Source organism: Sturnira hondurensis, unplaced genomic scaffold (assembly GCF_014824575.4).
Source record: "Sturnira hondurensis isolate 20B ecotype Veracruz unplaced genomic scaffold, ASM1482457v3 Scaffold0005279, whole genome shotgun sequence".
Classification (NCBI taxonomy): domain Eukaryota; kingdom Metazoa; phylum Chordata; class Mammalia; order Chiroptera; family Phyllostomidae; genus Sturnira; species Sturnira hondurensis.
In genome coordinates, this window is record NW_028077910.1 from 9,343,123 (window position 1) to 9,470,424 (window position 127,302).

Here is a 127,302-nt window from a genome sequence, read left to right on the forward strand (position 1 = left end):
TTATCATATTATGTTTCCCTCATATTTTCAGTGAATTGAGAGCCTTTTTAAACCATCCCCATTTTAAATACATAAAAACTAAGACAAAGAGAATATAAGGAATGGGTTCTTATTAAGTAAGAAAAAAAACATTTCCTCTGTGCAAAACATACAATTTCTGAATGTCATGCTCTTTCCTTTGGCTAATCATATCATTTCATAATATATGACATGCTTCATAAAATGTATTTCTAGCAGCTGTTTTAAAAATACAATGGTGAGATTTAATGAAAAATGGACTGAATTATCTTTTCAAAAAACACCATCAGCATATATATATATATCATGTATTCAGACCTTCAGGTCAGTCATTAGTTGGGGGCAGGGAGGGAGGAGAAGAGGGAAAGTTGTAGTTGGCTCTACGCTGGTTGCCAGGAAACACACAAGGCAGCAGGAACAGATGAGACAAACAACCCCGCATTGCTGCCAAGGTGTTTTTCAGAGGGGAGCACTTCACTGCGATGGAAACCTTGCAGCTGCCTCATCTAGTGTCTCCAGACAAGAAAATGGAGTTGCAAACCTCCACATGTTCATAGAAACAAGGTTAGCCAAAGAGGTTTTGAGAAGTTGCTTTTCTAATGCATTTGAGATGAAGATTAGAAACCGCACCCTGTGTCAGTTGCTATAAACATGGGAGAAGCTTTACCCATTTTTAACCAAGTCAGGTTCAACAGGGTATAAAGTGGTGGTGTTTCAAAAGGATTGGACTGCAGACTTTGAAAGTAAACGTGGAGTGAAGGAAGTGTGGGGACTGAGGGCTTTCATTCTCCATCTCTCAGCTTGAACATTGTGCCTCCTTATTGTAAGCCTTGAAATGTATTTTTATTTGGAATTCTATTGCTAGATTGGGTTTCTTTTCAAAGACACCTGTTGAAGGGAAAAAGTAAGTGGAGACATTGTTGAGGGCTGCTGAAAAGACAGGGAGCCATTATGAGTTACCAGAGCGCTACACTGGAGTTGGACAAGGGGTCGAAGCCTGGGCCAGAGAGAAGCGAAGGTGAAGACCACAGCACAGCTCTGCTTGAAAACCAACTCAGTGTGGGTGACTTTGTCAAAATACAGAGGGCTTTTGAGGTAAGCATTAATTTTGTTTACTGGAAGCTTTGACTTACTAACAAAGGAGACTAGGATGAAACAGATTTTCCTCTTAAAATTGCTTATATATTGAATGGTTAAAAATAAGTTTAATGGTAACAGATGATTACCAAACTTAGTGTGGCAATCACATTATAAGGTGTAAAAATGTCAAATCCCTATATTGTACACCTAAAACTAATATAACCAATATAAGATTATATACCTACTATACTTAAATAAAAAATAAATTAATAGAATATAAAGGTATTACTCATTTCTTAAAGGTTTTGTTTATTTTTAGAAAGAGGGGAAGGGAAGGAGAAAGAGAAGAATAGAAATGTTGATCGGTTGCCTTATAGCCCCAACTGGGCACCTGGCCCACAACCCAGGCATGTGCCCTTTCTGGAAATCAAACAGGTGACCTACCTTTCGATTCTCAGGCTGACAGTTCAATCCACTGAGCCACACCAGCCAGGGCAGGTATCACTCTTAAAAACAAAACAAACAACAAAACAAACAACAGAACAAAACAGGGAATTGAAAAGAATTGCTCAGGCTAGAACTGAACACCAGAGTAGCTTTCTCTCTCCATTCTTCCAGCCAAATTATATTATTTAGTGTGTGAGCGCTGCTCTTGAACACCATTACCACAGAGCAAGGGAAATTAATTCTTGGAAGAAATTCTTCATAGACATCAACACATTTTTAGAAAGGCAAAGGTCATACTTCTGAGTGGAGAAAGCCAGATCTTTAAGGTGACTCACAGTAGTAAATGTCCTTGCATGTAGCAAGTATGAACCTCCAGTGTGCAAAAATTCTCTCGGCCTTACCCAAATGACACAGCTCCTTTTTGAAGCTGGTTCTGGTGCTTCGTGGTCTGGAGATCCCATGCGAAAACCAAGCATCCCACTCTTTTTCTAAATATTGGAGCAATGCCAGAGAACACACAATTTAAAGTTTTCATTTTGGTTTTACATATAAACTGAACCTTAGGAATTTTAATTATAAGTGAATACTTTTTTGTCCCTCTCAGTTAATTAGTTTGCAATTCTGCAGCTATGCACCATAAAGGGCATGCATTAAACTGAATTTTAGTTTCTCACGCATATACGAAGAAGTGATTTTCTGGGCTGTGGAATTTAGGTAGGCGTGAGCCCCAATTCTTTCTACTTCATGATCTTTACCAAAATATGATCTCAGAGCTTCTACAAGTCCTCCCAGGTACTTGGAAATGTCCATGTTAATTGGAAACAGACATACCATATTTTGAAATATCACCTTGAAATGAACATAGTATGATGAAATATAACAATGACATTATCCTGTAATTGGAACAAATTTTAATCTTTAGCTTTCCAAAAAAATAACTTCTGCTAACCGCTAAAAAAATTGTTATACTGTGTGTTGTATAAGTTAGATTTTACCTGTGTTGGTAAATTAATGTCCAAGTGCTATCCATCATTTCTCTGCTACTGTACTTAGTAGCAGAGACATGCTTTGCCCTACATGTTCCATGTTCCTCATTCTCGTCTTCATGTATTTGTTATTCATCCAGCTCATTTGTCTGAAAGATTTCAGGGCTGTTCATGTCTGATGACCCAAATGAATTTCACATATTTTAATAGAGCAAACATTTTGACAGGACATTCAGAAAAATGTAACAGCAGATTATAACAATTTGACTCTGGAATGAACAGAAATGTGGCAGTTTTGCTCTGGTGCTAAGAACACAGAGTGTTTGGATGCTTGGGGCTATCAGGAGAGTCAGCATGATACCCTCATTACGTTAGAGAATGAAACTGCTTCGGGATGGTGGGAGTGGGTGTTCTTTTCAAATTACCTATTATCTGGAGTAAACCCAAGTAAAACTGGTCAAATCATTCTCAAGATTTATTTTTCTCTTTTAACTTTAAACATTTCAAAGACCAGACCACTCATTTTGAAATTACCAGTTGGAAAAGCACATGTTACTGGTAGGAGTAGAGATTAGAGTCCAGAATCTGCATGAACGCAGAGAATCTAATGACAGATTTTTTTACAAAGAAATTGAACTTTTCAGGTATTTCTTTTTTTTTAATGAAGTCTGGCCATTTTTAGTAGACTCAACACAGAGAATGGGATCATTCAATGGCCAATGGGCAAGCAGGACTAAATGCTAGCCCTTGAGCCAACGCGGTTTCCAAACGTAGCATGAACACCTAGAGAAGAGCGATACACAGGGCGGTCTCAGTGGAGTCTCGTCCATCTTTCGTGAGCACTAAGTCACAGGCTACAGGTCGCAGTGCAACTGTACGAGCAGAAATTGCCCTCGGCAGCTGTTCAGCAACCCAGCACTGTAAAGGCAGTGATTTGTAGCCCAGTCACGGAAGACATGATCTTAGAAATGCCAGGATTCTGACACTAGATTCTTTACCTCTCATTTTATTTTTTATATGGCATTTCTTTGTTTGGGTCTGAAGTTGGCAGACATTAATTAGGTCAAGTCCATCTCCTTTAGTAGCAAGAGTGATGCTTAATTAAACAAATGGGAAATTGGGCCTCTCAATTGTGTGGCAAATGTTTCACACGTATTTCCAAATGACATTTCTCATACCTTATCAATCTTAGCAGTATCATTTAGGAACAAAGTCAGTAATGCTTATTATGTTTGTTATGTGGTGGCACAAACAAGTCACAATCACTTAGTGCTTGAATTCCAGTTTTGTCACTTATAATGTGACTGCAAATCACTTAGTCTGCTTGGGGCTCAGTTTTCTCTATTTCTAACATGGAGATAAGGGGGTTGTTGTGAGGATTAGATGAGATATCATCTGGAGAGGGCTTGAAAGAGCAAGTGCTCATTAACAGGTGTTACATGGTCCCTGAGTAGAGGTTGAACCATATAGCCTCTACAGTCTTGATTCTAAAGCATATGTTTCCTAAAGGCAGTTAGACCTCCACGACACAAGTGGGATTCTACATTCATTTTAGTTGCGATAGGAAGTGAGGGTAATACGATTTGCAAAGACATGAATTCACATAGAAGAGAACGAGAACATCGTTTTCTATCTCCTACTTTATAAACATTCAGAAAATTTTAATTGATGCTTTGATCCTCTTCTTTAGAACAAAAAAGATACTTGGATAGAAGTACTAGAAAAATAACTTGTGAGTTTCACTTTCTTTCAAGTGACAGTGTCCAAAAAGCTTGGACAGCTTGAAGGGAGGGAAATTGCGTTCTTCATAGAACTGTAAAAATGGCTGTTCCTCGAACTTTCTCATAGCACTGCTGATGCTCAGAGAAATGACGCAGTCTCTGGGTATTCACATGATTTTGCTGTCAACCATATTTCACACGTCCTTAGGTGCTTCAAAATTCAGCTATTGTGTACAAAAGGGTGGCTGTGGTGTGCTGGTTTTATAGGCGTGTGGAGAAGTAGAAATTCTGGGTCAAGGGAAACGGAATGTTAGAGAAGTCTGACATATACAGACTGAGTTGCTTCCTCACATCTGGCTGTGGAGGTGTTTTGCACCTTCATTATTCCTCACTGTTATTTGCCTCACCTGGCAGGACGTGCTGTTCTTTGCTCCAGGATGCCCTGCTGCCTGCTGACCTGGGACTAGCGTTTCCCTGCACATCTAGACTCACCAGATTGGGTCTTGACCTTCCTCTGTCAGCAACTGTGTCTACAGCAACTGTCAGCACCAGACCACCTCCTGGAGCATTTATTTCAGCCCAGGGGATGGGTCCAGAGCCAAAGGCTGGCCCTGTCCTATCTACTCCATGCTGTCATTTGCCCAAGTCCTGCTAAATCTTGAGATTTAAATAGCTATATAGGAAATCCCCTAAATTGTGTGTAAAATGTGGGGTATTTATATGCAAGGGAGGAAGGGCCAAAAGGTATAGTATGGCCAAGCAGGAATTTCCCAGAGACAGACGTTCAGGGAGTGTTCTCAGAATGAACTGTCTGGGGTGGGGAGGGGTGGTGAATGGAATCTAAACAAACACACTTGGCCTAACAAGACCAGAGAAGTCTAGCCCTGGCTGGCGTAGCTCAATGGATTGAGCACAGGCCTGCGAACCAGGCAATCGAGGTTCGATTCCCAGTCAGGGCACATGCCTGGGTTGCAGGCCAGTTTCTTGCAGGCTAACTACCAGCAGGAGACGCACAAAAGGCAACCATACATTGATGTTTCTCTCCCTCTCTCCTTCCCCTCTAAAAATAAATAAATAAATAAATAAATAATCTTTAAAAAAAAGAAGTCCAGGAGGCAGTTGTGCAGATCTGAGAATTGTGCTTGATAATAAAGTGAATAAATCCACAGAATGCATGATGTTGATTGTCTTTATAAAATTCCCGAGAAGGCTACAGACAGATCTTACACCCAGGCTGATTGACAATGCTTCTTTGCTCCAACAGGTCAAAGCTGAGGGCTCCGGTGCCCCGCCGGGCAGAGTAGGCTCTAAGCGGATCAGGAAAATCAGATTTAGACCTTTTCTATCTCTCCATTATTTGTCTTTGCGTCTACACTCTTAAGACTCCTCCCAATGTATTAAAGAACAGTCCTCTTTCTGTCTTTTTGTTGCCCATTGTATGTTCACCATCAATTTACCCAAATGGACAGGACCTCCTGGACTTGTCTCATGTTCTACAATGATTCTCCTCTGTGCTTCTTTCCTGTCTGCCGCAGGAAACATAGAAATAAAACCACCTGTCCTTGTTTCATTCTCTTTCTTTAGAGCCGTTAGATTTTGCTCCTCTATGACAAAATATGAGACAGCCCATAAAGATGAAAAGAGATTAGATAAAAATGATAGCTAAAAACTCTGACGCATGCTTTGGTGGCACATTTACTAAGATTGGAACAATGCAGAGAAAGTTAGCATGGACATGTGCAAGAATGATGTGCAAGTTCGTGAAGCAAAACTCCCCCAAATTCTGTATATTATGTTATCCAACAACTTTCCAAATTCGAAAACCTTAATTTTTATAGAGCAGGTAAAGTGCAAAATAGCTCAAACACGAGGCTGGATTATTTTTCTCACTCATATGAAGTAGAAAGTGGATATTTCTGATCGGTGGGCAGCTCCAAGTAGGGATTCAGGTGCCTAAGCTTGTTCTAATGTCTACCTTCACACTTGCCGTGTTTCAGGTGAGTGTGGGGAGAAAAGCCTGGAGCACGTGGGGAAAGGTTTTGTGGGCCAGGCTGGCATTCCAACTGCAACATGTAGACCGGTGTGTGCCCAAAAGTAGTTCACCCACAATTTTTAGCGTTTAATGGCAAGAGAATTATCTTCTCTCCTAGTAAAACAACATGCTTCCTTTTGCAAATCAGGGAGAGTCATGTGCCTAATGGTGTTTTGCGTTCTGCTTTAGCTGCCAAGAAGTTGAAAGCCAAATTTAGTGTTCAACTGATAGGACTATTCTTCACATAGATTTTTCTGGAACAATTATCTGCTATTTTCACACATGACTCTTGTTCTTTTAGCTTTGCTTTCATGGCCCAAATGCCTATGAACCTTCTGTTGTAACGGAACTAAAAGTCTTTCTGGAAATGAGTGGAGGTACAATAATAAATACACATTTAATATCTTCCAAGTACGGCACAATTTTGCCAAGCACTTCTGTAACTATTTTGTTATTTGATCCTTTCACAAACCTGGAATGTAGGCAGGGCAGACATTTTTATTTCCCATTCATGCATAAGGAGAATGAAGCTCAAAAATATTTCATTGAATTACAATGGGGCAGGCACAGCCAGAGGGTAGATTGTCCACTTTCCAGCCCATTATATGGCATGGCTCCCACTGGCGGCAAGACCTCTATCTGGGATGTTTCTCTAAGGAATAGGCTAGGGATTTCACAAGTAAAACGAGCATGTTAAGTTAATAGCACAGCACTGTATCTTTGTAACTTGGAACAAATGTGTAATCGACTAATAATCAACAGTTCCTACAATAAAATCAATGCAGAGAAAGAATGGAAGAATAAAAGGAACAGATAGGAATAACCCATTGCTTTTTAAATTCTATTTTTCTTCCTAAAGGCATTTCAATGAAGACTTGTGAGAAGGTAAACAGGGACGTTTAATTTATAACTCTGTTTATATACTGCGGAGTGCATTCAACAGCCTCAGTCAATTCATCACCTACTGAACAAAGGCAGCAGGCAGAACACATCTTGCCCCAACTCCCTTAGTGGAATGAAAAAGCCCCTTTTTGATGGCAACGGAAAATCAGCGAGGCTCTGCAGGTCCCCTTCCTCCACGTCATGTAATACTGTGCAGACAAATCCAATACCACTGCCGCTGGCACAGTTGAAAATGACAGAGGACTTTTGACGATTTTGTCTCACTTGCTAGAATGTATGGGTGAGGTTAGCAAATGATGTCATCACCAAAACACAGTAAGTGAAGCTGTGTGTCAACACACATGAAAAATTGGTTTTCCTCCACGCTTGGCCTCTGTGTTGAAGTCTGTGACAAGTTCTAACAGCTTCATGCCTTTTCCAATTTCTCTGCACGCTTTTGGAACAGGTGCTTATAAACATTAAGTTTGACCCGAGAGGCTGATAGAGTGCTTTTGGTAAACAAATGTTTTAACCTTGAGCTTCAGCCACATCTGGAGCAGAGAAAGCAACTAGAGAACTTGTTATAAAGGAGAGAGAAGAAAAGCAAAGATGCTTAGTAGACCAAAGCCTACTTTTAAAAATTTCCTGAGAATCAGGAAACAAGCAACGATGACAACAAAACCCCCAAAGAACTGTAACTTGTATCATTTTGATTTCACATTCTCATGTAGCATCAAGTATAGCACACCCAATGATGACACAAGACCCCACCAACTCTGTTACTGAAAATAGGAAACCTCTGAATTCTCTCTTTATTATTTCTAACTTTTTCCTGAGACTCTGAGTCACACTTGCTTAGGCACAAGTTCCTGGGGTCTTTTCTTTCTTTATCATGTCTTACCACTATTTTATGATATGAATTTCATTCACTTTGACTCTCCTGGTAACACCATTCTCTACTAAGGCCTACGAGGTACACTATTTTCCCCTGCTCCTTGGTTTCCCATGTGTGCATGCGTTCTTCCTTAATTCTCGACATATTCGAAGCCAGGTTTCGCACTGGTTTTGCTGTAGATCTGCGTTGCCCAATATGGCGGCGACGAACCATATGCGGCTATTTAAATTAAATTAAGATAAAATAAGAACTCAATAAAATAAAACACTCAGTTCTTTAAAAACACCATCCATATTTGGAGTACTCAATAGCCACATGTGACTGGTAGCTACCATAGTGGACAGGGCAGATTATAGAATATTTCCATTACTGCAGAAAGCCCTTTTGGACAATGCTGCTCTGGATCCTTCTCATGGAATCCTGCTAACTTTTCCTACTTCCTCACTCCTGGCCACATGTATATGGCCAAGAAGCCTCTCCATCCCCCTGGAAACATATCAGACTTCTCATGCCTTGGAGCCTGGAGGCCAAGCTGATTCTTGGCCCCAGAGATAACAGAAAATACTTTCTTTCACGCTAGTCTAACAGTACCCAAATTGCTTTAGTCATGCTGCTCATATTTTAGTTATTTGAATGCTTTAATGGTATTTCCCAGCTAACACCTACTCACCCTTCATATTTAAATACCACTCTCTCTCAGGAAAGCCTTGTCTCACTCCCCAGGCTGGATTCACACCTTACTATGTTCCTATTTTCTCTTTTCAGAGGTTCTTGTGTGTTCTTTTTGTTGCTATAATTGCTCATGCTTTGATTAAGTTCAATGCCATTATTTATTTAAAGCCAAGTTGAAGGGTTAGGGAGGCAGAGAGGTGTTGGTGTGAGATCCATAGATCTCTGAGGGTGGAGACCAGGGGTGCATGAGAGATAATTGGAGGAGAGAGCAGAGCGTCTAAGACCAGATCTTCAGAAACTCCTTCAAGGGGGTAGAGAAACTACTGAAGTGGATGCAACAGAGAAGCAGGGTTATTTACTGGAAGTAGCAGGATGAGAAGCAAGCAAATAGGAAAAGAAGCTGTGGCCAGTCATATACAGTTTTATCCATTTTTATAATGTCTATTTATATAAACCACTTCATTATTATTAAAGGTTGGAATACATTATTCTCATTGTAAAAAAAGTCCAAGTAACACATGAAATTCCCTTGTGACTGTAGTCAACCCACAATCCCTGCATTGCCTGGATAACTACTCTTAACTCTACATTTCTCAATGTATCTTTATTTAAAAGTGAAAGGTAGATTTATTGACTTGTTTCTCCTGCAGAAACAATTCAATTCTAATTTACCAGTTGAAAGGAAATCTAACTGTTAATATTTTGGCTTGGAAAAGTTTAGTTCCAAACCTTAAATTCAGTATAAGGATTTCAAGGTCTGTATCTTCGTTAGTCACAAAATTTAAACTCCATTTAGATTGGTGAGCTTTTGAATAATTGAATTCATAATGTGAATGAAAATTAAAACCAACTAAAAATTATTGAAGCAAGAAAAAGGAGCAACATGAAACTTGGCTGGTGGACTAGCTTCTCCTGTACTGTTGTTCAGTCTCATGAATGTTCATTGGTAAGTGAAAATTGCAGGGGGTGATATAAACTAATGCGTTTGTTTTGAAATAACGTATCTAATCTGCTCCAGAAGATGTTCGCAGGGTTTGACAGAAAACCCTAATACATATTCATAACCAATATGCTTTGTAACCAAGAGAAATTGAGGCAAATGCAACAGGATGAAGCATGAGAGAGCAGCATGTTAATTTTAAATTTTATTACAGAGATAAGGGGAAGAATGCATTTTGATAGTGCATACTAATTCAGCTGTCACGAAACATTACCCAAAAATCATGTCAAATGTTTGGCAGAAGAAATGTTATTTATGGTGAAGTGCTTGATAAAACTAGCAGGTTCTGGGCAAAACAAGATTCTGAGATCCTATTAGAAACTATTTTTCACGCAGAAGAAAGAAACATCGCACAATTCTAAGGACCTGAAGGAAAAGTAGAAAACAAGAAGCATTCAAACTAAGGAAAGGTTTCTGGGCCATACAGGATTTCTGTTTGTGGAATGTTTGGACATGTTTAAAGTCTAGATTCTGTTTGAAATTGGAAGAAAAATATAATCAGTGTGATTCTTGGGATCTTTTATTACTTTTGTTACCTAGAATCGTTGTGACCAGCACACCCACCCTCCTCACTGAAGTCTAAGTATTGGAAGGACATAGACCGTATCTGTCTTGTTGAAAGCTGACGCTGAGTGTTTAGAATAGATTTTGACATGGAGTGGACACTTAATATATGCTCATCTAATAGATGAATAAATAAACCTACCTATGCCAGCATGTGTGGTGTACATGGTCAATGCACATTTATTAACGAACAGATCATTTTTCAGGACCTAGGGGAAAATAGCAACCAATGGATAAAGGCAGCCATCCTTTGGTCAGTGATATGCAGACACATGGTCAGTTTTGATAGAGGAGAGAATACCCAGATTTCTGATCAAATTGAATTATGCTCTCTCCATAGTTTTTAACTGGGACTTGTATTCTTGTTTCTGGCAAGTCCTTACTTACTAAATAGGAGAAAGGAAGAAACTTGTTCTTTCCTCATTTCATTATAAAATATTGCCATAGGAAAAAGTTAAAGGGGGAAAAACATAAACAGCATTTCTAAATTTCTAAGAGTCATCAGGCTTTTTGAAAGAATTGCTGTTTTGGGAATGCATTGCTCTGTCATACAGGAAGTATGTCAAGGTTTAGGCTCACTAGAACTATTTGTCAGTGACCAACCGGTGAGTCTTATGAAGAATGAGAATACCACAGCTTGGTGAGATCTGGGGCAATATAGTCAATCTCATGCTTTGCTGATGGAAATGGAAATGTGTTCAACCATCTCCAGAGGAGCGTTTAGCAAGCTATATCGAAAGCTTTAAGAACGTGGGAATTCTTTGACTCAGCAATTCTGCTTCTTGTAAATTTTCCTCAGGAAAGAATTGGACTGTTGAGCAAAGACCTATGTGTAGGGATGTTTGTCTTAGGGTCATTTATATAAAACAGACAAGAATTGGGAATAATTGAAGACAATAGATGTTTATAAATAATATGCCTTCTCTGTAAAATATTGTGCAACCATTAAAAATGATGATAAAAACCAGTGTATATTGTACAAGGTGTAGCTTCATGACATGATCTAAACTGGAAGAGCAGCAATCAAAGACAGGTATATTATAACATCATTTGGTAAATAACCCACAAATATTCTATTTCTGCCTCAGAAAATATCTGAAAGGCTGATGGCATCGTGGCGAATGTTAATTGTTGGCTGATCTACATCTTATGTGTTCTATAGTAAAAAGAGATTATTTTGTGCAAAACCAAATAAATAGCTGTTAGAATGCATGGGCTCACACATTGCTAGTTGAAAGCACATGGTCTCTTCTTACAGAGAAAAGGGCTGTCACATTTCTTACGTTGGGTAGAGTTTGGAAGGTCTGCACTTAGCTCAGCGCTTCGTATTCCTGTTACGGTGAGATCCAGATCTCACAAAGCCCAGAAGCTAAACAGAATTTCACAGAGTTCATTTTCTATAAATAATAGATAGGCAGTTCACTAGAACTGATTGTGACTGCAGAAAACCCTTTCCGGGAAGATGAAAATGATTTTTAGAATATTCTTTGACAGGGGTTCGGGGAAACAGGAAACTTTTCTAAAGGTCCAACACTGTGCCTACCGAGATAATCAGCCAGGCATTCTGAGTATATTACTGTTCTTGCAAGAAAAATTGGAGAAAATAACTCACGATTTTCCTACTCAATAGTTAAAAGACACAAAAAATAAGTTTAAAAGCATTATCTCAGGAAGGGCTGAGTGAGAATATGTTTTCTAATGGATCGTACACTTTTCACTTTATCAGAAAATGACTTCTAAGAGACGCAGAGGTACTAAATTTTACCTCAAAAAGCCCAGACAGCAAATCGTGACTAACAGGAGTGAAAGGTGTACTTTTAAACATGGTTGGGTAGTTTTTGTCGGTTAGGTATACATCAAATTAGAACAAATTGGAAGAAAATCCTATTAAAGCCATACTACTTAAATGTTCCATTGAAGGGGCTGAGAATTCATTGTTTTGTGGTCTATGTTTTATAATGAAATAAAATTTCCTAAATTATTAATACTTCCCTAGTTATACTAAATATATGCTTGTGAATTTATCTTGATGTGGATAGATCGTCAACAACAGTAAATATTTTAATAGAATTATTTAATGTAAGGATGGCCCTATGTACAGATCATCTTATTGTACCCGAAGATGCTACAGCCCGGGGTGTTATGTCACAAACGCATAAAACCAGGTGGTACCTGAATTAGCACTAATTTAAATATGTAAGTATATATATATATACATGTGTATGTATCTATACATAAATATTTATGTATTTATATGTGTATATATACATACATATATATACATGTGTGTGTATATATCTCCAAAGATTACACAAAGATAAATTATGTTGCCACTGGTGACTGAATCTAATTACAGATGTAATTAGATTCAGATTAGAACAGATTAGTACAGATTAGAATTTGTCATCTAATTACAAGTTCGTTTTTAGATTGAAGGATTATTTTCTCTTTCTTTCTGTGGAGTAACCTTTTGCCGAGAAGTTTTAGACCGAGATCTGGCTCACCTGCAGTTCGCCGCGTAGCAGTACCAGTGGCTGAAGACAAGGTGGAAGCTGCGAGCACGGAGATTTGGTCTTACACGGATGAAATGGCCAAGGTTTCTGGGGACAGGTGCACTTTACCTTCACTGGGCTCACTTAAGATAGTCTATTTGTGCCTTTGAGCAAAAGCAGCTGAAACAATGTGTACACGGTTTCTGTTTCGTGTTATGCCCCAAACTAGCAACTGGTAATCATGATGGAAATAGGTCTTCACATAATCCTGTTGCAGAGTGTCCTACGCTTATTCTCCTGACCCACGGAGAAGTATCTCAGAACCACCTAGGGAGCAACTACCCATCCCGGATGCAACAGGTAGGGTAAGTTTATTAAAATTAGGAATTATTGGGTTGGTCAAAAAGTTCTTGGGGTCTTTTTCCATACAATAAAAGACACACTTCTTATTTCTACCAATAACTTTATTGATTTGAATATTTTGAGTATGTCAGCTATCTTCTGCATGATATAACATTTATTGTTCTCAATTAATGTTTCAATTTGATTGCCGTCGACTTCAACTGGTCTACTCGACTGTGGAGCATCGTCCAGAGAGAAATCTCCAGCACAAGTCTTCGCAAACCACTTTCAACACATTTGATCAGTCACAGCACCTTCTCCATACACTGCAGAAATCCTTTTTTTTTGCATTTCAGTATAATAAGGCCTAATATGCCAGAAAATGTTGCTTATCTTCTTTCATCTTCAGTATTAAAATGGCTACCCAAAATTCACCAATTTTGATGTTTTTTTATGCACCCCGACTTGACAGCTGTCACAATACAATCTAACGGAATTGTTCAGAATGAAATTAAAAATCACTAAGCGCTACAAGAGCCATTGTACAAAATAAACAAAGGAACCTTTTTGCCAACAATATGTACAATTCTGGAGGCCTCATGCACATACACACAAAAACACACACATCAACAAATCAATGATCTAAATCCCCAGAGAAGAGTCGTTGCTGTCATGATGGCTTAGTTCATGGTTTTATTCTTTTAAAACACTTAGCATGGAATTAACCTTTGTTGAGTATAAATATGCTCCACACACAATAAATTATCCCATGTGGTATATGTACATTGACTTATTAAGTAATCCTGAGAACAGCCCTAAGAGCTAGTGATTATGATCCCTATTTAGAAGTGTAATAACTGAAACTGAGGCAACTATACAACCACAGTCTCCTTGCCAAAGAATGTGATGTGTGTGTGTGTGTGTGTGTGTGTGTGTGTATGTCACATAACAGAATGAATGAAGTAATTCTAGTCCCAGAACATAAATGGGAGCCACAGACAAATAAGAATTAACTGTATGGTAAAAGTTATTGCACTTGTGTTTTAAAGCTCATGTAAAACATCATCTACTTTAATTATACATTTAACTAATTTATTAAACAACATATAATAAAACTAATAAACATAAACCACATACTTATGGGTCAAGGAATAATGATTCTTGAATAAGTTAGGATTTTTCGGTAAAGGCAAATTCTTGCATTTTAACCCAAGGTATGGCAAAGTCACGGCTTACGTTCACACCGAAAACAGCAAAAGCTCCTGAGTGGACAGTCAGTGGCAGGACTGTCGGTGCATCAGACAGCTGTGCTCGTCCGTCAGGTGTGTTGAGAGCATTCGTCACGTCTTCCCTCTGCACGTGGGCATTATCCATATGCAGCAAATACGAAGTGCGTTGTTTAACTTACTTCAGGGAAGAACATTTGTTTTATTCTTTCTTTGTAGTTTAGTTCCAATTTCATGTTCCAATAAATAAGAAAAGGTGTTTTGATACTTGTGGGAACAGGTTTTTTTGTCCTAAGAAATAAAAATAAAGTATTAGTTCATAGGAAGAAAATACTCTGAGATTAAGTTTTAAAATGTATTTTATTAAATTAATGGGATACAGACATAGATGTGAGGGGTTTATTGATGAAATAATTTAAAATAAAAGATTGACATGACTTACCTTTCACAAACAGTTTGCAGTTGTGGCTTAAATGGAGTGTTTTTAGGATCAGGGTTCTTTCTCTGTACTTAAAATCTGGGTCACTGAAAATTTCCATCTATCTAACCTTGTTAAACTAAAATAATTTAAGAAAGATAAGAATTATGGACTTCTGAGTAGTTCAAAGGGTTAGACAGCAATTATTTCTCAGGAAATTAATTTAATTAAAAACCCAGATTAGCTTCTATTAAATACTTGATTACATAGTTCTTGCACACATAGCATCTCAGTTCATCATTTTTGTATTAAGATTTTACATTTCTTGAGGAGTTGTAGGTTCACAGCAAAATTAAGGAGAGATTACACTTATATCCCTGACTGGAAACATGCATAACCTTCCTCATTATCAACATCTCCCTGCAGAGTAGTACAATTGTTACACTTGATGAATCTACACAGACACCCAAAGGCCACAGTTTACATTAGGGTTCTTTCATAGAGTTGTACATTGTATGAATTTGGACAAACGTATAGTGACATGTATCCATCGTTATGGTATCTCACAGAGTAGTTTCGTTGCCTTGAAAATGCTATGTTCTGCCTATTGCTCCCTCCCCCACACCTCTAATCCCAGGGCAACCTCTGATCATATAGTATGAAAGCTTTTCAGATTGGCTAATGTCACTTAGCACCATTTATTTATCAACTCACCCACTGAAGGACATCTTGGCTGCTACAAATAATTATGTCTACACTTATGTCTGTGTGGACATAAGTGTTCAGCTCCCTTGGGTAAACACTGAGGAGTGTGACCACTGGTTTTATGTGGGTCAATTGATTGCTGGATTCATAAGTTTTGTAAGAAACCGCCGAAGTGTCTGTACCACTTTGCATTCCCACCTGCGATGGATGAGAGTTCTTGTTACCCTACACTCTTGCCAGCATTTGGTGTTTTCAGTATTCCAGATTTTGGCCATTGTACTAGGTATGTGGTGATATCTCACTTTTTCAAAAATTTGCAGTTCTCTGCCTTTTAATATGTTAATTTGCCATCTGTACATCTTTGCTGAGGAGATATNAATAATTATGTCCACACTTATGTCTGTGTGGACATAAGTGTTCAGCTCCCTTGGGTAAACACTGAGGAGTGTGATCACTGGATTTATGTGGGTCAATTAATTGCTGGATTCATAAGTTTTGTAAGAAACCGCCGAAGTGTCTGTACCATTTTGCATTCCCACCTGCGATGGATGAGAGTTCTTGTTGCCCTACACTCTTGCCAGCATTTGGTGTTTTCAGTATTCCAGATTTTGGCCATTGTACTAGGTGTGTGGTTATATCTCACTTTTTTAAAAATTTGCAGTTCTCTGCCTTTTAATATGTTAATTTGCCATCTGTACATCTTTGCTGAGGAGATATTTGGCCCATTGTTAATTGGGTTGTTTGTTTTCTTATTGTTGAATTTTAAGAATTCTTTGTACATTTTGGAGAAGTTCTTTATCAGAGGTATCTTTTGAATCTTTTCTCTAAGTCTATGCTTCCTTTCTTATTCTCTTGACATTATATTTTGCAGAGCAGTTTTTAAATTTAATGAAGTCAAGATCATAAATTCTTTCTTTCATTATTCATGCCTTTTAGTACATCCCATCTAAAAAGTCATCACCAAAATCAAGATTATTTAGGTTTGTCTCTGTGCTATCTTCCAGGAGTTTTATTGTTTTCCATTTTATATTGAGATTTGTGATTCATTTTGAGTTAATTTTTATAAAGGGCATAACATCTGTGTCTAGATTCATTTTTTAAAAGATCATGTGAATGTTCAGTTATTGCAGCAGCATTTATTGAAATTATTACCTTTTCATCATTGTATCTCCTCCTTTGTCAAAGATCAGTTAACTATATTTATGTGGGTTAATTTCTGTATTCTCTATTCTGTTCCATTGGTATATTTGTCTGTTCTTACACCAATACCACACTGTTTTGCCTACTAGAAATTTATGGTAAGTCTAGAAATTGGGTAGTCAGTCCTCCACCTTTGTTCTTGTCCTTCAATATTTTGTTAGCTTATCCAGGTCTTTTGCTTGTCCATATAGACTTTATAATCAGTTTTTTGATATAAAACTGATAAGTTTATATCAGTTACCAGTTTATTATCAGTTATTTTTGTGAATAACTGCACAAAATAACTTTCTGCAATTTGGAATTGTAGGAAATCTTTGGATTATTTTGAGTCTTCCTGTTCTTGAACATGAACAATCTCTGATTTATTTAGTTGTTAATTTCATTAACCAAAGGTTTGTAGATTCACTTGTATAGATCTAGTACATACGTATTTTTTTAGATTTATACAAAAGTATTGCAGTTTTGTGGCGGCTAAAATAAATGGTATTGTGTTTTTAATTTCAAATTGTGTTTGTTCATTGTTGGTGTATAGGAAAGCCACTAAGTTTTATATATTAGCATTGTATCCTACATCCTTGCTGTAATCACTTATTAGTTCCCAGAGTTTGCTGGTTCTTTCAGACTTTCTACATTGATGATCATGTCATCTGAGAACAAACGCAGTTCTATTCCTTCCTTCCCAATCTTTATGCCTCTTATTTCCTTTGTTTTTGTCTGATGGCCTTATGTGGAGCTTCCGGGATGATGCTGAAAAGCAATGATGAGAGGGGACATTTTTGCCATGTGCTTACTTGATCTTAGTAGAAAAGTTTCAAGTTCCTCACCATATGCTTATTGCATGTTTTTTTACAGATATTCTTTATCAAGTTAAGGAAATTTTATTTTATTCTTAGTTTACTGAGAATTTTTATTATGACTTGGTATTGAATTTTGTCGTGTTTTTTTCTGCATCTGTTGATATGTCAGTTAATCTTCATAACAAATTTCCTGTGGCTGATATCACCATGTTCATTTCCTAGATGTGGAAATTGACCTGTCAGTGATGTGGACTCCCAGTCGTTCCCCCGGTTCCTGGTGGAATCAGGATTCAACCTTCGACTGCTTGACCTGCTCTGTAATATGCTTCCTCCCAGAGCTAACTCTCAATACTGACTTTCTGGCTCTGAAGCAATAGGAAAAAGTAGATTTTTCTCATCATGAATTTCACCAAACTAAACAATCTGTCAATATTAAGTTAGGTACTTTCTTGAAATATGGATGATATTCATTATTCATGAATTCTGTGTTTGCAAATTTGCTTACTTGCTAAAATTTGCAGCCACTATGGAAAACAGTATGGCAGTTCCTCAAAAAGTTAAGAATAGAATTACCACATGACTCAGCAATCCCTCTTCTGGGCATGTGACCAAAAAACTTGAAAATATTTATTTACGAAGATATATGTACTTCTATGTTCAATACTTAAGGTGATTTTATGAACATTCACAGACATACACAGAGTAGCAAAAAAAATTAGCCTTGTGAGATGCATACTCTGGGCAGAGGTCCAACCAGATAATATTTTGCCTTCTTATTTCTGTTCTCTTACTGTAAAAAAAAGTGTCCTATTTGTGTTCTATTTATTGCCAAAGGTTTTTTTTTTTAATTTTATGCTTTTTGTTGGTGATTTCGCTCTTTACAATGGCACCCAAAAGTGTTCCTAAAGTGCTGTCTAGTGTTTCTAAGTGCAAGAAGACTGTGATGTGCCTTATGGAGAAAATACACGTTTGATAAATTTCATTCAGTCGTGAGCTATACTGCTATTGGCCATGAATTCAATGTTAATGAGTTAACAATATACATTCTATAAGATGTCTTTCAATAGAAACACACATAAAACAAAATTATGAATTAATCAGTTGATAAAAATACTGTGCAAAGAAATCTAACCTTGTATTTCCTCTAGTAGCAGTGGCTGAGTACCTACTGATTTATTGTTTGTAGAGACTTTATAAAACATAACTACGATGAATAACAAAAATCAACTGTCTATGGGTTCACTGTTCTTCGTGTATATTTACAGAAATATACTTCTTGCCCTTGGATTACATTTCTACTGTTGTATAATTTACTGGATGTGCTAACTTTCTTCAGGGATCCACGCATTTTCTGTAAACCACCGTATTAATTTCCTATGGACGTCATAACAAATTTCCACAAATTCAGTAGCTTAAAATGCACAACTTTATTATCTCATAGTTCTAGAGGTCAAAAGTTCCAAAACAGGTTACATGGGAATAAATCCAGGTGATGCCAGGCTTGCTTTTCTTCTGTAGGCTCAGCGTTGCCCTTTTCAACCTATAGAGGCCGCCTGCCTTCCTTGGCCCAGAACCCGGCAAGGCTCTGACCCCTGCTTCTCTCATCACATCAGATCTCTGACTCTGCTGCCTCCCCTCTTCCACTTGGAAGGACATTTGTTCCTGAGAATGTCTGCTTGTAGCCCCATTGATTATTTGCCCCTCGGCACCAATTCACTTTAATGCTGTTATAAGTAAAAGACATTTTTTCTTTGCACCTTCAAAGAATTGCTGATTATATCAACTTTGTGGTGTAGCACAATGCTCTGGTACTGATGATCCTTTCACTGTTGTCTTGTGTTTCTCCCAATTTCTAGGCCCCAGAGGCAAGTCAAACCACTTGTATGTCCAGAGAAGAGTTTATGCAGAGCATGACAGAGATTGTTGGTTGGGGCACAAAGGAGGAATACGGGAAACTCTTCGACAAAGTGGATGTTGCCCAAGATGGCTTCATTGACTGGGACAAATTGACTTCATTTCTGCTGTTGACACTATATGAGAACGAAGAGCGAGCAAAGGCAACTGTGGTTCCCCAGTGGAAAGACCTTGAATTCCTCCCAGGGAAACACAAGGACACCATTCAAAAAGTGCTTTTCTTAAAAAGCTTGAGTTGTTATTTAACCATCAGCAAGGAAGGCTTATTAGGAATCTGGGGAGAGAATTTAAAGTTGCAAGAAACACTTCCCATCACTCCAGACGCCACTAAGCTCAAACACCTGTGGGTGACCAGTCTGGTTCCTCTGGAAAATGTAAACAAGGTAGGCATTTTTATAAATGAATGTACTGCTTGTAAAGGGGAAAATGATGGGACAGGGTTCCAGATTGGTATCAAGTACAACCCCAGCAGGGACAGAGAGCTGCATTACTCTGTGCCTCCAGCCTGACTTCGAGGCAATGCAAGTAGGGCCAAGGGAACTACTCTGCTTTCCAAGCTGTTCTTTCGAGTGCCTTTAAGTGACTCGAATGTTTGGCTTTGTTCCCAGTGTGGTCATGCTGCATGGCTAGCTAGTAAGGCCTTTATAACTATGTACTTTGCAGCAGAATCATGGCACTGTATGCAGATCCGAGAGGCTCTACCAGGCGTGGTGCAGCTGAGTGCAATTACAGGGAACTGCTTCCCTCACTGTACTGATTAGTTTCTTAATTCAGACATGTAGGGCCCACTCAGTCCACGTAACTATGCCTGTGGGCAAGGTACCATACTGAAGGAATCCGTTTATGAGAAAGATGCAGCTTAAAAATCCACATTCTTCATATTTTATATTAAATAGGTGGCAATCTTCACCTTGAAAAATTTGGAACTCATATACAAACATGAATAATAGTATCAAACACCTGTGTTCACCCCTACCCACTTTCCAATTTACAGTCGATCTTGTTTCATCTAAACCTCCTTTCTCTTGAAATCTCAAACATCCAATCATTAACCTGGAAATCTTTGATATTTTTAAAATGTGTCTGTTTAGTATAACCATAACACCACTCTCACATTTAATATAAGTAGCAGTAATTCTTTAATATCATTAAAATATCCAGTCATGTACATATTTTCTAATATTATGATTATTAATTGTTTACAATTTGATTATTTGGAAGTTAGTTTGAACCAAGATCCAAATAGAGTTCAAAAACATTTTAAATAGTTGATATGTGTCTATTGATCTACACCTCTTCCCTCACCTCATCTTCATTCTTGCATTTTTATTGTTGCTGGTTGATGTTTTTGTTAAAGAAACTAGATGTTTGTCCTTTAGGCTGTTCCACACTCTAGATTTGCAGGTTGAATTTACCTGGGTTTTTTAAACATGTCCGCTCGTTCTCTGTATTTCCCATAAGTGGGCAGTTAAGTTGAAAGCTGTGATATAGGTGTTCCTCAGTCAGGAGGCCCCAAATCCCTGGTTCTCTCTCTTCTTGGGACGTTAACAGTTACGGCTGCAAGATGAAGACCTGTTGGTTTCATCGTTTCCTCGTCCCTTATAAACTGCAGTAACTCGATAAAAATGAATTCCCCTGGTCAGTATTTAACTATCATGCAGTACACATTGTGTAACAAAGGCAGAATAAGTGCCTAATTCTTTACTTTTATTTCCCAGTATTCAAAATAATGAGCTGCTTTTCTACTATCCTCTGAAGGAAAAACATGAGTACTACTATCGTTATTATTATCAATATCATTGTAGACTTGTGGGTTTCAACAAATTTGAATCGTGTCAACCCTCTGAGCTATATTGTTCCATCCCCAGAACTGTACCATTTTTTTTGTCAGTGGAACTAATACATGTCAGCTTTCTGAGTCTTTTTGATATAATCCTGCCAGTTTTTGAAAACTTCTTTGCTTCCTGGTATGACAGATGTTCCAGGATCATCTCATATTTACTACACTAGACCCAGAATCAGCCAGAGCAAGTTTTTTTTTTAAAGGTGGGAAATAGTGTTCTCTGCTTCCTGGAACCATTAAGGCACCATCATCATCCTCATTAGCTTCCTATGTCAGGTGCCCTTTTCTGTTAATTCCCTCAATAACACCATAAAGTGGATATTACTCCCACTTTCAGAGTTAGAGATTGAGCAAGGAGAGGCTGTGGAATTTGCCCCAATCACACAGGATGTAATCGGTGTTGCAAGATGTATAATGGAAGCGGCCTGATGTCTGAACCTGTGCTTCCGTGTTTGCTGTCTCTGTAGTGTCAGCTAACATCCTGTCCTGTTCCTTCTTGCTGAGGATCTAGTGCTAATGCTGAACTGGTATGGCTTCACATGTAGTTCTAGTCCAGATTTTTTGATGCCTGTGCACAGCATTCCGTTCTTACAATGGAATGTTTGTGTTGCTGTATTATGTAATGGTTATGCTGCTCTTGCTGCTCTCCAGGACCGACACATCTTAGCCTTTCCCTTGTACTTACTCAACATAGAAGCTCTGAGAATGCTGCTTGTACTTCCTTTTAACAGTAGCTTTATTGACGTATAAACACACAAAATAAGTTACACATATTAAAAGTATCCAAGTTAATAGATTTTAATACATTTTTATACCTGCGAAGACTCAAGAGTACAATGAAGATAACGAACATGTTCATCATCTGAAAACTTTCTTTGTATCCTCTGTAGTCCTCCCTCCAACTTCTCCCATCCCTCCCTGTCAGGTAAACACAGGTAGGCTTTCTGTTACTGTAGATTAGTTTGCATTTCCTGGATTTTTATATAATTAGTATCATAGTGTGTGCTCCTTTTGTCTGACTTCTTTAACTTGGCTTCATTGTTTCGAGATACTTCCATGTTGTGGGGTGTATCAGCCGTTTATATTTTTCTTCGTGTGTAGTACTCCATTGTATGAACATAGCACAACCTCACCAATACTTGGTGTGATCAGGTTTTTTGTTCTCTTAATTGGAGCCATTTTAACAGGTTTGTATTTTATTGTATTGTGGGTTTCATTTACATTTCCCTAATGACTAATAATATTGACTATATTTTCATGTACCGATTTGCTACTTGTATATACACTTTGGTGAAATGTCTGCTCAAATCTTTTGTGTATTTTTTATTGAGTTACCATTTGTTATGAAGGTTTGTTACTATTAAGATTTGGCGGCTATTTATATATTCTGGGTTTATACATTTATCAAATGAATACTTTACAAACACTATGTCCAAGTATTTTTTTGTGTTTTCATTTTTTCAACACTGCTTTCGGTAATTTTATTTTCAGATTGCTTATTGTTAGTATATAAAATGCAGTAGATTTTTAAAAAATGATCTTATGTCCTACAACTTTGCTGAACTTGTTTATTCTAATTTTTGTTGCCGTTGTTGTTAATTGTTGATTCCTTAGGGTTTGCTACATATAAGATCATGCCATCTACTAGTATAGATAGTTTAAATTCTTCTTTTCTCATCTGGATGATTTTATTTATTTTTCTTGCCTAATTCCCTTGGCTGGAAACTTGAGTACAGCGTTGAATGAAGTGGTAATGGCAAACATTCTCATCTGGTTCCTGATCTTAGGAAGAATATTCAGATTTTTTATCAGCTGTGGGTTTTGTTTTTCTTTTATACATGCTCTTTGTTAAGTTGAGGAAGTTCTCTTCTGTTCCTGGTTTCATGAGTATTGTTATTATAAAAATGTGTTGGGTTTTATCAAATGCTTTTTTTGTATCTACTGAGGTAATCATACAGTTTTTGTACTTTATTCCATTAATATGGTGTATTACATTGATTGTACCTACATGTTAAACTAACCTTTCATTCCTGATATATGAGGTCTGTCTAGACTAAAGTCCAACTATTGTTACTATAATGAGAATATTTTGTGCAACATTATTAGAAGCTAGCAGCCAAAGAAAGTGGACTGGAATGCACCTGTGTGAACAATGACAACTTCACTGTAGTAGTCACTGGGCACAGTAGATGCCTTTGATTGAGCATGTGTACTGTGTGGCTATTGAGTTCAAAATGACTGCGCCAGTAGATCAGATGTTCCAGTTTAGATCTTGCCACCAAATCTTGCATTAAGCTTGAACATCCCTCTGCAAAAACTATTTGGATGATTCAGAAGGCTGAAGCTATGAGCAACTGGTGGCTGGCAGCTTCATCACGACAACACACCTGCTCATGCATCATGTCTCATGCAGAGTTTTTTGCAAAACATTAAATCACCTAGGTGACCAAAGCCCCACTAGAGCCCAGATTTGTCACCCTGCAACTCCTGGCTTTTTCCAAAACTAAAATTAGCTTTGAAAGGGAGGAGGTTTCAGGCCAGCAATGATATTCAGGAAAATATGACAGGGTAGCTGATGGCAATTGGGAGAATTGTGTGAGGTTTCAAGGTGCCTATTTTGAAGGGGACTGAGGCATCGTTGTTCTATGTACAATGTTTCTTGTATCTTCTTCAATAAATGTCTCTATTTTTAATATTACTTGGCTGCATAGCTTCTGGACAGACCATATATATACACAAAACTTGGTAATGGAGTGTCATCTTTTTATATGTTGTTGGATTCTCTTTGTTAGTATTTATTCAAAGATTTTTACATCTATATTCATTAGAGATATTGATATACTATTTTTTGTGATGTCTTTATGTGGTTTGGTATTAGGATAGTATTGTTTTCATAAAATGATTTGTGAAGTATTTCTTTCACTTTTTGAGGAAGAGTTTTGGAAGGACTGGTGTTAAATCCTTAGATGTTTGTCTCAATGTGTTAATGAAGTCACCCAAGACTGGGATTTTCTTTGTGGAAATTTTTTGATTACTAATTTAGTCTCTTATTATATGTTTGCTGAGTGTTTCTATGACTTTTGAGTTAGTTCGGGTAATTTTTGTATTTCTAAGAATTTATTAATTTAATCAAGGTTTTTGTTGGCATACAATGGTTCATGGTATTCTCTTACCATTTTTTTTATTTCTGTAAAGTTGATAATAATATCCCTTCTTAGTTAAGATTTTAGTAGTGTGTATCTTTTCTCTTTTATTTTTTGGGTTAGTTTTGTCAATTTTATTGACAAATGGTTAGTTTTGTCAATTTTATTGACAAATGTATTTCCCTTTTTAAAAATAGGTCCTAGGGTATTATCTGACTTAGGAAGGCTTCTCACCAAATGTTTGTCTACTGATTTCTGTGAAAGCTTCTGCCGACTTTGTGAAACACAGTATGAGAAGTTTCTGGTGTGTCTGCGTGAAACTGTAGCTCTCTGGGTCTTTGTTGCTCCTTTGTGATGAATCATCTAGTCTCCATGGGCAGAAGTTGGTGGGTGTATAAAGTGAAGACAGACAAGAATGTATGTTCAACTGACTTCAATGGGAAGTATTTTTTCTTGGTTAGTGTCCAAAGTTATGATAAAGCACATTTGTGTACCATGCTAAAGTTCTGTAATGCTCTTAAGAAGCTGCAAGGAAAATGTCTGCTTTGCATATTGATCTTACTAATTCCATTAGAAATGCTTTCTGACTTTATACTTTGCTACTTTAGATAGCAGTGGCTTTTACAAGTAAAGAGATTTGTTTCTATGATCTGCTGTCCAAAGAAGGATTTCCCTGTCAATATAAACTCCAAGGCCTAAAAGGAACACCGATTTGCATGGATTATTGGTTTGACCCTCTTGATACCAATGAATCAATTCTGTCTTTTGGGGATGTAACTGGAAAGGTAAGTAAGGGAACCATTATATTGAACACTACACTATCAATTTAATCATCAAATAGTAGCTAAATATAGAAATAAAGTGCAATGAGTGTGACCTTCTAATTGAACTGTATTATAGATTATAAGGCCACACATGAGGAACATGGAAAACATGGATTAGTCACAATTTCTCTTCTTGCTTATGAAAAAAACAATTTTTATTGTGGTTTTTTTGACTATGTATAGTCTCAATTTTCATATGTAAAATTTTTTGCATTTTTTCATCATAGGATATTTATAACCTATTAGATAACAATATTAATCAACATTGAATATCAAATGCCTAAAGTTACCTCTCATGACTTTCAAATTAATTATTCTGAGTTTTATTTGGAAGGTTTCAGGTTTCTTGGTACCAGCCTCCTGGAAAGTAATTATTTCCTGCATCGTGTAACAAAAGACTGATGCCTTAGAGAGGGCAGCATAGACACCAGACATGGACGCAGTGACTCCTGTCTTCTTATCAAATTCCACCTGACCTCTGTGAAATTATTGCTTACAGAATGACACTAGAATATGCCTGTGAACTCTTAAGTAGTCTAGTTTGAACCATTTTTTCATAATTGTGAAATATTTTCATTCTTACTGTTTTTAGTGGCTAGTGTATCATGAAAGCAAATGAGCTGCCGTTGCTAACTGCCTTACTAACACTGCAGTTTCTCCATTTTTTAATATGATCGCTTGTATCTGCAAATAATATTGAAGAATTTCCTATTAGTTCAATCTCAATTTGTTATTAGTCTTAAAGGATGTAGAATTTTCTTGCAACAATTTCTTTGCCCTTGTTTGTTTTTCTTTCAATGTTCTTCTCAAGGTTCAAGCAATTATTTTCATGATGGCCACGATTTCTCTGTTTGAGCGTCCAGCTAGTGCATGCGAAAATGAAGAAGCTACCGTAACCATTAACTGGGCGGAGGTGCTTTCTGGACGTCACAAATGTTGTTATACATTAAAGCACGAACTGCATCATGGCGAGTGGGTCAGGCAAGGTACCGAATTTCCATTGTAATGAGTGAAATGCTCCCCTGACTTCTACATTTATATTCTTTGATGCAAATATTTCACACAAGATGTTCAAGTTTAGAAACCAGGAATGGTCTCTAAGGGATTCTCAGGTGTTGTCCTGGACTCTCTGCTGTCCCCTGCATACTGGCAGGAATACTTTCTTTATTTCCTTCTAAAGGGTGCCTCATACACTGTTGAACTTTGCACTCAACACATAATCAAGAGAAGGGAGAGAAGGGAGATCATTTCCACAGCACCCGTTTAACTTCGACTCAACTGTGACCCTAGCTAGTCTCATCCAGTCACTTCAGTATTGCTTAGTCAAAGAATTTAACAGGTTCCCTCCAAACCTACTCTTTTGCTTTCTTTGTGTTCTCATGGAAGTGTATTAGTAGGACTGTCTTCAAAGTGGAATCTTCTTTTTTTATTTTTTATTGTGTTTTTCCATGAACATTTATCCCTTTTGTACCCTCATCCACCTCCAACCCTCCTTCCTCCAGCAACCAATGGGATCTTCTGAACTATCTTTTGTACTTTTTACTCTTTTTTTTGGTATAATGACTCAGTTCTTCTGATCGAGAGTATGTGAGCAGTATTCCTCTGTGTGCTAGGATTATGTTATAAAACAGAATCTATAGAAAGCCAGAACTTTCATAGACCTAGTCACCAATGAGTATATTAGTTTCACAATATGCCTAAATTTTACAGAATTTGAAGCTGATGCTCAAGACCTAAATGTGAGATATCTGCTCTCTATGTTTGCTTTGGTCCAGACACTAAGAACTATGGTAATTTTCTCATTCCGAATCACTACGTTACATGATGCCCACGGAAAGGAACAAAAGTCACAATCTCATGGACTGTTATATTGTAGGTCTATTCCTAATATACTTTGAAGAAGAGACAGTCAAAATGGACCCCACTTTTGGCTTTCATGGTAGTTGTGACATTTCGGGGTTTTAGGAGGGTGATAATTCTTTAGTGCATGACCCACAATAAAAATATTACACATGAAAATCTATAGATCCTTCATTTTTTATTTCAGTATAAATTGTACCATGTCTCTGGTACCTTCTAACAATCCTTTAATTCTGGCATGATATTAATAGTGGAAAAAACAAAAGATGATATGTTTTGGCCATTACTATGTGTGACAGGCACAAAATTATATGTTACATTTTATAACATGGGAACAAAAGTCACAGTGCTAGAAACTCTAGGCTATTGAAAATGCTTCCAAATAAGCATAAAACTTTTACATGTAAACCAAAGACCAGCTAGACTATGTTAATAAAGTCATAGTTCTTGAAGTCTACTTGTAGTAGGTTTCCTGAATTTTAGTGTATTATTTACATTACCTTGACCAATTATTTACGTTCCATGACCTTACATTAACATGGATAAATACAGAGAAGTAGCTAATAGAAATCTGTTTTTTGAAAAGGTTGGGAATGTAACAAATAATGTTTTAAAATTGAAATTGTCTTTTATGAACATGAGTAATATTTAAATACTTTTATGCTCAGGGAAAGAATGAAGAATTCTTACTTTAGACCCTGTCACAATACCATTTAAACTTCTCAGAAAACCCTATTGGTGAAGTAAACTGTTAAAGAGCATTTGTCTGTCAAGTTGAAGGACAAAGGCTTTTCCTTCTGTGAATGTGAATTCATTGCTCATCACATTTCTGACATATCATTCTGACTGATCTGTGGCTTTCTTGTCAACTGACAAGAGAACATTGGGACTTAGTTTAGTATCAACAGCAGAGATTTGTGTTTATAAACTAAGGAATCTAACTTTGGAGTTTAGCCTCTAAATTACTGCACTTAGGAACTGACTAGAGAAAAGTTTTATATGTAAAAATTATTAGGGATCTTTGCTAGATGACTTGGATTAAATTTTGTTTTAGTTTTGGGAATAAAAAGCCATCGTAACTAAAGAGGTAATCTTTATAAGAATAACTGAGAAGATTTACTTTGGCCAGTTTATTTAAATTGTGAACTTGGGCCCTGGCTGGCATAGCTCAGTGGATTGAGTGTGGGCCTGCGAACCACACGATCGCGGTTTGATTCCCAGTCAGGGCACATGCCTGGGTTGCAGGCCAGTTCCCAGCAGGGGACTCAGGACAGGCAACCATACATTGATACTTCTTCTCTCCTTCCCTTCCCCTCTAAAGATAAATAAATAAAATTTAAAAAAAATTGTGAACTGGGTGTGTCAATCAATCAATAATTATTTATCATTGATGTGCTTTGAAACTGTCTTAGGCATTGGAGACTATAAAAAATTAATTATAAGCTTAAACCTAACTTAACACACAACTAAGAATTAAAGACTAATATAAAATAATTTATTAGAACATTGTACTATGGTATGAAAAAGTAATTATTAAATCATATATACAAGGCTTTGACTCCTATGCTAATTCTTAAGCTGGGAAAGCCATGAGCAAAAGCTTCAAGGGTGGCTGGTGGTACCTGAAGGATGGACAGGTGAAGGGAAAAAGAGAGAGCATGGTGAGCATGAGAAAAGGTAGACCAGCAGGCATAATAATGATGGAGCATGATATGGACCTGAATAGATAAGAGACTAAATATTGAAGAAATAAAAATAAGTAGATCTAACAATGACATATGTTGGATGACAGTGGCAACCAGGTCAATTCACATTTGATAGAAAATGAAGCAGTAAAACATTGAAAGCTTTTGAGGACATTTGGATGGACATAATGCAGACAGTGCTTAGGGAAGTTTCATTTGGTAGTTTTGTCCAGGATCAATTGGAGGACAGTGAAGGAAAAACTGCTCTCGGACTGGCCAGTTAGAAGTCTTTTGATCATGAGAAAACGGCAATGATAAAGCAAGAGAGAAACAAGCCACCTTCTGAAACAGGCATCTTCAGGATTTGGGCTCTAAAAATGTGGCGTGATGAGCCATTTTAGAATGTCCTATAAAGACTTCCGTCTCCAGGTGGGGAATGTTCTACTTGAAGATCACAGGTGCCCAACTGGGCCCAGGGATCAGTCTCTTCCCAGCTTGCCTTCTTGATGTTGACTACCTTTGAAGGATCTTTTATTCTGTGATAGTCCATATCTGTCCCCAAAGAAGAGTACTTGTTGCCCCTGTTGTTTCTGAAACTTCCTGTACCTTTTTCAAGCTTCTTATTTTGCCTCTTTCTACATTTAATTCAGATGAACTCTTCCATGCATGAGTTGCAAGGTTCTCCATTTGGCTTTTCTCCTGGGCTAGTTCTTTAAAATCTGGCTTTCAGATGCTGCTCAATCTGTGAACCAGTCCTACACATTTCTGCACCCACATCAGAATTTGGGTCCTGCCTGTCAGCCTTCTCAATCCCACAGGTACATGTGGATGTCTCACATGCAAATCACAATTATACGTAAGCCAAAAATTAAGACAATCTTAGAGAGGGAAGTATGGCCTTTATTTTCCTTAGTGTCCTGTCTAATGTGTAACGTAATGTTTTATGTGATTTTTCCTTTCTCACTGATTTTAAGTGATTTGATTTTGAAGAGCCTTACTTTTCTTGGGGGTGGGGAATATTTCTCTGTGTGTGTCTGTTATTCTGCTTGCTCTTCATTGAGAGTTTTGAATATGTAGATGTATAATTTTTATTAAGTTTGAAAGTTTTTCTAATGTTATTTTTTCCTTTTTTTTTTTTGGTCCAACTCCCTTCTTTTTTTTCCTACAGGGCTTTCCATTATGTGTACATTAGACATTTGACATTTTTCTACAAGTTATACAGGTTTTAACATTTTTACTTGGTCTTTTTCTTTAATCATTATGCTTTAATTTAGTTAGATTCTATCGCAGAGAAGTTTCAAAGGGTGTGGCTGCCTCTCTGGTTCATGTGTGCTGGGATACCCCACCTAGTAGTGCCTTAGTGAAGGTGGGTCAGCTACAGAGACCTGTGGTATGGAATATACCCCGTGAAGCCTTTATATGAGAGGGGCCACCTCAGAGAGCTCCAGCATGGGTGGGTCACTGCCACAGCAAGGACAATGCTTATGGGGGTGACACTGCTTTTGCAGTGTGTCTGAAAGATAGAGCACCAAACTCAAGAAGAGCTGTGAGCCTTAAAGTTTGAGTTTTCCTTGACCAGGGACCCATTACTCCTTCTTTCCTGTTTCTATTTTCAGAATAAGAGTGCTTATTAAATGCCTGTTCCAACATATATTTTGAAAGCACATAACTTGTTTGGTTACACAGGCTTATAGTTTGGAGAAGAATTTGCCTCAGGGTAAATTATATCCTGAATCTTAGTCACATCAGATTTAGAAGCTGTTTAGATGAGACTAGAATTTAGACTATAAAGTTGATGCTGTAATGAGAACACGTTTGGGACTATTGAGATGTACTTTACATGCAAGAAGTACATGAACTTGGGGGCAGTACAGAGGCAAATTATTATGGACCGAATTTTTGTGTCCTCCCTAAATTCACGTGTTGGAATCTTGACCCCACTCCCTGACCAAGGTAATAATGAATGGCATTAGGAAGTCGTGCTTTTGGGAGGTAGTTAGCTCATGAAGGTATAGCTCTTATGAATGGGATTAGTGTTCTCATAAAAGCAACCTCAGAGAACTCTCTCACCTTTTCTCCATGTGAGCGGACAGCAAGAGGTAGGCCATTATGAACTAGAAAATGAGCCCTGACCAACATTGAATCTATCAGTGCCTTGATCTTCCCAGCCTCCAAAACTGTGAGAAATACATGTTTGTTGTTTAACCCACTCGGTCTGTATATTTTGTTATAGCACCTGAACTGCTCTAAGATATTGGAATATTATTGAAGTCTATTTCAAAAGAAAAGAGAGAAAACATAAAATATTTCTAAGTATATTTGTAGAATGCTTTTAAAAATTAAATACAGGGTTATTTATGGTTAAAAGAAAATGATTGGGTAAGAAAATCATATTCATAAATAATGTGTGGTTTAATACTGCATGAATGGGTGTTGGGGAAGTTCAGGAGAAGAGATGTAAAAAGGAGAAAGTAAGGAGTACAGAGAGGTGAAGCATCTGTATTAACTCTCCTCTTCTTTCAAGTTTTAGATTTGAAGCTGAAGCATTTCTGAAAGGGGAGCCTACTTAGGTCCTGACCAATTAACGAGTACCCTTTCTCAGGTTTAGCAATATAAATTACATAAAAACTTTGTGTTTGCTTGTTTGCAGCTCAGTTATTTCAATCTGAGACGAAGGGAGGGACAGTGAAATGAGCAGACAGGGAGGAGGAAGGGAGGCCGAGGCAAATATGGGAAAAGGGACTTGGTGGTGACTGTGCCCCTCTCTTGATATGCGTGACTTACTCTGTCAGGAGCGAGCAACCGAGGGCTGCTTTCATTCAACACTCCTTTTACCCCAGGAACATGAGTTGATATTCTTAGAACTCCTCAAGACACATTCTTGCTGATTTTCTTCTCAGTGTGAGGAGAACATATAAAATTGAAAAAAGAAAGAAATATATGAGCATGTATGACAATAATGTTTCATTAAAGCTAAGAAGAAAATAACTGAAATTTCAAAGGAAAATCTCAGCTTCGGTCATGGATATTAGCTTACTGCTTTAAGATAAGGTTCAGTTTTCTTAACCTTATCTTAACCAAATTTAACACTTTGAAGGAGAAACTGTCTTGTCTGAGAGGTTCCGTGTCATATTTTAATGGAAAAATAATTACATTCTGTAATGCTTTACAAAGTAAGCACAGAGATTTGGGGCAAGAGTGGCAAAACATAAATGTCTTGAATCTCAGAGAATTTTCCTGGTTTGGGTCCCAAATAATTGCTTCTCATGGAGACGATACTGTTGGAAACCACAGAATGGAGCTGCACCTATTGAATGAGTGAGCCCCCAATCACCAGCCATAAAAGCTATTGATTTTTCATTACATTGGAATGTGTTCTGGCCACTTTGTTTGACCATGGCTAGGAGAAGGTACAAAGCAGAACTGGTAACACCACCACTAATTGCCGTGCTAATTAACAGAATTTAGAATGCAGGTGCCGGGTTGTTTCCCCGGGGGGACTTCGTAATTGATAGGGACTGGGTTTGGAAGAGGAGCCAGGTTTAGTGTCCCGCTTGTGCTTGTGCGTTGCTCCACCTCGCCGTGTCTAAATCAGTCCTCTGGACGAAAGTGCGGCGCCCCGCTGAGTCAGGCGGAACACTCGCCTGCCAGTCCCCTCACTGTGTTGAAAGCAGCCGAAGTGAGGCATACGCTGGCTGCCCGGGTTTGAAGGAAGAGGTCTCTTCCCGTAGCTTGTTCTGTAGCCTGATGGAAGGATGAGGACCATTTGTGTCATGAACATGGGTCTAAGCAGCATTTTGAAAAGTCATTAAATTAATTGCATCTATAAAAATTACTTAGCAGTCCTGAATTAGATGCATTCTTATTTTTTAAACATTTAAAAATGTTTATCTTCACCTGAGGACAATGTTTTTATTGCTTTTAGAGAGAGAGGAAGGGAGAGAGGGAAACGTTGATTTGAGACAGAAGTATGGATTGGCTGCCTGCCAAGTGCACCTGGACCGGGGATGGAACCCACAACCCAGGCCTGTGCTCTGACCAGAATTCAACCGGCAGCCCTTTGGCCCCGGGACAACGCTCCAGCCAACTGTGAGCCATGCCAGCTAGGGCGACGCATTTTAATTTTTTTAAATGGAGCAGATAGAGTTGTTTCTATCTTTCCTCTTTCAAATGGTAGTTGCTCAGAATATAGAGAGCCCTGTGGTGGTCTCAGAGAATGGAACTTTAGAATAAGAAATGCATCTGAAAATAAACTCCCTGAAATAATAAAAAAAAAACATCAAAGGAAGTTCAAGGCGGGGTATTTTCCTTAGTCACATGAACCATAAAGTAAAAGCCTGGAAAAATGCTAATAATTCCTAGTTAGAAATGGCCCAATTTTTACCCTGCTACAGATGTACCTGTGGGCAAATGATATAGCGTGGTCTTAGTCTAGCTTACTCTAAGTGCACCTAATAGCATGAGTTACTTCATTTTTAGGTATCAGTTTTCATTGTTAGATCACTTTCCCCACATTACCTAATTGCGGTTACATAGGGTCATTTTGACACACATGAGGATGAGGACTGATGGCAGGTTTCTTCAATGCCTTTTTAAAAATGACTAAAAGGCAGGAAAACAGACAGTTGAAAGTTAGCATCCTAATAACAGACACGATCACATTGTCTTTTTCTCCTTCAAGATGTTATCTAACAGAAACTTATTTTTCATGCGGTTCTTTTATTTTCACCACACGAGTTTTATCAGTAAGTGCTATTTGGTATCATTTTGTATGCTTTTAAGCTTTATATAAATGTAGCATCCTGTTTGTATTCTCCTGCAGTTAGTATCAGTCCCGTATTGTGAGATAAATCTGTGATGACTTAAATGGCTTCCCCCATTACATCTCAGGCTGTAGACTTTTCCACCCTTTATTTGGCCTCCTGTTGATGGACATGCAGGGGGACACCTCGTTCTTTTACCTCTGTAAATCGTGCTTTGAGAACATTCTTTACACACTTTGGGAGCACATATGTGATGTCTTTTCAGCTCACATGCTTAGGAATGAAACTGCCAAGTTGCGGGTTTGGGTTTACCTACCTTTTAACTGCCAGGGCTGCCACAGCTTTGCCATCTGCTGCCAGATTGTTCTCCAAGCTACTTGCATCAGTTTACTTTCTCACCAGCAGGCATAAGGGATCCTGGTTGGCCGCATGGATTGCTATACTTATGTGTAAAGTTGATGAGTGGGAATTATACTCATCAACTGTGGTTTTAGCTTGTGTTCCCCTGATTGCTGGTGAGGATAAAACATCTTTTCACAAGTTTATTGGCTGTTCAGGATTTGACTTCTGTGAATTACCTGGCCTGTTTTTCTGTTGGATTGTTTTTCTTTTTCTTATTGATTTGTAGTCCTTTCTATATTACAGTTTGTAATTTTTTGGTCAGTTAGCTCTGTTAAAAATATTTTCTCCCAGTGTGAGGATTGTTTTTCATGTTGTCTCATGGTATTTTTTCATGAAAACACATTTTTAATGTTAGTGTCATATCTGCCTATTATAATTCGTGCTTCTTTTGGTGCATTGTCTTTTTTATATTTTTTACTACTGTTTTTTTAAATTTTTTCCCATTAGAGTTGACATACCAAATTATACTAGTTTTAGGTGTACACCCCAGTGATTAGACATTCTGTAAGTAAATAATCATCCCAATAAATCTCATACCCACCTGGCACCATGCATAGTTATTAGAATATTAGTGAACATATTTCCCATGTTAAGCTTTACATCCCCATGACTGTTCAGTATCAACCCATTTGTGCTGAAATCCCTCACCTTTTTCACCATCCTCCCAACTCCCCTCCCATCTGGCACCATCAAAATGTTAGTTCTCTATTATCTAGGAGTATGTTTTTCTTTTTCACAGAAATTTAAAAGTTTTTTTTCCTCTACCAATTCTCATCCTCACCAAAAATACTAAATAGAAATGATTTATTTTATCAGCTCATCCCATTCTCTAGCTTGATATTTAAAAATGTCATAACCTATCATTTCTTTTACTACCTTTAAGAAGTAAGAAAAACTTTTATCTGTCAGATAATTTGATATTAAGAAAATAGCTTTACTCTCACCTTTAACTCAGGCATTCTCAGGAGTTCTGGCATTTTAATCCCAAACAAGTTCTATCTTGCTTTAAAAATAAAGTGTGAATTGTTGAGCCTTCAATATGTAACAGCACATACAGGTCCCTAAATGTCACTTGGTAATCTGCAGGTTCAAATCCCACAGCTATGCTTCGAATACCAGAGCAGAATGTACTTCTTCATGCATCTTTCTTTATAGCCTCAAAACTGGAGATGATACTTAGCTATAATGTGGGAACATGTGACAAAGTAATTTTCTGGGTAGAAAAAACTTTGATTATGCTACAATGATATTATGGAAGTTTTATGAATTTGAAGATATAATTATAGTCTGTGTTAGATACTTTAGATCTTACAGTATTGCTTCACTGAGCCAGGTTGTAATAACCTTTCGTGTTTTCTGTAAACAAAGGGAATATTTTCAGGGAAGTTGTTTTCTAATGAGAACAATTGTTATTGGATTGTACACTGTTGGTATTTCTGTTAAAGTAGCAATAGTGGTGCAGAGGGCAGTCAGGGACCAACTAAATATTTAGCTGGTCATAAAGTTGGTCCCAGAAATGCCAACTTTATGACCCTAAAACTGATACTCCCAAGTGAGGTTCAAAGGACTCACCTTTATAGGAACTGGTCACTTCTTAGGTCCTGCCCTCCCTCCCTCCCTCCCTCTCTCCTTTTCTTTTGTTCTTTCTCCCTTCCCCTATTCTTTTTCTTTTTCTTTGTTAGAAGGAAAGGCAGTAGATGAGAGAAAAGGATGGAGAGAGAACAAGGAAGACACAAAATACTGTTCCTAGATGGTAAGTGGCAATAGAAAATTGAAGAGATCAGGAAAGGGAAGGCTTAAGGTAAAGTAGGGGCTTGGTCTGTGATTGAGGGCGTGGGGGGCATAAATGTAGTTGGTAATAGAAAGAACCTCGGATCTGCATACATGCAGCAGTGTGGCTTAGTGGAAAAGAATGATGCAGTAATGCAAAACAGCTCACAATCAAACAGAGGTGGGTTCAGTCTCATTTCCACCTCCAATTGGCTGCCTGCCCTCAGGTGAATTGGCTTGGGACTGCCTGTTACCTCATCAGTAATCTACCAGCTGAAGAGGATTTCAGCAAAGCACCTGGCCTGATGCCTGGTACATGAGAGAGATACAATGAACTATCCTAGTAATTACTGAAAGTAATTCATAGGTTGAGGGAGATTACAATGGGAGCTAAACAAAAATTACACTATCCAGGCAAATTCTAGGCAGAGCGGAGAAATAGACCATTTTGGCCTTGGGCAGTGCTCTGTGTTTCATGACACACTTCACAGTGAATTACTAGTCCCCTTGCTCACAGTCTTCTTTGCATCATCCCAGTCTCTTCTTTCTCTCTTAGAAATTGTGCTTTGTTGTTGCTTAGGAGAAACCCAGCATCGAAGGTCAGTTAAACTCATACACTTTAAAGAAATAGAAGCTTAAAAAAATGGAGCCCAAAATAAGCACTGATGAGCACAAAGAGTGAAAAGTTTTAAGAATCACTTGAGAAAGCCAGTGAAGTGTTTTAAAAATCCAAAATTACCTTGTAGCTGGAGGTTCATCACCCGAGTTCTTCAGATCTACCATGGTTGGGCTTTGTGAGGGAAGGTAGAGAGGTTCTTAAATTCCTGGCGTTTTATTCACAATTTTGTGCACATATAAATCTTTCTGGTGGAGAGAGTATAGAGCTTTCATTAGATTTCCAAAGGAACATCTGACCTCCTAAATTTTAAGATGCCTGGAACAATTCTCTGTAGTATAAAGTAATGGTGAAATTCTATAGAACGTATTCTAGTGCTTGCTACCTGAAGTGTGGTGTTCAGCAAACATCAGGGCAACAACTGGGGGTTTGGTAGAAATGAAGAACCCTAGTTCATTGCATGATGATGCCTTGAATGGTTATTGCATTTTTACAGCAGTCTGATCTCAGGTGACTCTCACACATGTTGAAATTTGAGAAGCCCTGTTCCGGTGGTCAAGAGATCATGCCCTGTATTCTGAATTTGCAGTCTAGCTCTGCCACATGCGTGGAACATTACATTGTACCAAATCAGAGTCAGAATTCCACAGTCTGACAGCAATCAGTTGCTGACTGGCCAGATCATTGAACTCGCATGGGTCTCTGCTTCATCTGTAAAGTAGATCAGTCCTCTTTCAGCTCTGGATTCTGGAGTTTACCTCGTTTCCCACACACGTTTTACCACCCCTTCTTGTCAAGTGAAATAATATCTTTTTGTCAACACTCACCAAATATCTTCTAAATCCTGAAGCCCACACTGTTTTGTTCTTCTTTGAATATCTATTAGACTTTCTGTACCACTCAACCCACCACTTTATGATGTGCTAAAGTTTCTTCTAGTTGATCAATATACATTTTTCATTCCAAGTTGGGAGGCATTCAGGCTGTGTCTATTTCTCCTCTTATTAATCTCTCCAGGGCACATAGTACATGCCCAGTAAATCTTTGAAGATGGGGTACCATATTTTGAGATAGGATATCTACAGATGACACACTGTCAATCTCATTAATTTAGTCTTAAATTGGTCATGTTAAGCCATGTGCTTCATAGTGAGATAAATAAGAATTATGGTAAATGAAGCTTTTCACAAATGTCAGTATAGGCTCTTAAATCAATAAATTCTAGCTGTTGTTAACCCAGTTGAATAGGCTAGGGGAAAAGAAATGTATCAAGCTATTTTGCCTCTCCCAATTTACTATTTGGAAATGTATATATGCATATATATACACATATGTATATGGATGTGTGTGTATGTATACATATATTAGGTTGTCTTGTCCAATACAACCAACAGTAGAAAACCAACATGGTGGTGCTTACTTGGAGAAATTTGTTCTTATTTTGACAACTTTTATTGGTACCAAAAGTAACTTTACACAGATCTGAACATTTTGTCATTATAAAAGTATTTGTAAGGTAGAAGGACAAAATGTTTTTGTATTACAATTTGTCACTTGATTTTTACCTTTTAAATACTTAGATACACAGTATGTGAGCCTCCCTTTGTGTGCTGACCCTGGGCTCTTTGTTAGGGGTGAGCCTGCCGTCAGCCTAGGGGTAGTAGAGTCTTTCTGCCTTCAACTTCCTGCCACTTGTTTGGCTTCTTGATTTTTTACCACCCTTTCATTTTGTACAAATAAGCAGACACATGCATATTTTTAAAGCTTCTTCATTTTTTTACATAAAAGGTAGACTTATGGTTTGTATAATGGTCCCCCCAAAATATGTTGATTTACTGACCCCTGGGACCTTCAAATGTAACCTTATTTAGAAACAGTCTCCTTGTAGGTGAAATTAGATAAGATGTGGCCTTACTTTATGAAATATTAAAGGGACTTATCTAAGGAAAAGAAGATAAAAAACATGTATAGAACAATGACAGCAAACTCACAATTATTAACAACCACACCTAAATCAAAAACAAAAAACAAACTAAGTGAACAACTAGAACAGGAACAGAACCACGAAAATGAAGATCACATGGAGGGTTAGAAATAGGAGAGTGGGAGGAGGAGAATAAGTAGCATAGACGGTAGGTAGAAAATAGGGGGAGGACAAGAATAGTATGGGCAAGGTAGAAGCTAAAGAACTTATGGCACATGGACATGAACTAAAGAGGGGGGATGTGGGTGGGAGAGGGTGTGCAGGGTGGAGGAGAGCGAAGGGGTGAAAATGGGACAACTGTAATAGCATAATCAATAAAATATATAAAAAATGTGGTCATGCCAGAGTAATGTGGACTCCTAATTCAGTACAACTATTGTCCTTATAAGAAGAGAGAACTTTGGAGACAAAAATCCTAAAATGACGAAGGACCTAAGACTCCTGTATTAGAGAAGAAAGGACTTCATTGCTCACAGCACAGCAGCAATGCAATTATGAGCCCATTCATGTCGGTCCCCTGGCCTGTAAGTCCCACAGGGGCAACATGATGGTCTTGGGTAAATGCTTGCACGTGCTGTGACTTGTGTGACAGAAAAGAAACCTGAAGCTTAGAGAATCTGAATCTTTAAACCAGACCGGATGCATGTTTGCCTTTAAGTCCAGGGGGGAGATATTGTCTTTCTCATACTGGGTAGTAAGTTTGTCTACATTTTGCTGCAAAATGAGAGACCTTCCCTACATCCCGAAGTTATTTCCTGTGCTAACATCCTTGAAAAGACAGTTTAGAACAAAGACAGTGCATGGTTAGTTTCAAAAGGAGTGTGAGAACTCTAGCGATCTCTCAACAGTTCTCATCTAACAGTGTTATTCCTGATTCTGATTCTATGGATACTTAGATCTTAACTATTTCTAAGGGCCATTCTATTAATGCAACTCTCTTTAAGCTATGCAAAGCTACAACATCCTTCTCTGTGTGAGCAAGGCATTTGATTTTGAGGCCAAACCCAAACTCCTTCACCTCTGGACACAAATCATTGAGCAAAATGGTTCAACATGGTGAGGAGAACTTCCACCTAACCATGGAAGACAGCAGTGGTTGGAAGTCAGAGAAAGATCTTTGCTCTGGAGCCCGCGTCTGAAAGAACAGAAAGCTTCTCCCAACAAAAGAGTCCTCACTTTCCTTGCTTGGGAGTAGGATATTGCTCCTCATCATCTGGTTCTGGGCAGCCAACAATGTAGGAGCAGCCTTTTCACCCGAGTCTGTAGCTGTGACTGTGAGTCTTGGCAGGGCACTGAGTCCCGGCCATTGCACTCTCAAAGACTCTAGACCAGGCATGATTTACAGACACCCGGGTCTGGACAGGAGCTAAATCTCTGAGAGCAGCAGATGCTGCTAAGCTCTTGTGTGCCTGCTTCAGAGCCAGGGGGAAGAACCCAGGAATTTGGCCAATTACTCACTTAGATCTCCAGTATCACATGCAATTACAGTGATTAACATTTTTCCTGCCATGTGTTCCAATTAAAAAATAAATTCAAGGTAGCCTTACATTGGATAAAAGTTCAAATGTGGACTTTGTTATAACTTTCCAGGGTAAGTTCTTTAATAGCAGGTTGGGGGAGGGGTGAGTGAGGTGTTTTTTTAAGTGCCGGCTTGTGTTATCATAATCTGAGTTTAATTTTTGTCTTTACACATTAAAATGGTTCTATTTTGCTCTTGTGAGAAGTCAGTTAAGGATTATTTTCTTTTTTTTTTTAAACCAGTTACCTATAATGCATCTTTAGATGCTATTATTTCCAGCACAACCAACAATACAAATACTGTGGTGCTGGCCTGGAGACAGAAATCAAAAAAGCATCTTCACATGACATCCTTCAACATCGCCCAGGGCATTCATGCTTTTGATTATCACTCTCGGCTCAATTTAATTGGTATGTAAAATAAATCATGATAACTATGAGGGCCTCACAAAGAGTCTGGATGCCTATTTGTATGCACAAAGATGCTCCATCCTGTTGCTTTATTGCCAGAGAGACCAACTCGAGAAGCTTACGGTTTATTTCCTGAGAATGTCTGATAACGATGTATTGTGAGGTGCAATATACATGAGCCACACTGGGGTGAAGATATGGGAAAGCGAGCCAGTGCTTTAATTAGTGTTTTTATTTGCATTGGTAAGGTAATAAAATGATATATAGAAAAAAGCCAGCATGTGCTGTGTCTGCCATTCTACCATTATCCTACCAGAAGCTTGACCCCCAAATACATCATTTCCTTGCTCCTCATCCCTCACACACATCCGCACATGTGAACTGCAAAATGTAGAATGTTTTCAACTTCTACAATACAACCGCCAATGATTTCTAAGAAATTTCAGATGATCCTAGCTTTAATTTATTAAAGGAGAGGTTTTCTTTTGATGTAAAAGAGTATATTTAGCTGAAGGAATAAGCTATAAAGGTTTTCAGGCATTAACTCTGTAATATATAAACACTTTGGAACCTGAATAATGTAATATGTATAATATTAGTTCAAGCATTGTAGAAAATGTGAGGTACTATTGAAAACTTAGTAAGGGCAGTTAAAGGGAGTGAATGCATATGATCTACAGAATGGGTCTTATTACACCTCATTCAGTAATTATCATTCATATAAAGAGTTCTGATAGACTCTTCACTAGAGGACTGATTCTCTACATTTCCCAACCATAAGGGCTGACAACTCTGGTAAAAGACAACTTGAATATGAACTCAGGAGTATGCCAACATTAAACTTTCAAGGAGTGTTGCAGATTTATTAGAGCGTGCTGGAGAGTTTGATGAACTGACTTTGGAAGAACTCAAATATCAACCACTTTGCTGATTGATTGATTGATCGATTGATTATTTTGACCCATTTCCACGAGCACAACTTTGTATATGGCACAGTGCTGAAAAAATGAGGGTGAATGAGCTGGGCTCCAAGCAGCCCTAAATGAGGGCACCACACAGAATGCTCCTCTGGTTTCTTTGCAGACCCGAGGAAGCGCTATGCTCCCTCCTCCTGACCTGCTCCTGGCCTGCTCACCTAATGCAGCCGATTTATGGTCAAAAATACCTTATTCTCTCAATAGAGCAGGTCAGAAATATATTTGTGCTTCTTGTTTGCTTGTAAATACTCAATTATTTACATGACAGTGAACAATTGTTTCCTTATACTATTTACTTAGTTTGGAAACTTTAAATAAATATTGTTTTAATTCTTTCTTACTCCTGGGATAACTTGAACACGTCTATTAAATTCATTCCTAGGGTGTGCTGGCCGGAGAGCAGAAATATAAAGAGTAGAAAGCAGGATTTTGTCCCCTCCTGGCTGGGCAGCTGGTTGCTTCCTAAATGGGACTGTGTTGTCCTTTCACATCATGAGACCCCTTGCCCTGCTCTCTCAGTTTCAGCTCTTTCATGTGGCAGAGCTCATGCCCTGGCACTCTGGACTGTTGGGCAAAGACAAGATTGTCTGTCCTTTAAGCCAGGGTGCATTAGTGATCAGAAAGCATTTATCTACAGATGTGATCAATTCATTTCAAAAAGAAAATGTGGGTTATGCATGTTATTAAAAAACCTTTTTCTTGTGATTCTGATCAGCGACTGCTGGTATTAACAACAAAGTTTGTCTTTGGAACCCCTACGTCGTCTCTAAGCCGGTTGGCGTCCTTTGGGGTCACTCAGCCAGTGTGATAGCCGTCCAATTTTTTGCTTCAAGAAAACAACTTTTCAGCTTCTCCCAAGATAAAGTAAGTAGCATTGTTCATTTATTTAGTTTTGCCTCCCCAGTTCTACCCAAACCTACCTTTGATCCTGGAGTGCTCTGAGAGCCAGTCTAGATTTTAAGATATATTGTCTAACTACTATGTCTTTGGGAATCTAATGTATTTGGAAATGATATCGACGGTCACTAAGCAATTTTCCCGGGTAACAGGGCAAAATATTTCATTAAATATTTTTCAAACCATGTACTCATAAATTTTATTCTTATTATTGAGCTCCTAATATGTCATATCTTAAGAGTCTCAAAAGTGCTCACAAATTCAGTAGGAAAAACCCAGAAATTTGGTGAAGAAATGTCCCTTTGGTGAGACACAACCAGTTAGCTATAGTTGCTCTGATATTGAAGAGACTTAGTAAGTAAGAAATCAAAGTTAATCTGAAGAATATGAAGTGCATTAAGAACATTTCAGTTAAGTATATCAAGTCCTTTTTCTTTGATATTGATGGGATATTTTAAATGTGAAGGAAAAAACGTGGCACTTTGAACCAGCTAGTCCCTGTTGAATCCTGACCACATTACTTAACTACTTATCTCCCTCAGGAAAACTTCTTCATCTCTAAGAATCTTGTCATTAGTCCCTCTGTAAAATTTCCATTGTACATGATGCCTAGCGTCTAGATCCAGTTAACACGTGACAGATTTCAAGACACCTGGCTGTGAAGAAAAGGGTGGACAATGAGCTCAGGGGGCACAACTTCTGCGACTCTCTGAACCTGACCTTTTGCTTTATTCTCAAGTGACATGCAGACGCCAGAAGTTTATCCCCAGTTCCTAGTCTCACCCCCTGCAGGAGTCCTGTCAAATGAACGTATTTTACTGCGTGTCTGTCACATAAATCCTCTCTCTCCTTTAAACTTCCCCCATCAACTGCCAATTCTTGTTGGTTAAACCACCAAAATATGTCTTACATCAGACTTTCCTCTCCCTCTTAACTGCTCGAATTCCAAATCTCATCTTTTTCTGCCCGAAGTACTACAAAGTTTCCCTAACAAGTCTCCCCACTTTCAGACTGGTCTGATTTCAACCTGTCCTCCAGTAAGAAAAATTCTTCAATTTCTCATCTCTGTCCTTGGTCTAAATATCAATTTTAAAGTGCTTGAACTTTTATACAAAGCCTTTTCCTGCTTTCCTCTTCCATCCATTTAATGCTCCAGCCTCATCACACTCCTGCCCTGACTGTCTCAGGGATTCGCAGCCTGCTCTTCCTTCTGCCCTCAATCTCTTCTCCACCATGATCAATTGGCAACGTCCTATTTATCCTGGAAGTTTCAGACCTTTTGCGGTCCTTCATGCACACCTAGGTGTTTCTCTGCACTCCCATTTTACTGTGAGTCCCTTACTAGAGTTTGTGTCACGTTGTACTGAATTCTGATGAGCTTCCTTAGGCAGGGTCAGGATCTTTTTGCCTTGTGTAGTGTCACAGTGCTTGGTTCCTTGCAGTGTTTGTTCAATGGTCATTTGTCAGCAGCTTGAAGTGAAGACACATCACTGTGAACCTCAAACACCAAAGAGACTCAGCGTGAACGTTTTTGGTTGTCCTACTCAGATTTAGTTGTTCTATTTTTTAAGATGTTTTAACACTTTATTTTAATTTCCACTATCAAATTTAAGACAATCTAACTTATATACTCCAGGTTGTATATGTACATTGTATCTTCCACTAGGTTGAATGATTGACCACAAAGATTTTTTTATTGGATTCATTTTTTTGTGTTTACCGGGACCTCACAAATATTAGTGCATATTAAACAAACATTAAATACATAATATGTGGAATAGTGTAATTGTCAACTAACTGATAGAATTTGTGAAGTTAGGGACTGTGTATTTTTTTGATTGTGTATACATATAGCAGGTCCTCAATAATTCTTGAGGAACTAATACATTTGTTTAGTAGTTAAATTAGCAAATCTCTATTAAACATAAACATACAATAAATACCAGGTATTTTATCATTCCACAGTTTTCTGAAAAGTTTTATAACTTTAAGAGCAAGCAAAAATGTTTTTAGAGTCAGAATTGATTGTGTGCAGCTATTATCAATGTGAAGACCAACTGGCTTCTTCCAAGGAACTTTTATCATTTTATTTTTGCTTTGACTTCTAAACCATTACATTATAATAAAGCTTGTCACGCTTGCTTTTACATTAGTCTAATGCCATTTCCCTTTGATAAATGCACAACAATATCAGTCTTTATGTCTTCATGAGAAACAACAGCGTTTTCTCCTACCAGGTTAAGCCTCTGCTTTATTGTCATACAATTATTTTGGATGTTTTATGAGCCCGGGGATCAGTTAGAGAACAGAGAAAATGAAAGAAGGTGTCCTTTTTCTGGGAGAGTCTGAGTGAACCAATCACGTTCTGGCCAATGAGTTGCTGAATTAGGGGGTTTTTAGAGCAGGGCAGTTTACTCCTATCTCTAAATAGGTTCCTCCCAAGCGGACCCGAAACCGGTTCTCTTTCGGAAGACTGCTCAATGGCCACTTTCCGGGGATGAAGAAATAATACATTTATCCCTGTAGAATTTGGGAGCATGCTAAATAATTGTCCAGTTGCCTTTTGTTTTGGACACCTAAACTGTTTTGTAAGACGGCAGTCACTGCTGGCCAGGCCCTGCTGCAAGCCAGCAACTTGGTCCTTTTAAGGAGGAATCACCCTGGGGAGTACGAGAATTTTCAAACCCCAGGGGGACTTTCTCTGTTGGGGGGGCGGTTGATATTCCATCCAGTGAACCTGATTAGGCTTTTCTATTGCTCTTAACTCTTCTCTCCTGGGCTACTAATCTGAACTTGACCATTAGAAACAGATCGGTTTGTAATTTAATCCTTTGTTTGAGGCCCTGGTTTTGCCCAGAACCTGTTTCTGTATTGGAGACCCAAGGTTGTAAGGAAAATACATTAGACTTTCGTGTCGGTGCTCCATCTCACCTGTTTGTCATCCTTTCCCCTCTGTGTTCCCCTCCTTCTCAACTTCCCTCTATTCACCCAGAAACGGGCATTTTCATTGTGTCTTAAGTATCTAACTGCAAGCATTAATGCCCTCCCATAAAAATTAAAGAACCATGTAGTAAAAAAGGGAATATTCTTCTTGCTGATTTCCCCTTCAGATCAATTTCTCTCCTCCCAAATAGCTATTACTAACAGTTAAAGGTGTATCTTCTCATATTTTATTACTAGTTAATATTATGTTGTGTTATGATATTTTATAATACATTAACATCCAGCCCATTCTATGTGTGTACACAAATACAGCAAAATATTTATTATGAGTTTTCTGGTAAATGGTATTACATGAGTCATATTTCCCTGCAACTTGCTTTTCCCGAATAATCCCTCTTAGAGATTTTCCGATATAGTCATTTATAGCATGGGTGGCCATAACTTAGTGATTTAATCACCTTTATATTAAAAAGATATTGTTTCTATTTTCCACTTTTATAAACCAACTATTACATACATACGCACACACCGTTAACATTTTAAAAGTAAATTTCTTTGTGGTAAGTTTCTAGAACTTATGCTACGTATAGGGTCAATGGGGATGTACTTCTTAAAGAATTGTCATAAATATTGGTGATTTCAACTCAGAAATGTTGCACTAATTGGAATACTCTTCTGAGGGGTAGAAAGTTTCTCATTTCCTCAAGCTCTTATCAATAGTAGGTACCAATATTTTGTTCACCATTTTGTGACTCTGATGACAAAATATTATGGCAATTGTTTTTTCAAATATTTATTGACCATTTATATATTTTGCTTTTTGTGCCTTATCTGATCATGCTTTTTATCTTATTAACTAGACTTTGTGTTTTTCTTACTGATTTGTTTTTTAAAAATATTTTGATGGGTTCCTTCTTGGGTCCAACTTCTTTGGGACTCTCTGAGCTTCCTGGATTTCCTGGAAGTCTATTTCCTTTGCCAGATTAGGGAAGTTCTCCTTTATTATTTGTTCAAATAAGTTTTCCACTTGTGGCTGTTCCTTTTCCCCTTCTGGTACCCCTATAATTCGGATGTTGGAACGTTTAAAGTCATAAACTAAAGCAGGGGAGTGGTGGGGGAGGGGGTGTGCAGGGTGGAGGGGAATGAAGGGGGGGGAATAGAACAACTGTAATGGTATAATCAATAAAATATATTAAAAATATTTTGATTACTCTTTATTATATAGGATGCAAATATGTCTTTCAAGCATCCTTATCTTTGTTTATGTCATTTTTTCTCATTAAAATATTTTAAATTTTTTATAAAGTTGAGTGTAAGAAATTATTTTCTTTATGGCTGTGCATTGTTCATCTAGCTAGCTTAGGAACGCTGTACACACCTCTTACTCATAAAAATACTCTGTTTTATTTTCTGCCGATGATTTTCATATTGTGTAGGTTATTTTGCATTAAACTTTGTCATTTATTTGTGTACAGCTTTTATTTCTACAAATAGATATCCAAGATTATTTTTGCAATAGTTTGTTTCTCTCACTGGTTGGAAATGCTATTGTTTTCATCATTTGAATTACTGTCTATACACAACTTTATTTCTAGATGCCTTATTTGTTCCATGATTCTACCTGTCTTTGTCAGCACTAATCCACTGCCTTTTAACCAGCACAGCTTTACTGTGTGCTTTACTGTCCGGTAGGGTAACTCCTACTTCTTGTTTATCTTCTCCAGTTTTAACTGTTGTCTGCCATTTTATACTTCCAAGTAAATTTTAGGGTCAATAAGCCATATTCATATATAACTGGAATTTCATTGAATTTGATGTTTAACATCTTTAACATATTGAGAAAGCATGTCCTGTACTTACCCATTTATTTATTCTTTTAGCTGTTTTTCAGGAAAAAAAATTATGCATACATTTGTTTCCTATTCTTTGTTCAGTTTTTTTCCTTTATATTTTAGGAGACACACTTATCATTTATATCCTTACCTTTAAAAGGCATGTTTCTAATGGGGGGGGTATGTCTACTTTCTATATAGCTCATACATTAAGTTTTTAATTTTAGCATACTTTTATTTTCCTAAAACATTTTAAAACTGCTCTGCAATCTTGAATAGTCTTTTGTTGTTTGTTCATTTTGGGGATTTTGACTTTCTGCTATTTAATATAGTATTAATTATTTTACATTCTTACTTAATAATTTCAGTACCTGGAGTCCTTGGTGATTCACACCTGATATTTGCTGTTTTGGTGATTCTCCCTCAGGGTGACTTGTTCCCTCTTATGCTTGGTTATCTTTCATTGTTTCCCTAGTTTATTTGCTGTTGTTAAGTGGTAGGCACTTCTAGAACTCAGTTGAGGATGCCTTCCTTTGAAGGACATTTGTGTGTGTGTCTGCATGGTGGAAACGAGGAAACTCTGTCCCGAGGCGACCGCATTCCCCTTTCCCTTGTCCAGTTTACCTGAAAGGCCTCGCCTCATTGCCTCCACTTTGCTGCTGGTACAAGGCTTGGGCTCCTGGTTGTCATCTCTGCTGTTATGCCTACGGTTCAGTGTATCCATCTTAATTTTTTATTTATTTTTGTCCCTTTCTTCTTTTAGAACAGTGAAGCTTGTCCCCACTCCCTGAAGGCCCAGCAAGGAAGGCACTAGTCATGTTTTATTCAGAGGTGTGTTTCTTTGAAGCAGGAAGGCCTCCTTCAAAACCCTCCTCAGCAGTGATACTTGAACCAGAGTGCCTTTGTTCTTCCAAACTGTTGTTAGTATAAATATTAAGTAGCTTAAAGAAGAAAGAAAAACTTAAAATGTTAAAATTTACTTTGTAAAATAAAGGAGGAACTGGGATCTTTGAAAAGCAAAGTTAGAATTTTTTTAGAGACCAGCAAAAATTCTGTTATTTTTTTCTGTGTTGCATAAGTAATGACAATGGCCAAAAAAAAAAAAAAACCCCACCCAAAAGCAATTTAATCAAAATTTTAAAATTTCCTTACTGAACTTTTGTTCTAAAAAAGAAAGTCCCTGAAATAAAATGTTGGAATTAGATTTATTGCCAAACTTGAACTGGGAAGTCAGTGAGATTTCTGCAGAACAATTCGTAGCGCTAGAAAACATTTTGAGGTTTTCCATGTCAATGACAGAATACACAAACAGAGGCATCATAGAAATCTGAGACTTGGAGCTGTGTGTCTTCTTTCACTTTTGTTGAAAAGAATGAACAAAAAAGAGAATAATAATGGTTATGACAATAATTTAAACATGGATAGCACAAGAAAAGATTTTACTTTATTTATTTTTTTAAATTTTATTTATTTATTCTTAGAGAGGGGGAAGGGAGGGAGAATGAGAGGGAGAGAAACATCAATAGGTGGTTGCCTCTTGCACACCCCACACTGGGGACCTGGTGTGCAACCCAGGTATGTGACCTGACTGGGAAGTGAACCAGCAACACTTTGGTTCACAGCTTGCACTCAATCCACTGAGCTATACCAGCCAGGACCACAAGAGAAGATTTTGATTTGTGACTAATATGTTGTTTGGCTTAAGTATCAGGAAAAATGGTGACAATATTTTTGAAGGAAGATTTGGTATATGACTTTAAGATAAAAATGTTAGCTGAGGCATTTTGCCAGCACATATCATGTCAAACAAAATTATCTTTAAGTACTCAACGGTTATGCTTTTGTGGATTATCCAAAGGCTTAATTCTAAATAAATATAATTGTTAACACATAAAGTTGTGTTCAGGAGAGCCAGTGCTCCAGTTCCTATTTATCTTTTTATCTGCAAGTAGGCTATCCATTTTGGGGGATTACTCCTGGAGATCCGAGCTGCTGTGCTGTTGTCCTCAAATCCCACTAGTGATATATATTCTCTCTATATATATTTTTTGATTTCATATCCATCCCTTACAGGGCGGCAGGAATTAGTGATAAATATTTGATGAAACCAAACAAGGCTCATTTTCATAGTCAACTGAGTCTGTCTGTCTTCTACTTTTCCCTCACTCCGGTGTTATTATTAGGAAATTAGGATTTCTTTCCCTAACTTCTTTGAATTGTACTTGGGCATGTTGCCAATATGTAAATAATCTTGACATGGCTTCAAAAACTGCACAAAAATAGATTCTTTGTCCATATATCTATTCATAACCTATCTTATCTATGCAGTTATACATTTATAAATGTGATACTTATAGAACTAGATTTAAATACTTTAAATTTCTTTTTTCGGCCAAACCTAAATACTTAAGTTTAAATTCCTTTCTTTTTTCATTTTACTCACTTAGTATTATACTAACAGTAGCTTTGAAGGCAATAATAGACCATTTGATTTATGTACTTCTTTACTAATTATTTATTTGTTATAGTTTTTTAAAAGATTTTATTTATCTTTAGAAAGAGCAGAAGGGAGAAAAAAAGGAGAGAAGCATTGCTGAGAGAGAGAGATCTAACGATTGGTTGCCTCTCCTGTGCACCCTATTCAGGGTTCACACCGGCAACCCAGGCATGTGCTCTGACCAGGAATCAAACCAGTGACTTTTTGTTTTCAAGGACGACATCCAACCGACTGAGCCATACATACTCAGGGCTGTTTGTTGTAGTTTTATTGTGTCTGTGCAAAATGACTCTGTCCATCTCTGGCACAATGCCAGGGGAACTTGACTGAAAACATGGTGATGCCCCATATCCGCAGTCAGTCTTCCTGCTGCACCTGCCTGAGTTTGTTTGAAGTGTTGTTATTTTGGAATCTGTAGATGGCGGGCTGCACATTTCAGTACATTCAAGGTTAAATTGACAGAACTTCAGAGCAGGCAGGGGCCCTTTGGGTAGAAAGGTGAGGGAATAGAGAGGTAACTCCTATATCTAAGCTGATAAACCTGAATAGTGTAAAACTAACATCTGGATGTCTGGAGTCTCAATAACCTGATTTCTACTTTTCTAGTGTATGTAAGCAATACAGTATTTGCATCATTAAACTTTTTCAACAGCTAACAGTTGAAAAAAGATGAAGACTAAGCAGAAATAATGCCATCACCTTTATGTGAATAGCTAAATTTTACCCTGGTATAATAAAATCATAAGCTTGGGTACTTATTCCTCCTAATATAAAATGAAGATAAAGTAAAGTGCAGCAAATCATGGCATTTTAAGGACTTCACTCAGTAAATCTGAGTGTGGGCAAATGTCCTGGTTTCTTAGTAGTTATCTTGATGCAAATAGAAATAGTAGAGTTGAGATGAAAATTTGTGGAAAATATTTTAACAAGAACAATTATTTAATTATTATTTTTAAGCTTAGGTGTTTGCTAATTTATGCATTTTTTCTCCTAAGAATAAACATCTCTAGGATATATAGAAGAGAAATTAATATTAATATTGTCCTTTCTGAACTGTGGCCTAATTCTTCTCCAAAAGTCAACTTGACTATAAAAGAAGAAAACCCAGGATTCACAAATATTAAGTAGATATTTAAGCAACATTTGTCAAAGGACTGGATTAATAAAACTTAATTAATGTGAGATATTTTTCATGATTAAAAGGATATAGACTAATTAAGAAAGAAGTACAGCTATTTGGTTTAAAGCCAAACCACGTAATATTACTGATTAAGCTGAGATTTAAGGTTTCTCATTTAAGGAGATTAGCATTGACCTTAGAACCAAGTAGAGCAGTTAAGGTATAATACAAAGGAGATACTTGGGAAATGAAAAAGATTCTAATTTAATTGGCCTGGGAAAAGGACCCAAGCATAGCCGATTTCTAAAGCACCATAGGTATTTTTAAGGTCAAGGTTAAAACCACTGGTATAGAAGGTAGTGGGTGGTGCAGGGAAAGTTGAAAAGCTAATGGGGGGCCCACACACCAGGACATGATGTCTACGAGAATGCTGGAACACTGTTGCCTGCATCGATGGCAGATTTTCGGTGCTGTTGCTTTGATTCTCAGCAAGGAGAAAAATGTAAGAACTAAAGATAGGAAGTGGGCTCAGTGGGATCATTAATTGAGAAGAGTTCTCCAGATAAAGGAAAGCAAGACAATACAATCTATTTTAAGAAAAGCAAGCAAATACACACATTCTGATACAAAAAATCTAATTTTAATTGCTAATATCAAGAAGTAACCTGTCACAGATGAGAGAGGTTATTGCTCATCTATTTTATATTTTTATTTAATTTACATGACTAAATGTCAATGAAATATTATAGCCAATATAAATTATTTAAATGGCACAGTGGAAAATGATTCTGAAAGAATTATAGTCGATTAATACTGTTGAGTTATTGTTAATCTATACTCAACTATGTCCCTGATTATTATTCTGACACGAAATTAATTTTTGTATTTTAGAACAGAGTCCATACTAAGTAAGACAGGATTTTCGACAATGAGAGCAGGACAATCCTAAGTAATATGAATGGCTGAGAATGATCTAGCTGTGTCTAATCTCATGGACTTAACATTCAAAAAATAGTTCATTAATTCTATTTATATTTAGAAAACATTGGAATCCACAGGCAAGTCTTGGGTCCTGTAGAATCTGTATTTCTGAGGATAAACACTTTCTGAAGAGCTTCTGGAATATTTTAAATAAAAATAATTTAATAATGATGAAGGACCAGACTAAATTCTTTAATAAAAATTCTTGCCAAGAAAAACAATCTATTTATAGATATACAATGTAGGGCAAAAGTTGTGGCACAATACATTTATTTTTGTATTATTTATTAGCTATTATATTATTTGTATTATTTTCTATATAAACATCTGTAAATCTACTTTTGCCCCACCTTGTATTTTCTTGGTAATGGTTAGAAGGACTGGTAATGCAGTTTAAGAGTTGATTAGGTCCGTTTAAGTTTGTTGTAAGTGTTTGTTATAAATGGATGGAGGGGTTGCCCTAGGTACATAAGCACAATCATTTCTGCAAGGTATTTGAAAAAATCTGACAAATAACATCATAGATTACATGAGATCTGCAATTGGATGAGTAACCATGTAGAATAAAGTGACAGTGAGGTACAGAGCCAAAATTAGAACCCAAGATGTCTGGCCCTAGAGTTTGTCCGATAGTCCCCTTTGGGTGGGTTCTTCACTGTCTTCATTTCCACTCAGTTCCCCTCACTCATTTGTCTTAATTCTGCACCATCACTCACAGCAGTGACACCCGCACCTGCGAAGCTGCTCTTTACATTTTTTCTGTGTTTGTCTTGTTCTTTGTACCTTGATTATGATTGAGTAAGAGTTTAATATCTGTGGATTATTTGAACTCGATATCATTTAATACCATTTCTTTTATATATGTACATATGTATATGTGTGTGTGTATACATGAGAGAGAGAGAGAAACAGAGAGAGACTCTATTATTTTTCTATTGCTACTTTGACTAATCACCACAGACTTATCTTGAAACAATACAAAACTATTTTGTGTTCTGGGTTAACATCAAGGCATTAGTAGGGCTCTCCGTCCTGGAGGATCCGAGGGTGAAGGGTTCGTTGATTCCTTGGTCCAGGCCCTCTTCCTCCAACTTCCAAATCAGCTCCCTTGTCATTACCTTGGACTCACCCAAATGGTACAGGGTAATCTCTCCATCACAAGGTTGTTGATTTATCACATCTGCAAAAATCCCCTTTTCTTTGCAAGATGACATAGTCACACATTCCAGGGATAAGACCTGGGTGTCTCTGGGGATCATTAATCTGCCTGCCACCAGCCCCTACTGCGTGCCAGGCACTTCTCCAGGGGCCAGGACGCAACACCATCCCTTCCCTTCCCTCGAAGAGATCACAATGGATGAGGTGTTCCGAGGGACAAGGGAAAAGCAGTCTGCACTGCCACAAAAGTGCCAACGATTAGAGCACCACGGAGGACACGACTGTCAGCTTGAGGATGAGGGTGAGGGAGAAAAGAATCGGCTGAAAAATTAGAATTGTTCTTGACTTATTTGTATGACTTTACCACTGTCCATCCAGGTCTTGAGACTCTGGGATATTCAGCACCAGCTCTCCATCCAGAGGATAGCGTGTTCTTTCCCCAGGAGTCAGGACTTCAGGTGCCTCTTCCACTTCGATGAAGCCCGAGGTCGCCTTTTTATCTCCTTTAATCACCAGCTAGCACTGCTGGCAATGGAACGGGAAGCCAGCAAGAGGGTGAAGAGCCATAAGAACGCAGTCACTTGTGTCCTTTACAATTCAGTCTTGAAGCAGGTAATGAGGCTTTTCTGTCACCCTGCCAACATGTCCCCATCTTCAGAGGCTCATTTCCTTAATTCAGTCTAAAGTCACCAAGGATAAATATAGAAAAGGAAGTGTGGGAAATTAACGAGTTAATAGGCATGGGCTTTTCTGCAGTAATGTGTGTTCAGGTGGATTTGAAGATGATTTCATTTTCAACCAGTGACCACCGCAGTATTGAGAGAGTGATAAGAAATGACAATATTCCAGCTGAAACACACACAACGTGCAACACGATTGAACTCATCTCCGTTAGCTGCTAACTTGGGTCTTGATGGTGAGTGCAAAGTGAACCTGGTTGTAAAATTTTCTTTTATAACACCATCTCCCTGTATCCCCGTGGAAAGTTCTGAAATATTCATGAAATGTAATTAGCAGAGATCCATTTTGCCAGCATATTTTGCACCAGTGGCTCACAGTGGCAGCCCGGAATGTATTCATAATAAAATGATTCCGTTAAACGTGGTGCCACTTGGTATGCAGCACGAGTGCTGTTTGTCTCCCCACCACTTTAATGAAGCTCAGCAGCCTTTGTTGATGGGAGCACTACCTGCATGTCAATGAAGAAGCCAGTTCTTCAGGAGCAGAGATGCCGCCCGCCCGGAGCACAGGCCTTCCTAGAGGACAGGGAGGGCTGGTGTGGGGGTTTCTGGCAGGGAGGGGGCACCCGTCTGCTGGTCTGCTGCCCTGGTCGCCTCAGGCATGATTGTGACAGCACAGCAGGAGCCCAGATGATTGCCAGTATCCAGCTTGCAGCCCATTAAACAATAACTCCAACCCCTTCTTGCCTTCCCTTCCGGAGAAGCTTCTGCAGTCACCCAGACATGAGTAGTTCGGATTTTGTGCAAGGGGCAGAAAGCTCTTTGTTAGGAATGAGGATGGTGTCCTGTCACTGTTTCAGGCTCTCTATTTTCTGATTATTCTGGGAGATAAAAACCCTTTGCAAAGCAATGCATTTTGAATTTCATCTGTGGGAATTGTTCCACCATAAATGTTTTAGCGAACTTTATGAAGGCAACCAGTTCCTATGGCTCCCGGGTGGCCACTGAGCAATGTATTTGTTTTCAGGAGAACATTTTGCTAATTGGGATCTGCGAAGTTAAAAAGCTAGGTTTGTGCTTAGATGCTAAGATCCTCTGTTGCCTGGCCATAAAATGAGCGATATTCCCTGAGGAATTCAGAGAATGAGACACAAAGAAGATCTGGACTCTTCCCTTTAGGATGGGAAGATAAAGCCAAGATAACACAAATAAATGCAAGTCATAAGTGACGACAGAATATGCACACATGGTATGTGATGTAGGAAGAATCACTGTCCAATTGACTTGAGTATTCATGCCTCTTCATTTTTGCTCTTAATAGTATGAATACTTAAAAGCCTTAATAGGTATATAAAATACATTGAGCTGTGTACCACATACATAAATGCTCCCTAACTATTAGCGGCTAAGCTATAAAGAAACACTTTACCATTGTATTACATTTCTACATATAAAAATGCATTGCAGTCAAGTAAAAGAAGATAGTATTGCCCATGGCATCATCAACCAGTGACATTTATTATTTTAGAATAACTAGACAGAGCAAATAAAATAGCTCTGAAGAAATACTAGGAGCCAGGGCTGAGGAAGAGTCAGTCTTTACAGGCAGGCCCAGGGTGTCTTTCTGATACTTACTGCTCGGTTTGTCCTCAGGGCAGGATTGGGGGATGAAAAACATCACCAACTCCCAGGGCAACAGTCAGCCTGAGTATAACGAGGTAGTGGTAAGAGCAAAGTGCTACTCGGGAAGCGATCAATTAACTCCACCTGGGACTAGGGTGAGGGACGTTTTAGCAGAGCCCTGGAAGCTAGAGTGAGAAAACTTCAAAGGAGAATGTACAGACAGAAAATACAGCTTGAGCACCTGTCAAGAGGCTGGAGCACTCACAGAGCACTCACAGGGAGAGGGTTCATGCTGGTGGGGCCGGTTTGGGAGCACTCGGCAAAGGTGGGAGGTGAAGCAGTAAAGGGAGCATAGGGTCTGCGAAGGTCATTCACTGAAGGTACCACCGTCCGGTCTCGGAAAAATTTTTATGTATTGACTAGGCATTAAAACACCAATTCTCAGAGTGCTCCCAGACCCCAGGGGGTTAGGGAATCTGTGGGATCAAAACCACTTCCACTGTGATATCAGTTGTCACTCTCGCTGTCTCATCAGTGTAGAGTGGTGTTTCTAGAGGCTATGTGGTGAGTGATGGCAGCGTTGCTGGGCTGTCCAAAGGGATGTGTGCTTTTGTATTCCTGTGTTTTAACAAATTCTCAGTTTAGATACCTGACAGTGTAAATTACCTTTTTAGATATGTAGGTCTGTGTTTGTCTATCTATCCATCTAGCCTTCCATATGCGTAAAAGCTATTGAATTCTTTGTAATTCGAAGAGTGTAAAGGGACCCTAAGATCAAAAGTTTTAAGAACCTCTGGGTTAGAGAAATCAGAGTTCGAATGTTAGGCAGATTACTTACCATCCCTGTTTCTATTTACTAACTTTAAAAATATGTGTGCTTGTGGGGGAGAGACACGATAGCCGTAACAATGGCTCTCGCTGACGTTCCTCGTATGGCTGCCTTTCAGAAACAGTTCTTTCCTCCCAAGCAGCCAGCACTCACAAGGCCCTCAGGTCCCCCTGTTGGATATTTCCCAGGTTGAATGTTAATACTTTACACCTTTTTTGCTTGTTAATTTCTTGCTATTCTTTCATCTTTCTTTAACCATCTGTCATGAGGGATCAGAGCTTAAGGAAAGTTAGGAAAATGGAGGAGACCCTGAATTGGGCTTTGTCCCTACCCTGGTTCTGTTCAGAAACACCCCCTGAGGTGAGGAAGTTGTTTGTCCTATCCCTTCTCTGCCATAGCCGATCTTGTTCATAATCGTTTAGTTCTAGAGCTCGTCTCTGGTCCCCGCAGGCCCTGAAGGCCCCAGGGGCAGCCTCGGGCGGGCATGCTTATCTCAGCCCTTTCGGAGCACTGGCCGCATTCCTAGTAGTTTTCTAGTTAAACATTTCACTCATTTTCTCTCTCCTCCTATGTTTTCGGTGTGACAGTAAGATCCTTGCCTTCCAACTCCCGTATTTTCCAACAACTCCTAACATTCTTCCGAGGACCGTATAGATGCTCAGTTGCTGGGTTTGGTCAATGATTGCAATTTCTCATTCCAAGTTCAAACGAAACCCATGCTTTTACAGCCCACTGACACTTGCTCTTCCGTTATCTGGTCTGGTGTCTCTTTTGAAGACCTTTTATTTGTCTGAAATTAATAGAGAAACCTTTCTCCTGCTGTCATTTCAACGTCTCACGAACACGTTAGTATTATTTAATTCTATTTGACTTCTGTGGGGACCTAACGCAATCCCTATATAAAAGGAACTTGGCACATTTTTGCTGAATGTTCTTCATCTTTCTGACTTTTGGTGCCCTGGCACCCTAATCTAGGTAAGTGATGGTAAGCCAGGCAAAGCCTCTCAGAAAGAAGCACCTGCTTTACTTCATGCTGCAAAGCTTGCCCTCGCAGCCAGCAGCAGAACAAGTTGAGACAGGATGAGGGAGTCCCTGGAATGCCCAATTCTGAAAGAATCGAAGCAACTCAATATCCTGGAGGCAGTTTTAATAAAATGTCTTTGCACTGAGTTCTTAAATGGAGTGTTTCTTAAAAACCCATGAGCTTTAGGAAACTTTAAAAACTATATTTATAGATGTAAATATGAATGGATAAAATTTCAGATTATTAATATGCCTCTCATCCTAATGATGCAGGTTAATGTGTTTTTGTAAAATACATAATATGTCAGGTTGTTTTACACCTTGGACACATGTTTAGTCTGGCTAGATATTTAGATGTCACCAAGTTTTGACAGACAATACTCGACTATTTGTGTTATTGAAATAATTTTTGTAAAATACTGCATGCTTCTAAGAAATTAAAACAATGCAGTAAAACTCAAAAACCCAAATATCATCATGTTGTAAATAGCTCTCTGTGCATAGAGTATTTCATATAAATATGGTTCACTAATCTGCTTTTTATTCAATAATGGATTGAAATGCATTTCCTTGTACCTGAATGTAGATTTATGTCATCATTTTTAAAAGGCAGAGCATATCCCACTGTAGGTATGTATCATCATTTACTGAGCAATTTGCCTTGATGAGAATTTTGCTATTACGATTTTTTTGTGCATAACTGTATTCATGCTCATGAGTTTAGCTCTCTAGGGTAAAATCTTAGAAATGACTTTCTAGGTTAAAATATATGCACAGTATATAATTTGATACACAAATTGCTTCTCATAATCTTACCGTTTTATCCACCCGCTAAGAGTAAACACATCAATCACACCCATGGTTACATAAAGAGACATGTGCTGGCTGGCTGCCTCCAGCAGGGTCCTGAGACCCTTGGTGGGTTTCATAATCCGGCCCGGGATGTGGGCTTTGGTGGTTTGAAGTCTGGACCCTCCTCACGTGGTCCAGAGTGGTACTGTCTCTTGGAGACCGACTGTCCCTCTCACATGGTCAGAAGAAACGTAACTCTGTAATGCTCATTAAACGTGAGACTGAGGCACACTGTTTTCCTAACTGCATCTCCTGTCCTCTTTTCTGCACATCATTATTTTGGGGAATTGTGATTTTTGAGAATCTAAATCATTCAACTTGTAGTTCGCTCGGAAATTATAAAATCTGAGAAAATGTAAGCCGACAAACTCAAGGGAAACTTATCTTCACCTTGCAAGGCACTATACGTCTTGTATTTGAGGCAAAGTCAGTGAGTTCACCTTTTCCACAGAACTGGACAAACACTTGCCCGCCTTATTGCTGGGCTCCAAGCGACCTCCATTGTGTTAACATGGCTTTTCCCCGTGAGCCGGCTTAAAGCTTCTCTCAGTGTCACGTTAGTCCTGAGCCTGTGATGTCTAATCAGTACATGGAGACCTGAAGTGCCTTAGTTTTAAGGTTACACTAAAACCTGTACACACACTCACATGCACCTGCACACACACACACGCTCACTTAAATGTGATTAGCTTGGAAGGAATGCCATGATTCGGTGTTACAAAACTCAGAAGAACAAAAGAATACACAGTGAAAGTTTCCCCTCATCCCGGTGTCTACCTACTCAGCTTTCTGCCCTGGAGGCAGCCAGTTTTATGAGTTTCACAAGCTCCCTTCCAGGGCTTTTCTAGGCATACACACGTACATACACATGCTCACTTTCAAATATATATACTTATTAATTTTAAGAGCATGTTGGCTTAAATGCTGTTTACACAGATGGTGGCATGTTATATGCACAGAAACACTGCTCTGTGCGTTGATGTTTCATCTAGTGATACAGCTTAAAGGTCATTTTACCTCCTTACCTAAAAGTCCTGCTCTTTTTTTCCCCCACAGCCCATGGTGCTCCATTACATAGGTCTGCCGAACACATGTTAATCACTTCTTATAGGCATTTAGGTTAATTCTGATTTTTTATTGCAACTACTGTAGTAGTTTTTAACCTTGAACACACAGATTTGGGCACGGGTGAGGAAATATCTGTGGAATAAATTCCTCACACTGGTCAGAAACTGTGTCAGCAACCTTGAAAGATATCACCAAACCTTCTCCATAAAAGCTGCATTAAGCCTATCAGCAGGACCCTTTCCTCAGCCTCTCATGTCATCACAGTCTCAGCATTTTTTTAAAGAGTATTTTTGGGTCCACGGTAAGATCGAGAAGAAGGGTCAGAAATATCCAGTACCCTCTGTCCCCCCACATGCACAGCCCCCGCCCCGTTGTTCACATTCTCCACCACAGTGGCACATTTGCTGCAACTGATGAACTCGTATTGGCCCGTCCTTATCACCAAATGTCACCAGTGTGCACTAAGGGTCAGAGTTGGTGTTATACACTCTGAGTTTAGATAAATATATAAGAACATGTATCTACCATTATAGTGTCGCATAGAATAATTTCACTGCCCTAAAAACATCTGTGTTCCACCTTGTCTTCCTACCTTCCTCCTCTAAACTGGGCAACCACTGACATTTTTATTGCCTGCATAGTTTTGCCTTCTGCAGAACGTCCCATAGTTGGACTTATTCAGCATACAGCCTTTTCAGATTGGCTTCTTTCACTTAATAATATGCGACATGCATTTACATTTCCTCTATATAGTCTAATGGCTTGAAAGCTCTTTTTTTAGCAGTAAATAACATTTCATTGTATGGATGTACCATAGTTTATTTATTCATTCACCTACTGAAGGATGTCTTGGTTACTTTTGAGTACGGCAAGTATGAATAAAGCGGCTAACCATCTGTGTGCAGACACTTGTGTGGACATAAATTTTCAACTCCTCGGGGTAAATTTCAAGGAGCCTGATTGTGGGATTGCATGGTAAGAATATGCTTAGTTTTGTGACAAATTGCCCATTGCCTTCTAAAGTGACCATACCATTTTGCTTTCATGTCAGCAACGAAGTAATGGTCCCATTGCCCCACATCGTTGTCAGCACTTGGTGTTGTCGGTGTCCCAGATGTATGTCATTCTGATGTAGCGCATTATTGTTTCACTCTGCTGCTTCCTGATGGCGTAGCACGTGCAGCAACTTTTCATATATTATCTGCCATTTGTTTATCTTCTTTAGTGAGGTCTGTTAACATCTTTGGCCCCTTTTTAAGTGGGTTCTTTAATTTCCTACTGTTGAATTTTAAGAGTTGTTTGAGTACATAATAGTACCTCAAGAATAAGTCTTTTATAAATACATGCTTTTTTCGGTCTGTGGGTTCTCTTTTCCTTCTCTTGACAGTGTGTGTTGCAGAGCAGAGCAGAGATTTTTAAATGTGACGCAGTCCTGTGTATAAATTATTTAATTCATGGACTATACCTTTAGTGTTTTATCTAAAAAGTCATTGCAAAATGAAAGATCATTTAAATTTTCTCCTATAGTATCTTCTTTGAGATTTAGACTATTTTTATTTGAAATGTAGGTCTGCGGTCCATTCTGAATTCGATTTCCTGAAGACTATGTGGTCTGTATCTCGGTTCATTTTTTTTAGCATGTGGATGTCCAGTACCATTTGTTGAAAAGACTGCCTTTTCTCCATCATATTGTTTCACTTTTTTTTGTCAAAGATCAGTTGGCTATATTTGTGTGGTTCTCTATTCTGCTCCAGTGATCTGTTGTGCATTCTTCTGCCAGTACCACATGGTACTGATTATTGCAGCTTTGCAGTACCTCGTTATGAAGTCGGGTGTGTCAGGCCCCGATTTTGTTCTCCTCCTGCAATTTTGTGCTGGCTCATCTGGGCCTGGCCTCTCTGTAGCATCTGTAGAAGCAGTTTAAAATCAATGCTGTCTACTTTACCTGTTAGAGCTCTTAGCATATTAATCATGGCTATTTTAATTTCCTGATCTGATCATTCCAACTTCGCTGCCATGTCTGGGTCTGATGTTTTCTCTGTATCCTCAAGCTCGGTTCCTTGTCATTTAGCATGTTTTGCGTTTTTCCCCATAGTTGAATATGATGTACTGAGTAAAAACAACGTCTGAAAGTAGGCTTGTAGAAATGTGGTGGCGAGGTATGGGGGGAGGTGACGCCTTCTGGAGTCCTGTGATTAGGTCAGTGCTTTAGTGAGCCTGTGCCTCTGGACTATGACCACATGTAAGTGTATGTCTCCACCTCAGTTGTCCCCTCCTCCCCCTTAAATAGAACAGGAAGGTGAGTGGCAGCTACAATTTGGTATTTCCCTTACCCAGGTCAGTTAGCCTCTGATTAAACTCTCACAGGTTAGGTTCTGGTTAAACAGTTCCTCCTGAAGGCAGACGTTGTTAGGATGAATGGAGTACTCTGATATATTCAGAAATCATTTCTTTCTCCTGCTGGGAATATGAGAGGATTTTTCCTTGATATGTACAGTAAGAGCATGGTAGATGTCCTCAAAATAAAACTTAGAAAATGGTGGGGTTCCCCAGTGACTGGCTCCCCCTGAAATTCCGACTCTCAGACTCGTCTGCTTGCAGCCTCCGGGGTTTGTCAATTGCAGTCCTGTTTTCTTATCCTGGCCCTGCTGGGGGCAGTTTTCAGTTCCTGGGTTCTGCCGTGATGGGTTGTGATTGTCTTTCTTTGCTTGTTGATCTTTCTGCTTTGGGGGGCAGTGATTGCCCTGTGACCTCATTTTTATATCAATCTAAGAAAAGTTGTTGGTTTTCAGTTTGTTCAGGTTTTTACTTATTTTTAGAATGGATGAGGAATTCCAAATATGCAGAACAGGAACCCAGGAGTCCAATGCAGTCTCAGCTATGTTTTGAAGTTTTTTTTTCTAAGATTTTTTTTATAAGGAAGGAGGTGGTAGGGGTTAGAGTCAGAGTTCTCAAGTGCTTTACATTGACTTCTTGATCTTGAGATTCTGCTTTGTAATACACTGACCATCTTCACTGGTTCCTGGATCTGAGGGACCACTGCCGGACTTGGACTCCTGAGACTTTCAGGTTCATTGCCCTCTTATATGCTGATATTAATGATGTTATATTCATTATTCACCCCAGGTGTACAATTGTGTGAATTAAACCTTGCTTAGCAGCATGTTGTATTTGTGTGTGCTCCATGTCCTTGGTGCTGGGGCAAGAGACCACTGTAAAGTGGCCTGCTTTATAGGGAGGACTATCTCAGAACAGACAAGAGGTCTTGTGGGCATAAGCACTCACAGGAGATACGTAACAGTGGTCAACAGGGTGGGTGGGCTTCAGAGACTAGCCAATTACTCACAACATGAGGGTAAAAGGTGTATATTATCAGTTAAAAAAGGGGAAATGATAATTTTCTGACTTTGTCCTCTGTTTACTGTGGGCGCCTGGTAACGTCGGGAGTGTTTGGAATGCCTGTACAATAACCACAGATGGTCACAGCCCATGGCCCCTCCCCTCATTCTGCCTGAGCCTTGCTAGCGTTCTTGCCAGTCCTTGAACATGACAAGGACACTTCACCTCAGGGCCTTTGCATCGCCGTTTCCTTTGCCTGGAACTTTTTTTACTCAGGTATTTGCATGACTTCATCCTCCTTAGTCATGTCTGTCCTCAAATGAGTTGCCCAATTTTCCACCAACTCTGAAATGATCTTTACCTAACTTCTCAGTTAAATATGTTTATAATGCTCACCATTTTATATATATACATATATATCAATTTATTTTATTTTATTTTTCTAATTGGATTGCATCTTCCCTCACTTCTCCCACGAGATAGAAGGGCAGGAAATTTTCACTACTGTGTCCCTGCTGTCTAAATCTTGTGCCTTGCATGTTACAAGTGCTCCATAAATTTAAGGAACAAATTTGAAAGAGAAAATTACAAATTATTCTAAGAATCGGTCATAGCCAATAAATAAGATTTATTAATGGAGAATGACTGCCTTAAAGTATTTGAATCCTTTGTATCAATTCCCTAAGATATTATCATTCTCCTCACCTCACTACTTACTGAGATGTAACTTCCAGAGATCTGATGAAAATTAGAAATAAACGAAGTAATATGTTTTATATTAAAGGACCATAAACAGTACTGGCTAAAATATGTATATGTAAAACAGCAATTAAATCAAACGTCCTGATCCCTTGGTAGCCAGCCACATCCAATGCTATAATTTTTACTCCTTTTTTTGCTTAGACCTTGGGCTTGGGGTGTATACGAAAGACAGCCAGAATGCCTACTGTTGTTGGAGTAGCAAGAAGACAATTAGGGTAAATGGGCACAGTGTCACATCTCCTAGTATCGTCTGATTGGCTGTGACAGCCTCAGATGAGAGAGATAACAAGACCCATATATTCCTAAACAGTTATTAGCTCGGGTGCAGAAGGCGGAGCGTACTTCCGTCAGAACAAGGATTTGTTCAGGCGGCCCGATGCAAAGGGATGTCGTTACACAAACAGGGCCATTCCTGTTCTGCAAACTGCCGGGGCCCTGCCTGCATTGGCTGACGTCTCATCTCTGAGCGACAGCCAGGAATGAAGTGGAAACTTAGAGAGATTTGATATTATCAAAATGGGGCACATAAATGTGATGCCGATACTTCTTCCTGGGCTTTATTACCAATAAAAACAGCTTGCTAAAAACAAAGTCACCTCCGTTTTGCAGTCACACCACTTCCTTCCTCTGCCAAGTGATATTATACGCATGCCTCTCTCACCAAACTTTGAAGGTCTTTTCACCTGCTTTGTTATTCTTGTGTTCTGACAGTGTCATATTGACTGTAGATTCTTAATACCAGTTGTGTGTTGTGACACAGTCAGTCCTTGTTTTTCAACACATTGTTTTCGTGAAGTCTGCACCGTAAGGCAGATTGCCATAAAATGAAATACGGCTGATTATATAAAGTTGCCATTGTTAATTCAGATTTCATGCAGAAGTGTTATGTGAACACAGGAAAGTGCTGAACACTGGTGAATAGTCTGTTCGAGTTCAGGCAGGTGGGCAAATGAGGGAGAGTGCGAAGCAACAAAAAGTGGATATTATTCATATTTGATTGAATGTCTCCATCAGATAAATCGGGGTGGATGATTAGATGTTTTGTAATGTGGCCAGTCCTGAACAAGTAAGGAAGTCTCTTTTTTTAATATAACTGCATTTTATTTTGATCTTTCCATTTCTGTCAGAGAATGCTTATCTTTCAGGACTGAACTGTTTAGCATGCAATAGATGATGCTCTGTAATTGCTTTTTGAATAGAAATAATAAAATTCCTTATAAACTTTAACCATTTCTTAGAAGACGACTATCAAAATTTTCTCATGCTTAGAACATTATATGTTTTCATCATTTCGTCTTTAATGAATATAATGAAAATTCCTAAGCAATAATGGGAAATATTCACAAGTAGGATGTAATTTGAAATCTTAATGTACATGTGTAAATCTGACTTTTAAAAATTATAATTGTTTATATTTCCTGTCATGGTCGGAAGAAAACATGGTATTAGATACTTTTGTTAAATTGATTTGGATATAAAAAGTGATATCAGCCCAAATATATTTCAGACAAATAAAGCTTAAATGGAATAGTAATACTAGCTAATTTTTAAGGCTATTTTATTTATGCCATGCACTGTGTTTTACAAATATTAGTTTATTTAAATCTCTTAGATACAGTTTGAGGTAGTCAGCATGATTCTTTCCAGTATGTAGGTGAGGAAACTAGAGCTCTGAGAGGCTAAGTAAAGAGCCCGAGGTCAGACTGCTGACACTCAGACGCAGGCACCCTGGCTCCAGGACCAGCCACGTGTAATGCATAAGCCAAAAGAAAAAGAAACACAGTTACTTGGAGTGATGGTTGAAGTGTTAGGTCATACCATTTCAAAGATCCAGGCCATTTGTTCCAAGAATTACACTATCATTTAACAACGGTAATTAAATATATAAGCCAACTTTGACTTCATTGAGAGAAAATGTGTATCAAAATAGTATTAAATCATTTGAGAAGTTATCAGATTCAGAGTAGTGAATTCAGGGAAAAAAGGCTATGAGAGATTATGTGCTCATGATCATTGCTGAGACATACATGTTGCTAAATGGTGGCCCTTTATTCCCAGCTCCTCTTCTGCACTTACCTCCAGTACTGTCTTTGGTGAGCATCTCTTACCTAGACTGTTACAGCAGACTACAGTTCAGTTTCCCACACTGTTGCCAAAGGTGTCTTCAAAAAGCAATCCACAAAAAACACCATATGACTCTCCTCCTTATTAGGAACAATCGGATTGTCTTAACTTCATTTTAAGTCATACACCCTACTGACAATCCAGTGAAAGCTATAGATCCTTTCTGAGTAAAAAGAGCTTTATACATTTTACTTATTATTCTCTGGCATAGCTTGTTAGGGATTTCAGATATCCATCACCAACTTGCTTCCTCATCTGATATATTCCAACATTTATCCCCTTATCTGCACTCTGGTTCTATTACATTTCTTATTGTTTCTCAAGCTTAGCATGTTATACAAGGTCTCTCTTTTAAGTATAGCCTTAACTCTCTGGGGTGCTATGCTGGAAGGGAGAAAGGCCTTACAATGCCTGTGCGTCATGGGAAGCCCATGATTCAAACCTCATTCTATGAGCTTGGGAATGGCACTTAGCTAGTTAGAATATCAGTTTTATCACTTGTAGATGAAGGGGGTAACATTGCTTATTTTACAGAGTTTTTATGAAGATCAAATGAGACGGTGAATGGATAGAGCTTGGCACTCAGTAAATATATGCCCCTATCTTCAATCCTGTATCCCTCCCTCCTCACCTTTCATTCCTCATCTCCCATTTTTATGAGAGGGCTTCCTTTCCATGCCCCCACACCCCCCAGAGTGATAACTTGTAGTGAGCCTTGACATTTCCTGTTTCTTGTCTGTTTCTCCATCTAGACAAGTAGTTCTTAACCCAGTTTGCAGACTTATGTAACCCAGGAAGCTCTTTGAAAGATGCTCCTCCTTGGTCCAGTTAAATCAGAGTCTCTGGCCTGGTATGCGGTCACGGTTTACAAAGTTCCCAGGTGATTTTCATGGTCAAGCCTAGACTAGACACTCCTTGAGAGCAGGGATTTATCACTGCCATGGCAGTGGGCCCAAAGTGGAGGTTCAGCGTGTGCCCACAGAATGAATGAATGCATGTCTGCATGATGGCCAGCTCTCCATCCCTACTCAATGTACATTTCATAAACCCCATTTAAATACGAAAATGAGAGGCTCAAATTTAACATATTTTAATGAACTTATATTTATACAATGGTAAGCAACACTTAAAAGCAAGTAAAAACATACTTGAAATTTTCTCAAAGTAGAGGCTGCTTCAGGTAACTTCCTATTGACACATTTGTATAGTTAGTGGTTTTTTTTTCTTTCATTCTTCAGGTCCTGAAGATCTGTTGGTGAGATTGTTTAACCTGTAAATCTTTTAAAAGGTGCTTAAATGCCCAGAGCTGAAATTAGCAATCTACTTGCCACTCTAAGATTTCTCAGTGTTGAGCTACTATATATAATTCTATCTCTAGTAGTATTTATTTTGGTGCCTTCCTCTTGGAGTGTATATGCAGATTTATATTTAACCTTCCTGGGTTCTTTCTCTTTAGTGACCCATTAATAACAGCGTTTAGCCGTAAAAATATACACAGTACCTTGAGAAAGAATGGAGAACGGGACTGATGGCAGGAAAAGCAATAGCTCTAGCGATTTGCTGAAATTAACTTTTCCCCATAATGTCTGATGGTGCTTTCTTTTCTGAATGCTAATATGCAATAAATGTGGCTTTTCATATAGTAAATAGTGTCAGATCACCATGACTAACAAAATCAGCTTTCTTATTTAAACGAAAGGACTTATAAGTTCATTTTCAGTGAGATTCGATCACAGGATGGCCTTTAGACACTAAACTGAATGGTGGGTAAGGAAAATAGATTCTTCTCTTTTTCTCATGAAGAGAATCATGACTTTATTACCTCAGTTCTGGCTTAGAAATTGAAATATCATCAGCTCAACAACAACAAAAAGAAAATACATTTCAAAAATGTCTATGTTGGGGGATCCAAGTAGGGAAAATGCACAAGTGAGATATTTTTATTGAAATAAAAATGGTGGACTCTGGGTCTAAATGTGACTTGTTTACAATGTTATTTTCTCTTAGGTAATCAGCTCTGATGCGGGGTCAACTGTTTCCTTCTGGATGATAGACACTGGGCAAAAAGTCAAACAATTTACTGGTTGCCATGGAAATGCAGAAATCAGCACTATGGCCCTCGATGCAAATGGGATGCGGCTTTTGACTGGCAGCACAGATGGAACTATTAAGGTGCGAACTGAGTGATGCTTTTCTGTCTAGATGTGAGGGGGCTGGAATATTGTGAGAGGAGGCACCGTGCGGACAATATTTATTTTTGCCTTCCTGGCCTTGCAAGCAGAGAGATGAGACAAGATTAGAAGAGCTAAATAACCCAAACCATCTACTAACGAAGCTGTTAGGAAAATAAACCTCTGAGTGGAAAAATGAATCAATGATTTTTCTGAGTAAATTATTTAAAATAAAAACACAACTTGACTTACTTGTTTCCGAAAGCTTTTGCCAGTGCCCTGGATAGAGAACTGCTTTGAAGAATAAGAGGCTTGAGCGATTTTCATGTGCTTCAACTAATGTCTCTAGTTTTCTTTTTCCCCATTTATAAAATTAGAGATCAGAGCAAGGAAGTAAACTTTAAAAAAAAGTACAGATGGAAGTTTTTCAGAAAGTTAATATTTTAAAATCATCCCATTTTGTAATTTGCATTTTTATGTAAAGGGGAGACAGTGAAGAAAGAAGGAAGAACAATCATCATCGTATTTATTATTCATCTGAAACTAACATGATTTTATTCTTTATTTTTTTACTTTGTAACAATTATTAATTTCTTCTGGGAAGAAGGTGCTATTTTACTTTGCAAAAAAGATCACATTTTCATGCAAAGTTAAATACAACCTGAAATCCTGCGCACCAGGATTTCAGCTCTGAGAGCAATGTCAGTCTCTGACTGGAGGTGACTTGTGTGTGACACTTTGCGGCAACAAAAGAAGGTGGTTTTCTGAATAAGATTCGAATGCTTTTCAAACTTCTGTCATATCTGGAGTCATAAAGGTATTAATTAGCTGTACCTTCCATGTCCCTATGATGCGTTCAGGTCGATGTCAGGGAAGGTAAGGGAAAGCTCCCAGGATAGGCAGTTATAACACCACGGAAGTTGAGGGTAAATGCGCAGGGGATTCTGGGCTGGTACTGATCAATGGGAAGGAGGAGCTACGACGACGTGTCACAGGGAGAATCTGCAAATCGGCCAAACTTGGCCTCTGGGAGGGTTAATGGATCAAGTACAAACTAGAACTTGGGTTTAAGCAAAGTAACACAGTTCATGGGAGGACTCACTGGTAAAATGTGTGAAGGAAATGGAATAATTTCAATCCTAACAGTTAAGGTGGAATAAAACAGGAATACCTAGAAGTGGAGTATTAGACGGTGGCTTAGGTAAAGGGAACAGGGAAGCATCCCCCCTACTAGTCCCGGGGTAGGAGACAGAACAGAAAACTAAAGGAAGTGAATTAGGTTCACTCTAACCCTGTCTTGGGAAGTAACCGTCCAGGGTAGGGCAGACTTGTTGATGGTTGCTAAATTGGTCCCAGCCAGGGGACTTGATAGGATCTGGGGGAAACCAGAGCTTCACAGTGCCTATTTGTGGGAGTTATTTCAGGTGGGCTGGGTTACGGGCCCGTGTGGAGGAAAACAAAGCAGAGGACGTGGGTGAGGAGATGTGCACCGCTGTATGTCTCAGCTCAGGCCTTGCCATCTTAGAAGTTAATGTGGATTTAGTAGTACAATCACAGCTTTGGAAGGTGCATTTATCTTTGTCCCAATAACACAACAGAATTCTTAGATTTGGCTCCCTCTGCATAGGACACATAAATGTGGCTGTGCTGGCCATATTCTATGAAGAAACAAGAACGAATGACATTTTCCAATCTTATTTATCATTTAACATCTAAAGTCAATACCTGTGTAATCAAAGATTTAAAAGTATTGCTCTATTTATCAAGAGTTTGGAGTGTCTATTTTTATATTAGCTAATGTTTTGCATAATTAATGTATGCCTATAATAAAATTTAAAATATAAAATAGATACAAAGTGAAAAGAAAGTCTTGTTCTCATCCGTTCCCAACTCCATATTTGTGGCTACCACTATTACAAGTTTCTTATGTGTGCTGCTAGACTACTGCACTTATTCTCAACGGCAACTGACTTTTCATGCTGTTCTGCATTTTCCTGTCTTGGACATTGATTCATACCAGTGCAGATAATAATCATAATCTTAACTGACATTTATTGCATGTTTACTATGAACCAGGCACTGTCCTAGTACTTATATACATACACACACAGATATACACACCCACATAAATGTGGTTGGTGCTATTATTATCCAAGCTTGAGAAAATAGATGAGAAAACTGAAGTCCAAAGAGATAAAGCAAGTTACTTAAGTTTCCGTAGCAGTTTAGTTTCAGCAGAGCTTAAACACATGGAGGGGACTCATTCTTCTTAGTGGCTACATTATATGCTACTGTATAGATATTCCACATTGTGATGTTCAGTCTCTTATTAACGAACAACTGAGTTGATTAAAATCTTTAGCTTTTGTAAACAATGTTTTAGATTTTTAAATTGCCAAGGAATCCCGAGGAGCATGTTTCCTGTGCCCTAAACGAGGAAGCACAATTTTAGAGAGACACACTTGCAGCGAGAACCAGGATTTCAACAGACTCCAAAGTGTGGCTGTTTACGATTTTAATTTGCCTCCTCCTTAAAAACATGCACCAATTTATTAGCCTTTGAATCATGTATGATTATAATAGACTAATAGGATTATACATAGAGTAATTAATATAATGGCTAAATTTAAATGGTGAGAGGATTTTCTTTAATTATTACATATCTCAAGTGAATCAACCCTAAGTCAGAAAGGAAACACACAAGTTTAGAGTCATCTTATTACATTGTGTGGTTTTACTCATGAAAGAAGACATTTTCTTTTCTCATCTCATAGGTGATTTTTTAATCTTTCTCTCAAAGGTGTGGGACTTCAATGGATATTGTCACCGCACACTAAATGTTGGGCAAGAGGGAGCTGTGAATATTTCACAGATCCTGGTTCTTAAGAAGACAATACTGGTTACAGGCTGGGACAGGTATGCTGGGCTTCCTGCAAAACGAATGGGAAGGTAAAAGGAGAATATTCTTATTTGAATCAAACTCTAAAAGAAAAAAGAACATAGAAATCTTGACTGATTCTGAGTCATTAAGTTCCTGGTAACCTACATGAGTGAAGAAACTGCTTGGAATTGACTTAAGTGCTTAGTGACTACAATATTATAAGATTGTGTAGCTTGAGCAGCTTTGAGAATTGCTATAGGGCTTTCTCCTGGCTTTGGGAATCTGTCTTTTTCTTTCAGCATTCCAGATAGGCGCATAATACCGCCTCCTGAGTATTAACTCTGAACGTTTCCCAAATTTTATAGGCAATACATTCTTAATGTGTGAATGGCATTATCTCAACCGTAAAAGGAGCCCATTCCTCCTCTTGTTGCCTGTTTTAAATTGTAGCGCAAGAAGGAAAAAGCCCACTGAACTCTCTCAGTACCTCCTTAATCTTAATGCAGAGAAGGGCCTTTCACAGCCCACTTACTGTTCTCAAGGAGCAGTTCTTCCATTTCATCACAAGGAGAAATACTTTCCTTTCCTTTCTTCTGAAAAATCTAAGTAATCATAAACAGAGTCTTTTCTACGGCACTGTATGGGCACTAGGAAAATTAAAGTGTTATGTTTTGAAAATATATTGTTCATAAATTCAACATTTCACAAAAATGTTGCTCTACTAAGTAATTTTGCCAACATTTTTCACTAGAGAGTTGTTATCCAAAGGGTTTGAAACTGGGATTAAACAGACTTTATACCGAGAAAACTAGCAGGATATACTTAAAGATTTTAATCAATTGTATGAAGGCTTTTCTTCTAGTGCAAAATGTGTATATCCACACTAGAAAACAATGCCACACAACTTAGCTTCCAGGGGGAGCTTAACTATAAGCAAAGAACTACAGTCCAGATTATTGTACTTGACATTAAGAACTAATTCAGCCATCCTCACCTTTGAAAGACAAGACTTCTTTTCATCCCTGGGAGCAAACTTGATTCCTTAGTGACTCATGACTCATACCCACTCCAACAGACGATGGCCTAATGATCTCTGTAATTAGGCTGTGGCAATGAATAAATTTAATTCTCTAACATCATGGCAGAGTAGATGTGTAGTATATAGCTGATCCAATTTAAATATTGAACTTAACAAATTTTTTAAATTAATCAGTATGATTTAAAACTTTAGAGATACCATTTTTTATTTTTTTGAAATATAGTTAAAATTAGCATCAAGTATAAGGTCTTTTGATTGTTTACAAGTAAAAATTTTAAGAGTTGAGATGTATAGAGTCATCTAAAATGGTTTACATGGTTTAACCTGCTGTTCTGATCTGTATTAGTGGGTGATTATATTCTATGGTCTTGGGGAGGCAGCTCTGGAAAGACTGAAATGTGAGGAAAGAAAGTCACCATTCCTTTCATTATTCTCCATTTTTTCCATCTTCCTCAAGGTTGTGAGGACTTGGGTCCCTTAGTTGGAATTGAAAGTTAAGGAATACATTCTCAATTATTTCATTTCACTTTATATTGTTAGATTTAAAAATTATATTTCCTTATGTTAGAATGGATTTTGGAGGATCTTTGCAAGGGCCTTTTTTACCAGGAGGCATTTAATGAAAGAAGCAAGAGAATAGGTCAACTGTTTGGTTGTAGCTGGGGAACGATGGTCCATTAAGGCAATTCTTCAACAGTTCAGTGATTAGAGAAGAAATAACTACAAGATTGACAGTCAGTTTACTAGGCTTTCTTAAAAAAACCAGAGAAAACTGTTAAGCTGAAGCTTTAACTTAAGGCTCTAGCTACATAGAGGCATTTGATCATTTTGCCCAGAGTGGAATAAGGATTCCTTTTATTGAGTTAGGTAGATAAACATGCCATCTCATTTATTCCCAGAGCTATGTAGTACTCAACATTTTACATACATTGTCTAATTTAGTCTTTAGCCTCATCTTGGAAGGCATGCAGCATTTTATAGATATCTCAGTGCTCTCTTTAGCTCTTATCTCTCTAAACTCATTTATCCATTTACTTGCTGAACATGTTTTCTGCAATCCCAAATTCAACTTATTCTAAACTGAATGTATCATTTATTCCCCTCTTCAAAAATACTTCTTCTCTTACATCCGGAGCCTCAGTTAACAGCGGGAGACTCCGGCATCCATTTTGGTTCTTCCTTCCCAATCAACATCACCAGGAACTAGTCACTAAGCCTGATCTGTTTTATATTCTAAAAATGTCTCAAACCTCTTCTCATTACTACTCCACCTGTGTAACTGACAGTGTCAATTCCACACACATGGATGTCACAGCCTTCTAATTCGTTCTTTCCTGGAGTAATATCTCCCTTTTACCTGTTAAATAGACATTGCACATCTTAGCTATAATGATTTTTTCTACACTGCATTCTATCAGTGCCACTTCCTCGTCTGACACTTTTCAAAGTGTCCACAGAATAAATTGAAGGTTCCTCAGGCTCAGACCTCTTCTTAGTTTCATTCTCACTTATTCTCACATGCATGGTAAACTCGAGGAGCAACCTGCTATCCCGTACAATCCTCACTGCTTTGCACCCCTTTGCCTTTATTCTCTCCTCTCTCCAAGCATTTTCTCATGTGGCTGATGTGTTTTCCTACTTCAAGTCTCATGCAGGTATCTGCCCCAACAAGATATCTCTCTTTACTCCCAGGATGGAAATACATCTCCTTTTTGTCTTTGTGTTCTTCTGTACTTTATCCAACATAGGGATGTATACATCATTGAGCATCTAATAAGTATATATATTAGATGCTCAATGATATTTGTTAAATGACTTAATTAATGCTCATTGAATAGACAGGGAATCTGAAGATGAGTAAGATTAATTACCCATTAGTCACACTCTGAATAAGAGGCATGCAGAGTAGATATTCAAATCCATTTTCTCCTCACAATAAATCAGGAAGCTAAGTATGATCAACCCTTTTTCACAAGAAAGGAAACAAAGCTTTAAGAAGTTGGGTAGCCTGGCCAAGCTTACAGAGCTAATTGGTAGCTCTGTAAGAGCTAATTGGTAGTTAGAATTCTATACCAAAGTCCATGTTCTTTACGTCATTTCTGAGTTACAGATGAATTCATTAAATCATTGGAAAGCAACTATATATTTTTTCCTTTTAAAAAACATTTTATTTATTTATTTTTAGAGAGAGGGGAAGGGAGGGAGAAAGAAAGGGAGAAAAACACCAATGTGTGGTTGCCTCTAATGCACCCCCTACTGGGAACCTGGCCTGCAACCCAGGCATATACCTTAGATTGAGAACCAAATCAGTGACCCTTTGATTTGCAGGCTGGCGCTCAGAGCCACAGCAGCCAGATTGCAACTATATTCTTTGAAACAAATAATTGTATTGAATAGGGTAATCATATCAACCAAAGCTAATGAATCATGTCTGCTCATTTGAAGAAGCACATAAAAAACATACTATTGACTTAACGACACCTTAACGTTTTAGCTTACCATTATTTCCCCCTTTTCTTTCCACAAATATTTCGAAACTGCACCTAAATGAAAAGCATTGAATGAGGAACCATGATGGACTGAATGTGAAGGAGCGTGATTCATGCTGTCTGTCAGTGGTATTGCATTGTAACTGGGGAGTCAATGTGCATGAGGCAAGATGTGGTAAATGCCACTGTAAAGTTGTCATAAGGACACCTGAACTAGAGAGCCATGTGAGCTATTTGGAAACACTGTCATTCTTATGTACAGAATTTCTGTCAGAAGAAAGAAGCCCCAAATTCAGAACTTCTAAAAATGTATTTCTTGTCATTTTAAGCGAAATATACTTTAGAGACAAAGTTGTGAAGTGACATAGAGTCAATTGAAAAAAATACCTGGTTAGCCCCGGCTAGTGTGGCTCAATGGATTGAGTGCCAGCCTGTGAACCTAAGGGTCGTTGGTTGGATTCCCAGTCAGGGCACACGCCTGGGTTTCAGGCCAGGTCCCCAGCAGGGGTGCTGGAGAGGCGACCACACATTGATGTTTCCCTCTTTTTCACCCTCCCTAACCCTCTCTAAAAATAAATAAATGAAATCTTAAAAAAAAAAAAAGGTTAAATACCTGGTCATGTTTATTTTGGCAAAATTAAATGAATGATCAATTATCTTTGCATTTGTTTAGAGTAGTCATGCAATATATATATATATATATATATATATATATATATGTAAAATTGAATAAATAAACATATCTGTTTGGTATTTTATTCTGCTCTAAAATTCTGATTTTACACTTAAGAGCTCTCTATAAAAATAGTCACATTCTTAGTTTTCTCCATTTTATTTCCTGTTTTCTGCTATAGGTGAAATAATTGTTTATAAAAATTTTATTTCTGTAAAATATATAGACATACAAATACTATTGAAAAAGAGAATCTTTATTATAATTTCAAATAATTTTGAAAATGTTATTAATAGCAGAATCTTTCATGGAGTTTTGCAAAAAGTAGGTCTTAAAAATAGCTGTTGATGTAATTTGATTTCTAAAAATATTTTTCAGTGAAATAAAATTAGGAGTTTGAAGTTCTTCAACAATAAAACTTACCTATCACAAGATAATACATTCTTGATAATTGCCTTAGTGAGGAGCTATGATCCTATATGACTTAAACAGTTTCTACTATAAGGATGAGAATCAGTGTGAAAACTTTCAAAGTTGTGACATTCTGGATACTTGTGTTAGAGGTCAGAGGAGGCAGGTATGTTGGAAATTCACAAATACCTCTCAAACATAATTTTGTCATGGTTTTAGTGTTAAAATTTGCCTCCAAAAATTTTAGGGAAAAAGATAAAGATGAACTGATGTAGAGTGAACTAGTTCTTTGCCTTAGAGGTACTCCTTTTAAGCCTAAATGTCAGTAGATAGGTCTTTAGGATAGTTGGACTAACAACACAAGAATAAGTAACCTCAAAGGAAACAAGTGATTAATGGTGTTCTTTTGTTCTTTCCATGGTAATTGCTACATGATAAATTTTAGCGAAAGTTATTTTCCTAACCCATTCATCTTAAAAGGGCTTATTTTTTTTAACATTTTTTCTCTTTTGTATTTTTCTGCACTTGACTGGAAGACTAACTTTGTTCTCACAGGATTGGTCATTACATCTAAATTCTGAATCACATATATGATCGTCTTCAGAAGGTGACATAATAACTCAGTAACACTACTCTCAGGATTTCCAATGTTAGTTGTGAAATAGAGCTAGGAAAGTCCTTCAATGTCAGAAAGAGCAAATCTCAGGCTCCTACAATGGCCTTGAAATTGGCTCATTCTGAACTTTAATTTTACTCTTGGCAAAAGTACAAACTTAAAACAGTAGGAAATACAGTGTAGATTCTGAAGGTATTTTAAGGATAACTGTCATTTCAAATGGAAGCTTCACATCAAGTTTTAGGGAAACGGCAGCTGTTAGTTTCTGAGATTTGGATATGCAAGGTCAAATGTCAGAAGTTTTACTTTTTGCATCATCTTATGAAAGCACATCATTTTGTGCTTTAGGTGGGACTTCCTAAATATATCTAGTTAATATGGGTACTTGGTGAAAAGACACATGACACTGAATTTTAGCTGAGAGATAATAGAAGAGAGAGGACTGGCCTCTTCCCTCTGACTCCCACCTCATACTCTCCATTCCCAAGGGGTGATCTTTTCAATCAAACTTACTAATAGGTGAAGAAATTAAAAATATATACATATAAAGCTATAATGAGATTAACTACAATTTCAGAACTTCAGATTACCTTACTTACATGATCATAACTCGCTAAACCTCATATTGAAAGAATATTAATATTAGATTATTAATTTTACAGATAGACTTATTCAGCCATTGCTTCAGCAAATATTTATTAAATGCCTGTTATATTCTAGGTACTATTCTAGGTCCTGCTGATGAAAGAAGGAACAAAGCCCCTGCTCTCCTAGAGCTTAAGTATGAAAAAGAAACAAACAAGTAACAGACCACAATATCACTTGATTATAATGTAATAAAGATGCTATAGTGAGAGGTGAGAGACTCAAGAGTCTTTAGTTAGGGTGGTCAGAGAAGACTTACTCAAGAAGGCAACATTTGAGCAGAAAATTGTTCATTCATTTATTTGACAAATATTTATTGAACAGTCCATATGTGTAAGTCGCTATACTTGCTACCGTAGGATTGCAGAGTAAGACAAGATCACGGACTTTGGAGAGCTTACAGTGTAGCAGAGAGTGAAGACTACGTACTATTTATTCAATATTATAAGTAGAATGTGAACAATGTAAAATGCCAGAAGAGGGAGCTACTTCTTTCAACTCCAGTTATTAACGAAGCCTACTGGACAAGATAGGCCTCAGAGATTGTGTATGGGTAGGCAGATGTGAGTCTGTGTGCAAAAGGAAACCCATAGAGGCATGGGAGAGTGCATCATGAGCGAAACGAAGCAGCAAGAAACATGAAGGGTGCTTAGGGAACAAGAAAGGTTCTGAGAGAGCAGTTCGAATATGGTCTGGGTTGAACGAGAAAGTGTGCTTTGGAAACTTGGCCCCTGTATGCTCTTAACAGTTCAAAACAGCTCCTGTGAGCAAGCGATGTATTTGAAACTTTATATTCTGTCTTTAAAATCCAGGTGAAAATTGCATTCTATGATGTTAATTCATCTATTCTTATTTTAGTGTAAAAAATATTTTTCCCAAGCTCTTTGAGTAAAAGTAACACTTCGGAAGTTGTGCTGCATTTACCCTGTGGCTCCCGGTAGCTCTGTCAAGTATCTGGTTGCACACTCACGGTTTACTTTTAAAAGAAAGGATAAAAATACGAAGAAATCATTCTTAAAAAGTTGATTGAACCCAAATATTATTGCGTTTTGAATAACAGGTCCACACATTTGAATTTTTTAATGTAGGAAACGAGAAGCTCATAAATGTTTTCCAAGGGAGCATGAGCCTTGTCTTTGCTCGTGTTACTTCCTCACTCTGTGTAGAATGCCGTCCTGCTCATCTGTTGTGGTCCAGCTCCAACACGACCACTCAGCTCAGCCTCTGTGGTTTCTACACCTGGAATTCCAGGGCAGTTGGTCAGTACTTCCTTGGCACGTACCACATTTCTCTGCACTTTAGTCACTTTATGGTGATTGCTCTATCCTGCAGACTAGGGACTTCCACAGAGAAAACAAGAAATGCCTGTAGAATAAATGCATAATAAGAGCTTCCTGAAATGGAATGAATAATTCAGTACCAGGATGAAGAATGTACCAGAGGTGGGGAGATAAGAGGCAGGGAAACTGGTTAAGAGACTGTTACGATGGTCTGACCATGAGGTAGTGAGCATGGAACTAGGGAAAGATGGATGTATAACTTATCACAGAGGTAGAATCTGAGCACTTTACTGGACTGAGAAAGAGAAAGTCATGCAGAAGATTGGAATTCTGATCTATGAACCAAAATAGGGAATTTAAGGACAGCTGATGTGGAGGAAAGATGAAAATTTTGGATTTTAGATATGTTGTTGATAACAGCACTATATGCAACTGTCAGCTGGCAAGGGAGAACCACTCAATCCCCCAAAAATGTTATAAATGAAGGGCAATTTAACAACCATTTATAAGTGAGCTAATGGTGATCTATAACATTCGTGAACAAGCCCTTTTGAGTAGAGAGATGGATTGGAAGAATGCCAATTAGGAATGTACCTATTAAAAGGGGGGAGGGGAAGAAGGGAAGGGAAAATGGGGAATGGAGAATGGAGATCAGGGAGGCAGAAAGCAAAGCAGGACATATAAGAGTTTCCAGGAGGGCCTGGCGGTGTAGCTCAGTGGATTGAGCGTGGGCCTGTGAACCACACGATCGCGGTTCGATTCCCAGGAAGGCCACATACCTGGGTTGCAGGCCAGTTCCCAGCAGGGGACTCACAAGAAGCAACCATACATTGATATTTCTCTCCTTCTCTTCCTCTCTAAAGACAAATGAATAAAATCTTAAAAAAAAAGTTTCCAGGAGGAGAACGTTTCTTCCCTCAGAGAGTAAGGAGTTGTTACATTTATAGGGCAGTTGAAGACCTTTAAAGTGGTGGGAATATTGAACTAAGATTTCAGGGAGGTGAAGAAAGTGAGGGTGCAGATACCCAAGTGTGTGGTTACAAATGCTCATTGAGTTGTGTGTGGCTCTAGAAGAAGGGAGTTGCTTGGCCTGGACTGGTAGCCAGAGCCTGAGTCCCGTGGGAACAGACAGGTATTAACACCCTCACACTTTAACTTTTGTGCTGCTCCTCTGCATCAGGCACCAGGCATTTCATTCTCTGCCCATCCTAGCTTGTCCTTAAATTCACCTCAAATTACCCGAAGATACTGACCTTCCTAAAATGATTATTTCTGTTCAAAATGTATCTGTCCTGTGCCCCACTCCTTTGGAGTGGCATTTCCAGGTGTGTCCCACAACTGGTGGTTCTTCAAGGTGCTTGGAAGTACATGGTTCTTCAAGTACATGGAAGGGCTGTGTGGTCAAGTATGTATGGGAAACATAAGCAATGTTAACCAGTGTTGGACACTCGGATAGAAGACACTGTGGTAATTTTGTTCAAACCACCAAATAGTGTGTGTTCACAGACTCATCCCTTTTTTATTGTTTCTGTCACACAACTCTTAGTGGTTCCATATGAATAAACTTTCCTTTAGGGTCTTGGAAGTTCAGTGTAATGGTTGACATGGGATAAAGTTTTGGGTAGTGTATCATTTTAGACCTCTCAAGTCACACTGTCCAAGTGGAGGATGGCCACTCAATATCTAGATCACTTTTAGACCCACAGCTAAATTTTATATCCTTTTCACTAGGGCTATGACTGTGTTTCGACCTCAGAACTTCAATCAATCTTCCATCCAGCCTGAAGAATGGAAAGGAGGAACGCAGCACCAAGATGATATCTTGTGTGCTGCATTTTCACCTCCACAAACTCTTGTTACAGGTTAATTAAACCTTCACCTGACAATCAGTGGTGAAAATTTGGTTCCTTTTATCTCACTCACTTAAAAAAAAAAACTTGTCTCCCACTACAAAATGAATAGATTTTTGAAGAATCAGTCCTTGCACTTAAAGCTACTCTTGGTCCTTATTTCTAGGGCTTCAGATCCTATTTTTACCATTTGCAACTCACAATATTGAGTAAGTTATTCACACTGTAAATCATAGTTTTCTCTGGCTAACAATAATGTATCTATAGCTTAGTTTATAGTGAAGATTGAATACGATAATTTGTATAACGGCTAAATGCAGTTAGCTTTTAGTTTTATTGTCCTTTTTCCAGGAGAAGCAGTAGGAATCCTGGATAAAGTTGCATGTCTGGGGTATTCAGATGTGTCATAATGAAATCATATTAACCCTTTGGTACAATGTAGTCTAAGTAATATTGGTTAAAAACTGGCTTCGTAGAAATGTCAACACATTTAAGCTCTTAAAAACATCCATGAGCAGACTTTGATGTGACATATTCAAGAGAATCAAAATGTTGCATTATTTCTGGCCAAAGAAAACAATTTATAAAGACAGATTGCACCATGAAATTAACAAGCCCATATTTTGACAGGCCACTTTTTAAAAATAGAATAAAAATATCATCAATTAAGAGGAATGAAAACGTGCAGGAAAAGAGCCGGGCTATCTATGAAGTGTTCCAATATGAGATTCACTGTTCTCTCTCCACTTAAAGTCTCACTGGTTTTAGGACTTTCCTGATTACCTTCCAGTGGAGCCAACACTGCCATTCAATTTGCTATTTAGCTGCTGGAAGTCGGCCCCACAGGGAGTATCACATACTGAACACTGATGGAAATAAGTAATCTATAAGGCTTTATAGCTGTTATTTTGAAGTGTCATAAAATACCATTGTAATTGGTGAATAGATAATGTCTCCATTCATTCTCATTTCATCAGTCCTGTGTGAAAATGTTCAGTCTGGCACGTTGAGAACAAAGCATTGCAAAATCATAGGAGAAGGCAGGTACTGCCATGGGCAGCTAATACATGCAAATATATCATCATTGGCTAGTTTGTGAGTTTCACAGGTTGCTGTCTCCAAGATAGTATGGAGCTTAGTATTATTTTATTACTCTCTTCTCTCTCCAAATCCCACCAAAGGCACCATAGGGACATCCCACTCAAACTCAGCTTTTTCTCTCTGCTCCTGACATTGACACTGCTCAGTAGGGAGCTGTCCTCATTGAGTTGCTGAGAGCAGCGATCTATCTGGCTTGCGTTGCTCCTCTCCAAGACAGGCGGGGTCAGACTTAGCCTCATTATTTGGGCTTTCCTATGTTCTCTGTGAAGAGCAGTGGGGAAGGACTTTCTGCAGGGAAAACTTTAGGATTAGAGAAAGCAATATGTGATAAAGAATGTGGGAGGGAGGGAATAAGAGGAAGATACACACACACCACAGAAAAGATGTGGGAAACGGAAAACTAGAAAACTTTGATTTGCCTGCCCTCACTCAACCCTAGGAGATAAATATAATCTCAACCCAGTTTTTTAGATAAGGAAATGGTGGCATCATGTAGAATTAAATATTTTGTTCAAGGTTGCATGGATAGTAGGTGGAAAAATCAGGAGCTAAACTCAAGCTCTTTAAATTGCAAAGTCCTTATTCTGAAAGCTTTATTACTATCAGATAAAAAGATAAAGCCAAAGGGGGGTAGAATTGAGGGTGGAGGTAGGGATGGATGAGGTAGGGGGGAGTAGGGGTGGGGAATGGAGATGACTATGCTTGAACATGAATGAAAAAATAGAAAATAAAAAATATAAAAATATATAACAGTTATTTCTAGCATATGTAATGCACAGATAGGTTGCGAGGATCATGTGTTCTGAAGTTTAATAAAAATACTAGCTATTTTTATTCACCATGTCTCCAAAAACATGTAGTTACTAGGTGCCACATTCCATGCAAGATATTATGATAATGGCTTCTCATTGCTGTTGCCCATATTTCTCTAACTTTCTGGCAATTTATATTCTCCACCCTGGCTCATATAGGGAGTTATGATGGAGAAATTATTTTGTGGAACAGTCAGACAGAAAAGGCTCACTATGTCCTTCACCCAGATTACCAGAGGCTGCTAACATCAAAATCAGGTGAGTGTGATTTGAAATGGAAAGAACATGGCTGAGTCAAACCATAGTAGGCCGAATTGTTGATTCATGGACTGTTGCTCCTAAGCTCTGGATGATTGGCGATAGGCACCAGAGAGTAGGGATATTGTTGTCAAAGTGACTTTAAAAAACCTTGAGATCTACTTGGTTTAGCAAATTCTCCATGGCATGCCATTTTTTTTCTCTTTATACTATATCAGCATTTCTGAATTACTGACAGCAGGGAGCAAGTCTCTCATTTCTATCTAGCTTCGTTTTCGCCAATAAGCCTCACCAAATTGCCTTTGAGTGAACCCTTGGCAAGAAAATGGAAACTCATGTTCATTTGATTGGCTGCTCAGGCTCAGACTGGAGCGTGCATTAAATATTATGCCACCTGGAAATCTTAAATTATTTCTTGCGTTAGAAACCTGTGAGGAACATTAGATGGGAGTATATTGTATTTTATGGGAATTTAGCTGAGCACATTAATATTTTACACTTAAGCAAAATGTCTTGACAGTTGACTTTCACATTTTATTTTAGTTTCCTTAGATACTAAAGGTTTTTCCTTAGACTCATTTATTCAGGTAATGAATATGTCATTCCTCATGGCCTAGCATGGTCCTGTTGTCTCAATTGAATAAACTCACAGAGGCTGAATTGGACCTTAGAAAATGACTGGTCATTAGCTACAGGGCGTGTGTGTGTGTGAGAGAGAGAGAAGCAGAGGGACTGATACAGTAAGAGTAAGGAAACACATTTAAGAGATTCAGGGCTTACTAGCCTGCAGGCCCACTCTGACCTGCTTTATGTACAAGGAATTAACCATTTAGGTTCATCTGAACTCTCCACGGAGAGAATAGATTTCTGCCTCTTCCTTTCTCTTGACTTTTAGGAGAGCACCGTCTTGTCTTGGTCTCCTAGCAAACCTATCCATGGCTACCATGAAAAACAGGGATGGATAAGAAAGAGAAGATAGCATCAGGTTTCTCAAAGACACTGGAGACATTGCTGTAGATTTCTTGTTTTAGAAATTTGAAGATACTTCTGTTTAGATTTTTCGTAACTGTGTGTAGACTATTCTTAGGTTCTGAGATGAACACCCCCAGTTTTTATTAGAGTGTGGCTTGGAGATGATGTCATGAGATAATCAAAATGCCATTAGGAATATCATTTCCAAGGTAACTCACTAACAAATAACATTACTAAACAAAGATCATTTAAATATATTTAAATAGTCATATTTCATGTTTATTAAATTATTTGCAAGATTAATATTAATGATGAAGAAGCTGAAAATGTTATATAATAGAATCACATTTGTCTTAAACATATCAAGATCTCTAAAATATTAGTGGTGACTACAAAATGAAATTCTTATTAATTCATATCAAGGGAAAACAGTGTAAGTATATGGACTATGCACACCAAAAGGGAATGGAACGGTCCTTCAAGTTGAGGTTGAGGAAGTGGATGGCAGAAGCTGGGTGAAGGATGAGTGAAACCTGTTCTGAGACTTGATGGGGTCATCTGAGATTGGGATGCAGGTGGGCCTGTTGTTTTTCATAAGCATTTGCTTGAAAAGCAGATGTTTCTCTTCATTAAGACTCCCTGGCTTTGTCTCTGCCACAGATATAAAGCCTCAAAAGCTCCTCGATGTGGGGAGGGGCTGCCCCAGCCACCCCACAGCAGAGCAGGCTGCCCCGGGAGGGGGCTCCTTTGAGACAGGCACTGCGGGCAATAATGCTGTTATGAGGCTTTGCTTCCTTGAGGCAAGAAAAGACATTGCAGCGACAGGTAAACTATATTTATTTTTGACTGTAGAGTACTTTGATATATTGTAAAATGCTGGAAAATGGGGCAATAAAGAGAATTTTATCTAATTGTATCTAACTTGTGGAGTTCGACTGCATCTAGATAATAGCCAGTGCTAGGTCACAGGAGTCTTTAACCGGCCAGCGTGGTTAGGGTTCAGGAGGATGGGCCCGAGTACAGGAGCCCGGCTAGACCCCAGCAGCAATTTTACACTACTGCATAGGTCAGAATCAGAGGGAGAGAAACTCTGGCGAGCTACCTCATATTGGCAGCAATCGGAATGGCATCCCAGCCATGATACAGAGAGGGTTTGTAAGGCAGAGAGCACAGGAAGAAATATGCCGCGTACAAATGATGCATCATGTAACTGTACACTTGAAACCTATGTATTTCATTAACCAACGCCACCCCAATAAATTTAATTTTAACATTAAAAAATAAAATTGTCCAAATGCACGAGCTAAGCATAGGTCTACATGCAGCGGCACGGTGGCCTCTCAGGCTGACTGTGCCGGCAGCTCATTCACAGCTAAGAGAAGATAGTGTGACACCTGAGACTGGAGGCAATAGCACCATTTAAAATACTGCTGATCCCAGCCAGGTCAGGAGAGATGCCGACTCTTTGTCTTCATGTTTTTGGAGCTGGCCTAATAGTTGGAGTGTCTTGAACAGCTGTGCATCAGGGTCCTGGTTAGAGCTTCTGCTGAGATGTGTGTGAACACTGGTGCTACCATGTGGTTTCCTGCAGTTATTTAGCATTATAGAGCTGAAATAAACATTATCTTAATTTCCCCTGTGTTCTCAATGGCCATGTTAGCTTCGTGCTGATGCAGCCTTTGAAACTGTTAGATTCTCAAACTTTCTATTTTCTGAAACTCCCTTATATTCACAAAATGAACTATTATCCTGAAATTGCTCTCATTTCCTTGACTAATTCTTTCTTAATGTTATCAGTATTCCTAAATTGTTTCTACTGGAGCAGTTACATGCTATCATTTCTACCTTAAACAGATACGATTGTTAGTTGGCAGTACATTTGTGAAGAAAATTGACAGTCATCTACAGGTTTATTACATAATAATAGGAACTTTGACACAGAAAAATAATTTAGGTAAAGTGCTTTTACAAAGCATGTAAGGATGGCAAATGAAAAAGTTAGTTCTAGGCCTATGAGCCAAAAAAGATGCCTCATAAGAGCTTACAATAAATTCTTGATTAAAAATGTAAAAATAAGCCCATAAATAGATTCTAAGTGTGCTACTACACAGAGAAAGCAATAATTATACTGCTATAACTACATATATGCAGCCAGACCTATGCATAAGGAATTTTACTTTGTTATTTATGTCCAATGGGTTATCAAGAAATGAGTTTTATGCAATCGGAATGTAATCATCAAGTTGCAGTTAATATCTTATAAGTTTATTTGAAGGAACAGCCTAATTCTGTTCTAGTTTAAAAACCCAAATAATACCAAAATGACAAATGAAGGAAAGGGAGCTAAATTTAATGGAACATCTTACATACCCTATCTGATTTAATATTCCACCTAACCCAGTGAGTTTGTCATAGGGTTAGCTCTAGTTGATATTTGAGAGAATTAAAATGCTGTGAATTGGTCTCAGGGATACCCACCTCCACAACATGCATTCACTTTCCACAGGGCAAGCCACTGAGGTTGTTTCTGGTCATTACTGTCACAGTTTCCTCACTTGATGTTCCTTCACACACCAGGAGGTGCTGACTTGGTGTCATGTGGAGGATCTGGGTATGTCAGATTCTGGAATACATTTAAGAAGCAACTTCTGGCTGAATTTTTGGCTCATAGTGAAGGTGGATCTATTATTATGGCTACTGATAAATGGAATCGATACCTCACCACAGGAGATCTTGATGGATGGTTGAACATATGGAATATAGAGGTGAATTGAACAGTCTGCCTCATCTTTATTTTCGATCGCTTTTTGTTGCAGATAACTATAAATCTAGTCTTGTCTGTTTCCTAGATAAAAGAAGAAATGTTCGTTCTTAGTACTTTGTTTTTTACAGTAATGCCTCCTAATTTTTAAAAACTTTTTTACTTACAATTCACATTCCATAGTGTATTAGTCTCAGGTATACAGCACAGTGGTGAGGTATTTATGTAACTTACAAGGTGATCCCCTCCCCCCTGTGATTGAGTATTTTAAAGGAAACATTTACATGTATTGAGCAGTGACTTCCTTTAAGTAATTATGGAGTAAACCAGATTTTTCTTAGTATTAAAAATCTTCTGTTAATAGGTACTCAAGTTGATCACCCAGTCTAAGAATGCGGTATTGTCAGGAAGACATTGCAGCATTGTCTGAGACTACTTAGGATACACCTTATTTGAAATAAGACTACAAACACAATCTACATAAAGTATTCATTCTTTATCTAACATTGTTGTCATCCTGAGTTAATTTGGGATTCTTTTTTTTTTTAATTTGGGATTCTTGTGTCACCAATCACCTCCTTAATTTTCTAATAATATTATACAATTGTATAATATGTGACTACCTATAGGTGATAAAGTTCCCTTCTATCAAATAACTGCTTTTACTGTTCATTTTTTCTTTTCATCCTTCTTCTCCCCCTCCTTCCTTTCTTCCCACTTTCCAAGTTAGTTAAATGAGTTAGGCACCTTTTTGTGTGTGTTCATATCATGTCTCTAACCTCTGTTATCATGAACTATTCTTTTGCATTTGAATCACAGATTATTCTTCCCAAGTGGGCCTGCTTTTCATTTCTGCATGAGGCAGTTTTTAAAAGAAATGTTGTATCACTGCAATAATTTAATATTTGGACTTTTTAGAGTTCTGGCATTTCTTTCCCTTCAGGAGTACTGTCTTCATTCTAGTGAGAACAAAGTCACACAGACGCCAACTCTGATAAGATCGTTCCAACCTCATGAAGACCAGATAAGCTCCTTAGAGATGTGTGAGCCGGGCGGCAGTTCCCTGGTTATCTCGTCCTCGGCAGACTGCAGCGTTTGCGTGACCCATGTCCGTGGTGCTGCCGTCTGGATCTTCGGTCAGGTAGAAATACTGCTCCTTTATTATTCTAGTATTTTGACGTTTAGTATGACTTGGGCTGATTTCCATTTGAATCTCAATGGCTTTTGATGATCATTAGCTGTGAAAGAATTGACTTCCGTTCTGGAGCTGGAGCTCCGGGCTTTTCTCGTCCTGTTTGCCAGGAATCGGGAAGCTCTTCAGGTGCAGGACCCCAGAGAAGGGAAAGATGTTGACTCCGTGTAGTTCAGCTGAGTCTAGGGTTTCTGCAAAAACTGTTTCTCCTCTAAAATAAGTGAATTCTTTCCATTTCAAAACTGAGTAGAAATGCAATATAGATAATATGAGCATGTTTTATTAAATGCAGATGACTCTGACTGTCAAGTAATAATCAAGTTAATAATAAAATAGAAAATTTTAGAAAAAAACAAACAATGCCCTCCACCTTCAACGCTGGGGCTGGCATTGCCCTCAACGACCATTTTGTCAAGTTCGTTTCTTGGTATGACAATGAATTTGGCTACAGCCACAGGGTGGCTGGACCTTGTGACCCACAAGGCCTCCAAAGAATAAGAACCCCCTGGACCACCAGCCCCAGGGACAGGAAGAGAGACCCTCAGCTTCTGCAGAGTCCTTGCCTCAAATTGATCCCCCAACACACTGAGAGTTGCTGAGCTCCAGTTTCCATCCTAGACCCCTTGAAGAAGGGAGGGGCTTAGGGCACGTGCCTTGTCATGTACATAAATTTCATTGTACCCACCCACCTTCCCCCCAAACCTCACTGCTCATCATTTGGTTTACTTCTGTGAAAATAATAGTAGATGACATTTTCTGAGTTTTTCCTGTATTTCTGGAGGACTTTTGTAAGATCTCTAGTTTTATTTCACATAATCTGCACAATTGCCCATCCCATTATGGAAGAACTTTTATTATTCTTACTTTACAAGAGGAAACATGTGCAAACAGTTTGAGTAAATTGCCTGAGCTCACAGAAGCTAATATGTAGTAGAATTTTACTTTCAACCCAAGCTGGCTTATGTCAGAGTTCATGATTTTTTTAAAAAGATTTTAATTTACTTATCTTTAGAGGGGAAGGGAAGGAGAGAAGGAGAGAAATATCAATGTATGGTTGCCTCTTGTGTGTCCCCTGCTGGGAACTGGCCTGCAACCCAGGCATGTGCCCTGACTGGGAATCGAACTGCGGTTGTTTGGTTCCTTAGGCCCGCGCTCAATCCACTGAGCTACACTGACCAGGGCAGAGTTCATGCTTTTAATCCCCTCCTCCCACAAAAGTAAACTCTCATTTGTACCTGCTCATGGTGGGGAGAGCATGGAAGTGGGAGAATGGAAGAAAGGAGGTATTCATCTCACATTTTGATTGTTTTCATGGAGACTCTGCTTTCCTTTTGTGCTTTTGAGAACAAAATATTGGCTTGATCTGTCTCAGCCAGTACGGTTCAAACATGGTGGTGTGAGGTTACACTCAAACCTTAATTTCTGTCTGGCCAGTTGGTTGACTTGGCTCCACTCAGCAACCCCGGGGGCCACTCTCCTGCTGTGTGAGCACAGCCATTCTCTTCATGTGGGAAGACAATGTCTGTTGAGAAAGTCAGTTCGATGACGTCCACCTGTGCTGAAAGAATTCTGTACAACCCTTTAGGATGTGAAGGGTGAGGATAAATCAGAAAATAATCTGGGGAGGTGAACCCACATTTGGCCGGGTAATGTGGGAGTCTCAATGTGACACTCAAGAGCTACAGTCTCTCCTGCTCAGTAAATGAGGCAAGTGCTAGACTGGTCTTAGAATAAAAAACCAACTGGACTTGAACCAGTCCCACTGGTGGGTGAGTGTGTGGTGAGTGACACAGAGTAGTGCACGCAGGAAGAGGTGGAAGGCTGTTTCGGGCAGTGGATAAGTTGATGCAGTGCTCACATTGCTATACAGACAGGCCACATGGGTTCGCATGAGTGGAGGCGGACGTTAGAATGACAGGTGATCGGAGTGACACGAAGTGGGTGACATCTGGAATATACGTCCCACAGACGGGACTGAAGCAAAAATAAGACTATCTCATGTGTGGGTGCTGTATAAACTGTGCCCACGAAATACAACTTGTATCTAAATTCTATTTTAATTAAGAAGTGTCTGATAGTAGGACTGTTTGCTTTTATGCCCTTGATATTCTTTCTTAGTTATTTTGAAGAATTTCAGCCCCCAAAAGCCTGCAGGAAAATAGGGTTTTTTGTTTTGTTTTGTTGTTTTGTTTTTCCTGCTGTTGAAGGCAGAGAAGGAGTCAGCAGGGCTGGTGTAGTTGTACAAAGTCAGGTAGAGCAGGGACAGCTGTGTTTTCTAGACCCTTCTGCTTGAGCTTTTACAGTTTTTTTTAAAGATTTATTTTAAATCAAACAGTCTTGAATACGGGTGTTGCTAGTTCCAAGAGGTACAGGGGATCCGGACGAGAAAGAGGAAGGGCGGGGGGAAAGGGTGGGGAGAGTAAAACCAGCAGATGCTAGAGAGTGGCACTAGCGAACGCCCTTCTCCTAGTGTGTAAGATGAGGCATCCTTCTACGGCTGGATATGGGAGGCAGACGGGAAGATGTAGATAGGAAGAGAGCCGGTTAGTAAATATACCTAGGATCAGGACAATTTTTACTGAACAAACTTGATTTGTAAAGCATAGTGACTTTTGCTCTACATTTGAATGAGGAATTCGTCTTCTAGTTGGATTAATTCTGGTCTAGCAATTATAAAAACAGGAGGAAAGCATTAATGGATTTTAATTTCCCATGTGAAGACTTAATTTCTGAATTATATACAGTCTGATTACAGTGTTTAAAATTTAATGCAATGTGATTCTACATGTTTCATGAAAGAATTTTTTTCAAATAAATGTGAATCATTTTAACAACATAACTATTGATCTAAGATTGCTTTTCAAGTCAGACTTTTAAAAATGAGTGGTGGTGTACGTCTCTCACTAGAGTTGGAGAAATGGGAGTGGAGATACTTTTCTCCACAGAGATACATTTACTCCAGGAAACCGTCAGGGGGCTGTGGTGTAAAAAGGAATTAGACACTGTGTGAGTCTTCAGTGCGTCCTTAAGCTTTCACCGCAGTTAGGTGGGTGGAGCTTGTTTCCTGGCACTGTTACTGACCAGAGATGGGGTCCTGCTGCCCGAGCTGCCCATAAATTCCGGAGGCCGAGGTTTGGTGAAAAAGGAAAGGAGTCTTTTATTTAAAAGCTACACAATTTTGGAAGAATGACAGTCTTCTGCCTCAGAGCCCGTTCCCCCTAAAACACCCAAAGAAAAATAACCCCGCCACACTTTGTTAGATTAGTTCAAAGCTATGCCTAGAATTAACTTCTCTCATTTAAAATAACATCTTTTGGGAAACACAGGCGGCTGTGGTATGATCATCCAGACAGCTTAGCTGGCTGCTGGTCAGTATGGCTTGAGGAATCTTTCTGGAGTCTGTGTGCATGCATGGCTGTGTAGTATGCCCAGCATAGCCACACCACCATCGCTGCTTCCCACGGTGGGAGGGACCTGGGGCACTGCCAACCACGGTAGCCATTCCTGCAGGAGCTCCATCCTGGGGCCTGGCACCCAAGACAGCTTGCGCCCAAGGGGCCAGCGAACACTCTGGGTCTGTGTCCCTGCACTGATCTTAGAGGCACCGAAGGGTGCGGTCTGAGACCTTCGGTGCTGCACAGAGCTGTGGTGTCCCCGTGGTATCACAGAGGAACGCACACTTGGGCGGAGGAGCTGGCCCCCAGTCCAACAAGTGAGGGAAACCAGAAGGATCAAGTCTCTGTACGCCCTCTGTTTAAATCTTCAGACCTAAAATTTTACGTGCTCTGCCGTCTGGCACGCCTCTTTACCTGAGGGTGTGGGAATCTATACAGGCTGTGCCGTGGCTTCAGTGCCACCCCCTCCGCAGCGTTTCCTGACTCCTCCCTTCTCTCCGCAGGCCTCGGGGTCCTTCCTGTCTCTCCAGCAACCTCACCAGACCCTCCTGTATCGGCACCCCTGCTGCTCCTTTTCTCGGGGCCAGTGACTTTGTGCCCATTCACCCAGTGTTTAAAATTTGATTTTGTTGCCCACGTTAAAATTAAGACATTTCATACAAGATCCATAGTTCTTGTTTTTCTCAAAAAAGAGGACAGGTCATTCTTTGAGAGTAAGTGTAAAATGGGTTGTCTGATCAGTACAGTCCCTATCTTTCTCTATTGTCTATGAACACAAAAGCTGAGTTTTATTTGCTCTGGATCATCTTGCGTGAGCCTTCTTAAATGAATCTCGTGTGATTCATTTATTGGCATTGTCTTCCTACCTTCTGCTGGCCTTTTACTCAGCTCGCCCTTCTGACAAGGCTATGAAGTTCATGGACCAGTCAGACATCCTGAGGAGGCCTGTTGTCACCCTGCTATTGTGCCGGCTGTGTTCTCTGGTGCATTCCTATGTCTGCAGCAGAGATGACAAGAAACAAGGAAATTGGTTCTGTATTTGAAATAGTCATTGGGAGCTTTTGGTAGATGGATACAAAGTAAGAAATATAGCCTAACTGTGTTAAAACTATTAAATAATACATATATTTTCTGGAAAAAAGGTTCAGTAATTGGACTGTCTTTTGAGATTTTTAGGAAGTAAGATGAAAAGCAGTAGTTGTATCAAAAATAAACTCTGATGATTCTTCAATAAAAGTTTTGTTTGTCTTTTTAGTTAATATACATTTTTTCTATTCAGGACTTTAAAAGTGTAAATGTCTATTTTTTTTCACTTTTACATTCTCAGGGAATTATTGTTAGTTTCTGATGACACCCTTTCTACCTTTAGTAAAGTTCCATGGATATGTGTTAGTTCCCTTGCAAGACTGTAAGTTTCTCTAGAACAGAAACCATGTCTCTCTCTTCTCTTGTGTATGTCCCCAGCACTTAAATTAACAGTGTAGAATATAAATGTTCTAGGAAATAAAGTCATACAAATAAAATAAATTTCTTTGTTTTCATAGGCAAAGCAGTGGCAAATTGAAAACTGTTTTTCTCTTCCTAAGGAAGATAATAATTTAACAAAAAATAAGATTCAAGAAGAAAGTGTAAGGGAAGTTCCTTTACTTTCTAAGGAGGAATTATGTTTAGACCCAACAGAACCTTCTCTATTTGATGAGAAAAACAAAGATGAGTCAACATACAAGTAAGTAATTTTAAGTTTACCTAGATGTCAACTGGAGTCCAGATAAAACTTACGTGAGCTGGGCCAGACATCCATCTGTACTCTGATACATCCAACGACTATCACGACTTCTCTAAAATTAGGGGGGTTGATAGGTTTGCGTGTGGCAGAGAGAATATGTATGTCCTCAGGGTGATATGTGGCTCTTATTTCTTGCCTTCGTTGAATTCTTGATTTCTATTCTGTGTCTTTCAGTCCTTTGTCTCTGTTCCATCAACTACCTAATTGTAAAATTAGCCTCTTTCCTAAAAAAAAAAAAGTGTTCATGTGTAGGTATGCATGCCTGTATCTATCTCAGAATGTATGTTGGATTTCACTCCTGATTTTGGTGTGTGGCACAGAAGGTTGTAGGACAGAAGTTCAAAGATCCTAACTTTGACTGCTAGACATGACTCTCCTTTTGACGCTCCCAGCTTTTCCTTCATGCTGTTCAGCTGTGTCTTCCTTTGCGGCCCTCTGCTAGACTGACCCCCTCTGTACATTCCTCTCCCTCTCACGCCAGGCAGCTATAGGCACTTCTTTTGTTTCCTGTAGTCTTGCTAACCTATGCTCTCTGAATTTTACCTTTCGTACCAAACAACTATTATTGTCAAAAGGATGGTTTTATTCATTGTATTTTCTTTGATATAAATGAAAATTTTTCTACCATGTGCATATATTACTTTTTTTAGGATTTTAGGAAAAGTTGCACAAAAAGTACAGAGTTTCTATATTCCCCACCTTATTACCTACTATCTTGCCTTAATGCGGTACATTTGTTATAATTGATAAACCAATATTGATACTTCATTGATAACTGAAGTCCCTAGTTTACCTTAAGAGGGTACAGATATATGTTCTTTGATGACCCCACGCAGGGACCTGGGCACATTTCCAACTCAGTTCCATCTCTGGCCAGTCTCCTACGGCTCTACCCCATCAGCTGGGGTTACCTTTGGAAATACACATCCCAGTGTTTTTCTGTTTCAGTTGCTGAGCTTTGGTAGGCCTTCACTCTTGCACAACTCTTCTTGGGTTAACCTCTGCTTAGCCAGTAGGAAACTTACTCATCCTTGCCACACCAACCATCCCCTGGTTGTCCCTTCTAATCTTACTCACCTGGGTAGCTCCAGCACAACTTGTCTTCTGTAGGCTTTTTCAGAAATTAATGAACCACTGTTCTACTGTGTCTCTAACGATTTCTGCAGGTAGTATGCATTCAATTCTTTGCTTTATGTGAATGGAAGCTAGAATTCAAGGGGACGCTTCCCTCCACACTTGTGGGAGTGGACCTCAAGTATACAAAGTCTCTCTTCTCCCCTCTTACGTTATCGAAACTCTGGTCTGTTTATATCTTAGAATGGTGGTTAGTCTGGGTATCACCAGGTTGGTTTTGGAACTACGTCACTTAACAATATGGGCTACTTTTTACCTCTTAATTAATTACTTTGCTTTCAGACCTTTGGACCTCTGCTGACAGGGAAATAGAAGGAAAAAAATCCCTTTTAAACCTTGTGTTACACTAAATTACACTTGGTATTTGTTCTTCTATTTCCTTGAATTATGGCTTGCTAAAATGTCAAGTGGCATTTTACTTTCAGGGAGAATGATCTTTTCAATTTAGAAATATAGCGTGACCAATCCTGCACAATAATAGAATCCTGAGAACGGAAGGACTTTCACTATGACAAAATATCCCACCCAGCTGTCCAGCTCAATTTTATAGATCAGGAAATAAAGGTGCCCAGGATAACTCATAGAGCTCATTGTTTTTCTTCCTGTCACTCCCCTGGAAGAGGAAAGGCAAGTGTTAGAGGTTCCTGGTTAAGAATATTTCAGCAAATGTCTTAGTTTCCCCTTCCTTGTGACAAACTCAGCTATTATTTTTTTAAAAGATTTTATTTATTTATCTTTAGAGAGAAAGGGAAGGAGAGAAGGAGAGAAATATCAATGTATGGTTGCCTCTTGTGAGTCCCCTGCTGGGAACTGGCCTGCAACCCAGGCATGTGCCCTGACTGGGAATTGAACTGCGATTGTGTGGTTCACAGGCCTGCGCTCAATTCATTGAGCTACACCAGCCAGGGCTTTCAGCTATTATTTTTTAATGAGCCTTTTGTTAGAGATAAAAATTAGCAATTTGAACTGTGTATTTCTTTCTTGACTTCCATTTCATCTTACTACATTTTCTATTGCGTAATGACACTTTGTATTAGGAAAATTAGGCTGATATGTAGGGTTTTTAATTCATGGATTTCTCTTAAAACTATAATTTTCTATTCTGCCAGATTAACTAGGTGTATAGCAGAGTGATCTTCTCACCTTGGTCATAAGTTTCTGTAGGCTTTGGGTGAAATCTCCAGCAGTAAGAAACGAAGTTATCACTACTGTACTGTGTCTTGTCAAATCCATGTATCAAAAATACCTGTGATCTTTCAAATTTCTTCCTTTACCTAATTTAGATGACTGGGCTGAAATAATTTTAAGGCTTTGTGGTAATGAGGTAGTACCGAATGATGTCATTTAAGTTACTGAACAAATTGAAAGGAAAAGTTTAAACATGTATCATCAGAATTGACATTTCAGATATATATATCCCTCACTCCTCCCAGTAATTCTGTGCGGAGACATACAGGTGCAAAGTCATTGTCAGCTGTAAAATGTTTTTCGTGGCTTCTATCCAGTACTGAGGAGATGACAAATGATGTCTTCCCTAAGACAAAATTATTCTGAAGAATGTGCTGTTTTCCTAATCAGATTAGTAAATCCAAGTAGAAAAATCATGCCAGTTCTGTGTATATACAAAAATATGAAAGAAATATATAAAAGAACTTAAAGAGATGCAATAGGCAAGGTGCTTTCAGTCCAGGTGTGTGCAGGTAGGGGTGTGTTTCGGTGGAGGCATGAAACAGTGAGAGAGATGGAGGAACAAACCCACATTTTTGTTTCAACTCTGAAGATTCTTTGCCCAGGATGAAAATCTTGGCATATGTTATCTTTTGGTTTATGCATAAATACTAGTCTCTGGTAGTGCTTAGAATATTTGAAAATATTATGTCTGAGAAGTAGGTTGGTGGGAAAATGTCACCTTCCATTTTAGCTCTGGGGAGCAGGAGATGAATATAGAGTTGAAGAGGATAAGCAAGTCCTAATGCTACATTAACAGTTGCTACAGAGATATAAATTTTACCTTCCTTAGGTTCTGCAAAAATCATATTACTATTAGAAAATTTTTAAAAAGAAGAAATAAATTAAAGGATAAGATGGACAGAAAAAACTACAGTGGACATGCATTTTCTCCACTTATGTTCATATTTAGTTTATGGAATTACCAAAGATTAATCTAGAGAAATATAGAGAAAATAATTTAGAAAATATAAGCTCAGAATATTTTAATACAAAAATAGTAAATGTTCATTAGGGGAAATTTTGAAGAAAAAATATGCAAGAAGAAGATGAAAGAAATCACCAATAGCAAAGCCATTGTTAACAGGAATTTCACTTTCCAGGTTTGTTCTGGGCATACTTATGCAAATAAATAAATATATAGTTTAAAAAATGAGGATTTAGTATACATAATGTATAACCTGTCCTATCACTCAAAAATATACAGCAAGTTTGTTTCTGTATTTTTAATATGAATCTCCACAGACATCAACATTCATTAATGACTCCCTAGGAATGTATCATGTGACTTTTTAACAACTCTCTTCTAATATTTACACTGTTCACAAATTTTAACTGGATGAACATTTCTTTAAATACCTTCATGTGCACTTGTTAGAGTACTCAGCTGAGTTCACCGTTAGAAGAAATTATTTGAAGTGAAGTTGCTGCGTCCAAAGGTTTAAAAGCCTTTGGGTCATCTTGCTAAATCGCTGTCCCATCATGTGGACTCTCTCTGCAGTGTGTATAAAATTGGTGGCCTCTGAACCAACATTGCATGTTGTCATTTCCTTAAAAATGCTGTCATCATCTTCTTTATTGCTTTCTATAGCATTTTCTAAAGTATTTATAGACGTGAACATTTTTTTCACAGGCCTGTTAACCTTTAATAATTCAGTAATCAGGTTGAGAGAGAATCAGAAGTTTACAAAACTAACTCCCATGGCACCCTTAGGAGAATCACATTCCAGCCTCCTTTTGAACAATGGCTACAGGAGAAGCTCACCACCTCATAGACAGCCATGTTACTGACCTACTCTTTATTGTAGAATGACTCTAATGTTAGGTCAAATCTGTCCATTTGTAGAGGTCTCCTTCACTGATCATTATTCTCGTTGTAGGACAACAAAGCACAAAGACTTTTCTACCTGCTGTTAGCAACAAATTTTCCTTTGGCTGTAATTTAAAAAATTTGCCACTGAGGATTGGGTTAATTATTAGAGATCAGGATTTAAAAAATCAGATAGGAAATGAAAAGAAATTTTTCATTAATTTTTCAGAATGTTTATGTAGGGCAGAAGATACAGTTAAAAGTGATACTTTTAGACATATGAAATTGTGATGTTCTAAATTCTATATTACTGTAATGAGGAAAATGATATTTATTATTCTATATGTGCTACTGATTACCTAATTATTCTACCAGTAGATTATATGTGAGAAATTAAATTGGAAAATTTATGGACAACTATAACAAAAAATACATAAAACATTAAATCTCATTTTTTAAAATATTTTATTTATTTTTCTTAGAGGGGAAGGGAAGGAGAGATAGAGAGAGAGAGAGAGAGAAATATCAATGTATGGTTGCCTCTCATTTGTCCCCTGCCGGGAACCGGGAACTGGCCTGCAACCCAGGCATGTGCCCTGACTGGGAATCGAACCGCAATCGTGTGGTTCGCAGGCCCACGCTCAATCCACTGAGCTACACCAGCCAGGGCTAAAATCTCATTTTAAATCAGCTCTTATGTGACATAAAACACTTGGAGGATTGACAGTCAACTTTCACCAACAATCTGTTGCAATAACTATCAGACAACTCCTGTATGACACATGAAAGCAAATGAAAGTCTACTCAGTTTTTGAAACTTAAGTTTTAAAAATACTTGTACGACAAATTATTATTTTTGTAAATGCTGTATATTCTTATTTTGTGTCTGATCATTCGGATAGTTCCCAGGAGTATTGTAACTGGCTATGGGCAGTATTGGATCTCTCTGCTTTGAGTAGAAAATATTGATCATAGCCAATACTTATTGAGCTCTTATCTTATTCCAGACACTGTTCCAAGGTCTTTATGTGTTAAGCTAATTTAATTGTCACTGTAATCTTCAAAAACAGCTACAGTTATGATCCCTAGTTCACAACTAGGAAAGCAAGGCACAGGAAGGTTAAGCTACTTGCTCAGTGGCAACTGACCAGCAAGGGGTGAACCAGGGAACTCAAAGCAGGCATTCTGGCTCCAGGGTCAGCACACTCTGCCACCACCCTATCCTGCCTGTCCAAAAAGCGTCCCATGACAATATTGAAAAGTTAGTAGTTTCTGAGTGAAGTAATCAAATATTTTGCCAAGTACCTGTTATGTGTAAGGCACTGTTGTAGGAAGCTTCATTTCCCTTTAATGCCTAGTAGGGCACTGGAGATTTGTCACACATCATTCCTCTCCTTTATATCCAGAACCAAGCGATGAGAGGTCAGTTAGACCCTTTCCTCCTCATTGAACTGATGGCAAGGCTGGGATTGCCCGTAGCAGGCCCTCTTTCCTGCACCACCATCTAAAACATGTGTGCAAAAAGTTTTCAATTCTCAGCCCTTTATTACATTCTTCTGCTTCTGTGCCTTCATCCAGTAATACTATTAGACTTTCAAGAACATTCACCTTTTTCTAGTTCTCTGTATATTTTTATACCAACCACTCTCCCACCTATCAGCTCTCTATGGAAAAGAAGCAATAGGGTGGCCTCTGAACACGCAGTTACATCTGCAGTCTGGTTGTCACAGAACTGCTCTCTGCCCTGGAGCTTTATCAGCACAGCTCCGTTTCCGAGGCAGTCAGTCCTCTACGACTGCAATTCGTTGGGATTCCCTGGAGATTCTCTGCTACCCTCTGCCTACGGCTCTTCCTCCGCGTATTACATTCTTTCGTGAAGATAGGCAAAGTCTTTTGTTTTATACTAAAGGCATTTGATTTAAATACCACTGGGTGGGAAAGCAAATGGTTTAAAAGCAGGAAAGAGCTTGGGCTGTTTTGGGGAAAAATCAAGATCTGGTGAAAACCGGTCCTCACTGCTTCTAGGCCTTCTTCAACCTTTCATACCTCAATTTATTTCAAAAATAGTTTTCTGGAAGAAAATCCTTAACCTGACTGCTCATACTCTATTTTTCCTGTATACAACTCCACTTCTCACTCTTACAGATTCTCTTTATCATCATTTTTATAATTAATTAATTAATTAATTAATTTTTTAGAGAGAGGGCAAGGGAGGGAGAAAAAGAGAGAAACATTGATCAGTTGCCTCTTGTACACACCCTGACCTTGGACACGACCTTGGACCAAACCCACAGTTCAGGCATGTGCCCTCCCTGGGAAATCAAGCTAGTGACCTTTTGGTTTGAGGAAGATGCTCAACCAACTGAGGGATTCTAATGATACCATCATTCTTGTCTTCAAAGCCTAGATACTGGCTAAATATTATGTTCATAAGAGATGGCATGTCTTGAAGGAGGCCATTCCAGTGTACTTCTGGGGGGGAAAGTACACCTGCCTTCAAACAGCTGTCCCTGCAATCGAGCCATTTTTTTATTAGAGAATGGCTCTAACATTAAGACAAATTGATCCATTTTTAGAGGTCTCTGTCATCGATCTTTATTCTTATTCTAAAGCAATAAAGAGTAAGCCTTTTCTACACAGTATTGTCTACAAATATTTTATTTTTTACTTTTTTAAAGATTTTATTTATTTATCTTTAGAGGGGAAGGGAAGGAGAGAGGGAGAGAAATATCAATGTATGGTTGCCTCTCCTGCGTCCCCTGCTGGGAACCGGGAACTGGCCTGCAACCCAGGCATGTGCCCTGACTGGGAATCGAAACCGCGGTCCTGTGGTTCGCAGGCCCGCGCTCAATCCACTGAGCTATACCAGCCAGGGTTGTCTACAAATATTTTAGATGGCAAAACTTTCCTACAGAAAAAAACACTCTATAATCAAACCCCCACAAACTTATGTATATACTCCCACCAGTCAAGGAAGTCGCAGTCTCCTCCTCCTCCTCCTCTTGTAAACATGGGCTGTACTTAGAAACTTGCTTCTAGAGAAGCGTGTATAGAAAGCTTGTATAGTGAAACAATGTAAATGCCCGTGCAGACGCTTGGCAAACATGGCCTTGGCCAGGTGATGACTTACAGCAGTCAGTCTGGCTGAGAGCGTGTTCCCCTGATGAGATGCGACGAGAGGAGCACTTCACCTTGTTGTTTTCCTCCCAACCACAGTGACACCCTCTAACCTTAAGAAAAACATCAGACACATATAAATTGAAAGACATTCTATGAAAAATATGACAAGTTTTCTTCAAAATTTCCTAGATCATGAAAAACAAGAAACATCTGAGAAACTGTCATATGCCAGAACCAGCTAAGGAGTCGGGTTTTGGGCAATGAAATTTGTAGCTGTTAAGGTTGAGATCTGTGACAGTGAGTGATAAATATATTTCAGACCATTTTTTTTGTTTTCTGACTGGAATTATGTACAACTATATAGTGATTTCACTCTCTGTTTTATTGATAACATTTCTTCCTTGGATTCAAGTGAATCTAAAATTTTCTTATAGATTTGTATGACAATCCTAAAAAATACTGGATTTTCCTGAATTTTGGACACTGTAAGTGAAGACACAGGCCTGACATAGGATAAATGAGTTTTAGACACACCCCACTGATTACCCCATGTAGTTGGCACCCAGGGCAAGCATCCTGTGTGTCTTTATTCCTTTGCTCCTGCACGGCTTTTTCTCTGACCTACCAGTCATCACAAGGACAGCGTCTTTGCTTTAACTTGCTTCTGGGCTTCTCTAGAGCTTACCATTTTATATTGTCACATAGCTGGCAGGCATTTTATTCAATGACTTGGCTTGTTTGGTGTATGCAAATGTCACTATTTAGGTCCACAGGATAGAGTTGTATTTTTTTTGTCAAAGTGAAAAATGTATTTATAGCCAGGAAGTGTCTGTTTATTCTTTATGGTTCATTTTATTTCACCATGAATTATTTTCTTCCAGTGTCAGACCACCAGAAGTCATAAATTTAGGTATAAAATATAAGAAAAGAACCGCACATAAGCAAAAAGCGCATAATGTTTACGACAGTGAAGTTATACAAAAACCATCCAGTAAGTAATCACCATCGATCTACTTTTGTAGTGTTATCATTTTATTGATTGGTATGAAGAAGACACTCTGAGTGCGGGAATATTGATGTTCTTTAATAAACTTGGAAGTGTGGTACTGTGATCCCCACTTCACAAAGGAGGACAGTGAGGCTTAGGGACACTACCTGACTTGTCTGAGGCTGCACAAGGTACATACAAGTGGCAGAAGTGTACGATCTAAACCAGGAAACACATGTTGGATGCCCACTGTAGTTCCCCAAATAGAGCTGACGCAGATGTTAATTCTCTCCCCCAAGTGTTGAAGAGATGAAAATGAATAAACACTAATTTTGCTCTCAGGAAGCCCAAAGCCATGCAGAATGATGCATTAGTTATTGATTGACTAGGAAAAGAATTACAAAAAAAAATATTGCAAACAAGAGAATCATTATTACATTGAAGTGTATTATTTAGAAGTGTAGTGAGAATCATTCCCAAAGCTCCATCACATAATGAGACTGTTTCACACACTACCAATCTTTTTTTTTACCTTATGTCCAAGGGGAAGCTGTACTTTAATAGAGAAGATATTTTAATTTTAGAATTTCTGTCGAAATTTTGCTCTCAGAAGTTACCTCATTGTTTGTTAATATTCAGCACACATTTATAAACTAATCTACTCCATAGGATTGTTTTTGTTAGGATTATAAGAGATATTTCATTCGAAGCACAGAGAACAAGTGTCTGGCAGATTATAGAAACTCAATGCAATTTTATTAGCAATATTATTATTATTGTTATTATTATCATTATTATTATACCTTGGAGCTTGATCTTTGGAATGAAACATACCTGAGCTTAAGTCCAAGGTGCCCTGTTTACTGGCTGTGTGGATGCAGGCAAGTTATTAAAGCATTCTTGGGGCCTTCCTCTATTTCCTTATCTGTTAGAAGCACATAATGATAGTCTACAAGTTGTGGGGACTCCTCCTTTGGTTTGGCAGAACACATTATTTCTCCAACTTTGTCCCCTGGCCTAGCAGCATCAGCATCACCTGGACCTTAAAAATGTAAATGCTGAGGTCCCACCCGTACCCTACTACGTAAGAAATGGAGCCCTGCAGAGTGGTTCACGCTTTAGCAAGCCCTCCAGGGGACTATGAAACCTGCGGAGGTTTGAGAGCCACTGACGTCACGCGGGTCTGTCCCACAGCTGGAACTCAATCTGTATGAGTTCCCTTTTCCTGGACACTGAGCCTCCACAACAACAAGAGCATAGTCCCCACCTTCCTGGCGCTAACAGTCAAACAAACATGAAGTCGAATCTTGAATTAAAGCTTCTGTAGCAAAAAGAAAATGTTGTCACTTTGTCCAAGACCTTGCTTTTAAGAGTGCCTCGACAGAGCCCACCTTTCCATCATCTCATTGTATGCATCACAAATACAACATAACCCTGGTTTACATGTTAGCAAAATGAAAAAGTACCTACAAATTCAGACAGCTAGAGATGTTCTTAATTTAAATGCTTAAAAAGTAGATTTTCTGTCACAAATGATACAGTGTTCTGACAGATAAGAGAGAAATTGGAGCTTTTCCAAAACTGTAGAATATTCATTTTGGGGGGTGGGGGGTGGGGGAGAAATAGCAAAAGAATACAAAGCAAAAATTCAAGGAGTGGGGAGCCTTGAGTTGCTTCTGGTCTCGTTGAATGACAGAACCACAGATTTTTGTTGTAAACAGCTGTGTTTGCAGGGAATGCTGATGACTGCAGCTGTACCAGCTGAGGAACAGAAAGGTTAAATTGAAAGAAAGAACTTGGAAATGTTCTGGCTCCTTTTGAGGAATTAATGATATTGTGCCTTTATTTCTATCTTGCCCTAAAACCTGCTGCTGTGAAGGCGTGTTTAGGTCCTTAAGCATCGGAGCCCTGAAAGAGGTGCCTGAAGTGAATAAACCAGCTTTTCTTCTAGACCCTGAGAAGTACTTTAGGGAAGAGCCAGAGGAGGAGTGTCCCCGAATTCCAGAGGACCCATCACCTTCTGAGAGTAAGTCTGCAGCTATCATACACTTCCACCATCTCTCCCTATGAAACTCACCACTTAGAAAAGTAAAGTAGAAGCAGATGAAAGCAAAACAGTGTGCCTTCCAGGCTGCAGTGCAATGCAGTGTGGCTTGACTGCTAAGATTTATAGCTCAGCTGCTGATCCGAGCTCCCGGAAAGGACAGCAACAGCCTGGGATACATAAAAAGAATATTTTTTATTTTGTCACTTTTCTCAAGTCAGAATGGCACAAAGATGTATTATGAGTTGCCATGGATGAGAAGGCCTCCCTTCAAGTAATCTTAATTTTCAAAACTGATACCCAAGAGACATCACAGGATTGCTTTAGAAGAGTCTCTGACAATCTGGTTTTGTTCTTTCTATGTAACACTATAAATAGAGGCTACTTAAAATGTATTGAATTAAAGACTTCCAGCTGCAGTGCTGGGCCAATACGATGAGCGGACAAGAAAGCTGAACTTGGGAAATACAAGTGAATGATCTCTCAAGATTTGGAAATGCTATGTGTAAAAGAATGCTCCATTTTTCATGCTGTTATATAGGCTTCAGAATTTCCAAGAATTTGAAGAATAATTTCTGTACAAAAATGCAACCCATACAGAGGCGTCGGCAGCGGGAATAGACGGCATAGCCCGATTCTCAGTGAGGCACTCAGAAAGCATATGGACTCTGCAGGGAACTCATTTAAAATAATTAATGAAAAGTACAAGTTTCAACTAGTAATAAGCAAAAGATTTGAACTGCACTCAACCATCTCCTGAGATAGGAGCTTTCTAAACTCTTCACATCCTATGAGATGGCGGGGTGGGGCGGGGGAGGGGAGCGGAATTCAGCGTCATCCTTGAGAAATGCTAACACTGTAGGAGGGAGGCAGTTCTTCGTGTCCACACTTGAGGAAGGTCAGACCTCTCATCTCTGACTGGTTTCCTATGGAAGGGGAGAACAGCTGGTCAACATTTTGTTTTTGGAAATTCCACTCTTGAGCAAAGTACAGTTGTCATTCTTCATTGCCAGAGTTTCCACTGATTATTACCACTCCCTTTGCCTTTTCTCAGAGAGTCTCTCTTTTAAATTTATAATCATGTATTTGCTCTCATGAGGGTCATCATGACTTGCGCTCATTTCTTTTAAAAACGTGATTCCATAAATGTTAAGTCTCTAAATAACTGTTAGTGCCTCTCACAGGGCTTTCAGTCTATCCGCCTATTGTTTTTCCCCAGGGTGATTCATCTTGAAGAATAAATATGGGGGGGGTATTAATCTTGTCCTCCTGAGTCACAGACAGAAGAGAGCCTGGGGAACAGACAGTTAGAAGGCTTCAGAGAGCTAGGACAGAGAGTCAAGACAGTTGAGGCATAGGACTAGCACACAGGAGGAAACCAGCATGGAGCCAGGAGTCAACACTGAGGCAAGAGAAATGGGGCATGAGGAACATTCTCGAGGGGGAGAGCAGGAAGTGGAATAGCTCAGCAGTCGGGGCAGCCAGCTCTTCTCCTCAGCCCTGTGAATGCCTGTTTACGTGAGGAAGCTTGTACGTTCGTTGTCCTTCATCCCCAGATGAATTCTCCTTATGTGCAGGGAGAACGTGTGTGGGCAGGTGGGGTAGATGACTGGATGGAAACACCTAAAATACCTAAAAGACTCTAAGAACATTTTCTAAGAGAATTGTCTCCCTGGATTTCTTAATTTTAAAATTTGCTGTCATTTCCACGCAGTTTTGAAAAGATGTTTTTTTCTCTATTGCTTTTTACATTTTTTTCTTCAGCTTTTCTTCCTTTGCTTTCTCTGAAAGTGAAAATAATTCCTTTTTTATCTATTTCCCCAACTGAGGGAGAAATAAAACTACTGAGGACAACAGAATGCACGACACAGGGCACCACAGATGGGTTCTACTGAAGCACTTCCTCCTAAGGAGGAAGCCAGGTCAACTCTGGCGTGGGCATAGGAAGGAATTCAGAGTGGAGGTAATGTTTGAGTTGGGACTTTGAATGAGTAGAAGTTCAAAGGCTGTGGGAGGGGAACAGAATGTCAGTATCAAGGAAACAATGTAAGAACAGACACATTAAAGATGAGGTAGGGGAGAAATCCCAATGACTCCAAGTTGGCTGCCATGGCTGACCAGGTGGCGACCCAGTCACTGAGTTGGACACCCACCAGTAGAGTTGAGTCTGGAATGTGTTGAGTTTGAGGTATATAGTTTGAGTCAGGTGTGCCATTTAGAAGTAAAGGTGTGGAGGATGGAAGGAGATTGGAACATGCTCTGTGTAATGATATCATAAAGTATTCAACTAGCTGATGCTGAAATAATGGTTGCTCATTTATGTATTTAACCTTTCCTAAGCTAGATATTGACAGACTTCTCTGTTAGACCCCACGCTGGGTGCTGGAGACACAGAGCTCACACACAGTGGCCTAGTTTTCAAAAATCTTGAGGACGTGTTGGAGAAACAGACAGATTAAAAAAATGCAAAACAAATCTAATTATGTTTTACTACGAGGACCATGATAGAGATAAGCACTGTCGAGGAGAAATAGAGATAACATGGAGATTCATAGATGGTTTTTCAAAGCCAGATTATGCCTGAATTGGAAATGATACGCTAACTTGGCATTTCTCAGGTAAGAAAGAAGGGGGTGATATGTCTGGCAAAGGAGTAGCATATGCAGGTATAGGGTGGTATGAGTGACAAAGTATGCAGGTATGAGTGGCAAAGTATGCTAAGGGAGTTAGCAACACATAGTTCCAGACAGCTGGGGTCTACATGGAGCATGATGAGAATCAATGCTAGACAGGTGAATGGGGGCCAGACCACGGAGCACCTAGTTTACTGTGTGCCAAAACCCTTGGTATTTATTTTACTAGGACTGAGGATTCATCAGAATGTTTTAATCGAATATTCTGAATTACCTTATTTTATGCCTTTTGTTATTCTTCGTTTTTAATATCTCTTTCTTTTATTCTTCTAGTGATTAGAAGTTACAGTAGTCTTTCTTGTGGTCTTTATTTCTTCTCGTGGTAAAGGTTTGCATCTGTTTTTTTTCAGTCTTAAGACTTTTCTTCAATTTTTCTTATAATGTGGAGCTGCTGATGAGTAAGTTTTTTAGCTTCTACGTTTCTTAAATATGCATTTATTTTATTTTTACTTTGGCAGGATATTATCACCGAGTTTACAACTCTAGATAGCAAGGCTTTTAAAAATTTCAACCCCTGAAAGATGCTATCCCATTCTTTCCTTGCTCTCATAAGTCCCTTTAAGAATCTAGCTCTTAATATTATTATAGCTCCTTTGAACATACTATCTTTTTTTTCTGGCCGATTTAAAAGTTTTTTTCTTTATCCTTCATTTTAGAAATTTTATCATGATGAGTATAAATTTATTTTTTCACTATATTTATACTGCTTGGGGTGATAGGAATTCTTAAAGGCACCTTTCTTTAATTTTGGATAATTCTCAACCATTATCTTTTGAAATATTATTTCTTTTGAATTCCCACTCTCCTCTACTTCTAGAATTGCAATTATACACATTAGATTTTCAGAATATAACAAATGTTCTCTATGTTCTTCTCTCCATTTTATTTTCTCTCTGGGTTTCATTTAAAAATTTTTTTAATTGGTTGATTTTAGAGAGACAGAGGCCGATGTGAGGGAGGAAGGGAGGGAGAGAGGAATCTATTTGTTTTCCGCTTATTTATACATTCATTGGTTGATTCTTTTATGTGCCCTGAATGGGGCTTGAACCTGCAACCTTCACATCAGGGAAATGCTCTAACCAAGTGAGTTAGTCAGTCAGGGTAGAGCTTCACTCTGGATATTTTGTACTGACTTGTCTTTGCATTCAGTAATCCTGTGTTTGCCAGTGTGCTTTCAACACCTTTGTGATCAGTTCCCGATTTCAGATTATGTGTATATATTCAGTTCTATAAAGTCATTTGAACATGTTTTATGTATTCTCAGTTGAAACCATTCATGTTTTCATCCAGTTTTTCTAATTTTTTCTCTCTTTAAAAACACATTTCTAATAATAATTTTAAAGTCCTGGCTTGCTAACGTCAATATCTACACGATCCTTATGTCTGCTTCTAATGCCTACTTTCTCCTCTTTGTTACTGGTCACATGTTCCTCCTTTTTTTGTAAGTCCTGTAATTTTAGTACAGTTTTTATTATATGACAGAAGTTATGTATAAAAGATCTATAGACACTGAAATTTATGTTACTTTCTCCCAGATACTTTTTCCTTAGTTCAACAGAGAGCATGAGGGGCCAAGCAAGTCAATCCCGTTAGAAATTGAGCTTGGTCAGTCCTGGGTTACAGCTTTAGTAATTCTTAGTTCACTCCTGATGTCAAATGTCTGTCTGTTTTAGCCCTCTTCCTCTAGCGGGATATTGTCTCCCAAGTGCGAGACTGCAGGAAGCCTCTCCAGTCCGATCCAGAGCCTCCCACTCCACCCCAGCACTCAGGATGTGCCCTATGGGGAATGCTGGCCACAGCTATGAAATTTCTCTAGATTCCAATACATCACACCAACCCACACAGTCATCGAAAGCTTTTCTAATTTTACTTCCTCTTAGAATAGCCGCTCAGTCTATGGTAAGCCCGTTTCTCAAAAGTGCCAGGCGTGATAAGTCCCCAGGGGGAAGAAAATATGTAGCAATCTCAGTTCATCTGAGAAGGGTTCTACCATCTCTAGGTTTTTAATTTGATACTCTTTGCTTCCACAGCCCTCTGATGGCTTTAAAACTTTGTTTCTGGAATTTACCAGGTTTTTTATGCTGTTGTTTTTTTCCTATCTGGTGCAAAGAAAAGACTCCCCTGCTATTACCTATTAAATCCTATCCAGAAATAAAATTCTCCTTGAGATATTTAAAACAGGAAAGCGACCTGACCAGATTTGCATTTTAGGGAGCTTTCAGGGAACAGTGTGGTGGACACAATTCCACGAGACCAGACTGAAGGCAGCATCTTATAGTAGTGGGAACATGCTCACAAAGAGCTGCCTGCTTTTGAACCATCATGTTGCCTTTTTCTATCTGTCTACATCTGGATAAATTACATAAGCTATTAAGTACCAATTTTCTCCTCTGCAACATGCAGGATAATGATACTTCCTTCTTAGAGTTGTGGGGGTTAATTTTAGCACAATGACCAGGATGTACTGAGCATTCATGGGATGGGATCTGTTATTACTTTGACAATAAGGAGGCCCCAGAAAGGAAGCACTAATTTAAAAAATGTTCAGGAAAAATAATTTAAAGGATTATGTGACCTGATGAGCTGTGAAGACATGTATGACTATCGGGTTTCTAGCTTGGATAATTATGTCCAAAAAGAGACTGTTATTGAGAGAGAAAATACAGGAGAAGAATGTGGTTTAAAGTTAGGTTTTAAAATATGTTGAGATGGAGATGTCCATGGGATGTCTACCAGGAAAAGCTAACACTTCTCTAAAAACGGACTGGAGTAGAAAGGAAAGTAAAAAAGGGCAACTAAAGAGCAACTGCAGGCAAGAAACTATTTTAGAGTTAATTTTATTTTTAATTTAAAATTTTTTTGATTTTAGATATAATATAGGAGCATTATAGAAAATTGGCTAGTAAGAAGCAAAGAGAACTTTAAAGAACACAGAAATAGCAGGCGTAGAGATCTGAGACAAAGAGACCAGCGAAGATGCCCACCCAGCAGGCAGAACTTGCTGGAAGTCTGCTTTGAGGGGTGCCAGGGGGAGCCATGCACAGGAGGTGCCATATCTCAGAACTCACGGCAAAGCCTTCACAGGTGTGCAGCAGAGGCCATGCACTGGGAGTCACACTCGGCTTGCCGCTTGGGGTGTTGTGGAGAGCCGTTCTCTGGGCAGTGCCAGACAGGGGGCACTCTGCGGCAAAGCTATCCAAGAGGGTGACAACGGAAGCTTCTGGCTCTGGGCTCTGGAGAATCCATATCGGCCTGACCAGAGTGTGGAGCTGGAGGAGGTTGGGACAGGGTAACTCATCTTATGGGAACCTAGAGCTGGAGAAACTGCTACAGGAGTTTGGTGGACGGGAGCAAGGATTTGGAAGAGAAATCCATTTCTCCTTCAGTATCTTTCCAGTGCCCTCTAGTGACAGAGCTCAACATCACACCCATGGGCAAAGGAGAAATATTTAGGAGCCTCCAGTTATCACAGAGCAAGCAGTGAAGAGTGACTTTGGAGTTTAGGTCCAGAAAATTGATAATTGACGTGTTATCACTCACCTGGCTCTTCACACTTTTTCCTCCCACTCTGATTTCTTTACATTATTTTGTAACCTTTCAAATTGCAGTAATTATTTCTACTAATATGTAAGGTGTTAATGGTTACAGTTGTCTTTCGGGAGGATTTCTGTGTGTAGAGGGAATAAGCTTGGAACACTCAAGACAATAAGAGTATAAAGGCAAAATTGTCAGCATATGCCTGGCTTCAAATCAAAACTCTACCACTTGCTAGCTATATGGCCTGGGGCAGGTCAATTAAACTCTGTGCCTTAGTTCCTCCAACTAAGAATGGGCATTATATTAGATACCACTCTCATACTGTTATGATGGATATTAAGTGAAACAACCCATGTGATGCACTTGGTACAGGGTCTGACACCGAGTGAGAGTTTGACGTGTTTTCATTGTTGGTAATATTTGATTGCTATTCCCCTAAACAGCTTTATGATATAGGAATTGTCATTGTCCCTACTGTTCTGCACAAAGAGTAGATGACACTATAGACATAAAGAGTTTAAATAACTTGCATAGTTTCACAGAACTTGTAAAAGACAGACCCTTAGATAGGAAAGGTCCACGTTATTACTATTTCCAAGTGCAGCTTTCCTTGTTCAAATTCTGTGCAAATTATATTTCCTAGGCGGCCTATTCTTACGCTGATTTCTAGAACCAGCCATTTTATGATAATATCTTTTATTTAAAATTGTTCATTTTGTTTTCAATATAATACTGCTCAATTTAAAAATTTTTATTACAAAAGAGAACTTTAAAAAATCCCAATTACCAATCTATCCACTGCACTCTACCATTACACAGTGTCCCTCAAGTCTTTGCGCTGCCTTTTGCCGACATCCCTGCAATCGCCTCAATCACGGTGTGCAGAACTCATCTGGCAACTGTGTGATGAGAGGCGTTTTGCCAGATTTAGTGTCGGTGTTCAAAACTATGGCTTTGGAACTAGGGACAGTTTTCCAACACTTCGTAATTCCCAGGTGGCTTTTTGATCCTACGTACTGGGTCTGTAATATCCTTTTGTGTTCTGTTTCCTTCCCTTTCAAGCTGAAAAGTCTTTCACACTCTCTTTAGCTTCCAAGTTGTTCCCTGCGGATTCACAAACAGCTTGAAACCTCTTTTTGATATGCCTGATTCACAAATCTACTTAGAAGTGCTTCTAGGTCAGGTTTCACCAGTAAGTTCACTTTGAATCAGTAAATCTTTAAAACCTCCAGTGCAGAGAAGATGCTGCATTGGTGATACCTCAGGTGAGCTCTGTTGGTGGTGGTCTGTCAAAGGCAGAATGAATGAGTGAACCAGATGATTTCAATTAGGCTGTTGAAATGGAAGGAATATTCTTTAAAGAGGAACATTTCAAAGAAGAGGAAGGGGGCCTAGACTTTTATAGAGGCTGGTCAATGAATTCACGGGTCTCATTAGACTTGTGAGAAAAGGGTAGAGGGGGTCTCATCTCGGAACATAAGAGAGCAGATGTTCCTTTGCTGATTTCTGTTTACGGAACAAAAAAAGGGTGGGAAGATTTCCGGACTGTCTCCATTTTTCAGGAGCACAGGGATCAGGGATGCTCAACATTTGCTATCCCACTTCTGTTTGTGATGAAGGAATCTCTTTCATAGCTGAACAACTCCGAGGTGGTCATAAACCTAGGTGAAGCAAAGCAGGATCTAACAAGATGTCTTTGGGAGAGTCTTGTTGGTGTCACTCCTGTGAAAGCCCTTGAGAAACAACCAGATTTGTCCAGAAAGTGTCTGGACATTGTTAATATAACGAGAACAGTTTGTGTGACATTGATATAACCTGGCAACCAAAGAGAGTGGACTGGAATGTGCATGAGTAAACAATGACGACTTCACTGACTTTAAACCTTTGAATGCACATACGTACTGTGTGGCTGTTGCATTCAAAGTAATTGAGCAAGGAGAGCAATGAATCTTCATCAAATTTTGTGTTATGCTTGAACATACCTCTGAGGAAACTGTTCAGACGATTCAGAAGGCTGCAGCTAGGGGCAACTGGCAGCAGCTAGTTGTGATTGGCAGCTTCATCACAACATGCCCACTCATGCATCATGTCTCATGCAGAGTTTTTTGGTGAAATATCAAATCACACAAGTAATTCAGCCCTCGAATAGCCCAGATTTGGTGCCCTGTGACTTCTGGCTTTTCTCAAAACTAAAATCCCCTTTGAAAGGTAAGAGATTTCACATTGTTGATGAGATTCAAGAAAATATGACAGGGCAGCTGATGGCAATTGGGAAAAATGTGTGAGGTCCCAAGGTGCCTATGTTGCAGGGGACCAAGGCATCATTGTCCTATGTTTAATGTTCCTTTTATCGTGTGTCTTCTTCAATAAATGTCTCTATTTTTTCACATCACCTGGCTGGACACCTTCTGGGCACATCTCGTATAAGCTGTGAGGTGGTGGCCCAGATCAGTGGTCCTGGAGTCCCAGAGATCCCGAGAGGAAGACGGTGGAAGGATTGCTGGGTTTTAATTCTCAGGTTTAGTCAGATGTGAGAACTGGAAAAGTTAGTTTAGATTATTGTAGCCAGATGTAGGAAAGTGGAAGAATTGAAAAATTGGGGAAAAAAGAAAAAAGTAAAGAGAAAAATTGGTAAGGGTTAACAATTGGTTCAAGGTAAGTTTCCAATCCAATTTGCAGGTATTTCCAACTCTCCCAGATGAGACAGGTAGTCCTCGACCACATATACATTGGTGATTTGAAGTTTACAAAGAAATAGCAAGACAGTTTCAAAAAATGGTGAACTCAGGTAGAATCTGACAGCCTGACAACACATGGTTTTCCATTGAAATGCAAAATTTCTCTCCACAGTTCTTAAAACTACAGGTGAAAGATATATACAGGCCCTTAGTAAAATTTAGTTTAATATATCTTTGCTTTAGAATATAATTTTAAATCTAGTACCAATAAAGAAAACATCACTGATATTAAAAAAGACCTTCTTACTTAAACAAATGTTTAAACCTCAAGAAGAAAACATTTATGAATATTTTCATTTGGGGTAGGAAATGAGATGTTGACAGACTCATGGATGGAGAGCGGGTGACAGCTAGTGGTGGGGGAAGTGAGTGGGTGGAGGGAAGGATGGAAAAGAGAACAGGGCTCAGGGACATTGACAAGTGTGGTGATTGCTGGGGGGAGGGGAGTAAGAGGGGACAAAATGGCAACGGGAAAAATACACTAACGATGAAATAAAACATGAAATGAGATATCACTACACATGATTCACTGGGAATTTTAAATAACTAAAAATCCAGAAACAGCACAAAACTCAGAGACATTTTAGAAGTAAAAGTCCTCCCTGTAATATCGTATCTTTGCTGACATAATAGCACCAAATCATCTTGAAAGTCACGTATACCCACCAAGATTCGGGTCATACAAAACAGAAGTCATTATCTGGGAAAAATATTTTTTAAAAGGCTCAGCAGCTATTTCACATATTTCATCAGGGAAATCCAAAGTAAGACAGCAATGAAATATGGCGACACACCTGTTGGCATGGCCAAAATCCTGAACACCGACGATGCCGAACGCTGATGAGGATGTGGAGTGACAGGAACTCTCCTACTGTGCGTGTGGGAATGCAAACTCGTACCGGCAGGCAGCCTGATGATTGCCTACAAGACTAAACATACTCGTATGCAATCCAGCAATCATGCTCCTTGGTATTGAAAAGCCAGGAGGAGTTGAAAAGCCATGTACATGGATGTTTATAGCAGCTTTATTTACAATTACCCAAACTTGGAAGCAGCCAAGATGTCCTTCAATAGATAATGGAAAAATAAACTTGGATCCATGCAGACAATGAAATATTATTCAGCATTAAAAACTCAAACTACTAAGCTTTGAAAAGGCACGGAGGAATCTTAAATAACCTTTACTAAGTGAAAAAAACGAATCTAAAAAGGTATACACACTGTATGATTTCAACTATCTGACATTTTGGAAGAGGCAGAACTGTGGAGAAAGTAAGAGAATCTGTAGCTGCCAGGGGCTGAGGGAGAAGAGAGACATAGGAGAAACAGAACTATTTAGGAGAATGAAAATACTCTGTATGATGGTATAATAAGGGATATACATTATTGTCCTTGTCTCCAAACCCCCAAAATATACAACCCTCAAATAAACTGTACTTGGGTTCATTACGGTATATCGATGTAGATTCATGCCAGGTAAAAAAAAATGCAGCTTTCTGGTGAACAATGTTGATGTTGGGGGAGGCTATTCACCTCTGGGAGCAGATTTATGAGAAATATCTTACCTATCTTTCCATTTTGTTATGAACCTAAAAGAGCTGTTAAACATAGAAGATTTTTTTTTAAAGAAAAAGAAGTCTCTACAGGTCCTGAATAACAATCACTTAAGAGTTATAGGAAGAGTATTACAGCATTATGATTATTCCTCAGCACTCTGTTGCTTTCTTACCTGGCTGATAACTGAAGTTCAGTGATGGCTTGGCAATACTGATCTAGAGTCTAGATTTAGGAATGAGAACGTTGACATCAGAATGTGGGCAGTGGATGACTGCACAGGTGCCACCCAGAAGCAAGTTAGGCATGTAGCATCCATTACAGGCCTCAAGACAGATCCATTGACTCACAATGTGCATTTTAACAAGATTTCTAGGTGATTTTTTAAATGCACATTAAAGTTTGAGAAGCCCTTATTTAGAGGACTTCAGATAGGATGGAGGATGTACATTTGAAAGAAAGCTTTCAGAATACTGGGCAGTCTTAGACTAACAACAGCTGGTCATTTGAGTGCTCTACTTACATAGTCACCAAGTCCCTTCTTGCCAGGGCACCTTCATGAGATGTGCCACTAGTGTTCATTTGATTAGTGGCCAATCAGGGGGCAAGGGAAGAATTAGATGACAAAAGATTAACTTGACTTCATTGAAATCACTTAATCATTCCCTTTCGGTGAAAATCTCTCAATAGCTTCATGACTCCTACATCTTTTATTCTTAAGAACTTTACTTTAAGAACACCTTTTGTTATCATCATAACAAATCTTGTCAGGCAGTCAACCAACTAGTGAGGTGATGAGTGTATAAATATCACATTTTCCCAGGTAGGACATAGTGGATGTGAATGCTTATACATAACAGTAGATGTTGAAGAGCGAGGGATGTGGCAAATGGATGGATATGCAAAAGTGTGACCCAAGAATCACCCTCCTGTCACCATTATGGAAGCCAAGCCCTCAGGTCTCTGGAATGCAAGAATTCCAGCATGAGGACGGAGCCCACCCTTCGGCATGTTTGGAGATATCTTCATTCATTTCTTCATTTCTTCATAGTCTTCAAATATGTTTGCTGAGCAGCTTCCATGTACCAGACACAATGCTGGGGGCCGGGGGTATATGAGACATTAAGGCGGACAAAGTCTTTGCTCTTAGTGAATTTATCACCTGGAGAGATAGACGATGAATAAGTAATTCTAAGAAGAAGATCAAGTTTGGATATTGTTATTGGTAAGAGGTATGAAGAAAACAAAGCCAGGTAAGGTGACGAGATGGGTTAGGGGGTGCATCAGTGAGGGGAATCATAGAAGAAGGAAGTAGTCCCCAAAGAATCGGGGGCAGATGATTCCAAGGACAGGGAACAGAAGTGTGAAGCTGCCGAGGGGAAAATAAGGGTAACATGTCCCAGGGACAAAAAAGTCAGTTTTGTTGGAGCAGAGAAAGAGAGAGGAAGACTGGTACAAGATGAGTTTAAAGGGTGTTGGGAATCAGGCTAGGTGGGGCGATGAAGCTGGGTTTAAGTGTGAAGGGAAACAGAAAATTTGAAGAAGGGATGAGACCCCATGGATCCCTTTGTGTTGTCTGTAGTATAAGAGAACTACTGTCCAAGATTCTAAGTGAGCTGTGGGGCCCAAAAAGCAAGAAATTTGACCCCTGAGGTTCCTATGCTAACACTTGCATGGGAGGAGGAGGGTGCTTTAAAATAAGCTGTATATTTAAATAAACACAAACTTTCTTTACAAAGAGTATCCAAGAGATTCCAATCAAACCACAGGAAACTTGGTGAACCAGTTTATTTGTCTCAATAAGAACATTCCCTTTGTAGTTGTCCTGTGGTAAACAGTATATTTATGGCAAGCACACCAGTTGGGATTCTGGGAAGCAGAATCAGCAGGACCATAAATTGAAACTTATGACAAGGAATTGGCTTATCGGATTGTGAGGGCTGGCTGACCTCATAAATCCACAATGAAGGGAATATCCTGGGCAGGCTGAGCCCAGACAGAAGCTGTTGCCCAGTGGTGGAATTTCTTTCCTCTTATAGGGAAGCTTCAGCTCTGCTTTTGACCTTCCCACTGGCTACATCTGGCTCATCAGATTTTCCAGGATAATCTTCCTTTGTTTTCCCCCAATTATAAGAGAAAGTTTACTTAGAGATTCACAGAAGTAGAAAGATATGAGCCAGCTGAGCTGTGTGGGCTCAGGAAACAAGTTACAGAGGGAGAAGAAGGGCCCTTGGAGATTAGGAGAAACAAAGACAAAGGTAACACACCTGGGGGAAGAAGTGGGGAAGGCATGGGTGTGCTCTAGAGAGAGAGCAAGTGTGCTGGGTCCAATACTCTTTCTTACTTAAAGAAAGTACTGGATTTAGAGACTTTATTTACATCAGCAGGATCTTTTGGAGCAATATCTAAATTATTCATTGAGCAATGGAAAACGTTAGCCTTGCCAAGTTAATACATCAAGAAGTCATCAGAGCAAGGCTAAAGACATTTTTTTATAATCTTAGATAAGTTCAGTAAGTGGTTAATGGTATCTTAACGTGTATCATAATATATTGCAGACTCACCCAAATCATTACAGAAAAAACAATATGCCATTGACCTAGCAGATGTTTCCTGCAGACTCTGAAGAGTGAGAAGAAATGGTTACCATTATCCAGTTAGAAGGTGTTAGGTTAATTTTGACATTGTTTTTGCCACATAAAAGAGATTGCCAACAACACCAATGAAGATTATCTTGTTTTGTGAGTATTAGGGAGGTTCCTGTGAGTTTTAGAGTGTTCTAGGTAAAGGTTGCAAGCAGGAATCATTTCCAGGTGAGCATTTCAGGTATGTTTCCTGAAAGAGATCTTGGAAGAAAAGGACTCAAGTCTACGAATCTCCAGTAATTTGCGGAGATTTTCTTCTCATTCTAAATTAATAGGCACTTTCATGAATAACTTTGTATTTGTAATTTTATATTTTTTTTCTTGAAGAGAGATCCAGAAGTGTTAGCTCCAAGCCCCCCAAACAGGGATCCACTTCTGTATATGCATTTTATTATCATCTGTTTTTTAACTATAAAAAGAAATGAGTTATCTCAGCAAGATAGTCTCTCTCAAGATATTTACAAGGGTCTATTAGTTAGTTATTGGTTTAATTGTCCTGAAAACTGGTTGATTACATTGAAAATATTTCCTCTAGTTTAGAGACAAACCGCAGTAAAACAGCTACGGTTTATTTCTGAAGTACCGTTTTGGCTCCCACAGTGAGTCCCAGGAGAGCTCTGAGGTGCTCAGAATCCTTATGATTCTGAAGTGCTAATCTGTAGTGAGATGGGACAGGACCAACTGCTAACGCACAGACACCCACATTATCTCCCACTGTGGTAGGCAGATGGAAAGTGTTTTCATTTGTAGCTTCGTTTATGAGGTAGTTCCAGGTTTACTCATTTTTTTGCTGGAAAAAATCCCACAACATATTTAAAGTGTAAATACTAGAACATTAAAAAATTATTCAGTGAAAAGTCTCCCTCCCTTCCGTGAGGCTGAGCCGTCCAGTTCCCATTCTCACCTACTTTTGGCAACCGCGATTATGAGCTTCTGTGTTTCCTTCGAGGGTTTCTATATGCATTTATGATTCTGGATTTTGAGCTCTTTCTTTTGGTTCTCATTTGCCTGGATACTTTTTCAACCCTTTTACTTAAAATTTTTGGAATCACTGCAAACATTTTTTTTGGTTGACACTATTACAGCCATCCCCAATCCCAGCCCTCCCCTCCCCAGTATACCACACTGTTGTCTGCGCCCATGGCTTCTGCATACTTGTTCTGTGATTAATCTCTTCATCTCTTTCATCCAGACCTACACCCTCCCCTCTAACATCCATCAGTCTGTTCCACGTGTCCATGCCTCTGGTTCTGTTTTGTTTGCCAGTTTATTTTGCTCATTAGATTCCAAATATAAGTGAGATAACATGGTATTTGTCTTTCTCTGACTAGCTTATTTCTAAAACACTTTGCCTTAAATATGCATTGGTTTTTTGCTTTGGATCCAACTACAGAATTTTCTTTAATCATGAAATTGACCACACTTACCTCTATGGATACATTGGACATTTTAGTTTTGTATTTGTCACATTCTTTTTATGCTATTTATTATTCAGATATACTTTAAAGATTTTACTGGACTCTTTGTTTTTATTTGGAGAATTGTTATATGTTTCTTCTAGTGATGCCTTTATGATCATAGGTTCATTAATTCCTCTAGACCTTTACTTCTCTAAGACACTATTAGGTCCATGCTGAGTCGGCAATAAAATAAACATGTTTCTCCATTCCCCTCTCTCTGTTCCTCTACACAATTTGTTCAATGATATGATCCTTCTTTGTGCCTATTTATTTTAAATTTATTTTAAATTTGCTTTATTGTTCTTACTTGACTTGGTTTAAGTCATTTGTTAACTATTACTGGTTTATCATGAATGAAGCTTCTTCTCCCTTACCCTCACAGTTTTCATTAATTAAATCATTTCTTCATTGTCAGGCACGTGGCATACACCTTCTGTTATGTCATTGTCAACTGCACAGTATTTTAGTCTCCCTTCTACATTTAAAAATTTTCAGTGCTCACCACCAAATCTTCTTCCAATTTTTTCTCAGTCATTTCTCAGTTTATCTTGTTGTAATTTTTTTATAAAGGACTCGTGGGAACAACGGCCTCTGAATTCTCTGCATGTTGAAACTACTTGTCACTTTTAGATTTGAGGCATGGCTTGGATATTCATAATATTCATACCTCACATGTTCTTTCCCAAATTATCTTCTTGGTATTGCTGTGCTACCTTCTGGTATTGATCACTGCCATGAACATATCCAATGCAAGGTTTATTTCTCCCCTTTTAAGTGACTTGATCATTTTGTCTGGCTGCCAAATGATTTTGTCTTTATCTTTCAAGTCTAATAACTTTGCTAGGCTATGCCTTTGTTTTGACTATTCAGAGTCTGTTACTCCTAGTGCACAGCACACTCAGCCCTCTGTGTCTATGGCCTTTGCAATTACAGATTCAACCAACTGCATATTGAAAATATTAGATAAAGGACATTACTTTGTTGGCGATATGTACTACGTCATCAGGCCTATGATGGTAGAATGTGTAATGAATATGTACAAACTTTTTGCCTTATCATTATTCCCTGAACAGTTTTGTATATCAAATATTTACATAGCATTTGCATTGTAGAAGGTATTATTAGTAATCTAGAGATGACTTAAGTATACGGGAGGATGTGTGTAGGCTGTATTCAAACACCTGTCAATTTTACATAAGGGCCTTGAGCCCAGGCTCCTGGATCCAACCTGGGTGACTCTGACTGCATGTCCTTTCCATGTGTATCAAGTTGCTGCTTACGTGAAGAAAGTTCTGTTATGCGATGCCTTTAAATATTTGTTCGGCTTTGGTTTTCTATCCTAAGAACTCACCCCGCTTATGTGTTTGTTGGATCTATATTTTCAACATCTGTCATTTTCCTCTTTAATTTGTTCTCCTTGTAATTTTCATCTTGTTATTTGTTTTTCTCATTTGTGTATTCCATGTTGCCATTATGTCTATGCTCAGTCAGTCATGATATTTTTTCTACGTTTTCTTCGGTCCTGATAGCTCACGTTTTACTACTTCCTGTGTGTCTTTGTTTCTTCCCCGAGTTCTTTCATTTTTGTTCTTCGGACTTCCTTTATAGAAGCAAGTGTTTTTTCAAGTTTTAAAAAACAATTTGTGTCAAATGCTCAGTCACAATATTTCTCTATTCAGTGGGGGTGGATTGATTCATTTTGCTGTTCTTTGAAAACAATGGTTTGTTTTAAATTTTGCTTATACTACTACTGTGTCCATGGTATAACAATTATTTATCTTTAATTTTTTCTTTTAATTAATGAGCCTAGTGAATTGACTTTGCTCAGACTTGAAATTTGTAGTCTGTCCCTGGGTGGGAACTCGTGACATGATTAGTGTAGGCTTCAATTTTTACAACACACAGACTGCTTTTAGCGAAAAAATGGCTCACAGGTGTGACTCAGGTGGCCCTGCCTCCTTGGTTTCTCTGAACTAAGGGACGTAAGGGAGGGCTTTCGTATCCAGCCTCGTTCACCCCTGTGTACACCCGCAGGTGTCAATGAAGGATAAAGCCTCGGCACTGCAGACAGAGCCGCTCCCCTTCGCGGTCACTGCGCCGATACTTTCTGAGATCCTGCTGTTGCTGTTCCACTCACACTCCCCTTTCTCATCACTTTGTCCTGGGTGAGTTCTGCCCAGTCCCAGCCGTTCGGCTGCCTTTCTTCATGTTTTGTAGGCTGAAGGTTACATCTGTCTTAAGTTTTTGCCTGACATGGAATTTATTTGCATAGTTGTTTTCCCTAATTTTCTGGTTGTTCTTGTAAAATATTCAGGAGAAAAGTGGGGACTATATTAACTTATATCGTTAGGTTTGAATGGGGAGTTCACAATTTTGTTTTTTCAATTTAAATATATAAAGATACCACTATACTGTGAAGTTGTCCAACGTTTACATAGTTTATTTCAAATTCCTTGGCTTGGCATTTAAAATGCTCCTCTGTCTGGCTCTACCTCATTCAACTTCCATCTCCTTCGTCTACTTTACATGTTTGTTGGAGGTTATTGGATTACTCAGAGTTACCCGAACAGCATGTCTGTTTCCCCACACTTGTGTTCACTTTGTTCCCTCTAGTTGAGATTTCCTTTCCACGTGGTAGCCCTTGCTCACTTCCGTGTTTCTCATTATCAGTGAAAATCCCATCTGGACTTCAAGGTCCTCTGCAGTAGCATCTGATTCTTAAAGCTTTTCCTCTGGTTTCTGCATATTATTATAATCTCTTTATATGCTTATCCACAATTCCCATTGCTTATATCTTTCAGAACTGTGTCCTATTTTATGTGATATTTTGGTTATTTGGGTACTGCTCCTACTTCCTACCAGAGGAGAAAGCCTGTGGCTTAGTTATATTTGTGCCTCATTTACGCCTGAGTACAGAACATTGTGCATAATGTACATTTGATAAACATTTGCTGAAATGATAAAATTAAGCAAAAGGCCGAAATTATTTTTTTGAATGCCTGGCACAATTTCCTCTTACTTCTCACTGATACGCCATGTAACCACTCATGGGGCTAATTTGGCTCTTTTCTTTTTTCTTCCCCTGAAGCCACAGATCCCTGCAGATCAAAGCATCTTAACAGGATGTGATTCAGATGTACTTGTTCAGTCATGCAGACAGTCAAACTGTGTTTTGATTATTTTAATTGTCTTATTTCAATACAGAATAATTTGTTCTGGGCTTTTTATGATTCTTTGATAGCTGTTAAGTATATTAAAAAACAAAAATAGAAAACAATCTTCTTCAGTCTTCTGCTGTTAAAATGGTGGCTCTCTCTCATTACATGCATTCACTGATTGAACTCACTCTGGTAAAATTTAACTTTTACATTTAAATGGAGGTGAAAAGAATAACAGAAGTTTAAGAGAAAAGTTTCTCCCCAAAACTGTAGGTTTCAAAGAGACATAATTTTTAAATGAAGTGAAACGTGAATATTTTCTCCCCACTATTTCATTTAAGTGGGTCCCTTTTCAAGTACAATTTACATGTCATTTTCTTCACCATTTTTAGCTTTGAAAGCTGTATTTGTTGAGAAAAACCTGTTTCCGAAAGACTTTCTGGATCGTGAAAGAAGAGCCAAGCAATTATGTCAAGAAATAAGTAGTGAAGTGAAGATAAAAAGAAATAAGAAGCAATTATGACTGAAAGAAAAATAAATATTTCATTGACACATAAAGTGTGTGTATAACATACATAAAAGAAATCAAGAATTTTGCCCACCCCTTTTTACTTTATACTTCAACTTTAGAATGATTTGTTTTCAGAATGTTTTTATCTATCACCCTTCACCTTCCCTCTATTTTCAGAAAAAAAAGACTGGACTGAAGAGGGGGCAGCATTAATTGATATTACTTATTCTCAAGTGTTTTTATATAAAAATGAACAATTTCAGAACAAAGCATTTGGCCAGTCACACCTTTGGTTGCTACTACAGACAAACATTTTGGTCAATTTTTATTGTAAAACCTGCATTGAAATTAAACACAGTAAGTACTGACACATTGTATCTACAAATTTGACTGAGAAAAACATACCCATTTATTTGTACTTTCTAGATTAAAAATTATACTAATAATGCAATTGGACCTTGTCAGTAATGCTGTTCTATTAATTTTTATCAACTTATATCCATTTTTATATGTACTTATTGAGAAATTACTGCATAAATCCTACCTCCATACTTTGTTATACTCCAAAATTGAGTGGCATAGTACAACCAAAGAGGTAATAGTCTCAAGAAAACAAGGGTTCTGAAGTTATATAAAAACTCTGTATGGATGGTCCAATAAAAAATGCTTGGTTCTGAAACACAGTGCTTCCCTTTTAGATTCGTTTTTCTTTGTAAATATCATCATCCATCAAGCAATCAATATTCTTATGTTGCTTCACATATATTCTGTTCCAGAGGAATAATTAATAAAATCTTTCATACACCTTTATTTACTATAAATTTATACTTTAAAGTGTCCTTTCAAGATATTTCTATTTTAGGAAGAATTTTACAATAACAAATAAAAAATGAGATAATTAATAATATACAGGGGACTACTCTATCTAGTAACTGTAAAAATTCATTGCATTTGAATCTTACAGTAATGATACAAGATATATATCTATTTCGTGGTTAAAATCTGGGAGTGACCATTAATTGATGGCAGAGTTGGGATTGGAGCCCAGATCTTTTTTCACTCCAGGCACCACTGTTTTGCCCTTCACCTTGTGCTTGCTCCTTGCTGCTTCTAAAGTCAGTGAAATGAACTTGACCAGCAGAATTTCCACTATCAGTGGAGCAAATGTTTTAGTTTGGTGGACAGGATGATAGAGGAAAGGTTTTTAGAAGACGCTTATCTACTCCATCTATAATTCAGTGCATCCTGAGTCAGGCATTGCTTTCCTTCTCATTGAGTGACAGCCACATATGGGGAGAATATAAGAAAATAATACATGTGACAGAATCAATTAACAACTGTTGGAGAATGTTTTCAGAGTGGTCCAGACCCTAGAAAGCATGTTAAGAGGAAGAAGACATGTCAGGTGTTGTTTAAGGAAGAAAATTCCTGGGATATAACCTATCCTCAAATATTTCAAAGCTATGGTGGAGAAAAGGAGTAAAAGTAGAACTGATGGGCATCATTTTAAGAGAACAGATTTTAGAATTGCTTCCTAATAACTGTTAATAAATGAAAAAGTAGCTCATTTTCCCTTTTCTTCCCATCATCACTTCCCATCTTGGTGAGGAATAGTTGTCAGCAGGCCCACTGTATGGCTATCATAGGAAGGAGGAGCCTAGAGATGACCCAACAGAGATAGGCTTGCTGGGCCTGAGAGAAGGGAGTGGGCAAGGGAGGGGGGATTGGAAAATGAGAAGGCAGAAGGGGTGAGTGAAGGAGAGGACCAACGTGGCTGGGAGATTAATTACATTGAGCAAGTAATAGCTGAATAAATGAATGAAATTGGTAAATATGTTGAGAGTAATGAGGTTCAGATATTTCACTGTTATAGAAGGTAATTACAAACTTTGAAGGGCAAAAAGCTAGAAAGAACCCTGATGTTTTGGATTGAGATTAGAGATATCACTGTGAACTCATGGTTTCAGATAGACAGATGGAGAGATAGAATGGAATATTTATGTGTTAGAAAATTGTAGTACACTCTGAAATGATTCAGGAAATTCAAATTATATACACATGTACATACATGTATATACCCCCCACATATACACACACACATATATATATACACACATTATAGAGATAAAGAGATGGGTGGATAGGTAGAAATTAGTTACATAGAAAGAGCACACATATGTGATGAAATCTTAACAATTGGGGAAACTGAGGGAGAAAAAATTTGTATTGTACCAGCACTTTTCTATAAACTTAAAAGTATTTCAAAATAAATTATTTTTTGAAAATGGAAACATTGCCTTGGGATGAAGGATTCCTTGGGATGCCCAAGCAGAGGCTGAATAACCCCTGTCACTGGGTTATTGCAGAAAATCCTCCCACTGGTTGAAGATTTGACAATTCATCATTTTAAACTTTGAGCACGTGATTAATGAATCATATGTTGGTGACAGTACAGTAGACTGAGACTTGAGCCTCATTTCCAGCAATTTAAAGGACTACTAAGATGTTAAGGAGATGTAATATGTTAAGGAGATGTAATCCAACACTTTGTGAAGGCTCTTTTCCCTATCCATTCATCCATCCATTCCTCTGTTCATCCATCCATTCATCCAGCCATCTGTCCGTCCATCCATTTATCTACCCATTACCCATCCAATTATAAAAGGCATATACAAGGGACTGTTTTGAGACACCATGTACACACAAATAAACAGAATACACGTTCCCTGCCACCAGCTTTCTGAAGTGAAGGCACATGAAATTATAGTGGTTTATTAAGCGAAGATTGAATGAGCCTCCTACTTTTCCTAGCATAGTTTAGAAATTGTTTTATAAACGTATTTTATTATTTCTGCCCCTAGAGATGACTTTGTCTGCAGTGATAGTCTGAAATAATCTGGTTCATACAGACAGAGCTTCTCTCTCTGTTCTATTACATGTGTAAGCACTACGCTGTGTATGTCCCTAATCCCTAGTTCGGGGCTTTTTCTGTGAGAAGAGGGGCTGTCTCACAAGTACATGTGATGAGAATAGAGCTTTTAAAAGTGCAAGTCTTTTTTATTGATACTGTTTCTAATACTTAAGAACAAAACATACCCAAAAGAAAAATAAAAAGACCTTTACTTATGCCTACTCTTCTTTTATACCTTACAACTTCTAATTGCACTAGGGCAGGGTCTCACCTACCAAATGTTAATAGAGCTGAAGACTGCATAAGCTATTTCTGAAATTAACATTTGGGTTTAATCATTTAAGATCCATTTTTTTTACAGTGAAAAGTACTTGTCACATTAAAATAGGGTGTGCATACATTTCAGTAGGCTACTTTGTTTGTAGCATGAAGATTTACACTAAATATAATTTAACTTGTTCTCTTTTCAGAACATTTTCCCCTTATTATCCAAAATATATGAAGCAAAATGACAGAGGGGAAAAATACTGGAAATTAATCTATGGAATAATGAACTTTTAAGCCCTTTATTTATTAATGAGAACACTTGTGTTTCAAAAGTATGGAATTAAACAAATTTTTGTTTAAAAACTATAAAATGCTAAGAAATGCTAAGAAAGATAATGACATTGAAACTGTAACCCCCTTGCTATTGTTTTTTTATGTATACTCTCAGGTGGTTTTGCTCGTTGGTCTGTTCTACAGTGGGTGTAGTGATGTGCTCAAATTAATACCAAGACACTTTGGATTTCACTGATTAATAATTTTTCTCCTGATGTTCTAGTAGCAAAATAGAGTTGTAGAAGGAAGATATTTGTGAAGATATTTTAAAAGTTTGGGGTAGTATTTTATGAACACTTGTGGTATCTTAATGTTTGTTTAAAGAGCTGAAACCATGGAGGAGAAATTCATGGTGATTGCTTTTTACTCCCCCAAATAAGGAAAATGTACAGTCTGCTTGAACTGCTGTAACATAAGTTCCCTATAGAACAAATTCATTAAATGGTCCTCCTAAGACAGAGTGTCTGTCTCTGTCACCGAGGAAAAATAATGGCCTGTTCCTGGGTAAATTACATTATAATCCGAGCATCGTAGACGCAGTAACTTGGTAACCAAGTGTACTTGTGATGGATGTTTGCTGGTGTCATTGCATGGGTAGAGAAGCATTGATCGAATCATAGCCTTGGGCATTCAGGCCTCTTATTTATGAATTGCAGAGTAGAACAAAAGAATGATAGTGTTCTTAGGTAGGATAACTATATTTTTGGAAAATAATCTCTGACAGTGTTAAATTAAAAGCCGGAAATGCATTTGCTTATGTCAGAATAAGAAATATTAGGTTATAACCCAACATTTAGAAAATACTTAGAGATGCATAGATGAGCAATTAAAAATTGCAGGAAGTTAGGAGATTGTGGCCAATATCAGCCATCAGGATTCTCAAGGCTATTATTAAGCTATAGCCTTATTAAGACATTAAAAGGTGTTAATGGGGTCCTTGAAAAAGTTATTTATATCTTTTAAAGGTATCTTTATTCATTTTACTTCTTTTTATAGATTTACCAGAATAATATTACATTTAGCAATCAATAGTAAATATTTGTTTAATTGTAACTGGAACAAATTTTTCATTTTTCTTCTCAGAGGCCACGTACAAATAATGCAAAGTATGTAATGTCTGATTGCCATTGATGTGATTGATTTGAACCAGAGTGATGAGGTCAAACCCCATTCAACTACATACCTGTTTTTCATTAATGAATAGATTATAGAAAAAATATAAAAGTTTTAAGAGCATATAAAAGTAGCACCAATGTTAACTATCAAATTATTTTAATAGTAATTTTTGATAGTAATATTTATTTATTTTTTATTTAACTCTTGTTCAAGTACAGTTTTCTTTCTTGTATTCCCAGCCCTGCCCCCTCCCAGTGCTCCCCACCTCCCTCCCATCTCTGCCCCCCACCTTAGTTATTGTCCATGTGTCCTTTATACTTGTTCATAATACTTATTTTTAATAGTAATATCTTGATATAATTTGGTAATCTGGTCTTTTTGTTCAGCATAAAGATTACATTTCTTTAATATTTAGACTTTTTACTGAGGGTTGAAATGGGTCTGGTAGTCACAGGAAATTCCTTTGACTATTGTATAATTTAGTGAATTTTTTAGAACTCTGTAAATGTAGCAGCAATTTGTCTCTCTGCATTCTGGACTTGATAGCGCTTTATTGTTTTTCTCAGAGGCATTTGGAAATATTTATGATGCAATACATTGGTAATCTGATGTGGGAATCCTGTGAGAAATTACTAGCAAATTTGCAAGCACTGGTACATTCTTCCAAATTCTGTTTCCACCTGTTATAAAAGAAGTGAAGTAATAAATAAAATACTAATATAAACTTAACAATCTTTTCTCTCTCAGTTCTTGCATATTTCACCGTTGATCATTAACCCGATCATGTTAGTCCTTTCATACAAATGTGGTGAACACCTGCTTTAGTTTCAGAGGAATTAATCTAGCAATGTTCAAGATAGATAGACTTGGCCTTGACTGATCAGGTGTTCCATGTACTCATGTTTCTCAGCAGGCACATTTTAATTAAAACGTTACTGTGAATCATCAGAAGCAAATTTTGAGTAAGTACCTTAAAATTAAATAGCTTTTGAATAAAGTTTGTATGCAATAATATTGATTATGAGTGCTTAATAGAATAGGAATGGCATTTCAGTTCACTTTGGTAGATATTTAAATTTATCAAATTAATACATTACTTTTATTCACCTTAAAAGGTGCCACTATAAATTTGAATACTATGTTCTTATAAGATTATTCATCAGGTTGTTTAGTTCATGAGTATTTTGTGGTTTCTAATGAGATATAATCCAAAAGGCAATGATATATATGAATTTTTTAAATCAGTATTTTGTGTGATCTTGTAATTTATTAAATACCCAGAAATTTCCTGGGATAAATGGATGTTTCAAGACTGTAAATTTTAATTATCAAGATTGTTTCAATTACAATGATTAAGATTATAACAATGAGAGGATAACTTGCAGATTCTTCTATAGGGAAAAATTACATCCTTCATAATGTTTATTATTCTGATACAAACCAAGAACACAAACATGTGCCTAATGGATTACCACTTGATGACTGAAAAGTGCTGATAACATTTTGACTATATATCTACAAACTGACATTTTGGGTGGAAATCTTCTGAGATAATGGATATATTATGAAATGATACACATAAATTTATTTTTTATGTAAAACTGGTCTTACTCATTAACTTTTCCTATTGTTACGTTGCTACTTACAACCTTGTGTACTAATTTAATCCTTGATCTTTTGTATGTATCTGTGTTTTCAGTGCAACAAAACATTATGTTCTGGCAATTATTTTGGATTGCACTTTGAGATCTTTTTCCCTTGCAAATTGTATATCTAAGCAAGTGGAGTTTAAATATATAAATAATATTTATATGTATTAGAAAAGAATGTGAAATATTTAAATAATAATGCCAGCGCTTAGTTTTGGAGAATATTGGACTATTAGAAATCTTTACATGTAACAGTGATTGTTCATAACCAAACTCATTTTTGGGTCATGAGGACCTCCCTAATGGTTTGCAAAACACTGCAGAAATATAGTTCTTCAATTATTTAAGGCTAACTGCACATTATTCCAGAGGCTTTTATCTTTACTCCCCAATGAAAAGTTGTTTCCTAGTAATTTATTCAACTAGGAGTTCTTAAGGGTTACTAAAATATATTATTTGTAAGGTAAAATTAGTGTTACTAAAATTTACAAAGCCTTCATTGTCGATTTTCCACCAAGTCTTTGGTAAAATCGCAAAGATTCGCTGTGCTCAAGATGTAAGTAATCACGGTCAAATTTTCTGCAGTTGTAGTGGTGAGCACTTCAATGGGGTATGAATAGAGTTGTGACTTGGTTATAGTTTTCAATTGCAGCTTTCTTATATTTGTTATTTGTTGGATTATTCTTCAATTTTTTAAGAAAAATTGCTTTCTTTTTTGTTATTGTTGTACTACTTATACTTGGTTATAATTTCATTTCTTTATTATTTTCTGAGACTTCTTTTCTCCTTTTAGAAAAGTACGTGTTGGTTTTGGAGTATTTTGCCCCACAGATTTCATAATTTTACTGTTGTAGAAAGTTAGCTACTTTACTTAATTGATTTAGAATATATTAATTTTCTAATGTTACAGATCTAAAGCCATACTGGACTATGTTATTTTTTTAAATTACATTTCTTTTTTAAATACCTTTAAAATTTATTTTAGAAAGAGAAAGGGAAGGAGAGAGAGTGGAAGAGAAACATCAGTGTGTGGTTGCCTCTCATGTGCTTCTGGTTGGGGACCTGGCCTGAAACCCAGGCATGTGCCCTGACAGGGAATCGGACCGGCAACCCTTTTGTTTCCAGGTTGGCTCTCAATCCACTGAGCTACACAAGACAGG

General features: G+C 38.4%; 1 protein-coding gene across 3 annotated transcripts; it reads left to right on the forward strand.

Annotated features, from left to right (window-relative positions):
- The first annotated feature begins 478 nt into the window (after nt 1-478).
- Nucleotides 479-120,251, forward strand: WDR49 (WD repeat domain 49). Of its 3 annotated transcripts, none has more exons than XM_037046599.1 (18): nt 479-1,113; nt 19,334-19,774; nt 24,986-25,162; nt 26,013-26,187; nt 40,043-40,210; nt 41,903-42,051; nt 52,994-53,227; nt 66,923-67,087; nt 69,887-70,002; nt 78,852-78,982; nt 81,043-81,141; nt 82,774-82,938; nt 84,691-84,878; nt 85,818-86,015; nt 91,006-91,187; nt 99,420-99,529; nt 101,406-101,552; nt 119,748-120,251. In XM_037046599.1, exons 1-18 carry the CDS (start codon nt 970-972, stop codon nt 119,876-119,878), a joined length of 3,120 nt encoding a protein of 1,039 aa, XP_036902494.1. In that variant the 5' UTR covers nt 479-969; the 3' UTR covers nt 119,879-120,251. The 3 variants fall into 3 exon arrangements, with proteins under 3 accessions (XP_036902494.1, XP_036902495.1, XP_036902496.1); XM_037046600.1 differs by having other exon boundaries at nt 479-582; XM_037046601.1 differs by lacking the exon at nt 52,994-53,227.
- Nucleotides 120,252-127,302: the final 7,051 nt, after the last annotated feature.

Excerpts from the sequence above, each read along its gene's own strand:
- WDR49 (XM_037046599.1), top strand. The coding sequence starts at position 970 with ATGAGTTACCAGAGCGCTACACTGGAGTTGGACAAGGGGTCGAAGCCT. Across the intron at positions 40,211-41,902 it reads CTCTCGGCTCAATTTAATTG|CGACTGCTGGTATTAACAAC; the intron begins GTATGTAAAATA and ends GATTCTGATCAG. Across the intron at positions 84,879-85,817 it reads TGAACATATGGAATATAGAG|GAGTACTGTCTTCATTCTAG; the intron begins GTGAATTGAACA and ends CTTTCCCTTCAG.